Raw genomic sequence first — 144179 nt, 5'->3', positions numbered from 1 at the left:
TATTATCAAGAGACGAAGTGTCAACATCATAATTTGTTCTCATAATAGAATCAAAAGGTAACTTCATTCTCTTTCTAGGGAAGTGTTCCATACCTTTCTTGAGAGGAAATTGATATTTTATATTACCTTCCTTCATATCAATAGTAGCACCAACAGTTCGAAGAAAAGGTCTTCCCAATATAATGGGACAAGATGCATTGCATTCAATATCGAAGACAACAAAATCAACGGGAACAAGGTTATTGTTAACGGTAATGCGAACATTATCAACCTTACCCAAAGGTTTCTTTGTAGAATGATCAGCAAGATTAACATCCAAATAACAATTTTTCAGTGGTGGCAAGTCAAGCATATTATAAATTTTCTTAGGCATAACAGAAATACTTGCACCAAGATCACATAAAGTATTACAATCAAAATCTTTAACCTTCATCTTAATGATGGGCTCCCAACCATCCTCTAGCTTTTTAGGAATAGGCGCTCTAGTTTCTCTTCTCTAGCTTTAATGAGAGCATTTGTAATATGATGTGTAAAGGCCAAATTTATAGCACTAGCATTAGGACTTTTAGCAAGTTTTTGCAAGAACTTTATAACTTCAGAGATGTGGCAATCATCAAAATTCAAACCATTATAATCTAAAGCAATGGGATCATCATCCCCAATGTTGGAAAAAATTTCAGCAGCTTTATCACATCCACTTTCGGCAGTTTTAGCAGTTTCAGGCAGTTTTTCGCGCTTTGCATTAGAAGTGGAAACATTGCTAACACCAATTCTTTTATTAGTATTAGTAGGAGGTGCAGCAACATGTGTAGCATTAGCATTACTAGTGGTGGTAATAGTCCAAAATTTAGCTACATTCTTCTCTTTAGCTAGTTTTTCATTTTCTTCTCTATCCCACCTAGCACGCAGTTCAGCCATTAATCTTATATTCTCATTAATTCTAACTTGGATGGCATTTGCTGTAGTAACAATTTTATTATGATGATTTTCATTAGGCATAACTTTCGATTTCAAAAGATCAACATCAGCAGCAAGACTATCAACTTTAGAAGCAAGTATATCAATTTTCCCAAGCTTTTCTTCAACAGATTTGTTAAAAGCAGTTTGTGTACTAATAAATTCTTTAAGCATGGCTTCAAGTCCAGGGGGTGTGTTCCTATTATTGTTGTAAGAATTCCCATAAGAATTACCATAGCCGTTGCCATTATTATAAGGATATGGCCTATAGTTGTTACTAGAATTGTTCCGGTAAGCATTGTTGTTGAAATTATTATTTTTAATGAAGTTTACATCAACATGTTCTTCTTGTGCAACCAATGAAGCTAATGGAACATTATTAGGATCAATATTAGTCCTATCATTCACAAGCATAGACATAATAGCATCAATCTTATCACTCAAGGAAGAGGTTTCTTCGACAGAATTTACCTTCTTACCTTGTGGAGCTCTTTCCGTGTGCCATTCAGAGTAATTGATCATCATATTATCAAGAAGCTTCGTTGCTTCACCAAGAGTGATGGACATAAAGGTACCTCCAGCAGCTGAATCCAATAAATTCCGTGAAGAAAAATTTAGTCCTGCATAGAAGGTTTGGATGATCATCCAAGTAGTCAGTCCATGGGTTGGGCAATTTTTAACCAAAGATTTCATTCTTTCCCAAGCTTGAGCAACATGTTCAGTATCTAATTGTTTAAAATTCATTATGCTACTCCTCAAAGATATAATTTTAGCAGGTGATAATATCTACCAATAAAAGCATCCTTGCATTTAGTCAATGAATCAATCATTTTCTTTGGCTTTTATTTCAACCAATCTTTAGCTCTTCCTCTTAATGAGAAAGGGAACAATTTTAATTTAATAATATCACCATCTACATCTTTATATTTTTGCATTTCACATAGTTCAACAAAATTATTAAGATGGGCAGCAGCATCATCAGAACTAACACCAGAAAATTGCTCTCGCATAACAAGATTCAGTAAAGCAGGTTTAATTTCAAAGAATTCTGCTGTAGTAGCAGGTGGAGCAATAGGTGTGCATAAGAAATCATTATTATTTGTGGTTGTGAAGTCACACAACTTAGTATTTTCAGCGTTGGCCATTTTAGCAACAGTAAATAAAACAAACTAGATAAAGTAAATGCAAGTAACTAATTTTTTTGTGTTTTTGATATAGCAAACAAGATAGCAAATAAAGTAAAACTAGCAACTAATTTTTTTGTATTTTGATTTAGTGCAGCAAACAAAGTAGTAAATAAAACTAAGCAAGACAAAAACAAAGTAAAGAGATTGAGAAGTGGAGACTCCCCTTGCAGCGTGTCTTGATCTCCCCGGCAACGGCGCCAGAAATTTAGCTTGATGATGCGTAAAGCACACGCTCGTTGGGAACCCCAAGTGGAAGGTGTGATGCGTACAGCAGCAAGTTTCCCTCAGTAAGAAACCAAGGTTTATCGAACCAGTAGGAGTCAAGAAGCACGTTGAAGGTTGATGGCGGCGGGATGTAGTGCGGCGCAACACCAGGGATTCCGGCGCCAACGTGGAACCTGCACAACACAACCAAAGTACTTTGCCCCAACGAAACAGTGAGGTTGTCAATCTCACCGGCTTGCTGTAACAAAGGATTAACCGTATTGTGTGGAAGATGATTGTTTGCAGAAAACAGTAGAACAAGTATTGCAGTAGATTGTATTTTAGTATAGAGAATTGGACCGGGGTCCACAGTTCACTAGAGGTGTCTCTCCCATAAGACAAACAGCATGTTGGGTGAACAAATTACAGTTGGGCAATTGACAAATAAAGAGAGCATGACCATGCACATACATATCATGATGAGTATAGTGAGATTTAATTGGGCATTACGACAAAGTACATAGACCGCCATCCAGCATGCATCTATGCCTAAAAAGTCCACCTTCAGGTTATCATCCGAACCCCTTCCAGTATTAAGTTGCTAACAACAGACAATTGCATTAAGTATTGCGCGTAATGTAACTAGTGACTACATCCTTGAACATAGCACTAATGTTTTATCCCTAGTGGCAACAGCACATCCATAACCTTAGTGGTTCTTGTCACTCCTCCAGATTCACGGAGGCATGAACCCACTATCGAGCATAAATACTCCCTCTTGGAGTTACTAGCATCAACTTGGCCAGAGCATCTACTAATAACGGAGAGCATGCAAGATCATAAACAACACATAGATATAACTTTGATAATCAACATAACAAGTATTCTCTATTCATCAGATCCCAACGAACGCAACATATAGAATTACATATAGATGATCTTGATCATGATAGGCAGCTCACAAGATCCGACAATGATAGCACAATGGGGAGAAGACAACCATCTAGCTACTGCTATGGACCCATAGTCCAGGGGTAGACTACTCACACATCACACCGGAGGCGACCATGGCGGCGTAGAGTCCTCCGGGAGATGATTCCCCTCTCCGGCAGGGTGCCGGAGGCGATCTCCTGGATCCCCCGAGATGGGATCGGCGTTGGCGGCGTCTCTGGAAGGTTTTCCATATCGTGGCTCTCGGTACTGGGGGTTTCGTCACGGAGGCTTTAAGTAGGCGGAAGGACAAGTCAAGAGGGTGCACAGGGGCCCCAGATGACAGGGCGGCGCGGCCAAGGGGGGGGCCGCGCCGCCCTAGGGTTTGGGCACCCTGTGGCCCCACTTCGTTTCATCTTCAGACTTCTGGAAGCTTCGTGGAAAAATAGGCCCCTGGGCGTTGATTTCGTCCAATTCCGAGAATATTTCCTTACTAGGATTTCTGAAACCAAAAACAGCAGAAAACAGCAACTGGCACTTCGGCATCTTGTTAATAGGTTAGTTCCAGAAAATGCACGAATATGACATAAAGTGTGCATAAAACATGTAGATAACATCAATAATGTGGCATGGAACATAAGAAATTATCGATACGTCGGAGACGTATCACTCCCTTGCCGGCTCCTGCCTCGACGGCTCCTCCCTTGCCGGCTCCTTCCCGGCCGGCTCCTCCCTCGTCGGACCGGTGGGGGCTGCCTTCTACGGCGTCGGGTGCGTCCCCTCCGGCGGCGCAGCCCCGCCGGCTCCAGCTTCAGGCGGCGCAGCCCCGCCGGCTCCAGCTTCAGGTGGCGCAGCCCCGCTGGCCCCAGCTCCTGTATCAGGCGGCGCAGCCCCGCCGACTCCAGCTCCGGTCGCTGGCGGCGCACCCCTGCCGGCCCCGGCCGCAGGCCCCAACAGCGGAGCGCGGCGCGGAAACATTTCATCCAAAGTGGGCCGGTGGACCGGCTCACCCTGGGCGCCGCGGCCAGGCGTTGCAAAAGGAGGCGCAGCTGAGGATGTGCACGCAGGCGGCGCGATCACAACGGGCGGCGCGCGCATCGACGACTGCGGGGTCGACTCCCTCCTCTGCCGCGAGAGCGTTGGCTCAGCACGGGGAGGCGGCCGAGAGCCGCCGCCCTGGGTAAACTTGATGGAAGCCCTAGTCGAACAAACAAGAAAAGATAAATACAAAGAGAGAGGAAAGAAAAGGAATCAAACAATGAAGAAAAAGGACTCACCCGGCTGCCTCTGGAACCTTCTTGGGCCCCACCCGGCGCTGCTTCTTGGCCCTAGCTTCCAGCTTGGCCGTGGACCCGCCGCCGGCTCGCTTCCTCCCCTGGGGTGCAGAAGCCGCCGAGGGGCCAGGCGGCCTCGGCGCAGGGGCACCGCAGGGATAGGTCCCGTACCAGACTCCGCCGGCTCCTCCGGCTCCAGCTCTTGCTCCGGTGAAGGCGGCGGGTTGTGCTCCCCCTGGCCGCCTTGGTCCGGCACCACCGGCAGATCGTCATCGCCGGCTTGGTCGCCGGCCTGGTCAGCCGGATTATGCGCGTATAATTGACACGTTCGTTGGGAACCCCAAGAGGAAGGTGCGATGCGCATAGCAGTAAGTTTTCCCTCAGTAAGAAACCAAGGTTTAATCGAACCAGTAGGAGTCAAGAAGCACGTTGAAGGTTGATGGTGGCGGAATGTAATGCGGCGCAACACCAGGGATTCCGGCGCCAACGTGGAACCTGCACAACACAACCAAAGTACTTTGCCCCAATGAAACAGTGAGGTTGTCAATCTCACCCGCTTGCTGTAACAAAGGATTAACCGTATTGTGTGGAAGATGATTGTTTGCAGAAAACAGTAAAGAACAAGTATTGCAGCAGATTTGTATTTCAGTATAAAAGAATGGACCGGGGTCCACAGTTCACTAGAGGTGTCTCTCCCATAAGATAAAAGCATGTTGGGTGAACAAATTACAGTCGGGCAATTGACAAATAGAGAGGGCATAACAATGCACATACATGACATGATAAATATAGTGAGATTTAATTGGGCATTACGACAAAGTACATAGACCGCTATCCAGCATGCATCTATGCCTAAAAAGTCCACCTTCAGGTTATCATCCGAACCCCTTCCAGTATTAAGTTGCAAAACAACAGACAATTGCATTAAGTATGGTGCGTAATGTAATCAATAACTACATCCTTAGACATAGCATCAATGTTTTATCCCTAGTGGCAACAGCACATCCACAACCTTAGAACTTTCTATCACTGTCCCAGATTTAATGGAGGCATGAACCCACTATCGAGCATAAATACTCCCTCTTGGAGTTAAGAGCAAAAACTTGGCCAGAGCCTCTACTAATAACGGAGAGCATGCAAGATCATAAACAACACATAGGTAATAACTTGATAATTAACATAACATAGTATTCTCTATCCATCGGATCCCGACAAACACAACATATAGAATTACAGATAGATGATCTTGATCATGTTAGGCAGCTCACAAGATCCAACAATGAAGCACAATGAGGAGAAGACAACCATCTGGCTACTGCTATGGACCCATAGTCCAGGGGTGAACTACTCACTCATCACTCCGGAGGCGACCATGGCGGTGAAGAGTCCTCCGGGAGATGATTCCCCTCTCCGGCAGGGTGCCGGAGGAGATCTCCAGAATCCCCCGAGATGGGATTGGCGGCGGCGGCGTCTCAGTAAGGTTTTCCGTATCGTGGCTCTCGGTACTGGGGGTTTCGCGACGAAGGCTATTTGTAGGCGGAAGGGCAGGTAAAGAGGCGGCACGAGGGGCACACACCATAGGTCGGCGCGGCCAGGGCCTGGGCCGCGCCGCCCTGGTGTCTGGCCACCTCGTGGCCCCACTTCGACTCTCCTTCGGTCTTCTGGAAGCTTCGTGGCAAAATAGGACCCTGGGCGTTGATTTCGTCCAATTCCGAGAATATTTCTTTACTAGGATTTCTGAAACCAAAAACAGCAGAAAACAGCAACTGGCTCTTCGGCATCTTGTTAATAGGTTAGTGCCGGAAAATGCATAAATACGACATATAATGTGTATAAAACATGTAGATATCATCAATAATGTGGCATGGAACATAAGAAATTATCGATACGTCGGAGACGTATCACCGGATCAACATGATCCGGCGTCCAGATCTTCAGCGCCAGGTCGCCATCCTCAATACCTTGGTGGTTGAAAAGCTGAGAGCAAAACAAGGTAAATATCAAGTCGGCCACGCAGCCGCAAGCCGGAAGTCGGCCGAAACACCAAACTTACCAATTCAGGCGGCGATGCCCGGTCGTAAGGCGGCAGCCCCCAATCCCAGTTCTCCGGTATGTTCGCCTTGGTGATGTTGTTCACCCGGTGGGCAACCTGGGCCTTGGTGAGCGCCAGCTTCGACGTCCGGGTTGGATCAAGCCGGCCGGACATGTGCCCGATCTTGTGGACACGCCTCTGGAGTGGCAGCACCCGGCGCTCGACGTAAGTGCAGAGCAGGTCCTCGGCGCTCAGCTGGCCCCCCGTGACGCACTCTCCCAAGAAGTCCACCAGAAGGTTCACCTCCGCATCCGGGTCCGCTGACATGGGGTTGTGGCCCCAGTTGAGCCGGCCGACTGGCGGAGCCGGGTTGTACTTCGGCAGGTTAAGCCGGTCGAAGGCTGGGTTTTTGTTCCGCACATAGAAGAACGACATCTGCCAGTTCTTCACAGAATCCACAGTCGGGATCCTCGGAAAAGACGTACCCGTGCGAGGATATATGGAGGCGGCGCCGCAGGTCCTCAGATGGCCTTCAGTCGTCTGCGCCTTGATGTAGAAGAGCCGGCTCCAGAACTCCACATCCGGCCACAAGCCGGCGTAGCCTTCCATGAAAGCCACATAGCAGCTGAGGAGGATGAAGGCGTTGGCTGGCAGGTGGTGAGGCTGCAGGCCGAAGAAGTCGAGGAACCGCCGGAAGAAGTTTGAAGCCGGCAGGCCCAATCCGCAGTCGAGGTGTGCTCCGAAGACCACACGCTCGCCGGGTTCCGGCCTGGGCTCGATCTCCTCACCGGGCGGCCTCGTAATCACCCCCGCCGGAATGCGGCGGAGGCGCATGAACCGTTCGATGTCGTCCTCGCGCATGTAAGATCCCCTCCAAGAGCCGCTCGGCTAAGCCATCGATGAAGAGGAAGAAGAAGAAGACCACGAGAGGCGAAACGGTGAGGAAGAACCGCTCCTCGCCGGAGGAGAGCGCGGTGGAGAGGAGCGTACCGTCGCCACGCGCGGCCCTGTGTCGCCGGATTGGCGGAGCGGCGGCGCCGGCTCGGCGGAGGAACGTCGGGGCGGCTGCCCGCCGGAGTTCGCCAGGGAAACAGTGGAGTAGCCACGCCGGAACGATGAAAAGCTCGAACGAGAGAAAAAATGAAGTGGGAGCGCAAGGAAGAAGAAGAAGGGAGCCTCGGTACCGCTCCGGGGGCATTTATAGCCGCCTGACGCGCCAGTTGCGCGGCCACGTGGTGATCGTGGGCCACGATCGGGATTTACTGCGGCCTTAACTACCCCCACGGCGGCAGCAGTTACTGGAAACGGACGCGCCACTTCCTCCACGACCGCACCGGATCCGGAGGAAACACCGATGTGACCATACGTAACGGCAACAGGAGCCGGCCGTCAGACCGGTCAAGTCGGGCGCAGGGCCCGAGGTGGCGGAGACACCGGTGCACCCAAGCCGGATTACTCATGTGCTAGAGCTTTTTATTTTGAAAACATGGAAATAATTTTGTCAACAGTAGTAATAATTCATATGTGTTATGCATAAAACCTCCTATAAGTTGCAAGCCTCATGCATCGAATACTAATAGTGCCCGCACATTTTCCTAATTAGCTCGGACTTCCATGGATTATCATTGCATTACATATGTTTCAACCAAGTGTCACAAAGGGGTACCTCTATGTCACCTGTACAAAGGTCCAAGGAGATAAATCGCATTTGATTTATCGATTTTGATAGATCTCAACTTGAGGACATCCATACCGGGACAACATAGAAAACAGATAATGGACTCCTCTTTTATGCTTTAAGCATTCAACAACAGATAATATTCTCATAAGAGATTTGAGGATTAATATCCAAGCTGAAACTTCCACCATGATACATGACTTTGGTTGGCGGCCCAATGTTCTTCTCTAACAATATGCATACTCAAACCATTTAACTCATGGCAAATCTCCCTTACTTCAGACAAGACGAACATGCATAGCAACTCACATGATATTCAACAAAGGTGTAACAGGTTGATGGCGTCCCCAGAAACATGGTTACCGCTCAACAAGCAACTTATAAGAACTAAGATACATAAGCGACATATTCTTTACCACAATAGTTTTTTAGGCTACTTTCCCATGAGCTATGTATTGCAAAGACAAGGAATGAAATTTTTTAAAGGTAGCACGCAAGCAATTTACTTTGGAATGGCAGAGAAATACCACATAGTAGGTAGTTATGGTGGACACAAATGGCATAAGTTTTGGCTCAAGGTTTTGGATGCACGAGAAGTGTTCCCTCTTAGTACAAGGCTTAGGCTAGCAAGGTTGTTTGAAGTAAACACAAGTATAAACCGGTACAACAAAACTTACATAAGAACATATTGCAAGCATTATAAGACTCTACACTGTCTTCCTTGTTGCTCAAACACTTTTACCAGAAAATATCTAGACTTTAGAGAGACCAATCATGCAATCCAAATTTCAACAAGCTCTACAGTAGTTCTCCACTAATAGGTTTAGACTACATGATGCAAAAGCTTAAACATGATCCACTTGAGAGCTCAAAACAATTGCCAAGTATCAAATTATTCAAGACAATATGAAGCATTTTCTGTTTCCAACAAAATAATAATAAGTGAAGCGACTTTCAACTTTCGCCATGAACATTAAAAGTAAAATAAGAACACCAGTGTTCAATATGAAAAAGCGGAGCGTGTCTTTCTCCAACACAAGGATTGCTAGGATCCGATTTTATTCAGACATAAACAAAAATAAAAACACACAGACGCTCCAAGTAAAGCACATAAGATGTGACGGAATAAAAATATAGTTTCACTAGAGGTGACCTGATAAGTTGTTGATGAAGAAGGGGATGCCTTGGGCATCCCCAAGCTTAGATACTTGAGTCTTCTTGAAATATGCAGGGATGAACCACGGGGGCATCCCCAAGCTTAGACTTTTCACTCTTCTTGATCATATTATATCATCCTCCTCTCTTGATCCTTGAAAACTTCCTTCACACCAGACTCAAAACAATCTCATTAGAGGGTTAGTGCATAATCAAAAATTCACATGTTCAGCGAGGACACAATCATTCCCAACACTTCTGGACATTACCCAAGGCTACTGAAAGTTAATGGAACAAAGAAATCCACTCAACACAGTAAAAGAGGCAATGCGAAATAAAAGGCAGAATCTGTCAAAACAGAACAGTCCGTAAAGACGAATTTTTTCGAGGCACTTAACAGGCTCAGATGAAAAAGCTCAAATTGAATGAAAGTTGCGTACATATCTGAGGATCACGCATGAATTTTTTCAGGATTTTACGAGTTTCTTACAGAGAGATCAACTCAAATTCGTGACAGCTAAAAATCTGTTTCTGCGCAGAAATCCAAATCTAGTATCAACTTTTCTATCAAAGACTTTACTTGGCACAACAACGAAATAAAGATGATAAGGAGAGGTTGCTACAGTAGTAACAACTTCCAAGACACAACAAAACAGTAGCAAAATAAAAACATGGGTTATCTCCCAAGAAGTGCTTTTCTTTAACGCCTTTCAGCTAGGCGCAAAAAGTGCAAATCAAGTAATATCAAGAGAAGAAGCATCAACATCATAATTCTTCTTGAAAACCAAACTTGTCGCAGATGGTACCTTAGATGCTCCATTATCTAAATTTCCCGTAGTGGTACTAAGGGTTTTATCAATTTTAAGCTCATAATGATTCTTTGGCTTTGGCATCTTGGGGACATACATGAACTTTTGCTCCTTACCCACATAAGCTTTCTCCTTAAACTTAAGAGAAGAAAAAGTTGAACCCGGTTCCCATAGCTTCTTCAAGTTCACCAATCCTATGGGTTTGATTATCATGGATAGCATAAGTTTCTAAGACAGCAATTCTTTCATTAATTCCTCCTAGGGATTTATCAAGTTTATCAGTATTATCAAGTAATATTCCCAATTTAGTATCAACACTTGGAAGATTTTTCTCTATGGCCTCCAACTTTTTCATGACATCCTCAAGAGAGATTTCAATTTTAGCTTCATTAACACGTGGTGTTCCAACTAGACTCTCAATGATGCAACTAGCTTCTAAAGCAGGAGTACCTAGGAAGTTACCCCCTGAAAGAGTATCAAGAACATACCTATTCCAGCTAGAAATACCAAGCATCTTTAAAACTTTCTCCCCCTTGTTGCTTAAACGAACGAACTTCAACTTCTGAACAACTCATTTTAGCAATAATAAAGCAAAACTGAATTAAATAAAGTAAAACAAGTAACTAATTTTTGTGTGTTTTTGATATAAAGAAAGCGAACAAGACAGAAAATAAAATAAAGCAAGACAACAAACAAAGTAAAGAGATTGGATGTGAGAGACTCCCCTTGCAGCGTGTCTTGATCTCCCCGGCAACGGCGCCAGAAAATATGATTGATGACGCGTGAAGCACACGTCCGTTGGGAACCCCAAGAGGAAGGTGTGATGCGTACAGCAGCAAGTTTTCCCTCAGTAAGAAACCAAGGTTATCGAACCAGTAGGAGATGAAGGCCACGTGAAGGTTGTTGGTGAAGGAGTGTAGTGCGGCGCAACACCAGGGATTCCGGCACCAATGTGGAACTTGCACAACACAATCAAAATACTTTGCTCCAACTTAACAGTGAGGTTGTCAATCTCACCGGCTTGCTGTAAACAAAGGATTAAATATATGGTGTGGAGAATGATGTTTGCTTGCAAAGAACAACAGAAAACAATGATTACAGTAGATTGTATTTCAGATGTAAAAGAATGGACCGGGGTCCACAGTTCACTAGTAGTGTCTCTCAAATAAGATAAATAACATGTTGGGTGAACAAATTACAGTTGGGCAATTGATAAATAGAGAGGGCATAACAATGCACATACATATCACGATGACTACTATGAGATTTACTTAGGGCATTACGACAAAGAACATAGACCGCTATCCAGCATGCATCTATGCCTAAAAAGTCCACCTTCGGGTTAGCATCCGCACCCCTTCCAGTATTAAGTTGCAAACAACAGACAATTGCATTAAGTACTGTGCGTAATGTAAACAATACAAATATCCTTAGACAAAGCATTGATGTTTTATCCCTAGTGGCAACAGCACATCCACAACCTTAGAACTTTCTGTCACTGTCCCAGATTCAATGGAGGCATGAACCCACTATCGAGCATAAATACTCCCTCTTGGAGTCACAAGTATCAACTTGGCCAGAGCCTCTACTAGCAACGGAGAGCAGGCAAGATCATAAACAACACGTATGTGATAGATCGATAATCAACTTGACATAGTATTCCATATTCATCGGATCCCAACAAACACAACATGTAGCATTACAAATAGATGATCTTGATCATGATAGGCAGCTCAGAAGATCTAAACATGATAGCACAAGAGGAGAAGACAACCATCTAGCTACTGCTATGGACCCATAGTCCAAGGATGAACTACTCACGCATCAGTCCGGAGGCGGGCATGGTGATGTAGAGCCCTCCGGTGATGATTCCTCTCTCCGGCAGGGTGCCGGAGGCGATCTTCAGAACCCCCCGAGATGGGGTTGACGGCGGCGGCGTCTCTGGAACTTTTCTCATATCGTGGCTCTCGGTGATAGGGTTTTCACGACGGAAGGAATAAATAGGCGAAGGGGCAGAGTCGGGGGACGCTCGAGGAGCCCACCCCATATGGCGGCGCGGCCAGGGGTGAGGCCGCGCCCCCTATGGTGTGGCCGCCTCGTGGCCCCTCTTCGGCATCTTGTTAATAGGTTAGTACCGGAAAAATCATCAAAATGATGTAAAGTGTATATAAAACATATGAGTATTGTCATAAAACTAGCATGGAACATAAGAAATTATAGATACGTTTGAGACGTATCATGGTGTCATTTCAACGGATCATGATGATGCTCTATTCAGTGTAAAAGCGGTAGTCTCTAAAGCATAATCCATAAAAATATAATGGCGTCATATTATCTCATCATTAACCCAACAAGGTTTGGATACGTTTCTTGGATACTCCATCATCACTATGATACTCCAAGGAACGTGAGTTGTAGAACAATTTCATAACTCTCTTAGATGTTCGCTAAAACTCGCAATTCAAATATTTCCACCATGATCCAATCATAGATATTAGACTTTTCTATTACGATGATTTCCACTTCATGCTGAAATTTATTTGAATCCATTCAAATGTTTCAAACTTCTTCCTTATCAAATATATCCACATATATATACTCAATTCATTGTTGGAAGTTTTCATGAAGTTGAAGAATCTCCCACACACAACTATGCCCAGTGAACCACATACATCATCATGCATGTTTCCACTAAGTTAGTTGCCCGTTCAACTCTTGGCCTATGAACGGTATTTCAGTCATTTTCTTTAAAAAAGATTTGCAAGCGCCAAACGATTCACAAATCAAATGACTCCAAAAATCCATTTGCATGGAGTTCCTTCATGTGTTCCTTTCCAACATGATCTAAATGGCGGTTCCACAAATAAGTGGAATTCAAATCATTTGCCTTATGGCATTTTAGCGTCAGTGTTATGTATGTGTGTTTCACCATTAAGATTTATAATAAATTATCCATCGTACATGGAGTAATGTCATAATTTGAACAACTCATTGTTTTCATTTGACCAGAACAAAAACAACATTTATGAAGTTCTTTATTATAAATCTGAAGGGCTAGATAGAATACCAACGATGAACATAATAACACTTTATTTTTGTTCCAGACGTGCATTCCTATCATATTCCTTGTCAGTCACTTAGGCCATCGTATTATTGTATTGCGTTGTGTTGTATGACATCTCATACCAACCAATCTGGTACAAATACCCAAGAATTTCATTATGTGACCAAACAAGGAATACATCCATAACATGTATATCATCTATATACACCTGAGCTAGACTTTCTAGTCTTTTCTTTCTTTCTGCCAAAATATCTTTTGTAGTTTCTCTTTTAGCTTTCCTCATTCTCAGAAAACACTTCACCTTCAATAACTTCTAGGTCCATTGGTCAAATACCAATAACCTTGAGGTTCTTACTTTGAAGTTGATCATCATATGACAAATGTTCTAGATTTCACTATTAGTAACTTTGTAATATGATGAACAATTTCACTCATAATTTTATACATCATATCATGACGAATTTCCGAGACCATGTCTGTACATGCTAGGCTCGTAAAGTTTAACCTTAGTATTCGCTTGTGCAAATCTGGCTTGCACCTGTTGTATGCACACGTAGAATCTATAACACCCGATCATCACGAGATGCTTCGAAACGACGAGTCTTAGCAACGGTGCATACTAAGGACGATCACTTTATAGATATGCAAATATCGTTAGTGCCCAACTAGTTGGAGGATCGGGACGCCTGGCATCTTCAACCTTTGTACATTCCCATAGAACTTATGAGTTTATGTATTCTCACCAAATTATATTCTACCACCTTGCAATAAGGTCTTAGATATCACATATATCTCATACCTCGCTTATTTATGAAAACAAAATTTTCAGCTCCTTACTTTTCAAACATATTTGAACTTCAAGTTTCACGGAGAAAAGATGATTTTAGGTACTAATTGAAACCATTATTCTTTGAATCAACAATGTGAGGTTTACTAAAAGTTTGCAATAGGACTTAATCATTTCTTGATTCTTTAACAATACGGTACCAGTCCGTAAAGTTTCTTATCAGCCTTAACAGTATTTCTATCTCAATTACAAGACTAGCGGATGCTAGATAACGGATGCCAATTCTACAAATTTAATTCAAAATACTATTCAGACTATATTCATGATAATTAGTTCTTGTTTTAATCTAATTACTAATGAACACCCACTTAATACAACATCCCTCATAGTTGTTTAGTGGTACACGATCCAAATCCACAACACCAAAACCGATCATCACGTGAGATGATGTAGCTTCAATGGTGAACATCAACATATTGATCATATCATCCATATGACTCGTGTTCAACCTTTCGGTTTCTTGTGTTCCGAGGCCATGTCTGTACATGCTGGGCTCGTCAAGCAAACCCAAGTATTTCCGCGTGTGCAACATGGCTTACACTCGTTGTATGTGAACGTAGAATCTATCACATCCGATCATCACGAGATGCTTCAAAACGACGAACTGTAGCAACGGTGCATATGAGGGGAGAATACTTTATTATCTTGATATTAATGTGAGGAATCATCTTATAATGCTACCGTCGCGATCTAAGCAAGTTAAGATGCATAAAGGATTAACATCACATGCAATTCATATGTGATATGATATGGCCCTTTAGTCTTTGCGCCTTTGATCTTCATCTCCAAAGCACGGACATGATCTCCATCATCAACGGGCATGATCTTCATCATTGTCGGCGTAGCGTCAAGGTCCATGGCGCCGTCTTCATGGTTGTTCACCGTGTGTAGCAACTATTACAACTACTTTGAAATAATACTACAACATGAAATATAAAGACAATCATAAGGCTCCTGCCGGTTGCCACAATACAATAATGATCATCTCATACATATTCATCATCACATCATGGCCATATCACATCACCAAACCCTGCAAAAACAAGTTAAACGCCTCTAATTTAGTTTGCATATTTTACGTGGTTTAGCGTTTTCGAGCAAGATCCAATCTACCTACGAACATGAACCACAACGGTGATACTAGTGTTGTCAATAGAAAGAGTAGATTGAATCTTCACTATGGTGAGAGAGACAGACACCCGCAAAGCCACTTATGCAATACAAGTTGCATGTCGAGCGTGGAGCAAGTCTCATGAACGCGGTCATGTAAACTTAGCCCGGGTCGCTTCATCCCACCATCCCACAAGATGCAAAGTACACGAATTAAAGACAACAAAAGCATCAACGCCCACAAAACCATTGCGTTCTACTTGTGCAACCAATCTATGCATAGACACGGCTCTGATACCACTGATGAGATTCGTAGCATAGAAAACAAAAAATTTCCTACTACAAGAACGAATAACAAGCCAATATCCAATCTAGAAGATGGTAGCAACGAGAAGATCATGAGACTAACCCTTGAAGATTTCCAAAGCCTACGAGATTAGATCTCGTTGTTGCTGTAGTCGATCACTTGCCGCTTTCGAAAGCGCGTAGAAGATCTTGACGGTGCCACAGTCGGGCAGCACCTCCGTACTCGGTCACACGTTCAGTGTTGATGACGACGTCCTTCTCCCCGTTCCAGCAGGCAGCGGATGTAGTAGATCCTCCTCGGAATCCCGCCAGCACGGCGGCGTGGTGACGGTGGTGGTGGAGATCTCCGGCAGGGCTTCGCCGTAAGCGCTGTGGGAGAAGAGGGAGGAGGAGAGAGGCTAGGGTTTGGGAGAGAGGGGATGGCTGGGGCGCCGACCAGGGGGCCCCATTGGTGGTGCGGCCAAGAGTGGCTGCCCCCTCCCTCTCCTCATCTTTATATAGGTAGAATCTCTAGGGTTTTCCCAAAGTCTTCGAATAAGACCTCAATTCAAAAACTGCCATATGGACAAAACCTAGAGGGACATGGACTCTCCCCTTCCCCCCTTGTTGGCCGGCCAAGGAGCTGGAGTCCTCCATGGACTCCACCCTCCCACTTGGTTGGCAAGTTAGGGTTGGTGGAGTCCAACCGGGACACCACCTTCCATGGTGATTTCTTCCGGAAGGTTCTAGAACATTCTAGCGCCTTCCATAAACGCACTGGATCATTTCCAAACTTGGAAAGTGACTTCCTATACATGAATCTTATTCTCCGGACCATTCCGGACCTCCTCATGATATCATGGATACCATCCGAGACTCCGAACAAAATTCAAACTCCATTCCATATTCCATATATACTTAAAACAACATCAAACCTTAAGCGTGTCACCCTACGGTTCGTGAACTATGCAGACATGGTTGAGACTTCTCTCCGACCAATAACCAATAGCGGGATCTGGAGATCCATAATGGCTCCCACATATTCAACGATAACTTAGTGATCGATTGAACCATTTACATACGATACCGATTCCCCTTGTCACACGATATTTTACTTGTCCGAGGTTTGATCATCGGCATCTCCATACCTTGTTTAACCTCGTTTCCGACAAGTACTCTTTACTCGTACAGTGGCATATCATCTCTTGTGAACTACTCACATGTTTGCAAGCTAATCAGACGACATTCCACCGAGAGGGTCCAGAGTATATCTATCCGTCATCGGGATGGACAAATCCCACTCTTGATCCATATGCCTCAACTCATACTTTCCGAATACTTAATCTCACCTTTATAACCACTCATTTACGCAGTGGCGTTTGATGTAATCAAAGTACCCTTCCGGTATAAGTGATTTACATGATCTCATGGTCGAAGGACTATGTAACTATGTATCGAAAGCTTATAGCAAACTAAACTTAATGATGTGATCTTATGCTACGCTTATTTTGGTGTGTGTCCATTATATCATTCATCTAATGACATAACCTTGTTATTAATAATATCCAATGTTCATGATCACGAAACTATGATCATCTATTAATCAACAAGCTAGTTATACAAGAGATTACTAGAGACTTTTTGTTGTTTACATAACACACATGTATCAATGTTTCGGTTAATACAATTATAACATGGTATGGAAATATTTATCATAAACACAAAGATATATAATAACTACTTTATTATTGCCTCTTGGGCATATCTCGAACAATGACATAGACGGGTAACGAGCCTATTTCTTGAAGCTTTCAGAGGAGACCCGTGAGATATATACAGCTTCTTTTCCGTTTGTAAGAATGTGAGATGCAGCTTCATCCACAGGAAAATTTCCTAGCCAGGGCAGCGAATGGTACAAACAAGAAACACCTAGGTAATGTCATACGTGACAGGGAATGATCCTGATCGACACCGGCTTCTATCGCTACACGTACGTCGGATGTGTTGGTTTAATCATAAAACTAGCTAAGCTAACTACTTCCTCTCGGAAGAAGATAATGTTTTGTGCTTGCTATCACAACAGTGGTTGGTAAGTCGGCGCACGCAAAGCCCTTAGATCGGCAATTGGGCTTTAAAGCATCTCCAGTCGTGTCCCTCGAACCGTTCCTCAAATGGCGTTAGATTGAACGTTTGGGGGACGTGTTTTGTTCGTGCTGTGTTTGGGGGACGTCGCTCCCTAGTCACGTTCCCCAAACACCCCTCCCCAAAAAATGAATATTAGTGCATGAAAATAAAGGTTTTCATTTAAATTTGATTATATATTAAACGGCTAGATTTTATCTAAACCCTAGCCTATTGGTCACCCGGCGGTGCGTTCGACTGCCCCGCCCCGTCATCGCCTTCCCTCCGCCGTAGTTCCTGTTGCGTGCGCCGCCTCTCCATGCGTAGGGCAGAGGCCAGACGCCGCTGCTCCAGCAGCGCGTCGTCGCGTGCCCTCTCCTGCTGCGCCGCCTCGAGGGAGAGCTCGACGGCGCGGCGAATCGGCGCCTCTTCGCGGGCACAATCGTCGTCCTGGAGTTTCTTCTCCGACTCGAAGGACACGACGAGCGCGCGTTGCTGATCGGCCGTCTCGTCCGGATGCGGCCCGTCATCGTCGGACCACTCGAGGTCGTCGTCGTCGTCGTCCTGCTCCGCATCCTCCTACTCCTCCTCCTCCGCCTCATCATCCTCCTTATCCTCCCCCTCCTCCTCCTCCTCCTCCATTCGCGCCACCAACGCGTCGGCCTCCGCCGCCAACGCATCCGCCCGTGCCCCACATGCCGCCTCGGTTGCCGCCAGTGCCGCCACCCACTGCTGACGCTCCTCCGCCGCCTGCTGCTACTGACGCTCCATCGCCTCCCGCTGCCGCCGCTCGATCGCCTCCCGCTCCATGCGCTGGCGCTGGCGCTCATCACACCACCGCTGGGCCATCTCCTCCGTCCGGTGCCGCCGCGCCTCTTCCGCCGTGGCGGCGTCGAACGCCGCAATGGTGTCCGCCAGCGCCTCCTCCTCTCCCACGTCGCGTTCTCCTTAGCTGCGGGGTCTCCCGCTGCTGATGCCGCCGCCTCGCGCTGATGACGGGCCCGCTGCTCGATTGCCTCCCGCCGCTGCCGCTGCTCTGCACGCCAAAGCTCCGCCCGGCGCCACAGCGACTCTTCCTGGGCGGCGGCGTCGATGCTGAACTGCGAATCCGGTGGTGGAGGTGGTGCTGGAGGAGACGGCGGTGGAGGGAACTGGCCATCGCCGGGGCGGTTCATCATTGCGCAGTGCTGTTCGAGCGACAAGGGCTGTGCTTGTGGCGGAGAAAGGGGTGCCGGCGGCTGTGGTGGCTGTCATTGAGCCGGGGGGCCTTTTATAGACGCCGGCGTCGGGAAGAAAGCGCGGGAAGAGGCTAGAAGCGGCGGGAAGAAAGCACGGGAACGCGCGGTGGCGTGTGAATGCGGGGTACGCGTGGAGGGTGCGCAGCACTGACGAGACGTCTCGCCTGCCCCTCCGTCGCCATTAAGGCAAAGCTGCGACGGTTCGGTCGTGTGTCACTGCGTGCGAGTAACTTTCGCCGCGAGGTAGACGACGGTTAGGTCCAAACTTGAATGTGCCGCTGACGCGTCGGTCCCGCGACTCCCCGCCTCGCTTTTCGTTGTGTCCGGCGTGCCCGAAGCGTCCCCTGTGGGGCGGGGATGGGCTCGGGGCGCCGGACACCGTATCAAACTGCGCCAGACAAAAAACGGGTTTGAAGGACGCGGCTGGAAATGTTTTTTATCCGACAGCATTCCAAATCCCTTCAGAGAACGATTTGAGGACGCTACTGTAGAAGCTCTTGGAATTCCGTAGGGTGCGCCGTGCACGTCTGCGAGACTCGTCGTGCAAGTGGACAGGGTTGGGAAACAGTGGAGCAATCGCAACATTGCAACGGCGACTTGGAGCGGTCGATTATACCTGCAACCTGTCGCGCCTCGCGGTCACGCCTCGGGAAATTCCAGATGCATATGGCCTGTTGCTAGATGTGTACGTGTAGAGGAAGTTGAATACAGCTAGTAGTGTAAAAATAAAAGCCGCGACGTATATGTCGTGCATTGTCACAGCCGGAAAATTTGTGCTTGTCTTTCACGGGGAACAGCTGAAATGCATGGCGTGTTCGTTGCCAAGTTTCAGACAGGGACGGTCGGGTTCTCTAGAAAATGGGAAAACTATGGGTGGATAGAGAACCTCACACCATGTGTAGTACTTGAGGCTAGATAGGGTTTTTTTTCATTCTTAGGGATTATAAGGCTATTCTCATTAAATATCTGAGGTAACCTGCGCAGGGCCACGGGTCGAAATCCCAGGTCCAAAAGGTAGACCAGTTGTACGAGTTCAGGGCGAAAGCCGGATCTTCGCGCAGATCCGGCGACAGGATGAAGAGGGAGCGGCGGATCTCGTATTGTCGATGGCGTGTGCCATGCGACACCGGGACGCGGCGTGAATTTAGGTACCATCTGCTGCCCGGCAGGTCCACATCCGGCCAAGGGACTTGCTAGTTCGCCTCGAACAGTCGGTGCGCAAACTGCACGGGAACGTGGCGTCGGTTGTGCGGGGTCTTCTCCTTCGTGGCGCTAGAGAACCCGGCCTCACGGTCGTTCTTGGTCTTGCGCAACGGCCAATCCTTGCCCATGGCGATGGAGGTTGGGTAGGACTGGGTTGACTACTCCTCTTAAATAGGCCGGGTCACTGGTAGAAAAAGGGGCTTTAGTCCCGGTTGGCAACTGCCATTAGTCGCGGTTGCGCAACCGGGACCAATTAAGCGCGACTAAAGCCCCCCCTTTAGTCGCGGTTGCTTACAAACCGCGACTAAAGGTACGTCCACGTGGGCGCCAGGCGACCGTCGGGGCGGAGGACCTTTAGTCGCGGTTCTTCTGGCCAACCGCGATTAAAGGACGCCGCAGGTTTAGGGTTTTAGCCCCCCCCCCTAAATCTGGTTTCTTTTCAATTTGTATTGTTTTATTTATTTTGTGTTTTATTTTAATTTTGAAGGAGTTTCACATATTCTACGGTACTACATACATGCATATGAATGTACAATTTCAAACAAATTTGAAATTATAACCAAAAAGAATTCAAGAGGAATATACAATATATATTCAATATCGGATGACCATATACAATTTTGAACAAAGTTTCCATACATAATTTACTGCATCAGAAGTTCTACGTGCTCGTAATAGTGTTCTCCTTTAGGATCGAGGACTTCCCTCATGAACCATCCTACTAGTTCCTCTTGAATTGGTCGGAAGCGAGCTTCTGGACTAAGCGACTTCCGCAAGTTATTCCTCTTGACGTTGTTATCCGACGGCTTCCGCTCAGAGGTGTATCTCCGGATGAACTCACAAACATAGTATCCACATAGATTGGTCCCCGGTGGCTGAATATCCCCAGTCAGTGACCTTTTGAATTCTAGCTCTTTTTTGAATTCACCGACCATTTGATCTGAGAACCGTCTCCAAACCATACGAGGCAAAGAAAATTAAATGAACAAGAGAGTTATTAGTTACTTGATATTAGGAAATGAACGAAAGAGGCCGATCGATATAGAGCGCAAATGAATGAAAATAATTACTTTTGCAGCATTCTTCTCATGTCGACCCAAAGCTTTGGATCCATATTCAGAGAGTCCAGGACGAGAACTCTGGAGGTGTGAAATTCAATTACGAGCAGAATCCAGTGGAACCTACAGACACGATACATGCACAGTCATGCATAACTCATCGATTAGACATACCGTGCATGGAGTAAACAAAAGAGAATGTGCTCAAGACAGAAACACTCACCCAAAATGGTAAGGAAATAGAATTTCACTTTTGAGTTGCTGCTTTGTAAGAAAACGCCACAGGTCTTCCTCCACTTCGGTGGGGTATTTTTCTAACACATATCCATTAACGATTTGTGGGTCAATGAACCAAACATCATGGATGTTCCTTATTCTGCATTCCCTAATCTGCATTCTGCATAATAGCGTGCACAACAATATAGTTAGGACTATATATATATATATATATATATATATATATATATATATATATATATATAGTGCAGGCAATGAACGAGATGGAGTAGAAATAAATCACTTACAGAACGTAGCAACTGATGATAGATTTGTCGAGCTCGCGCAGATTGAACAGCTGGAACAATTCACTCAGATGAACTGTTACTTAGTAATGTTTGAAGTGATGCTCATGTCTAACTTCCGCATAAATATAATCTTTGCCGACGTTATTTTTTTTATGTAACCCTTGTACCAATGTAGCAGATTTTTCATTTGTGGAGGTAGATCCTCTTCCTGCGCAGGCTCGACGAGAGGACCATTCGGCACATATGTAATTGCTACCTCACTTATTGGCGCCTCCTCAAGGCCTAACACTGCACGAAGAGTCATACTGATCTGGGCCGCTTGCTCTCTGGCACCCGTTACAGTCATTCCATGTGCTACCGTAGCTGCTATGATTGTGGGGTCCATCAGTTCAGCATCCGGACCGGCGGCTTTCACTATGAGCGGGGGGGGGGGGGGGGTCGATTGTTTACTTTGTTCCCCAAGCTGGGCAACTCGTTTCCCGCTTTTTTTACTTTCTAATTCTTTCTCGGCCTCCTCCAAGGCTTTCTTCTCCTGCTTCTCCGCCAAATCTTTCTTCTCCTTCAACATGAGTGCTTGCCTACGAAGTTCACGCGCATAGTCGTCAGGCAGATTCTTCGCGACTTGGAACGGTGTGCTCAAAAATGACTTAGCCCACTTCTTGTCCTTCTCAGAAAATACTGGCTTGGGCTCGGGCTCTCTTTTCGCCTTCACATCCGCCTTCCATTTCTCATACTGAGCAGCCGCGGCTGCGTCAGTTTCCTCGGCACTACGTTCCCAAGGCCTTGTGGGGAGAGGCTTCAGTGATGGCTCCGGTACCTTTGTGGTTTTAGGTACATAAGGGTCCGGGTTAATAGTCCAGGACTGCTTCTGCTTCTTCGCCGGAGGTGGATTGGGGGGCGGCGTCTGCTTACCAGCCCGAGGCGGACTGGGGGGCGGCGTCTGCTTACCCGCCGGAGGTGAATTGGGGGGCGGCGTCGGCTGACGTGAAGGAGGTGTAGGTGAAGCACCACCACCACCACCACCGCCACCGCCACCACCGGAGGGGGGGTGGACTTGTTAGCCTTGGCGCCTCGCCTGGAAACACTATGTACTTCTTTTTCCATAGAATGAACTGGCGCTTGACATCTCCAAGTCTTCTCTCCCCTTCGGGTGTAGCAATGTCAATCTCCAGCTCCTCAAAACCTTGGACTATTTCTTCCACCGTGACACGAGCATAACCATCTTCAATGGGGTTATTGTGGTGGAGTGCTCCAGGTGTACAGGGTAAAGCACTGCCGCTAGCTACCTTCGTGGAACATATGCCCCCCACTGGAAAATGCAGATCACATTCTTTCATCTCCTTTATTACATCATCCACGGGGTAGTGAGGCTCCGGTGCACGAATCTCGATCATCGGTGCATTAGCACCAGCCGAGGTAGCACCAGCCGGGGCCAGCAAGGGTGCATTAGCACCAGGCGGGGCTTCCGTGGAGCCTTTCTAATCCAGGATTCAGGCTTCCCCGGGTTGTCCGAGCGTAAAATATTCTTGTGTTTCTCAAAGTACGGAGCCACCAAGCTGGAATTGGTCAGAACTGTGTGGTGTGCTTCAGTCATAGAATGGCCGTACATACATATCGTTGATTTCCTTCCGATCGTGCCTTTTCCACTTAGTCTCCCCTCGTGCCGCGATCAAGGAAGACCAATCGGCTTAAGGTCAGGAACAAAGTCAACACAAAACTCAATTACCTCCTCATTTCCATAGCCCTTGGCAATGCTTCCTTCTGGCCTAGCACGGTTCCGAACATATTTCTTTAATACTCCCATGAACCTCTCAAAGGGGAACATATTGTGTAGAAATACAGGACCGAGGATGGAAATCTCTTCGACTAGGTGCACCAGGAGGTGCGTCATAATATTGAAGAAGGATGGCGGGAACACCAACTCGAAACTGACAAGACATTGGACCACATCGTTCTGTAGCCGTGGTAGATCTTCTGGATTGATTACCTTTTGAGAGATTGCATTGAGGAATGCACATAGCTTCACAATGGCTACTCGAACATTTTCCGGTAGGAGCTCCCTCAAAGCAATCGGAAGCAATTGCGTCATAATCACGTGGCAGTCGTGAGACTTCAGGTTTTGGAACTTTTTGTCCGCCATGTTTATTATTCCCTTTATATTCGACGAGAATCCAGACGGGACCTTCATACTGCTCAGGCATTCAAAAAATATGACCTTCTCTTCTTTGGTAAGAGCTTAGCTGGCACGACCTTGAAACCATTCCGGATGCCGGTCATCAGGGTCTTTCAAACATTGCTGGTCCTGCCGTGCTTCCTTTGTATCATTTGTCTTCCCATACACGCCCAAGAAGCTTAGCAGGTTCACGCAAATATTCTTCGTAACATGCATCACATCGATTGCAGAGCGGACATCTAGGACTTTCCAATATTCTAGCTCCCAAAATATAGATTTCTTCTTCCACATGGGTGCGTGCCCGTCAGCTCCCTGCGGAACTGATTGTCCGTCAGGACCCTTTCCAAAGATGACTTTCAAATCCTTGACCATATCAAATACCTCCGCACCAGTACGTTCCGCAGGCTTCAGCCGGTGATCTACCTTGCTGTTGAAATGCTTGCCTTTCTTTCTTACGTTATGATGTCGGTGAAGAAATCGACGATGCCCCAGGTACACGTTCTTCTTACAATTTGGCAAATACACACTTTCAGTCTCATGTAAGCAGTGCGTGCATGCATTGTATCCCTTATTTGTATGTCCCGATAGGTTACTAAGAGTAGGCCAATCGTTGATGGTTACGAAAAGCAACGCTCGTAGGTCAAATTCCTCTTCTCTGTGCTCATCCCACACACGTACACCAGGTCTGCCCCACAACTGTAAAAGTTCATCAACTAATGGCCTTAGGTACACATCGATGTCGTTGCCGGGTTGCTTCGGACCTTGGATGAGCACTGGCATCATAATGAACTTCCTCTTCATGCACAACCAAGGAGGAAGGTTGTAGATGCATAGAGTCACGGGCCAGGTGCTATGGATGGAGCTCTGCTCGCCAAAAGGATTCATGCCATCTGTACTTAGACCAAATCTTATGTTCCTTGCGTCAGCTGCAAAATCTTTGAACTCTCTGTCGATCTTTCTCCATTGCTTTCCATCTGCGGGGTGTCTCAACTCCACGTCCGACTTACGGTCCTCTTTGTGCCATCGCAACAACTTGGCATGCTCTTGGTTCCTAAACAGACGTTTCAACCGTGGTATTATAGGAGCATACCACATCACCTTGGCGGGAACCCTCTTCCTGGGTTTCTGGCCCTCAACATCGTCACCAGGGTCATCGCCTCTGATCTTATAACGCAATGCAGTGCATACCGGGCATTCATTCAAATTCTCGTATTCACCGCGGTAGAGGATCACTACAAGAAAAGTTGCCATGGCCGACGAAGTTGAAGTCGCGCCGTGGTTGCTGGTGACCATGGCCGACGATTTTTGGTCTCTCCGTTGTGCATGTCAAAACGTTTTTTTTTTCTCGTTTTTGAGGCCACCTAGCCCGACGAAAACGGCCAAAACGTGGCGTATGGTGGCTCGGGACGTGGTGCATCTCGAAATCTCGGGTTCGCCGGCCGAGTCAACGCAAATCCGCACCGCCGAGGGATGTAGGGCCCAGATGGCAGCCTCTCTGGCATTGTTTTTTTTCTCGATCGCGCCATCTCGTTCAACGCTCTCCGATCGAGCCGTTTACGATGCAGGATCATGGGTCCCGCATGTCATCCTCTATGAACCAAAATTCTTTCTATTCTTGGATTTTTTTTTGACCCCCTGATTTTTGGCTACTTCCTTTTTCTTTTGATCCCTTGCCGCCTTGGAAACGTTGAGACCGCTGCTGCTAAATGGGACCCGCATGTCATCCTCTATGTGCAATCAACTTTCTTTTCTTGGAGTTTTTTTTTGGCACCTCATATTTGGTCAGTTGCCTTTTTCTTTCGATCCCCTGCCGCCTCTCAAACGGTGATACCGCTGCTGCTAAATGGGACCCGCATGTCATCCTCTATGTACTATAAAACTTTCTTTTCTTGAATTATTTTTGGCTCCTCATATTTGGTCACTTGCCTTTTTCTTTCGATCCCGTGCAGCCTCTCAAACGGTGATACCGCTGCTGCTAAATGGGACCCTCATGTCATCCTCTATGTACTATAAAACTTTCTTTTTTTTAATTATTTTTGGCTCCTCATATTTGGTCACTTGCCTTTTTCTTTCGATCTCATGCCACGTTTGAAACGTTGAGGAACCTGCTGGCTCATGGGACCCGCATGTCATCCTCTATGTGCTATAAAAGTTTATTTTTTTTATTTTTTTTCACCCTCTGATTTTTGGCTATTTCCTTTTTCTTTTGATCCCCTGCCGCCTTTGAAAAGTTGAGGACTCTGCTGGCTCATAGGTCCCACATGTCAGCCTCTATGTACAATCAAGTTTCTTTTCTTGAATTATTTTTGGATCCTGATATTTGGTCACTTGCCTTTTTCTTTCGATCTCATGCCACATTTGAAACGTTGAGGAACCTGCTGGCTCATGGGACCCGCATGTCATCCTCTATGTCCATCAACTTTCTTTTCTTGGATTTTTTGACCGCCTAATTTCTGGCTACTTTCTTTTTCTTTTGATCTCAAGTCGCATTTGAAACGTTGGGACCGCTGCTGCAAAATGGGACCCGCATGTCATCCTGTATGTACTATAAAAGTTTTTTTCTTGGAATTTTTTCTTTTGATCCCCTGCCGCCTTGGAAATGTTGAGTAAGCTGCTGACTCATGGGACCCGCATGTCATCCTCTATGTACAATCAACTTTCTTTTTTTTGATGTCAAGCCGCATTTGAAACGTTGAGACCGCTGCCGCTAAATGGGACCCGCATGTCATCCTCTATGTACAATAAAGTTTTTTCTTGGATTATCTTTGGCTCCTGATATTTTGGCACTTGCCTTTTTCTTTCGATCTCATGCCGCCTTTGAAACGTTGACTAAGTCTTTGGCTCATGGGTCCCGCATGTCATCCTCTACGACAATAAAAGTTTTCTTTCTTGGAGTTATTTTTGACCCTAATTTACGGCTATTTGCCTTTTTCTTTTGATCTCCTGCCCCCTACGAAACGATGAGGACGCTGTTGGCAGAGTCGGTCCCACATGTCATCCTCTATGAACAATAAAAGTTTCCTTTGATGGATTTATTTTGAACCCCTAATCAATTTACGGATATTTCCTTTTTTCTTTTGATCCTGCCGCCTTGAAATCGCTGAGGATGCTGCTGCCTCATGGGTCCCGCATGTCATCCTCTCAGAACGGTAAATGTTTCTTTTCTTGGATTTTGTTTACCAAATGATTTTTGGCTTATTTTTTCTTTCGATCTCCTGCAGCCTTTAAAACGTTGAGGTCGCTGCTGGCTCACGGGTCCCACATGTCAGCCTCTATGAACAATAAACGCTGAGGATGCTGCTGCCTCATGGGTCCCGCATGTCATCCTCTTAGAACGAAAATGTTTCTTTTCTTGGATTTTTTACCAACAGATTTTTTGGTTTATTTTTTTCTTTCCATCCCCTTCCGCCTTTAAAACGTTGACGACGCTGCTGGCTCATGGGTCCCCGATGTCAGCCTCCCCGTACAACAAACATGTGATATCTTGATTATTTTGCAGACAATAAACAGTGTATTGCGCTCTGAGCTATTTCAAACGGATAAATTAAATCTTTATTTTTACATAAACAAACTTATATGTTGAATCTCCTTGTTTTTTTGTTTTTGCGAAGCATAGGACTTTCCTGTTTTGTTTAGAAAATTCCGAACTTTCCTGTTTTGGAGTGGGCTGAAATTGTACGAGTCAAAAGGCCAAGCAGGATAGTTCGAAGGCCCAGATGTCCAGATGCAGCCTAATTGAAATCTTTCTTCTTGGATTTTTTTTCACCCCCTGATTTCTGGCTACTTCATTTTTCTTTTGGTCCTGTGCCGCCTTGGAAACGTTGAGACCGCTGCTGCAAAATGGGACCCGCATATCATCCTCTATGTACTATAAAACTTTCTTTTCTTGAATTATTTTTGGCTCCTGATATTTGGTCACTTGCCTTTTTCTTTCGATCCCGTGCAGCCTCTCAAACGGTGAGACCGCGGCTGCTAAATGGGACCCGCATGTCATCCTCTATGTACAATCAAGTTTCTTTTCTTGAATTATTTTTGGCTCCTGATATTTGGTCACTTGCCTTTTTCTTTCGATCTCATGCCACGTTTGAAACGTTGAGGAACCTGCTGGCTCATGGGACAAGCATGTCATCCTCTATGTGCTATAAAAGTTTATTTTCTTGGATTTTTTTTCACCCTCTGATTTTTGGCTATTTCCTTTTACTTTTGATCCCCTGCTGCCTTGGAAACGTTGAGTAAGCTGCTGACTCATGGGACCCGCATGTCATCCTCTATGTACAATCAAGTTTCTTTTCTTGAATTATTTTTGGATCCTGATATTTGGTCACTTGCCTTTTTGTTTCGATCTCATGCCACGTTTGAAACGTTGAGGAACCTGCTGGCTCATGGGACCTGCATGTCATCCTCTATGTGCTATAAAAGTTTATTTTCTTTGTTTTTTTTCACCCTCTGATTTTTGGCTATTTCCTTTTTCTTTTGATCCCCTGCCGGCTTGGAAACGTTGGGTAAGCTGCTGACTCATGGGACCCGCATGTTATCCTCTATGTACAATCAACTTTCTTTTTCTTTTGATCTCAAGACGCATTTGAAACGTTAAGTCCGCTGCTGCTAAATGGGACCCGCATGTCATCCTCTATGTACAATAAAGTTTCTTTTCTTGGATTATCTTTGGCTCCTGATATTTTGTCACTTGCCTTTTTCTTTCGATCTCATGCCGCCTTTGAAATGTTGAGTAAGCTGCTGGCTCATGGGTCCCGCATGTCATCCTCTACGAACAATAAAAGTTTTCTTTCTTGGAGTTATTTTTGACCCCTAATTTCTGGCTATTTGCCTTTTTCTTTTGATCTCCTGCCCCCTCTGAAACGATGAGGACGCTGTTGGCAGGTCGGTCCCACATGTCATCCTCTATGAACATTAAAAGTTTCTCACATGGCTCCTGATATTTGGTCACTTGCCTTTTTCTTGCGATCTCATGCCACGTTTGGAACGTTGAGGAACCTGCAGGCTCATGGGACCCGCATGTAATCCTCTATGTACAATAAAACTTTCTTTTCTTGGATTTTTTTTTGGCACCTCATATTTGGTCACTTGCCTTTTTCTTTCGATCCCCTGCTGCCTCTCAAACGGTGATACCGCTGCTCCTTAAATGGGACCCGCATGTCAATCTCTATGTACAATCAAGTTTCTTTTCTTGAATTATTTTTGGATCCTGATATTTGGTCACTTGCCTATTTCTTTCGATCTCATGCCACGTTTGAAACGTTGAGGAACCTGCTGGCTCGTGGGACCCGCATGTCATCCTCTATGTACTACAAAAGTTCATTTTCTTGGGTTTTTTTCACCCTCTGATTTTTGGCTATTTCCTATTTCTTTTGATCCCCTGCCGCCTTTGAAAGTTGAGGACTCTGCTGCCTCATAGGTCCCACATGTCAGCCTGTATGAACGATAAAGCTTTCCTTTCTTGGAGTTTTTTTTACCCCCTAATTTCTGGCTACTTTCTTTTTCTTTTGATCTCAAGCAGCATTTGAAACGTTGGGACAGCTGCTGCAAAATGGGACCCGCATGTCATCCTCTATGTACAATAAAATTTTCTTTTCTTGGATTATGTTTCACCCTCTGATTTTTGGTCACTTTCCTTTTTCTTTTGATCCCCTGCCGCCTTGGAAATGTTGACTAATCTGCTGGCTCATGGGACCCGCATGTCATCCTCTATGTCCATCAACTTTCTTTTCTTGGAGTTTTTTTACCCCCTAATTTCTGGCTACTTTCTTTTTCTTTTGATCTCAAGCCGCATTTGAAACGTTGGGACCGCTGCTGCAAAATGGGACCCGCATGCAATTCTCCATGTACAATAAAAGTTTTTTTTCTTGGATTATTTTTCACCCTCATTTTTGGTCACTTGCCTTTTTCTTTTGATCCCCTACCACCTTGGAAACGTTGAGTAAGCTACTGACTCATGGGACCCGCATGTCATCCTCTATGTACAATCAACTTTCTTTTTCTTTTGATCTCAAGCCGCATTTGAAACGTTGAGACCGCTGCTGCTAAATGGGACCCGCATGTCATCCTCTATGCACAATAAAGTTTCTTTTCTTGGATTATCTTTGGCTCCTGATATTTTGTCACTTGCCTTTTGCTTTCGATCTCATGCCGCCTTTGAAACGTTGAGTAAGCTGCTGGCTCATGGGTCCCGCATGTCATCATCTACGAACAATAAAAGTTTCCTTTCTTCGAATTATTTTTTACCCCTAATTTTTGGCTACTTCCTTTTTCTTTTGATCCCCTGCCGCCTTTGAAACGTTGAGGATTCTGCTGGCTCATGGGTCCCACATGTCAGCCTCTATGAACAATAAACCTTTCCTTTCTTGGAGTTATTTTGACCTCTAATTTCTGGCTATTTCGCCTTTTTTAAAATCCTGTGTCGCCTTGGAAACGTTGAGAATGCTGCTGCCTCATGGGTCCCGCATGTCATCCTCTCAGAACGATAAATGTTTCTTTTTTTTCGATTTTTTTACCAACTGATTTTTTTTCGATCCTCTGCCGTCTTTAAAAACGTTGACGACGCTGCTGGCTCATGGGTACCCGATGTCAGCCTCCCCGTACAATAAAAACATGTGATATCTTGATTATTTTGCAGACAATAAACAGTGTATTTCGCTCTGAGCTATTGCAAACGGAAAAAAATCAATCTTTACTTTTAAATAAACAAACTTATATGTTGAATCTCCTTGTTTTTTGTTTTCGCAAAGCATAGGACTTTCCTGTTTTGGAGTGGGCTCAAATTGTACGAGTCCAAAAGCGTCCAGCAGGATAGTTCGAAAGCCCAGACGGCCAGATGCAGCCCAATTGAAATCTTTTTTTTCTTGGATTTTTTTGAGCCCATGATTTCTGGCTACTTCCATTTTTTTGGAAACGTTGAGAACGCTGCTGCAAAATAGGACCCGCATGTCATCCTCTATGTACAATATTTTTTTTTCTTGGATTATTTTTGGCTCCTGATATTTGGTCACTTGCATTTTTCTTTTGATCTCATGCCGTCTTTGAAACGTTCAGACCGCTGCTGCAAAATGGGACCCGCATGTCATCCTCTATGTACAATAAAAATTACTTTTCTTGGACTATTATTTTTGGCCCCTGATATTTGGTCACTTGTCTTTTTTCTTTCGATCTCATGCCATGTTTGAAACGTTGAGGAACCTGCAGGCTCATGGAACCCGCATGTCATCCTCTATGTACTATAAAAGTTCATTTTCTTGGGGTTTTTTCACCCTCTGATTTTTTGCTATTTCCTTTTTCTTTTGATCCCCTGCCGCCTTGGAAACGTCGAGTAAGCTGCTGCAAAATGGGACCCGCATGTCATCCTCTATGTACAATCAACTTTATTTTCGTGGCTACTTTCTTTTTCTTTTGATCTCAACTCTCAAGCCGCATTTGAAACGTTGAGACCGCTGCTGCAAAATAGGACCCACATGTCATCCTCAATGTAAAATAAAAGTTTCTTTTCTTGGATTATTTACACCCTCTGATTTTTTTGGCTATTTCCTTTTTTCTTTCGATCCCCTGCTGCCTTGGAAACGTTGAGGATGCTGCTGCCTCATGGGTCCCACATGTCATCCACTATGAACAATAAAAGTTTCTTTTCTTCGATTTTTTCACCCTCTGCTTTTTGGCTATTTCCTTTTTCTTTTGATCCCATGCCGCCTTGGAAACGTTGAGGATGCTGCTTCCTAATGGGACCCGCATGTCATACTCTATGTACAATAAAAGTTTCTTTTTTTGGATTATTTTTGGCTCCTGATATTTGGTGACTTGCCTTTTTCTTTCAATCTCATGCCGCCTCTCAAACGTTGAGTAAGCTGCTGGCTCATGGGACCCGCATGTCATTAACTATGTACAATAATTTTTCTTTTCTTAGATTATTTTTGGCTCCTGATATTTGGTCACTTGCCTTTTTCTTTCGATCTCATGCCGTCTTTGAAACGTTCAGACCGCTGCTACAACATGGGACCCATATGTCATCCTCTATGTACATTAAAAGTTTCTTTTCTTGGATTATTTTTTGCTCCTGATATTTGGTCACTTTCCTTTTTCTTTCGATCTCATGCCGCCTCTGAAACGTGGAGTAAGGTGCTGGCTCATGGGACTCGCATGTCATCTTCTATGTACAATAAAGTTTCTTTTCTTGGATTTTTCCCCCCTGATTTTTGGTCACTTGCCTTTTTCTTTCGATCCTATGCCGCCTTTGAAATTGAGTAGGCTGCTGGCTCATGGGTCCCACAGGTCAGCCTCTATGAACAATAAACCTTTCCTTTGTTGGATTTAATTTTTACCCCTAATTTCTGGCTATTTGCCTTTTTCATTTGATCCCCTGCGGCCTTTAAAACGATGAGGACGATGCTGGTAGGTCAGTCCCACATGTCTTCTTCTATGAATAATAAAAGTTTCCTTTGTTGGATTTACTTTCGACCCCTAATTTCTGGCTATTTGCCTTTTTTTTCTTTTGATCCTCTGCCGACTTTGAAATGATGAGGATGCTGCTGGTAGATCTGTCCCACATGTCAGCCACTCTGAACTATAAATGATTCATTTCTATGATTTATTTTTGACCCCTATTTTCGAGATACTTGCCTTTTTTTTGGATCTCCTACCGCCTTTGAAATGTTGAGGACGCTGCTGGCTCATGGGTCCCACATGGCATCCTCTTTGGACGATAAACCTTCATTTCTTGTTAATGACAGGTTTTTCTGTATTATTTTTGCAGACTAATACAAGCTCTTTCGCTCCAAGATCTTGCAAGTTAATAGAATAAATCATGGAATTATTAGGATATGTTTTAAATTTCAAATCTACTTTATGAATTTTTGAAAAATACCGTGATCCGTGTGGCTATGGAGCGATCAAGGATTTTCATATTGGCCATGAGCAGTTTCAAAAATTGCAACCGGATAATTCTAAATAAATAAAAACAACTTTTATGCAGAATCTCCGTGTTTTTGTTTTTTGCCATCATAGGATCTATGGTTCATTAGAAAAGGGCCAAAATTGCATGAGCAGAAAAGCCCATTTCTAGTTATTGGGCTTCAACAGCCTGAGCAAGTAGGCCTATAGCAAATACCATGTAGATGGCCGTTGGAACCCAAAAGTATTTGTTGCCTAGACTTAGATGCCAAACTGAGGCACTCAGCCTTATTGACATGAACCTTGCTATGCACACGACAATTTCAGTCCGATCCGTGTACGCAACACAAGATCAAACCCAACGTGTGAGGAAGCAGGTGGCAGCACACCTCCAGATGCTCAATCGTACACATATCATATAGGAGTTGTCGTATGTACATTAGTTCCGTATTGACATGTTTGTTTCTTTGGTTAACATGTGGGGTCCGCACAGTCACCTAGGTCGCACATCAACTTCTTTGCTCATAGTTGATGCATGTTTAGTGGCCTGCAGCAAGAATCCCTGCCCCCAGGGATGTACTTTACCCTTTAGCGGCGAAAAAAATAGGAATGGTCCTCTCATGACTATGATCAACAAGAGGTGGCTATATTATAAAGGACGTACACACATTGTAATTATAGTGCTGAAATAAAGTCAATCCTAAAACAACCATGCATGGGTTATAATATGAAGGCAACACGAAATACAAAAGCAGGGCAGTGTTCAAATAAACTGATTCAAACTAGTACATACTAAAAACAGTGTACTACTTCTCAACACTTCAAGCATAATAAAAAAGTGTGTCAGTGTTTTTTTAAAGGTAACACCGAACGGGCAATGTTTAAAGCAGGCTTAAACCACATAGCCGCTTGTCGGACACTACCCCAACTAACTCTGGGAAGGCTGATAACTCCCACAGTCTCACCTTCATCTGGCTGGAGGTTGCAGCGCAAAATTTTAGGGTATTGATTATGAAGATACTTCCGGTATCTTTGTGTAGACGCAGTTTTTCCTCATGAATGGAACCAATGTGCCATCAGGAGCTTTGGATTCACGCTTCTTCAGGTTGGCAATGATCGGGTAATTGAGTCCGAGGAACAGAGAGTGGTCGCCGAGGCTGTTAACCTGCCTCCAATGAAAGTCCCCTGCACGTCTGCAATGAAACAGAGATATGGGATCTGCTCAAAAGACGTAGGTGGCAACAGGAGGATACTGCCGTAGCTGAAGCCCATTAGCAGCATAGGGAATGTCAGGAGGTACTTCAGCATTGGCAATCCCAATGTTGTTTACTGTAAGGATGATCATCAATCGCTTGCCATCAGCAGTTGGAGCGAGGAAGCACGCGTACTGCTGATCATCCACCACCGGTGGCGGGATTACGAACATGGACATCGGGTTTTCTGCAATATTAGAAATGGAGACGAATAGGGTGTTACTGGCAACCATATTCAAACAGCAGCACTGTTCATCGTTCATGCTCACAGTATAAATACGACTATGTAAGCTAAGGATATTGGTCATTCATGTGTTCAAATCGAGTGTCCAATATATCAGTTATACTGCATGCATCCCACGAAACTAGTCTTAACTTCGCCAAAACTAGACACTAGTTAGTGTATACACAGTTATATACTACCTCTGTCCCACCGAAAGTGTCTGAGATTTGTCCAAATTCAGATGTATTTAGATAGTGAAAGCATATAGATACATTCAAATTTTGACAAATATATCATCTTAAGTTTAAGTCCTGTGTTATAGTTAATTCACTTTGTCTTAAGTGATCCAACAGTGTATATGATTAGATATTTGTATACAATATAGGAGTACAGACAATCTACCAGTTGGTCCAGTTTTAAACTGAGTATAGAGCTTCAATCATGACCCTTGGAGTGCTAAATCTAACGGTGCACAACAGCAGGATTCTCTGTGAAGAGTGCACATAGCTAACTCTACAATATTTTAGAACCATCACGTGAGCCTTGGGTCTACCCCAAAAAATGACCAAATATCTGAAACCCCTGAAGCATAGGAATAACCCCATTCAAAGAAATCGCTATTCAACACTGCTACATGGATCAATGGAAGGTTCTTACGGTCTCAACTCTCAAGGAAACATCAAAGGAAAAGGTAGATAAGAAATGAGTGAGTGTTAGATGTACACATATTTTTAATTTTTTATTTGTTCCCTTTGTTTGCCGACTGATGGGAAGAAACATCATTTTTTGTAGGACCACTCTTGTTTTCGTATTTTATATATGCATTGTTGGCAATATTTTCTTTCGAAAACCATGAATATAGCTCGAGCTACATGTAGCATGGTTTTTGAAAATTTTGAGAGCTGCATTTTGAAGTTCCAAAGAAAACGGAGATTAAATACGGGTGTCAACAATGTTGTGTTCTACCAACATTCAAATGTCCAAATCAAAATATCTTATATTTAAGGTTTTGCAACAACAAAAAAATCTGACATATATTTTCCAACATTTTGTAACTTCAAAATCTATCAGATTCTGTCATTTTTGTGCGGCCCGAATATAGGGTATCTCAATTTCAGATTTTGCACTCTGGTAGAATAATACATTCTCTACATCTATTATATCTTATAGATTTTTTATATATTCTTTCAAAACTTGCGAAAGGCATGCTATAAATATTCTTTTGATTATCAAACAGAATCTTTAATGGTTTGACGTGCATACATACTAGTAATATAAAAATATAAAAGTTCTCGCCTTGTACACATTTTGTTGATTTTTTGAAATGAATACAACATTCAATTTGGTAGATAGAGTACTAAACATTTCATGGGAAACTTAAAGCAGCTTGCCAAACAAAGGCTAATAGAAAAAAAAAATAGAGGTATGACAGGCATAACATCCACGATGGGGTTGAAATATGCATAAGCTTCGGGCAATTTGGCAAAGAAAAATCTAGCCGGATAAAGAACAGAATTAAAAAAGGTACAGGTTAAACTAAGTAAATTAGGCATAACAAGTATTTCATTCTTGTTTAGTAAATAATTGGATTTTGATTGAGTTACTTTTCTAAGGGAAAAAAAGGAGAAGGCAGATATTCAAGACACTTTTGGTGGGACGGAGGGAGTAAATCAAAAGTAAGAAAAAGTTATAACATGTTTCATGAGATGGAGTACTAAATAACGGCCATATGCATCTCTTCGATGCAGAGGCCGGGGTACCTCGCCCTCTATTTCGAGCAAAAATCAACTAGTTATATGAAACAATGGGTGTAAAAGTTAATCAAGAAGGGTGCCTTCATTGTGCTACGTTAACATTTGAGATACTTGTTAATTACATCCATATTCTGCAGTGGATAGAGTTACTAATTCAGGATTGCATTCACATACGGAGTATACTATGTTTGCTGATGACTGATTAGTACTAATTCGTTGCAAGCAACGGTTCAATCATATTCAGATAAAGGATTTGATCGTTAAGTCATATACTTATGAAAGTCCTTATGCAACTCTCTGATGCAGATGGCGGGGGTCTCTCGTCCTCCTTTTGGAGCAAAAATCAATTAGTTATATATGAAACAATTGGTGTAAAAGGTTATCAAAAAGGGTGCCTTCATAGTGCTACCTTATCTTTTGAGATACTGGTTAATTACATCCATATTCTGCAGTGGCGTAGAATTACTAATTCAGGAATGCAATCACATACTGAGCATACTATATTTGTTGGTGACTAATTAGTACTAATTCATTGCAAGCAACGGTTCATTCATATTCAGCAAAAGGCGGTGTGATCATTAAGTCATTTATGAAAGGTAAAATATAAACAAGGTAGTTCATGAATAACTTCATTGATTAAGGCAGTGTATCATGCAATGCAACATAAGGACTGAAAAAATACCATTTGGGGTGTCCCAGCAGTACGTCCAGCCCCTAATTTCGTCCACCGCAAAAACTTGGCCACCGAGTTCAATGGCATCACAGAACTCCGGCACAATTTGTTCAGGTGTAGGGTTCTTCAGCATTCTCCAGTCGCCACCCCCTTCAAGGTAGAAAATCCTTTTGTTGAACAAGGCGATGAGCTTGTAATCTGCGTACCTCCCACCTTTTGTGGGCACTTGGCAGATTACAATCTTCAACAAATTAATTGCTCGACTCCAGCAAAGATAGTATAACCAATCTTTAGTAGCAGGTTGATATGTAACACCATGACCAATCTTCGGATCAGGTGGGGATGGAAGGGGGATATGTCGCTTGGTGTAGACGTTCACAAGGCACCACTGGCACCCACGATGATCGGCGGCGGCGATCCAGTCGCCATTCGCGCCAAGCCATTTTCTGTCGTGCATGAACGGCAGGGTGACAGAACGGCGAGGATGGTCGAGGGGCACCAGGTCGTACACGGTAACATGCAGATGAGATGCTGTCGCCACGAACCAGGGTTCATCGAACCAATAAGCAGGCGGAGGCATCAGCAGGCAGGGTTCATCCCAATGGTGCATCTTACCTTCATCATTGTTGATCTGGTCGTAGAGCTCCCTGGAACATGTGGCAAGTCGGACGGTGTAGGTAACGTCCAGATGCGCAGCGATGAGATCGATGTTGTCGCCGGTGAGAGCCTCCAAGTGGCCGTCCCCGCCGCACCGGCAAAGCCTTGAATATTCCATCACGTGAAGATGGATTTAGATGGATGGCGGATGCAACTGCGCTTGGGGTTTTCGGAGGAGAGGGCGAGCGCTATGGAAGGAACGATGCGCGCCGCGGCCGGCTGGGGTGAGGAGAGAAAGGTATAGTACTAGTGATGCGGCGTGGTGGGGATCGAGATCCTGCGCGTGCGCGTGATTCTGGGAGGGTGAAGAAAAAGATGATAGACATGCAAGGGGCAAAACCTAGGCAGTACTCTAGGCTGCTGCTGCTGCGACTGGGCGCCGATTTGACAGTTGGTAGATGGTAGACTAGCACGCCACCCATCTATAAATTTGCGACGACTTTTGGTGCAGTGATGTCTCGTCACATCAGCTTGAGCAGAAAGGTTTTTTTTTACAATTTCCAATACGATATATTTTTCGCCGATAATCGTAGTACTCTATGCCAGAGACACGTACCTTAACACGTGGGCAGCATGCAACCGCGCGAGCACCAAAATGAAATGAGAGATGTTTTAGAGGAGAACTTCATTTTCAATGCATTCCTAGCTTGGTTTGGAAACCGGACGGAGCTTCAATGACTTGATGCTTCCAAGTCTCATTGTGACTAGGTGTCACTATCTACCATCCATTCATGATCCAACGTTCCAAACTATCTGTTATTTCGAAGCTAAAAAAGAAAAACTATTCAGAAAATTTTGAAAAAAATCCAGTAATATGTAGATGCCTTGTTTTAAAATCTATGAATATTTCATCCCATTCGGACGACTAGCTTGTGATTAAATAGCTTCTTATGTATTCGAGCACTAGTTTAAACTAAATATATATTTGCTCACAAACCTATGATTCAAATCGAATGAAACTCCACAAAATATAAATCGAAATATGCATGATTTACTGCAATGTTGAGCGGATAATTCAATCCCACGAAAAGACAATATGCTCCAAGACCAGTAATCTCTTCCCTAGCTTATCTGAACATAACTGACAGTGTCCTTAGAGAACATCTTGCAGCCTCAGTAAAGCCTCAGGTATGAACAAGAAGCATTTCCATTTACAGATCACGCTAAGAACCACAACCCAGGATCATCCTCATAGCCTATATCATCAAGGTTGCCCTCCAAAATGCTTATGTTTTTGGAAAGTTTACTTGACGTTAGGGAAGATTATGAAGGGCTTAGCTTCGCTACAATAGCAACAAATGGAAAATTTTCGCCGCTAACAAGAGTATCCCGCTATTTTAATATACACTTATTAGTAGTTGATCAATTGTGCATTGCAAAACACAAAGTTCAAATCAAATGTGCAACATACCAACAGAAAGTTAACTCGCAATTTTACGAGCACATGGCGATATTAAGGTGATGAAGCAATATAAACATCAAAAGAAGAGGCAGAACAAGATCTCCTACTCAGGGGAACTCTTGCTGGACGCCGAGATATAGGTCGCTAGCTGTGCACGGAGATCCTCCTTCTCCTTGATAATCGCCTTAAGGACGGCGGTTTGTCCGCGCATTAGCACCCTCGAGATCTGCCTGTTGAGCTTTAATTTCAACCTCTGTTCCATGAGATACTTGATGAGGTTGCTTCCAGTATCCATCCATGTGACGCTCTTGTTGTTCAGTTCCACCCAGTAGGCGTTCTGCTGCTTAAGCATGTCGACGTATCGCGCAAGATAAAAGGAGATCTCCTTCTCCAACGCCAAAACTCTGTGAAGACGATCACACTCCAGGGTGAGGGAGTGTTCATTCTCCAGCTGGCTGCCTATGTGGGCCTTGTTCTCCTCCTTTTGCTACAACAATCATTGTATGAAAAAAAAAAGAAATCAACCCATTCATATATGAGTATTAATTACCCGCAAACAATAGGAGTACTAATTTCTAGCATGGATATTGATAAAGGAATGGACAACACTCGGACGCTCCAAAAATACCACAGGGTTCATCAACACATAATTAATCGGAAAGCAGTGATTACATAAACTATAAAAAACAAGTGGACAGAGGCATACAGCCTACCTGGCTTGGCCGGGAAACGGGGCTGAACTTAGCTTCGGATGGCCGGACTTGGGGCGCCACCGTCGTTGTGGTTACCGGGGAGACATTTGAACCGCCGGCCCTGTGAGATGTAAATAAATGTAAAAACGGTTAGAAAATAAGAATCAACTGAAGGACACACCGCTAGAAACTTACCCGGACGAACCCTCGCCCTTGATGGTGGTGTTTGCATCATCATCATTCATCAATGTGATGCTCTGGTTATGCAGTTCCACACAAACGCGGTTCTGCTCATTAAGCCTGTCAAGCTCGGCAGTAAAGGTATTGATGCCTTGCTGAAGATAAAGGCGGATCTTGTTCTCGGACGCCAAATCTACGTGAACAGGCTCAAACTCCGGGGTGAGGGAGAGTTCATTCCCCAGCTGGCTGCCTATGTGGGCCATGTTCACCTCCATTTGCTGGCACGATCATTGTATGGAAAAAAAAGAATCCAACCAATTCATATATGAGTAATTGCACGCAAAAAAATAGGAGTACTACTAATTTCTAGCACAGATCTTGATACAGGAATGGACATCACTTGGACGCTCCACAAATAGCACAGTGTTCATCAACACATAATTAAAAGGAAAGCTGTGATTACATAAACTACTCCATCCGATCCCTTTTAGTACTCCGTAGTAGTAGTTAACACGGATTTAGTAAAGGTATATTCTCCCTCTGATCCCTTTTAGTTGACTCGGATTTAGTACAAAGTTGTACTAGTACTAAATTTGAGTCAAATAAAATGGATCGGAGGGAGTACTAAATCTGAGTCTATTAAAATGGATTGGAGGGAGTATAAAAAAAACAAGCTGGGAGTATACAGCCTACCTGGCTTGGCCGTGAAACGGGGCCGAACTCAGCTTCCGACGACCGGACTTGGGGCGCCACCGTCGTGGTGGTTACCGGGGAGACGTTTGAACCGCCGGCCCTGTGAGATGTAAATAAATGGAAAAAACAGTTAGAAAATAAGAATGAACTGGAGGACACGCCGCTAGAAACCTACCCGGACGAACCCTCGCCCACTGGCTCGCTCTCCATCGAATAGAGGATAGAATGCTCTGCGAGAATGCTCAGGCGATCATAAGTGGCCATACAACGATGCGCTAGCTGGCTAGATGTCAAGTTTTTGTCGGCGGTCCTAGTCCTCATCGTCTTCCCTAGGATATCCTGCCGCCGGGCCGCCCGGCTCAATGGAGCCATGGCTTGCGAGGTACTTTACTAGTTAGGGTGGAGGGCTGGTGAAGGCTAGTTACTAGCTACCAGGACAACAGAAAGAGAAGAAGGGTGGAGGGCTGGTCAAGGCTAAATATTACATACACCCAGAAAAGACCATCGTTCCCTCGCGGGGCTTCTGAGCAATTATAGAGACGTGTGTTCTCAAATGGGCAAGATAGGGTACCTTCCCGAGGAAGCATCTAGCACCCAAGCCGATGGACTGCACGTTGAACAATGGTTACAGTATGTGTAAAAAGAAAAGATAACAAGGGAAATGCCTGACAGGGTCCAGAGGTGCATTTAATCGGACATGGAATTCCATATTTTATTACACCATAGAGTATGTGAACATAAGACTAGTCATAATGGGAAGTATCATAGACTAGTATCATACATATGATACTAGTTTATGATACAACACCTACAATGCATAGTATCATGAAGTAGTATCATAGTTTCATCATATTTAATATTTTGTAGAATCTCAATGCAAATATGTGTACATGATGTGTTTTCCACTAAAGTTTTTAGTTTTAAGTGCTATGATACAGTATCTATGATACTCCCATTGTGGCTAGTCTAAACACAGAATACAATCAAGCGCTTAGTGTTTACATAAAGGGCCCTAACTGAAGATAGGAAACGCAAGCAAGTCCCTCTCCGCCAAATAAGATCATATATCGTCGTTAGGGCCGCCCTGGTGAATCCTCTGAATGAAAAAAGCCCATAGTTGGCAACCTAAACCCGCCGCTCTAGTCCGAATAGGAACTTCCGTCCGACGAGAACCTTTTGACAACAAAAAGTAATTAATTCAGTACTGCATAAACCGCAATTTCAATTAGATAAACACGAAGATTAAGATAGGCGCATGTATCACCTGTCGATGCGAACCCAGATAGTCAGCTCCGTGCATGGTTGAAACCATTGCAACGACCACTCTAGTTCCGACGCTTTGGCGGCGCCCGGCGTGGTCGTGCTGTTCACCAGAATAGTGACCGTATGGTTGGGGCGCATTAAACCGATCTCAGAGCGATTAGGTGATGGCTTGCCGTGCGACGACATACTCACCTTGTACTCCGGCCACACGCACGCCGCCGACCTAACGCACTCAACGGATAGGCTGGCCAGCACGCATCCATTCTCCGGATGGACTTGCGTATATGTGTGCCAGACGAACACGGTACCATCGTTCCCGTAGAAGATGACCAGACGTCTTGGCTCCCGTAGAAGATGACCACCGGGATGATGAACGCCATCGCGGTGCCGTACGGGATCATGTCCACACAAATCGAATGGATTTCTCTGAGGTGGGCGATGAGCGCTGCTGGCGAGGCGGCGAAGTCGCAGCCAGCCTCTGTGCAGTCGCACGGGCCGTGCGGGCACGCGAGCTCGTGGTCGTGGAGCCTGTTGTAGGCGACCACGCTCCCGCACCCGTCGTGGGGGCACTCCATCCTCTTTAATCTGCTTTGAAGAGGATATTGATGGGGATGGGAGGGGAGGGGTGAGTGGAGAAGAAGGATGGTGGTGGCTTTATTAATTCGGGCCTCACCATCCCACTAGTTTGGCTAACATGGCTTTCTACCCCCCCCACCACCCCACCCACACACACACACACTCTCTCTCTCTCAAATGGGGGTGAGAGGAAAAGAAGGATGTTCGTAACTCAGGCCTCACCATCCTACCAGACTTTGGTCGTTGCCCAAGACATCCATGACCAAAAATCTGACGTTGATTGTTTCATAGTCTACATTTTCACAAGCATTATACCATATATATTGGCCAAAATGTGATGTGTAGATTTTCTCGAATTGTACCGTATTTGGATTCATGTTTTATGTATGAGCGGTTTTACTCAAAATTCAACTACATGTTCAAATTGCCAGGTCAGAAAAATTGAATGAAGAAAATATAGTTTAAATATTGAAATAAGTGTGCATATATATATATATATATGTGTGTGTGTGTGTGTGTGTGTGTGTGTGTGTGTGTGTTTTGTGCACTACGATACGTAAAATTGTCATTACCATTTTACGAATGTGGTGGGTCCAAGAATATTGAAGCTAATTCAAAAAAAATGTGCTAGCTTGAGTCATCGTATGAGATAAAATTGCTATACAAATAACAAACTTACAACCTTAAGGTAATTTAAAAAAGATTTATTTTCTTGCTTACACATGTGTGGTCATGTTGATTGCATTGTATATTAGTATGAACTTACTAATAATTATCCCCAATTTTGGCAGCAATGTCCATCTTACCGTTCACATTTATTTTATTCAACTTCATTTCACACAAAAATACATTCTACTTTATTAGTGTAAAATAAGAACTTTATGTGAGCTTTATTGTGAAGTGGCTACCTGAGAGAAGGGCCAAATTTTCAAGGTAACAATTTCGAAACATGGCATACTTCATAAGATGACCATTTAGGTGATATATATGTTAATTATTTCTCGAGTTTGTAATATATGTGGGCTTATGTTGAGTTTTAACCAATTTTGGTCAATTTAAAATTGCATGTTCTTTAAAGTTCGGCATGAGTTTTGGTAGAAAATATGCAGATTTTACCATGGGAGGGTGTTATGCTCCATGCATGACAAAACTACAAAGAAAAGATGAACAATTTGTACAAATGGCGAAGCCGGTGAATTTGAAGCAAATTGAATGCAACCAAAGGAAATTCATTAAAACTAAAAAAAGATGAAGAGTTGACGAGGAAATGGTATGGCGATTTGAAAAGAAAATGAATCACTACATATGTGAATCTGGTCATAATAAATGAAAATGCCAAGTAGAGTTTCCAATTTTGTTCATAAAAATAGATCAAATTTGAACTAGATTTGTGATGTAGATTGGTCATAGAAACCACTATAAGCCATCGCAATGTATGGAAGTGAATGATTCTAGGCATCCATATTTTAATTACTTCACGTAATGTAATTGAACAAGCTAGATTGGGTATTGCCCCATGAAATTGTACCACACATGCCAACAATAGTAAACCTGATTGCTTCCAAGTACGCCAACATTATGTGGCTTGATTACATGTGCATTAAACTTAAAATGCCTGTTTATTTATTTTGTTTTAGTAGTCGTATGACAGTGAAGGATCCAGAGTTGCATTAATCGGCGAATTGGGTTACATATTACATAGACTAATTCATGGTAAACATAAAATACATCCAATCCCTCAACATTTTAAGATAAAGGTCTAAGTAGTAAAGATTGGAACATCAATCAGGTCCTTCCCCACCGAAGTAGATGACCACCTCCAACACTACGGCCGTCCTGACAAGAACCATCAGCAAAACGTCTCTTTTAGTCCTTGTACTGAGTACTTTGAAGCCGGAAGCCCCAGACACACCCTTCCTGTTACGGTGATGAAGCAATATGAACATCAAAAGAAGAGGCAGAACAAGATCTCCAACTCAGGGACACTTGGTGGACGCCGAGATATAGGTCACTAGCTGTGCACGGAGATCCTCTTCTCCTTGCTAATCGCCCTGTCACAAGAAAAACAAATTAATTCAGCATTACTTAAATCCGCATTAGCATCGTCCCAATAAGATTGAGGGTAGTGTTATGTTCACTCACTCCTTATCGATGCGCAAATAGATAGTCAGCTGCTTCGATGATTCATTGCCGCACAGGTACCGCGGTGGCACCGTGAGGAACGAAGTGACATCTCCCAAAGAAACTGTGCCCGGAGTCGGGCTGCTCGTCGGCTCTAATACCGCCTTCACCACGTCAAACAAGTGTTCCTCGGTAAGCTTACGCGGGCCGTTCGCCCACATCGTCACCCTATAACGGGGGAAGTTGCACGCCGCCGGCCTGACGCACACGAAGGATACCGCGGTGTCCATGCCGCAAGGGTGGATGTGCAAGGCGAACACTGCGCCATCCGTCCCGTATCCGATGAACTGTCGTTTCGGCGAGCCCGGTGCCGGCACCTTCAGATGAACCAATCCGAAGTCCTCGTCGTACGGGAACCTATCCACAACGGTCAAGTGGGCTTCTCTGAGGTGTAGGATGAACGGTACCTACGAATCGGCGAATTCGCAACCGGGGTGCGTGCAGAAGCAAGAGCTGTGCGGGCACGCCATCATGTGCTTGTCTTCCTCGGTGTAAGGGAACTCCCTCCCGCACCAGTCGTTGATGCACTAGATAGTCGGCTTCAGAGGCTGCTTCTTTGGCACAGGCAACTCCATAGTCTAAGATCTGATGAGGGATCGGAAAGGGGCGCGGGGGGTTGTGGCGGCGGCGGAGCGAGCGATGGGGGAGCAGTGAAAAGCTGAGAACTAAGATGGGAGATTGATGTTTATGGAGATTGATGTTTCTTTATAGAGGGCTCTTCTTTTAACTGGAGCCTCTAGACTGGTGGACACATGACCTGTGCTCACTGAAGTGTGCGACCTCACGCATGGGAACCACACGTAAGTGACAGTCCAGTTGGTGTACTCGGGTGATTATTATAATGTATTAGTACTCGATAGTTTCCTATGGATCCAAGGGTAGGAAAGCCAAGTTATCTCATTTACAAGACATTATTTTTTCCATGAAGCCAAGTTAACTCATCAATCAATTGGTATATTTTGGTTATATTCAAACTTTTACTTGAAACTAGTTGGTCATGCCATTCTACTACTCGCTTAAAACTTTTACTGCGGGAAGGGAGGGGGGGTGATGCTACCCTGAATTTGTGGGACCCAAAAAAAACTCGGAAATATGAGCGATGCATCAAAAAGAAACACATTCATCCCCCTCCCCCAGTGATTTGACCTAGATTTGAAATCAAGGCACACGTGATTCAAAAAAGGCAATCTAAAAACATGGATTATTCATCATTTTGTACATATATATAGGGAAAATACCAAACAAGCCATACCAGTGTATTAGAGAAGAACCCTCAATTAGATTGGCACCATGTTGGACTTCGTCCAACTAAATTTCCTCCCACATGCATGTGAGCTTCGTACCACTACACAAGAACCATGCCAGACTTTTGAATCATGGCCCAATTTTATGTATATATTTGAACTTTTCATCATGCACGCATGAATACTTTGCAAAATATGTGCATTTTGGGTTGTCACCCGTAAATGTGTTTTTGCTTGTCTACCACCAATCAAGTTTTCATTCGCGGGGAAACATGCATGACAGGATGACCATTTCCAAGGTTTCATGAATTATCTCAATGTGCATCCATATATATACAATTTCTTGGGCTAAATCCGATAAAATGCAAATTTGATACAGTGTGTAGATGAAGTACAGATCAAACTAATAATTTAAAAAATACATGGGTGTGTGACCTGAATGTGTGGATCGAGCCAAGTACATTTTATATAATAATGGCCAAACACATGCACTGCACCCTCCTACTAGAACAAATTAAAACAAGAAGGGCGAGAGCATCATGAGATTGCTCGACGTATCTAAATTTCAAAACAAGCCGAATTAATAAGTTATTGTGGGGCTTGATAGAAAAGATCGAAACAAACATGCATATTCATATCATTTGTGGTTCATAATACCTCTATGGATAATACCAAATAAACATGGCATATATACACTTCTATTTTTAAGACAAGAACCCTGCATATTTTTTTGCACCATGTGTTTGAGGCCTCGCTTACCCAGAAGTGTGTGTGGGAGCATTGCATGCTACGAGAAAACAATGCCAAACATTTGAATCGCATGACTCATTTTTTGGTAGTGATATATAGGTTTATGGTTTATATACAAGGTTTTGTGTTAGGGTCTAGGGGTTTAATATAATTAGGGTTTAGGGTTTATAGAGATTGACATCATCTGTTTCATTTCACATTTGTGATGTACAATACTACATACCTAAGTAAAATCGATCATTCTTAGTCACTCCAAAATGAAGCTCGTGGTCGGGAGGTTTTTGGAATTTTTAGAGATTGACATCATCTGTTTCATTTCACATTTGTGATGTACAATACTACATACCTAAGTAAAACCCAATACCACTTCTCTTCATGCTTGACTTCATAATTAATTAAGACAGAGTTTACGGTTAGGGGGTAGATACATGATTTTTCTGGTTTGAATATGTCTAGATCGACCTTTGTACGTTTATCAACTTGAATGCTTAATGTATAACATAAGAAGACTATGTGCTTTGGTTTATCATTTTATTTTTATTTTTATGCCCATTTGAATTTTGGTCAAATCCTAGGTTAATTTGACCAAGAGTTAAACACGTTTAAAACATGAATATGAAAAAGTAAGCATGTATCCTTCTTAATTAGTCACTCCAAAATGAAGCTCGTGGGAGGTTTTTGAATTTCCATGTTTGAAACCCAGTACCACTTCTCTTCATGCTTGACTTCATAAGACAGAGTTTAGGGTTAGGTGGTAGATACATGATTTTTCTCGTTTGAATATGTCTAGATCGACCTTTGTACGTTTATTATCAACTTGAATGCTTACTGTATAACATAAGAAGACAATGTGCTTTGGTTTTTCATTTTTTTTTGAATTTTTTTTGAATTTTTATGCCCATTTAAATCTTGGTCAAATTCTAGGTTTGACCAAGATTTGAACAAGTTTAAATCATGAATATAAAAAATTAAGCATCTATCCTTCTTAATCACTCCAAAACTCTTGGGAGGGTTTTTGAAATTTCCATGTTTGAAACCAAAAAACCACTTCTCTTCATGCATGCTTGACTTCATAAGACAGAGTTTAGGGTTAGGGGTAGATATATACATGATTTTCTGGTTTGAATATTTCTAGACCTTGTTTATCAACTTGAATGCTTACTATATATATGACATAAGAATGCTACATCCTTTGTTTTTTCATTCTCTTGATTTTTTTCTGGATTTTTATGCCCATTTGAATCTTTTGGTCAAATCCTAGCTAGGTTTGACCAATATTTAAACAAGTTTAAAACCGGAAAATGAAAAGGTAATCATGGATCCTTCTTAGTCACTCTAAAATGAAGCTTTTGGGATGTTCTTGAAATTTCCATGTTTGAAACCCAAAACGACTTCTCTTCATGCTTGACTTCATAAGGAAGAATTTAGGGGTTAGGGGTAGATACATGATTTGTCTAGTTTGAATATGTACAAACATTGTTTATCAACTTGAATGCTTACTATATGACATAAGAAGACTATATGCTTTGAAAATTCAAACATATGGTAAGCATTCTTATGTCGTATAGTAAGCGTTCAAGTTGATAAACAAGGTTTGGACATATTCAAACAAGACAAATCATGTATCTACCACCTAACCCTAAACTCGGTCAATTTTATGAAAGTCTAGCATGAAGATAAGTGGTTTTTTGTTTCAAACATGGAAATTTCAAAAAAGCTCCCAAGAGTTACATTTTGGAGTGACTTAAGAAGGATAGATGCTTAATTTTTCATATTCATGTTTTAAACTTGTTTAAATCATGGTCAGACACCTAGGATTTGACCAAGATTCAAATGGGTAGAAAATTTAAAAAATTAGAAAAATAAAAAAACCAAATTATATAGTCTTCTTATGTCATGTAGTAAGCATTCAAGTTGATAAACAAGGTCTAAACATATTCAAACTAGACAAACCAGTATTTTAATTTTTATACCCATTTGAATCTTGGTCAAATCCTAGGTTTCACCAAGATTTGAATAAGTTTAAAACATGAATATGAAAAAGTGAGCATGTATGCTTCTCAGTCACTCTAAAATGTAGCCCTTGTTGGGAGGGTTTTTGAAATTTCCATGTTTGAAACCAAAAACAACTTCTCTTCCTCCATGCTTGCCTTCATAAGATAGAGTTTAGGGTTAGGGGTAAATATATACATGATTTTATGGTTTGAATATGTCTAGACCTTGTTTATCAACTTGAATAATGCTTACTACACATATGACATAAGAATGCTATGTCCTTTGTTTTTCATTCTTTTGATTTTTTTCTGAATTTTTATGCCCATTTGAATCTTTTGGTCAAATCCTAGGTTTGACCAATATTTAAACAAGTTTAAAACAAGAAAATTAAAAGGTAATCATGGATCCTTCTTAGTCACTCTAAAATGAAGTTTTTTGGGAGGTTTTTGAAATTTCCATGTTTGAAACCCAAAACCACTTCTCTTCATGCTAAACTTCATAAGACAGAGTTTAGGGGTTAGGGGGTAGATACATGGTTTGTCTAGTTTGAATATGTCTAGACCTTGTTTATCAAATTGAATGCTTACTAGCTACATGACATAAGAAGACTATGTACTTTGGTTTTTCATTTTGCTATTTTTTCATTTTCTGTCCATTTGAATCTTGGTTAAATCCTAGGTTTGACCATGATTTATACAAGTTTAAAACATGAATATGAAAAATTAAGCATCTATCCTTCTCAAGTCACTCCAAAATGTAACTCTTGGGAGGGTTTTTGAAATTTCCATGTTTGAAACCAAAAACCACTTCTCTTCATGCATGCTTGACTTTCATAAAATCGACCGAGATTAGGGTTAGGGGGCAGATACATGATTTGTCTGGTTTGAATGTGTCCAAACATTGTTTATGAACTTGAATGCTTACTATATGACATAAGAAGACTATATTCTTTTAAAATTCAAACATATGGTAAGCATTCTTATGTCATATAGTAAGCATTCAAGTTGATAAACAAGGTTTGGACATATTCAAACCAGACAAATCATGTATCTACCACCTAACCCTCAACTAGCTCGGTCGATTTTATGAAAGTCTAGCATGAAGAGAAGTGGTTTTTGGTTTCAAACATGGAAATTTCAAAAAAAAACTCCCAAGAGTTACATTTTGGAGTGACTTAAGAAGGATAGATGCTTATTTTTTCATATTCATGTTTTAAACTTGTTTAAATCATGGTCAAACACCTAGGATTTGACCTAGATTCAAATGGGTAGAAAATTTAAAAAAATCAGAAAAATGAAAAACCAAAGTATATAGTCTTCTTATGTCATGTAGTAAGCATTCAAGTTGATAAACAAGGTCTAGACATATTCAAACTAGACAAACCAGTATCTACCCCCTAACCCCTAAACTCTGTCTTATGAAGTCTAGCATGAAGAGAAGTGGCTTTGGGTTTCAAACATGGAAATTTCAAAAACCCTCCCAAGAGTTACATTTTGGAGTGACTTAAGAAGGATAGATGCTTAATTTTTACATATTCATGTTTTAAACTTGTATAAATCATGGTCAAACCTAGGATTTAACCAAGATTCAAATGGACAGAAAATGAAAAAATAGCAAAATGAAAAACCAAAGTACATAGTCTTCTTATGTCATGTAGCTAGTAAGCATTCAATTTGATAAACAAGGTCTAGACATATTCAAACTAGACAAACCATGTATCTACCCCCTAACCCCTAAACTCTGTCTTATGAAGTCTAGTATGAAGAGAAGTGGTTTTGGGTTTCAAACATGGAAATTTCAAAAACCTCCCAAAATCTTCATTTTAGAGTGACTAAGAAGGATACAAGCTTCCCTTTTCATTTTCATGTTTTAAACTTGTTTAAATCTTGGCCAAACCTAGGATTTGACCAAAAGATTCAAATGGGCCTAGAAATTCAGAAAAAAATCAAAAGAATGAAAAACCAAAGGACATAGCATTCCTATGTCATATATATAGTAAGCATTCAAGTTGATAAACAAGGTATAGACATATTCAAACCAGAAAATCATGTATATATCTACCCCTAACCCTAAACTTTGTCTTATGAAGTCAGGCATGCATGAAGAGAAGTGGTTTTTGGTTTCAAACATGGAAATTTCAAAAACCCTCCCTAGAGCTACATTTTGGAGTGACTAAGAAGGATAGATGCTTAATTTTTCATATTCATGATTTAAACTTGTTTAAACCATGGTCAAACCTAGGATTTGACCAAGATTCAAATGGGCATAATTTAAAAAAAAAATCAAAAAATGAAAAACCAAGGCACATAGTCTTCATATGTCATATAGTAAGCATTCAATTAATTTGATAAACAAGGTCTAGACATATTCAAACCAGGAAAATCATGTGTCTACCCCCTAACCGTAGCTAAACTATGTCTTATGAAGTCAAGCATGCATGAAGAGAAGTGGTTTTTGGTTTCAAACGTTTAAGCCAAAAGCCCCTTTTCAAATATTTCAAACTTATTCAAATTTGGTTCAAATTTGAAAGACATACAAGTTATAGCACACATAGTGCATACATTTTCACACATACTGCACTTGATGCTAACCCTATAGTTTGAGGCCATTTGGATGAGGTCAAAAAAATTCTTGGATTAGAATCGTGTTGTTCGAACCCCGTAGTTGGATTTTTTTTGAACCTTGATCTATAGAACTGGGCAAAACCCAAGTTTAACCTATTTAATTATAGATTCGTATATCGATTTTTCTACAGTACCTTTTTGTTATTACCATGCAGCACATGTGTGTTTGCCCGTCGAGTGAAACACGGAGGAAGAGTGATCGCTCGGAAGGAGAGAAGAAGGGAGAGCATTATGGTGTCTCCCCTTTTTCGGGTGATGATGTTGACTGTTGTGCAGGGTTTGTCAGTGAGCAGGAGGTGCGAGCGAGCGAGCGAGCGAGCGAGTCGAGCGAGGCCGAGAATGAGAGAGATTTTTTTATGAGAGGGACAACCGAAGGATCCTGAAGGACCCAGAGACGTCTAGTACGCATCCTGATGCATCTTCTCTTGACAAAGAAGATGGCTGGGAGTTTGCGTACCTATTGCACGTGACTTGTGCTCACTGAAGTGTGGGACCTCACGCATGGGCACCACACGTAAGTGACAGACCTATTGGTGTAAAAACTCGATTGATTATTATAGTGCATTAGAACAAAGTTTCCTATGGATTCAAAGGGTAGGAAATCCAAGTTAACTCATTTACATCCATGAAGCAAAGTTAACATATCTATCAGTTGGTACATTTTGCAGTGACTAAGAAGCATCCATGCTTACTTATTCGTTTTCACGTGTTAAACTTGTCTAAATCTTGGTCAAACCATGAAATTTCCATGTTTGAAACTTCTCTTCCTGCATGCTTGCCTTCATAAGACAGAGTTTAGGGTTAGGGGTAGATATATACATGATTTTATGGTTTGAATATGTCTAGACCTTGTTTATCAACTTGAATAATGCTTACTATATATATGACATAATAATGCTATGTCCTTTGTTTTTCATTCTTTTGATTTTTTTTCTGAATTTTTATGCCCATTTGAATCTTTTGGTCAAATCCTAGGTTTGACCCAGATTTAAACAAGTTTAAAACATGAAAATGAAAAGGGAAGCTTGTATCCTTCTTAGTCACTCTAAAATGAAGTTTTTGGGAGGTTTTTGAAATTTCCATGTTTGAAACCCAAAACCACTTCTCTTCATGCTTGAGTTCATAAGACAGAGTTTAGGGTTAGGTGGTAGATACATGATTTGTATGTTTTGAATATGTCTAGAGACCTTGTTTATGATTACTATATATATGACATAATAAGACCTTGGTTTTTCATTTTTTTCTGATTTTTTGAATTTTTATGCCCATTTGAATCTTGGTCAAATTCTAGATTTGGCCAAGATTTGAACAAGTTTAAATCATGAATATGAAAAATTAAGCATCTATCCTTCTTAGTCACTCCAAAACTCTTGGGAGGGTTTTTGAAATTTCCATGTTTCAGACCAAAACCACTTCTCTTCATGCATGCTTGACTTCATAAGACAGAGTTTAATTAGTGTTAAGTTAGGGGTAGATATATACATGATTTTCTGGTTTGAATATGTATAGGCCTTTTTTATCAACTTGAATGCTTACTATATATAAGACATAAGAATGCTATGTCCTTTGTTTTTTCATTCTCTTGATTTTTTCTGAATTGTTATGCCCATTTGAATCTTTTGGTCAAATCATAGGTTTGACCAATATTTAAACAAGTTTAAAACAAGAAAATGAAAAGGTAATCATGGATCCTTCTTAGTCACTCTAAAATGAAGCTTTTGGGATGTTCTTGAAATTTACATGTTTGGAACCCAAAACGACTTCTGTTCATGCTTGACTTCATAAGACAGAATTTAGCGGTTAGGGGTAGATACATGATTTGTCTAGTTTGAATATGTCTAGACCTTGTTTATCAATTTTAATGCTTACTATATGACATAAGAAGACTATATGTGCTTTGCTTACTATATGACATAAGAAGACTATGTGATTTGACCAAGATAATTTAAACAAGTTTAAAACATGAAAATGAAAAGGGAAGCTTGTATCCTTCTTAGTCACTCGAAAATGAAGTTTTTTGGGAGGTTTTTGAAATTTCCATGTTTGAAACCCAAAACCACTTCTCTTCATGCTAGACTTCATAAGACAGAGATTAGGGGTTAGGGGGTAGATACATGGTTTGTCTAGTTTGAATATGTCTAGACCTTGTTTATCAAATTGAATGCTTACTAGCTACATGACATAAGAAGACTATGTACTTTGGTTTTTCATTTTGCTGTTTTTTCATTTTCTGTCCATTTGAATCTTGGTTAAATCCTAGGTTTGACCATGATTTATACAAGTTTAAAACATGAATATGTAAAAATTAAGCATCTATCCTTCTAAAGTCACTCCAAAATGTAACTCTTGGGAGGGTTTTTGAAATTTCCATGTTTGAAACCAAAAACCACTTCTCTTCATGCATGCTTGACTTTCATAAAATCGACCGAGGTTAGGGTTAGGGGGCAGATACATGATTTGTCTGGTTTGAATATGTCCAAACATTGTTTATGAACTTGAATGCTTACGATATGACATAAGAAGACTATATTCTTTTAAAATTCAAACATATGGTAAGCATTCTTATGTCATATAGTAAGCATTCAAGTTGATAAACAAGGTTTGGACATATTCAAACCAGACAAATCATGTATCTACCACCTAACCCTCAACTAGCTCGGTCGATTTTATGAAAGTCTAGCATGAAGAGAAGTGGTTTTTGGTTTCAAACATGGAAATTTCAAAAAAACTCCCAAGAGTTACATTTTGGAGTGACTTAAGAAGGATAGATGCTTAATTTTTCATATTCATGTTTTAAACTTGTTTAAATCATGGTCAAACACCTAGGATTTGACCTAGATTCAAATGGGTAGAAAATTTAAAAAATCAGAAAAATGAAAAACCAAAGTATATAGTCTTCTTATGTCATGTAGTAAGCATTCAAGTTGATAAACAAGGTCTAGACATATTCAAACTAGACAACCCAGTATCTACCCCCTAACCCCTAAACTCTGTCTTATGAAGTCTAGCATGAAGAGAAGTGGCTTTGGGTTTCAAACATGGAAATTTCAAAGACCTCCCAAAATCTTCATTTTAGAGTGACTAAGAAGGATACAAGCTTCCCTTTTCATTTTCATGTTTTAAACTTGTTTAAATCTTGGCCAAACCTAGGATTTGACCAAAAGATTCAAATGGGCCTAGAAATTCAGAAAAAAATCAAAAGAATGAAAAACCAAAGGACATAGCATTCTTATGTCATATATATAGTAAGCATTCAAGTTGATAAACAAGGTCTAGACATATTCAAACCAGAAAATCATGTATATATCTACCCCTAACCCTAAACTCTGTCTTATGAAGTCAAGCATGCATGAAGAGAAGTGGTTTTTGGTTTCAAACATGGAAATTTCAAAAACCCTCCCTAGAGCTACATTTTGGAGTGACTAAGAAGGATAGATGCTTAATTTTTCATATTCATGATTTAAACTTGTTTAAACCATGGTCAAACCTAGGATTTGACCAAGATTCAAATGGGCATAATTTAAAAAAAAATCAAAAAATGAAAAACCAAGGCACATAGTCTTCTTATGTCATATAGTAAGCATTCAATTAAGTTGATAAACAAGGTCTAGACATATTCAAACCAGGAAAATCATGTATCTACCCCCTAACCCTAGCTAAACTATGTCTTATGAAGTCAAGCATGCATGAAGAGAAGTGGTTTTTGGTTTCAAACGTTTAAGCCAAAAGCCCCTTTTCAAATATTTCAAACTTATTCAAATTTGGTTCAAATTTGAAAGACATACAAGTTATAGCACACATAGTGCATACATTTTCACACATACTGCACTTGATGCTAACCCTATAGTTTGAGGCCATTTGGATGAGGTCGAAAAAATTCTTGGATTAGAATCGTGTTGTTCGAACCCCGTAGTTGGATTTTTTTTGAACCTTGATCTATAGAACTGGGCAAAACCCTAGTTTAACCTTTTTATTATTACTATGCAGCACATGTGTGTTTTTGCCCGTTGAGTGAAACACGGAGGAAGAGGGATCGCTCGGAAGGAGAGAAGAAGGGAGAGCATTATGGTGTCTGTAGGATAACGTAGCATAGAAAACAAAAAATTTCCTACCGCGAACACGAAATCCAAGCCAAGATGCAATCTAGAAGACGGTAGAAACGAGGGGATTGTCGAGTCTCACCCTTGAAGAGATTCCAAAGCCTACAAGATGAGGCTCTTGTTGCTGCGGTAGACGTTCACTTGCCGCTTGCAAAAGCGCGTAGAAAATCTTGATCACGGCGCCACGAACGGGCAGCACCTCCGTACTTGGTCACACGTTCGGTTGTTGATGAAGACGACGTCCACCTCCCCGTTCCAGCGGGCAGCGGAAGTAGTAGCTCCTCTTGAATCCGACAGCACGACGGCGTGGTGTCGGTGGCGGTGGAGAATCCCGGCGGAGCTTCGCTAAGCGTGCGGGGAAGAAGGAGGAGTGGGGCGGCTAGGGTTTGGGGAGAGGGGGGCGCCGGCCATCTAGGGGTGCGGCCACCTTGTGGTCTTTGGGTGGCCGGCCCCCTCCCCTTGGCCCCTCATTATATAGGTGGAAGCCCCAAGTGTTGGACTACAAGTCTCCGAATAAGACCCGAACCCAAAACCTTCCATGTGATAGGGAAACCTACCCAAGGTGGGAATCCCACTTGGGGTGGGATTCCCCCCTTCCATGTGGGGGGGTGGCCGGCCCCCATAGGGGAGTCCACTTGGGACTCCTCCCCTTTAGGTTTGGCCGGCCATGGGAGGTGGAGTCCCTCCGGGACTCCGCCTTCCTTAGTGGTTTCTTCCGGACTTTTCTAGAACCTTCTAAAACCTTCCATAGAACCTTCCGGATCATTTTAAATCACATAAAATGACTTCCTATATATGAATCTTATTCTCCGGACCATTCCGGAGCTCCTCGTGATGTACGGGATCTCATCCGGGACTTCGAACAAATATTCGAACTCCATTCCATATTCAAGTTCTACCATTTCAACATCCAACTTTAAGTGTGTAACCCTACGGTTCGCGAACTATGTGGACATGGTTGAGTACTCACTCCGACCAATAACCAATAGCGGGATCTGGAGATCCATAATGGCTCCCACATATTCAACGATGACTTTAGTGATCGAATGAACCATTCACATACGATACCAATTCCCTTTGTCACGCGATATTTTACTTGTCCGAGGTTTGATCATCGGTATCACTCTATACCTTGTTCAACCTCGTCTCCTAACAAGTACTCTTTACTCGTACCGTGGTATGTGGTCTCTTATGAACTTATTCATATGCTTGCAAGACATTAGACGACATTCCACCGAGAGGGCCCAGAGTATATCTATCCGTCATCGGGATGGACAAATCCCACTGTTGATCCATATGCCTCAAATCATACTTTCCGGATACTTAATCCCACCTTTATAACCACCCATTTACGCAGTGGCATTTGATGTAATCAAAGGACCTTTCCGGTATAAGTGATTTACATGATCTCATGGTCATAAGGACTAGGTAACTATGTATTGAAAGCTTATAGCAAATAACTTAATGACGTGATCTTATGCTACGCTTAATTGGGTGTGTCCATTACATCATTCATATAATGATATAACCTTGTCATTAATAACATCCAATGTTCATGATTATGAAACTAATCATCTATTAATCAACAAGCTAGTTAAGAGGCTTACTAGGGACTCATTTGTTTGTTTACATAACACACATGTATCAATGTTTCGGTTAATACAATTATAGCATGGTATATAAACATTTATCATAAACATAAAGATATATAATAACCACTTTTATTATTGCCTCTTGGGCATATCTCCAACAGTCTCCCACTTGCACTAGAGTCAATAATCTAGATTACATTGTAAGGTACCTAACACCCATGGCATTCTGGTGTTGGTCATGCTTTGCCCTAGGGAGAGCTTTAGTCAACGGATCTGCTACATTCAGATCAGTGTGTACTTTGCAAATCTTTACTTCTCCATCTTCGATGTACTCGCGAATCGAATGATAACGCAGCTTGATATGCTTCAGCCTCTTGTGTGACCTTGGTTCTTGTGCATTGGCGATGGCACCCATGTTGTCACAGTAGATGACTAATGGGTCCAATGCACTAGGAACCACACCGAGCTCTACAATGAACCTCTTCATCCATACCGCTTCTGATGAAGCCTCTGAAGCCGCTATGTATTCTGATTTCGTTGAGGATTTCGCCACCGTGCACTGCTTCGAGCTTGCCCAGCTTACTGCAGCCCCATTCAATATAAACACGTACCTGCATCGTGACTTAGAGTCATCGGGATCAGTGTTCCAACTTGCATCGGTGTAACTTGTTACAACGAGCTCTTGGTCACCTCCATAACAAAGAAACATATCCTTAGTTCTTTTCAAGTACTTCAGGATATTCTTGACCGCTGTCCAGTGTTCCATTCCTGGATCACTTTCATATCTGCTAGTCAAACTAACAGCATGTGCTATATCCGGTCTTGTACATAGCATGGCATACATGATAGAGCCTACTGCCGAGGCATAGGGGATCTGACTCATCCTTTCTCTTTCTTCTGCCGTAGCCGGACCTTGAGTCTTACTCAAGACCTTGCCTGGTAACATAGGTAAGAATCCTTTCTTACTTTCGGCCATTCTAAACTTCTTTAGAATCTTGTCCAGGTATGTACTCTGTGATAGCCCTATTAGACGTCTTGATCTATCTCTATAAATCTTGATGCCTAATATATATGATGCTTCACCAAGGTCTTTCATTGAAAAACTATTATTCAAATAACCTTTTACACTGCTTAATAGTTCTATATCATTCCCAATCAATAATATGTCATCTACATATAATATCAGGAACGCTACAGAGCTCCCACTCACTTTCTTGTAAATACAGGCCTCTCCATGACACTGTATAAACCCGAAGTCTTTGATCACCTTATCAAAGCGTCGGTTCCAACTTCTCGATGCTTGCTTCAGTCCATAGATTGAACGCTGAAGCTTGCATACTTTGTCAGCATTTTTAGGATCGACAAAACCTTTGGGTTGTACCATATACAACTCTTCCTCAATGTCTCCATTAAGGAATGCCGTTTTGACATCCATCTGCCAAATCTCATAATCGAAAAATGCAGCTATTGCTAATAAAATCCTCACAGATTTTAGCTTCGCTACAGGTGAGAAAGTCTCATCGTAGTCAACACCTTGAATTTGTCGGAAACCCTTTGCGACAAGTTGAGCTTTATATACAGTAATATTACCATCAGCATCTGTTTTTCTCTTGAAGATCCATTTATTCTCGACAGCCTTTCGGCTATCAGGTAAGTCTACCAAAGTCCATACTTTGTTATCATACATGGATCCCATTTCGGATTTCATGGCTTCTTGCCATTTGTTGGAATCTGGGCTCATCATCGCTTCTTCATACGTCGCAGGGTCTTCATCATTGTTATCCACAATCATGACATTTATACAAGGATCATACCATTCAGGAGTGGCACGTTCCCTTGTCGATCTGCGAGGTTCAGTAGTTATCTCATTTGAAGTTTCATGATCATTATCATTAGCTTCCTCTGTTGCCTGTGTAGGCGGCACAGGAACAACTTCTGGTACTGTGCTACTCTGATCAACGAGCAGAGATTCTTCAATCTCATCGAGTTCTACTTTTCTTCCAGTCACTTCTTTAGTGAGAAATTCTTTCTCAAGAAAGGTTCCGTTCTTAGCAACAAAGATCTTGCCTTCGGATCTGTGATAGAAAGTGTACCCTATAGTTTCCTTAGGGTATCCTATGAAGACGCATTTCTCCGCTTTGGGTTCTAGCTTGTCCGGTTGTAACCTTTTTACATAGGCTTCGCAACCCCAAACTTTCAGGAACGACAGCTTAGGTTTCTTATTAAACCATAATTCATACGGTGTCGTTTCAACGGATTTTGATGGTGCTCTATTTAAAGTGAATGCAGCTGTCTCTAATGCATAACTCCAAAATGATAACGGCAAATCAGTAAGAGACATCATAGAACGAACCATATCTAAGAGAGTTCGATTACGACGTTCGGACACACCGTTTCGTTGTGGTGTTCCTGGCGGTGTCAATTGTGAAAGTATTCCGCATTTCTTTAAATGCATGCCAAAATCATAACTTAGATATTCACCTCCGCGATCAGATCATAGAAATTTAATCTTCTTGTTACGTTGATTTTCTACTTCACTTTGGAATTCCTTAAACTTCTCAAAAGTTTCGGATTTATGTTTCATGAAATAGATATACCCATATCTACTCAGATCATCTGTGAAGGTTAGAACATAACGATAACCACCGCGCGATGCTACACTCATTGGTCCGCACACATCGGTATGTATGATTTCCAATAAGTCAGTAGCTCGCTCCATAATACCAGAGAATGGAGTCTTAGTCATTTTTCCCATTAGACATGCTTCGCATCTATCAAGTGACTCAAAGTCAAGTGATTCAAGTAATCCATCGGTATGGAGTTTCTTCATGCGTTTCACTCCAATATGACCAAGGCAGCGATTGCCACATATAAGTAGAATTATCATTCAATTTAATTCGCTTAGCATCAATGTTATGTATATGTGTATCACTACTATCGAGATCTAACAGAAATAAGCCATTCTTTTCAGGTGCTTGACCATAAAACATATTATTCATAAAAATAGAACAACCATTATTCTCAGACTTGAATGAATAACCGTCTTGCATTAAACAAGATCCAGATATAATGTTCATGCGCGGGTACAAAATAACAATTATTGAGGCTTAAAACTAATCCTGAAGGTAGATGTAGAGGAAGTGTGCCGACAACGATCACATCGACTTTGGATCCATTTCCAACGCGCATGGTCACTTCATCCTTTAGTAGTCTTCGTTTATTCTTTAGTTCCTGTTTCGAGTTACAAATATGAGCAACCGAACCAGTATCAAATACCCAGGTACTAGTACGAGAACCAGTAAGATAAACATCTATAACATGTATATCATATATACCTTCTTTCTTCTTCTTGACAAGGCCGCTCTTCAGATCCGCCAAATACTTGGAGCAATTACGCTTCCAGTGTCCCTTCTCCTTGCAGTAATAGCACTCAGCATCAGGCTTAGGGCCAGTCTTAGGTTTCACAGGAGGCGTGGCAGCTTTCTTGCCACTCTTCTTGTTCTTGCCTTTAGACTTGCCCTGTTTCTTGAAACTGGTGGTCTTGTTGACCATCAACACTTGGTGCTCTTTTTTGATCTCAATCTCAGCAGATTTCAGCATGGAGAAGAGTTCAGGTGACTCTTTGTTCATGTTCTGCATATTGTAGTTCATCACAAAGTTCTTGTAACTAGGTGGCAGTGATTGAAGGACACGATTAATCCCCAGTCTGTTAGGAATCACTATTCCCAAGTCACTGAGTTTCTTCGCATGCCCGGTCATGGCGAGCATGTGCTCACTAACAGAGCTGCCTTCTTCCATCATGCAGCTGAAGAAGTGTTTCGATGCTTCATAGCATTCCACGGCCGCATGAGTTTCAAAGATAGTCTTCAACTCATTGATTAACTCATGTGGATCGTGGTGCTCAAAACGTTTTTGAAGATCGGCTTCCAGACGCATAGGATGGCACACTGAACTTGAGAGTACCGAGTTTTCCGAGTCGCGTAAACATTCTTTACTTCATCGGTTTCAGTTTCTGCAGGAGGGTCACCTAGCGGTGCATCAAGCACATATTGCAGATTTCCGCCATTGAGGAAGATCCTCACATGACGGAACCAGTCGGTGAAGTTGCTACCGTTGCTCTTAAGCTTTTCTTTCTCTAGGAACTGGTTAAAATTGATTGAGGACGCCATATCTACAACATATTTGCAATAGTTTAGACTAATGTTTATGACAAATTGAGTTCAAATTTTAATTCAACATAATTAAAAACTAGGTGAACTCCCACTCAAAACAATATCCCTCGCATTGTCTTAGTGATTACACGAACCAAATCCACCACACCAAGTCCGATCATCACGAGACAAGATGTAACTTCAATGGCGAACACTCAAAGTGTTCATCATATCAATCATATGATTCATGCTCTACCTTTCGGTATCACGTGTTCCGAGACCATGTCTGTACATGCTAGGCTCGTCAAGGTCACCTTAGTATCCGCATGTGCAAAACTGTCTTGCACCCGTTGTATGCACTTGTTGAATCTATCACACCCGATCATCACGAGATGCTTCGAAACGACAAGTCTTGGCAACGGTGCTACTAAGGATGAACACTTTATTATCTTGATATTTTAGTGAGAGGGATCATCTTATAATGCTACCGTCGCGATCTAAGCAAAATAAGATGCATAAAAGGATTAACATCACATGCAGTTCATATGTGATATGATATGGCCCTTTTGTCTTTGCACCTTTGATCTTCATCTCCAAAGCACGGACATGATCTCCATCATCAACGGGCATGATCTCCATCATCGTCGGCGAAGCACCAAGGTCAATGGCGCCGTCTTCATGATTGTCCTCCATGTAGCAACTATTACAACTACTTTGAAATACTACTCAACATGAAATTTAAAGACAACCATAAGGCTCCTGCCGGTTGCCACAATACAATAATGATCATCTCATACATAGTCATCATCACATTATGGCCATATCACATCACCAAACCCTGCAAAAACAAGTTAGACGTTCTCTAATTTGGTTTGCATATTTTACGTGGTTTAGGGTTTCCGAGTAAGATCCAATCTACCTACGAACATGAACCACAACGGTGATACTAGTGTTGTCAATAGAAGAGTAAATTGAATCTTCACTATAGTAGGAGAGACAGACACCCGCAAAGCCACTTATGCAATACAAGTTGCATGTCGAGCGTGGAGCAAATCTCATGAACGCGGTCATGTAAAGTTAGCCCGAGCCGCTTCATCCCACTATGCCACAAAGATGCAAAGTACTCAAACTAAAGATAACAAAAGCATCAACGCCCACAAAACCATTGTGTTCTACTCGTGCAACCATCTATGCATAGACACGGCTCTGATACCACTGTAGGATAACGTAGCATAGAAAACAAAAATTTTCCTACCGCGAACACGAAATCCAAGCCAAGATGCAATCTAGAAGACGGTAGTCAACGAGGGGATTGTCGAGTCTCACCCTTGAAGAGATTCCAAAGCCTACAAGATGAGGCTCTTGTTGCTGCGGTAGACGTTCACTTGCCGCTTGCAAAAGCGCGTAGAAGATCTTGATCACGGCGCCACGAACGGGCAGCACCTCCGTACTTGGTCACACGTTCGGTTGTTGATGAAGACGACGTCCACCTCCCCGTTCCAGCGGGCAGCGGAAGTAGTAGCTCCTCTTGAATCCGACAGCACGACGGCGTGCTGTCAGTGGCGGTGGAGAATCCCGGCGGAGCTTCGCTAAGCGTGCGGGGAAGAAGGAGGAGTGGGGCGGCTAGGGTTTGGGGAGAGGGGGGCGCCGGCCATCTAGGGGTGCGGCCACCTTGTGGTCTTTGGGTGGCCGGCCCCCTCCCCTTGGCCCCTCATTATATAGGTGGAAGCCCCAAGTGTTGGACTACAAGTCTCCGAATAAGACTCGAACCCAAAACCTTCCATGTGATAGGGAAACCTACCCAAGGTGGGAATCCCACTTGGGGTGGGATTCCCCCCTTCCATGTGGGGGGGTGGCTGGCCCCCATAGGGGAGTCCACTTGGGACTCCTCCCCTTTAGGGTTGGCCGGCCATGGGAGGTGGAGTCCCTCCGGGACTCCGCCTTCCTTAGTGGTTTCTTCCGGACTTTTCTAGAACCTTCTAGAACCTTCCATAGAACCTTCCGGATCATTTTAAATCACATAAAATGACTTCCTATATATGAATCTTATTCTCCGGACCATTCCGGAACTCCTCGTGATGTCCGGGATCTCATCCGGGACTTCGAACAAATATTCGAACTCCATTCCATATTCAAGTTCTACCATTTCAACATCCAACTTTAAGTGTGTCACCCTACGGTTCGCGAACTATGCGGACATGGTTGAGTACTCACTCCGACCAATAACCAATAGCGGGATCTGGAGATCCATAATGGCTCCCACATATTCAACGATGACTTTAGTGATCGAATGAACCATTCACATACGATACCAATTCCCTTTGTCACGCGATATTTTACTTGTCCGAGGTTTGATCATCGGTATCACTCTATACCTTGTTCAACCTCGTCTCCTGACAAGTACTCTTTACTCGTACCGTGGTATGTGGTCTCTTATGAACTTATTCATATGCTTGCAAGACATTAGACGACATTCCACCGAGAGGGCCCAGAGTATATCTATCCGTCATCGGGATGGACAAATCCCACTGTTGATCCATATGCCTCAACTCATACTTTCCGGATACTTAATCCCACCTTTATAACCACCCATTTACGCAGTGGCGTTTGATGTAATCAAAGTACCTTTCCGGTATAAGTGATTTACATGATCTCATGGTCATAAGGACTAGGTAACTATGTATTGAAAGCTTATAGCAAATAACTTAATGACGTGATCTTATGCTACGCTTAATTGGGTGTGTCCATTACATCATTCATATAATGATATAACCTTGTCATTAATAACATCCAATGTTTATGATTATGAAACTAATCATCTATTAATCAACAAGCTAGTTAAGAGGCTTACTAGGGACTCATTTGTTTGTTTACATAACACACATGTATCAATGTTTCGGTTAATACAATTATAGCATGGTATATAAACATTTATCATAAACATAAAGATATATAATAACCACTTTTATTATTGCCTCTTGGGCATATCTCCAACAGTGTCTCCCCTTTTTCGGGTGATGATGTTGACTGTTGTGCAGGGTTTGTCAGTGAGCAGGAGGTGCGAGCGAGCGAGCGAGCGAGTCAAGCATGCATGAAGAGAAGTGGTTTTTGGTTTCAAACGTTTAAGCCAAAAGCCCCTTTTCAAATATTTCAAACTTATTCAAATTTGGTTCAAATTTGAAAGACATACAAGTTATAGCACACATAGTGCATACATTTTCACACATACTGCACTTGATGCTAACCCTATAGTTTGAGGCCATTTGGATGAGGTCGAAAAAATTCTTGGATTAGAATCGTGTTGTTCGAACCGCGTAGTTGGATTTTTTTTGAACCTTGATCTATAGAACTGGGCAAAACCCTAGTTTAACCTTTTTATTATTACTATGCAGCACATGTGTGTTTGCCCGTCGAGTGAAACACGGAGGAAGAGGGATCGCTCGGAAGGAGAGAAGAAGGGAGAGCATTATGGTGTCTCCCCTTTTTCGGGTGATGATGTTGACTGTTGTGCAGGGTTTGTCAGTGAGCAGGAGGTGCGAGCGAGCGAGGCCGAGAATGAGAGAGATTTTTTTATGAGAGGGACAATCGAAGGATCCTGAAGGACCCAGAGACGTCCAGTACGCATCCTGATGCGTCTTCTCTTGACAAAGAAGATGGCTGGGAGTTTGCGTACCTATTGCACGTGACTTGTGCTCACTGAAGTGGGGGACCTCACGCATGGGCACCACACGTAAGTGACAAACCTATTGGTGTAAAAACTCGATTGATTATTATAGTGCATTAGAACAAAGTTTCCTATGGATTCAAAGGGTAGGAAATCCAAGTTAACTCATTTACATCCATGAAGCAAAGTTAACATATCTATCAGTTGGTACATTTTGGAGTGACTAAGAAGCATCCATGCTTACTTATTCGTTTTCACGTGTTAAACTTGTCTAAATCTTGGTCAAACCAAGGATTTGACCAAGATTCAAATGGGCAGAAAAATAAAATAAAAAACAGAAAAATGAAAAACCGAATCAAATAGTTTTCTTATGCCACATAGTAAGCATTAAAGTTGATAAACATGTTGCCAAACTATTTGAAGGGCTATTTTCTAAAACACTAGTATGGCAGTATGGTATTTTCCCTAGCTATGTAGAAAATGATGAACAATCCATGCCTTTTGATTGCCTTTTTTGAACCACCTTTGGCTTGACTTCAAATTTAGGTAGGGCAAAATCATGCGGGGAGGGGACGAGTGTTTCTTTTGGATGCATCGCTCGTATTTGCAAGTTTTTGGGGTCCCACAAATTCAGGGTAGCATCATGCATGCCCCCTTCCCCTACCTTCCCGAGCTTAAGAATGTGTTAGCCAAGTAGTAGAATGGCATGACCAACAAGTTTCAAGTAAAATTTTGAATATAACCAAAATGTACCAATTGATAGATGAGTTAACTTGGCTTCATGGAAAAAATACTATCATGTAAATGAGTTAACTTGGCTTCCCTACCCTTGGAACCATAGGAAACTTTGTACTTATACAATATAATAAGCACCCCACTTTAAATCATGAATCTGAAAAATTAAGCATCTATCCTTCTTAGTCACTCCAAAATGTAGCTCTTGGGAGGGTTTTTGAAATTTCCATGTTTGAAACCAAAAAACCACATATCATCATGCGTGCTTGACTTCATGAGACCGAGTTTAGGGTTAGCGGTAGATACATGATTTTCCTGGTTTGAATATGTCTAGACCTTGTTTATCAACTTAATTGAATGCTTACTATATGAGATAATAAGACCTTGGTTTTTCATTTTTTTGATTTTTTTGAATTGTTATGCCCATTTGAAACTTGGTCAAATCCTAGGTTTGACCATGGTTTAAACAAGTTTAAATCATGAATATGAAAAATTAAGCATCTATCCTTCTTCGTCACTCCAAAATGTAGCTCTAGGGAGGGTTTTTGAAATTTCCATGTTTGAAACCAAAAACCACTTCTCTTCATGCATGCTTGACTTCATAAGACATAGTTTAGGGTTAGGGGTAGATATATACATGATTTTCTGGTTTGAATATGTCTAGAACTTGTTTATCAACTTGAATGATTACTATATATATGACATAAGAATGCTATGTCCTTTGTTTTTTCATTCTCTTGATTTTTTTTCTGAATTTTTATGCCCATTTGAATCTTTTGGTCAAATCCTAGGTTTGACCAATATTTAAACAAGTTTAAAACAAGAAAATGAAAAGGTAATCATGGATCCTTCTTAGTCACTCTAAAATGAAGCTTTTGGGATGTTCTTGAAATTTCCATGTTTGAAACCCAAAACGACTTCTTTTCATGCTTGACTTCATAAGACAGAATTTAGGGGTTAGGGGTAGATACATGATTTGTCTAGTTTGAATATGTCTAGACATTGTTTATCAATTTTAATGCTTACTATATGACATAAGAAGACTATGTGCTTTGCTTACTATATGACATAAGAAGACTATGTGATTTGACCAAGATAATTTAAATAAGTTTAAAACATGAAAATGAAAAGGGAAGCTTGTATCCTTCTTAGTCACTCGAAAATGGAAGTTTTTTGGGAGGTTTTTGAAATTTCCATGTTTGAAACCCAAAACCACTTCTCTTCATGCTCGACTTCATAAGACAGAGTTTAGGGGTTAGGGGGTAGATACATGGTTTGTCTAGCTAGTTTGAATATGTCTAGACCTTGTTTATCAAATTGAATGCTTACTAGCTACATGACATAATAAGAAGACTATGTACTTTGGTTTTTCATTTTCTATTTTTTTATATTTTCTGCCCATTAGAATCTTGGTAAAATCCTAGGTTTGACCATGATTTAAACAAGTTTAAAACATGAATATGAAAAATTAAGCATCTATCATTATTAAATCACTCCAAAATGTAACTCTTGGGAGGGTTTTTGAAATTTCCATGTTTGAAACCAAAAACCACTTCTCTTCATGCTTGACTCTCATAAAATCGACCAAGATTAGGGTTAGGGCGTAGATACATGATTTGTCTGGTTTGAATACGTCCAAACATTGTTTATCAACTTGAATGCTTACTATATGACATAAGAAGACTATATGCTTTTAAAATTCAAACATATGGTAAGCATTCTTATGTCATATAGTAAGCATTCAAGTTGATAAAGAAGGTTTGGACATATTCAAACAAGACAAATCATGTATCTACCACCTAACCCTAAACTCGGTCAATTTTATGAAAGTCTAGCATGAAGAGAAGTGGTTTTTGTTTCAACATGGAAATTTCAAAAAACCTCCCAAGAGTTACATTTTGGAGTGACTTAAGAAGGATAGATGCTTAATTTTTCATATTCATGTTTTAAACTTGTTTAAATCATGGTCTAACACCTAGGATTTGACCAAGATTCAAATGGGTAGAAAATTTAAAAAAATCAGAAAAATGAAAAACCAAATTATATAGTCTTCTTATGTCATGTAGTAAGCATTCAAGTTGATAAACAAGGTCTAGACATATTCAAACTAGACAAACCAGTATTTGAATTTTTATACCCATTTGAATCTTGGTCAAATCCTAGGTTTCACCAAGATTTGAATAAGTTTAAAACATGAATATGAAAAAGTGAGCATGTATGCTTCTCAGTCACTCTAAAATGTAGCTCTTGTTGGGAGGGTTTTTGAAATTTCCATGTTTGAAACCAAAAACAACTTCTCTTCCTGCATGCTTGCCTTCATAAGACAGAGTTTAGGGTTAGGGGTAGATATATACATGATTTTATGGTTTGAATATGTCTAGACCTTGTTTATCAACTTGAATAATGCTTACTATATATATGACATAAGAATGCTATGTCCTTTGTTTTTCATTCTTTTGATTTTTTTCTGAATTTTTATGCCCATTTGAATCTTTTGGTCAAATCCTAGGTTTGACCCAGATTTAAACAAGTTTAAAACATGAAAATGAAAAGGGAAGCTTGTATCCTTCTTAGTCACTCTAAAATCAAGTTTTTGGGAGGTTTTTGAAATTTCCATGTTTGAAACCCAAAACTACTTCTCTTCATGCTTGAGTTCATAAGACAGAGTTTAGGGTTAGGTGGTAGATACATGATTTGTATGTTTTGAATATGTCTAGAGACCTTGTTTATGATTACTATATATATGACATAATAAGACCTTGGTTTTTCCTTTTTTTTTTGATTTTTTGAATTTTTATGCCCATTTGAATCTTGATCAAATTCTAGGTTTGGCCAAGATTTGAACAAGTTTAAATCATGAATACGAAAAATTAAGCATCTATCCTTCTTAGTCACTCCAAAACTCTTGGGAGGGTTTTTGAAATTTCCATGTTTGAGACCAAAACCACTTCTCTTCATGCATGCTTGACTTAATTCATAAGACAGAGTTTAATTAGGGTTAAGTTAGGGGTAGATATATACATGATTTTCTGGTTTGAATATGTATAGGCCTTGTTTATCAACTTGAATTCTTACTATATATATGACATAAGAATGCTATGTACTTTGTTTTTTCATTCTCTTGATTTTTTCTGAATTGTTATGCCCATTTGAATCTTTTGGTCAAATCATAGGTTTGACCAATATTTAAACAAGTTTAAAACAAGAAAATGAAAAGGTAATCATGGATCCTTCTTAGTCACTCTAAAATGAAGCTTTTGGGATATTCTTGAAATTTACATGTTTGAAACCCAAAACGACTTCGGTTCATGCTTGACTTCATAAGACAGAATTTAGCGGTTAGGGGTAGATTCATGATTTGTCTAGTTTGAATATGTCTAGACCTTGTTTATCAATTTTAATGCTTACTATATGACATAAGAAGACTATATGTGCTTTGCTTACTATATGACATAAGAAGACTATGTGATTTGACCAAGATAATTTAGACAAGTTTAAAACATGAAAATGAAAAGGGAAGCTTGTATCCTTCTTAGTCACTCGAAAATGAAGTTTTTTGGGAGGTTTTTGAAATTTCCATGTTTGAAACCCAAAACCACTTCTCTTCATGCTAGACTTCATAAGACAGAGATTAGGGGTTAGGGGGTAGATACATGGTTTGTCTAGTTTGAATATGTCTAGACCTTGTTTATCAAATTGAATGCTTACTAGCTACATGACATAAGAAGACTATGTACTTTGGTTTTTCATTTTGCTATTTTTTCATTTTCTGTCCATTTGAATCTTGGTTAAATCCTAGGTTTGACCATGATTTATACAAGTTTAAAACATGAATATGAAAAAATTAAGCATATATCCTTCTTAAGTCACTCCAAAATGTAACTCTTGGGAGGGTTTTTGAAATTTCCATGTTTGAAACCAAAAACCACTTCTCTTCATGCATGCTTGACTTTCATAAAATCGACCGAGATTAGGGTTAGGGGGCAGATACATGATTTGTCTGGTTTGAATATGTCCAAACATTGTTTATGAACTTGAATGCTTACTATATGACATAAGAAGACTATATTCTTTTAAAATTCAAACATATGGTAAGCATTCTTATGTCATATAGTAAGCATTCAAGTTGATAAACAAGGTTTGGACATATTCAAACCAGACAAATCATGTATCTACCACCTAACCCTCAACTAGCTCGGTCGATTTTATGAAAGTCTAGCATGAAGAGAAGTGGTTTTTGGTTTCAAACATGGAAATTTCAAAAAAACTCCCAAGAGTTACATTTTGGAGTGACTTAAGAAGGATAGATGCTTAATTTTTCATATTCATGTTTTAAACTTGTTTAAATCATGGTCAAACACCTAGGATTTGACCTAGATTCAAATGGGTAGAAAATTTAAAAAATCAGAAAAATGAAAAACCAAAGTATATAGTCTTCTTATGTCATGTAGTAAGCATTCAAGTTGATAAACAAGGTCTAGACATATTCAAACTAGACAACCCAGTATCTACCCCCTAACCCCTAAACTCTGTCTTATGAAGTCTAGCATGAAGAGAAGTGGTTTTGGGTTTCAAACATGGAAATTTCAAAAACCTCCCAAAATCTTCATTTTAGAGTGACTAAGAAGGATACAAGCTTCCCTTTTCATTTTCATGTTTTAAACTTGTTTAAATCTTGGCCAAACCTAGGATTTGACCAAAAGATTCAAATGGGCATAGAAATTCAGAAAAAAATCAAAAGAATGAAAAACCAAAGGACATAGCATTCTTATATCATATATATAGTAAGCATTCAAGTTGATAAACAAGGTCTAGACATATTCAAACCAGAAAATCATGTATATATCTACCCCTAACCCTAAACTCTGTCTTATGAAGTCAAGCATGCATGAAGAGAAGTGGTTTTTGGTTTCAAACATGGAAATTTCAAAAACCCTCCCTAGAGCTACATTTTGGAGTGACTAAGAAGGATAGATGCTTAATTTTTCATATTCATGATTTAAACTTGTTTAAACCATGGTCAAAACTAGGATTTGACCAAGATTCAAATGGGCATAATTTAAAAAAAAATCAAAAAAATGAAAAACCAAGGCACATAGTCTTCTTATGTCATATAGTAAGCATTCAATTAAGTTGATAAACAAGGTCTAGACATATTCAAACCAGGAAAATCATGTATCTACCCCCTAACCCTAGCTAAACTATCTCTTATGAAGTCAAGCATGCATGAAGAGAAGTGGTTTTTGGTTTCAAACGTTTAAGCCAAAAGCCCCTTTTCAAATATTTCAAACTTATTCAAATTTGGTTCAAATTTGAAAGACATACAAGTTATAGCACACATAGTGCATACATTTTCACACATACTGCACTTGATGCTAACCCTATAGTTTGAGGCCATTTGGATGAGGTCGAAAAAATTCTTGGATTAGAATCGTGTTGTTCGAACCGCGTAGTTGGATTTTTTTTGAACCTTGATCTATAGAACTGGGCAAAACCCTAGTTTAACCTTTTTATTATTACTATGCAGCACATGTGTGTTTGCCCGTCGAGTGAAACACGGAGGAAGAGGGATCGCTCGGAAGGAGAGAAGAAGGGAGAGCATTATGGTGTCTCCCCTTTTTCGGGTGATGATGTTGACTGTTGTGCAGGGTTTGTCAGTGAGCAGGAGGTGCGAGCGAGCGAGCGAGCGAGTCGAGCGAGACCGAGAATGAGAGAGATTTTTTTTTTATGAGAGGGACAACTGAAGGATCCTGAAGGACCCAGAGATGTCCAGTACGCATCCTGATGCGTCTTCTCTTGACAAAGAAGATGGCTGGGAGTTTGCGTACCTATTGCATGTGACTTGTGCTCACTGAAGTGTGGGACCTCACGCATGGGCACCACACATAAGTGACAGACCTGTTGGTGTAAAAACTCGATTGATTATTATAGTGCATTAGAACAAAGTTTCCTATGGATTCAAAGGGTAGGAAATCCAAGTTAACTCATTTACATCCATGAAGCAAAGTTAACATATCTATCAGTTGGTACATTTTGGAGTGACTAAGAAGCATCCATGCTTACTTATTCGTTTTCACGTGTTAAACTTGTCTAAATCTTGGTCAAACCATGAAATTTCCATGTTTGAAACTTCTCTTCCTGCATGCTTGCCTTCATAAGACATAGTTTAGGGTTAGGGGTAGATATATACATGATTTTATGGTTTGAATATGTCTAGACCTTGTTTATCAACTTGAATAATGCTTACTATATATATGACATAAGAATGCTATGTCCTTTGTTTTTCATTCTTTTGATTTTTTTCTGAATTTTTATGCCCATTTGAATCTTTTGGTCAAATCCTAGGTTTGACCCAGATTTAAACAAGTTTAAAACATGAAAATGAAAAGGGAAGCTTGTATCCTTCTTAGTCACTCTAAAATGAAGTTTTTGGGAGGTTTTTGAAATTTCCATGTTTGAAACCCAAAACCACTTCTCTTCATGCTTGAGTTCATAAGACAGAGTTTAGGGTTAGGTGGTAGATACATGATTTGTATGTTTTGAATTTGTCTAGAGACCTTGTTTATGATTACTATATATATGACATAATAAGACCTTGGTTTTTCATTTTTTTTGATTTTTTGAATTTTTATGCCCATTTGAATCTTGGTCAAATTCTAGGTTTGGCCAAGATTTGAACAAGTTTAAATCATGAATATGAAAAATTAAGCGTCTATCCTTCTTAGTCACTCCAAAACTCTTGGGAGGGTTTTTGAAATTTCCATGTTTGAGACCAAAACCACTTCTCTTCATGCATGCTTGACTTAATTCATAAGACAGAGTTTAATTAGGGTTAAGTTAGGGGTAGATATATACATGATTTTCTGGTTTGAATATGTATAGGCCTTGTTTATCAACTTGAATGCTTACTATATATATGACATAAGAATGCTATGTCCTTTGTTTTTTCATGCTCTTGATTTTTTCTGAATTGTTATGCCCATTTGAATCTTTTGGTCAAATCATAGGTTTGACCAATATTTAAACAAGTTTAAAACAAGAAAATGAAAAGGTAATCATGGATCCTTCTTAGTCACTCTAAAATGAAGCTTTTGGGATGTTCTTGAAATTTACATGTTTGAAACCCAAAACGACTTCTCTTCATGCTTGACTTCATAAGACAGAATTTAGCGGTTAGGGGTAGATACATGATTTTTCTAGTTTGAATATGTCTAGACCTTGTTTATCAATTTTAATGCTTACTATATGACATAAGAAGACTATATGTGCTTTGCTTACTATATGACATAAGAAGACTATGTGATTTGACCAAGATAATTTAAACAAGTTTAAAACATGAAAATGAAAAGGGAAGCTTGTATCCTTCTTAGTCACTCGAAAATGAAGTTTTTTGGGAGGTTTTTGAAATTTCCATGTTTGAAACCCAAAACCACTTCTCTTCATGCTAGACTTCATAAGACAGAGTTTAGGGGTTAGGGGGTAGATACATGGTTTGTCTAGTTTGAATATGTCTAGACCTTGTTTATCAAATTGAATGCTTACTAGCTACATGACATAAGAAGACTATGTACTTTGGTTTTTCATTTTGCTGTTTTTTCATTTTCTGTCCATTTGAATCTTGGTTAAATCCTAGGTTTGACCATGATTTATACAAGTTTAAAACATGAATATGAAAAAATTAAGCATCTATCCTTCTTAAGTCACTCCAAAATGTAACTCTTGGGAGGGTTTTTGAAATTTCCATGTTTGAAACCAAAAACCACTTCTCTTCATGCATGCTTGACTTTCATAAAATCGACCGAGATTAGGGTTAGGGGGCAGATACATGATTTGTCTGGTTTGAATATGTCCAAACATTGTTTATGAACTTGAATGCTTACTCTATGACATAAGAAGACTATATCACTACAAGAAAAGTTGCCATGGCCGACGAAGTTGAAGTCGCGCCGTGGTTGCTGGTGTACCATGGCCGACGATTTTTGGTCCCTCCGTGGTGCATGTCAAAACTTTTTTTTTCTCGTTTTTGAGGCCACCTAGCCCGACGAAAGCGGCCAAAACGTCTCGTATGGTGGCCCGGGACGTGGTGCATCTCGAAATCTCGGGTTCGCCGGCCGAGTCAACGCAAATCCGCACCGCCGAGGGATGTAGGGCCCAGATGGCAGCCTCTCTGGCATTGTTTTTTTTCTAGATCGCGCCATCTCGTTCAACGTTCTCCGATCGAGCCGTTTACGATGCAGGATCATGGGTCCCGCATGTCATCCTCTATGAACCAAAATTCTTTCTATTCTTGGATTTTTTTTTGACCCCCTGATTTCTGGCTACTTCCTTTTTCTTTTGATCCCTTGCCGCCTTGGAAACGTTGAGACCGCTGCTGCTAAATGGGACCCGCATGTCATCCTCTATGTGCAATCAACTTTCTTTTCTTGGAGTTTTTTTTGGCACCTCAAATTTGGTCACTTGCCTTTTTCTTTCGATCCCCTGCCGCCTCTCAAATGGTGATACCGCTGCTGCTAACTGGGACCCGCATGTCATCCTCTATGTACTATAAAACTTTCTTTTCTTGAATTATTTTTGGCACCTCATATTTGGTCACTTACATTTTTCTTTCGATCCCCTGCCGCCTCTCAAACGGTGATACCGCTGCTGCTAAATGGGACCCGCATGTCATCCTCTATGTACTATAAAACTTTCTTTTCTTGAATTATTTTTGGCTCCTCATATTTTTTCACTTGCCTTTTTCTTTCGATCCCCTGCCGCCTCTCAAACGGTGATACCGCTGCTGCTAAATGGGACCCGCATGTCATCCTCTATGGACTATAAAACTTTCTTTTCTTCAATTATTTTTGGCTCCTGATATTTTTTCACTTGCCTTTTTCTTTCGATCTCATGCCACGTTTGAAACGTTGAGGAACCTGCAGGCTCATGGGACCCGCATGTCATCCTCTATGTACTATAAAAGTTCATTTTCTTGGTTTTTTTTCACCCTCTGATTTTTGGCAATTTCTTTTTTCTTTTGATCCCCTGGCGCCTCTCAAACGGTGATACCGCTGCTGCTAAATGGGACCCGCATGTCATCCTCTATGTACTATAAAACTTTCTTTTCTTGGATTATTTCTGGCACCTCATATTCGTTCACTTGCCTTTTTCTTTCGATCCCCTGCCGCCTCTCAAACGGTGATACCGCTGCTGCTAAATGGGACCCGCATGTCATCCTCTATGAGCAATCAACTTTCTTTTCTTGGAGTTTTTTTGGCACCTCATATTTGGGCACTTGCCTTTTTCTTTCGATCTCATGCCACGTTTGAAACGTTGAGGAACCTGCTGGCTCATGGGACCCGCATGTCATCCTCTATGTGCTATAAAAGTTTCCTTTGTTGGATTTTTTTTTACCCTCTGATTTTTGGCTTGCCTTTTTCTTTTGATCCCCTGCCCCCTTTGAAACGTTGAGTAAGCTGTTGGCTCAAGGGACCCGCATGTCATCCTCTATGTCCATCAACTTTCTTTTCTTGGATTTTTTTTCACCCCCTAATTACTAGCTACTTTCTTTTTCTTTTGATCTCAAGCCGCATTACAAACATTGAGACCGCTGCTGCAAAATGGGACCCACATGTCATCCTCTATGTACAATAAAGTTTCTTTTCTTGGATTATCTTTTGCTCCTGATATTTTGTCACTTGCCTTTTTCTTTCGATCTCATGCCACCTTTGAAACGTTGAGTAAGCTGCTGGCTCATGGGTCCCGCATGTCATCCTCTACGAACAATAAAAGTTTCCTTTCTTGGAGTTATTTTTTACCCCTAATTTCTGGCTATTTGCCTTTTTCTTTTGATCTCCTGCCCCCTCTGAAACGATGAGGACGCTGTTGACAGGTCGGTCCCACATGTCATCCTCTATGAACAATAAATGTTTCCTTTGATGGATTTATTTTGAACCCCTAATTAATTTCTGGATATTTCCCCTGCCGCCTTGGAATCGTTGAGGATGCTGCTGCCTCATGGGTCCCGCATGTCATCCTCTCAGAACGGTAAATGTTTATTTTCTTGGATTTTGTTGACCAAACGATTTTTGGCTTATTTTTTCTTTCAGTCACCTGCAGCCTTTAAAACGTTGAGGACGCCGCTGGCTCACGGGTCCCACATGTCAACCTCTATGAACAATAAACGCTGAGGATGCTGCTGCCTCATGGGTCCCGCATGTCATCCTCTCAGAACGAAAATGTTTCTTTTCTTGGATTTTTTACCAACAGATTTTTGGTTTATTTTTTCTTTCCATCCCCTGTCGCCTTTAAAACGTTGACGATTTGTTGGCTCATGGGTCCCCGATGTCAGCCTCCCCGTACAAGAAACATATGATATCTTGATTATTTTGCAGACAATAAACAATGTATTGCGCTCTGAACTATTTCAAACGGATAATTAAATATTTATTTTTACATAAACAAACTTATATGTTGAATCTCCTTGTTTTTTTGTCTTTGCGAAGCATAGGACTTTCCTGTTTTTTTAGAAAATTCTGAACTTTCCTGTTTTGGAGTGGGATGAAATTGTACGAGTCAAAAGGCCAAGCAGGATAGTTCGAAAGCCCAGATGTCCAGATGCAGCCCAATTGAAATCTTTCTTCTTGGATTTTTTCACCCCCGATTTACGGCTACTTCATTTTTCTTTTGGTTCTGTGCCGCCTTGGAAACGTTGAGACCGCTGCTGCAAAATGGGACCCGCATGTCATCCTCTACGTACAATAAAATTTCTTTTCTTGGATTATTTTTGGCTCCTGATATTTGGTCACTTGCCTTTTTCTTTCGATCCCGTGCAGCCTCTCAAACGGTGATACCGCTGCTGCTAATTGGGACCCGCATGTCATCCTCTATGTACAATCAAGTTTCTTTTCTTGAATTATTTTTGGCTCCTGATATTTGGTCACTTGCCTTTTTCTTTCGATCTCATGCCATGTTTGAAACGTTGAGGAACCTGGTGCTAAATGGGACCCACATGTCATCCTCTATGTACTATAAAACTTTCTTTTCTTGGATTATTTTTGGCTCCTGATATTTGGTCACTTGCGTTTTTTTCTTTCGATCTCATGCCACGTTTGAAACTTTGAGGAACCTGCTGGCTCATGGGACCCGCATGTCATCCTCTATGTGCTATAAAAGTTTATTTTCTATGGTTTTTTTTCACTCTCTGATTTTTGTCTATTTCCTTTTTCTTTTGATGCCCTGCCGCCTTGGAAACGTTGAGTAAGCTGCTTACACATGGGACCCGCATGTCATCCTCTATGTACAATCAAGTTTCTTTTCTTGAATTATTTTTGGCTCCTGATATTTCGTCACTTGCCTTTTTCTTTCGATATCATGCCACGTTTGAAACGTTGAGGAACCTGCTGGCTCATGGGACCCGCATGTCATCCTCTATGTGCTATAAAAGTTTGTTTTCTTGGATTTTTTTTCACCCTCTGATTTTTGGCTATTTGCCTTTTACTTTTGATCCCCTGGCCCCTTTGAAACGTTGAGTAAGCTGCTGGCACATGGGACCCGCATGTCAACCTCTATGTCCATCAACTTTCTTTTCTTGGATTTTTTTGACCCCCTAATTTCTAGCTACTTTCTTTTTCTTTTGATCTCAAGCCGCATTTCAAACATTGAGACCGCTGCTGCAAAATGGGACCCGCATGTCATCCTCTATGTACAATAAATCTTGGATTATTTTTGGCACCTCATATTTGGTCACTTGCGTTTTTTTCTTTCGATCTCATGCCGCCTTTGAAACGTTGAGTAAGTTGCTGGCTCATGGGTCTCCATGTCATCCTCTACGAACAATAAAAGTTTCCTTTCTTGGAGTTATTTTTGACCCCTAATTTCTGGCTATTTGCCTTTTTCTTTTGATCCCCTGCCCCCTTTGAAACGGTGAGGACGCCATGTTGGCGAGGTCGGTCCCACATGTCATCCTCTATGAACAATAAAAGTTTCCTTTGGTGGATTTATTTTTACCCCTAATTTATTTACGGCTATTTCCTTTTTTTCTTTTGATCCCCTGCCGCCTTGGAAACGTTAGGATGCTGCTGCTTCATGGGTCCCGCATGTCATCCTCTCAGAACGATAAATGTTTTATTTTCTTGGATTTTTTTACCAACTGATTTTTAGTTTTTTATTTTATTTTCGATCGCCTGCCGCCTTTGAAACGTTGACGACGCTGCTGGCTCATGGGTCCCCGATGTCAGCCTCCCCGTACAAGAAACATGTGATATCTTGATTATTTTCCAGACAATAAACAGTGTATTTCGCTCTGAGCTATTGCAAACGGATAAATTAAATCTTCATTTTTACATAAACAAACTTATATGTTGAGTGTCCTTGTTTTTTGTTTTTGCGAAGCATAGGACTTTCCTGTTTTTTTTTTGAGAAAAAACCGAACTTTCATGTTTTGGAGTGGGCTGAAATTGTACGAGTCAAAAGGCCCAGCAGGATAGTTCGAAGGCCCAGATGTCCAGATGCAGCCCAATTGAAATCTTTCTTTTCTTGGATTTTTTTCACCCCCTGATTTCTGGCTACTTCATTTTTCTTTTGGTCCTATGCAAAATGGGTCCCACATGTCATCCTCTATGTACAGTAAATTTCTTTTCTTGGATTATTTTCGGGTCCTGATATTTGGTCACCTGCCTTTTTCTTTCGATCTCATGCCGCCTTTGAAACGTTGAGGAAGCTGCTGGCGCTTGGGTCCCGCATGTCATCCTCTATGAACAATAAAAGTTTCCTTTCTTGGAGTTATTTTTGACCCCTAATTTCTGGCTACTTCCTTTTTCTTTTGATCCCTGATGACGCGTAAAGCACACGCTCGTTGGGAACCCCAAGTGGAAGGTGTGATGCGTACAGCAGCAAGTTTCCCTCAGTAAGAAACCAAGGTTTATCGAACCAGTAGGAGTCAAGAAGCACGTTGAAGGTTGATGGCGGCGAGATGTAGTGCGGCGCAACACCAGGGATTCCGGCGCCAACGTGGAACCTGCACAACACAACCAAAGTACTTTGCCCCAACGAAACAGTGAGGTTGTCAATCTCACCGGCTTGCTGTAACAAAGGATTAACCGTGTTGTGTGGAAGATGATTGTTTGCAGAAAACAGTAGAACAAGTATTGCAGTAGATTGTATTTCAGTAAAGAGAATTGGACCGGGGTCCATAGTTCACTAGAGGTGTCTCTCCCATAAGACAAACAGCATGTTGGGTGAACAAATTACAGTTGGGCAATTGACAAATAAAGAGAGCATGACCATGCACATACATATCATGATGAGTATAGTGAGATTTAATTGGGCATTACGACAAATTACATAGACCGCCATCCAACTGCATCTATGCCTAAAAAGTCCACCTTCAGGTTATCATCCGAACCCCTTCCAGTATTAAGTTGCAAAGCAACAGACAATTGCATTAAGTATGGTGCGTAATGTAATCAACAACTACATCCTTAGACATAGCATCAATGTTTTATCCCTAGTGGCAACAGCACAACACAACCTTAGAACTTTCTGTCACTTGTCCCGGTGTCAATGCAGGCATGAACCCACTATCGAGCATAAATACTCCCTCTTGGAGTTACAAGCATCTACTTGGCCAGAGCATCTACTAGTAACGGAGAGCATGCAAGATCATAAACAACACATAGATATAACTTTGATAATCAACATAACAAGTATTCTCTATTCATCAGATCCCAACAAATGCAATATATAGAATTACAGATAGATGATCTTGATCATGTTAGGCAGCTCACAAGATCCGACAATGATAGCACAATGGGGAGAAGACAACCATCTAGCTACTGCTATGGACCCATAGTCCAGGGGTAGACTACTCACACATCACACCGGAGGCGACCATGGCGGCGTAGAGTCCTCCGGGAGATGAATCCCCTCTCCGGCAGGGTGCCGGAGGCGATCTCCTGGATCCCCCGAGATGGGATCGGCGTTGGCGGCGTCTCTGGAAGGTTTTCCGTATCGTGGCTCTCGGTACTGGGGGTTTCGTCACGGAGGCTTTAAGTAGGCGGAAGGGCAAGTCAGGAGGGGGCACAGGGGCCCCACACCATAGGCCGGCGCGGCCAGGGGGGGGCCGCGCCGCCCTAGGGTTTGGGCACCCTGTGGCCCCACTTTGTTTCGTCTTCGGTCTTCTGGAAGCTTCGTGGAAAAATAGGCCCCTGGGCGTTGATTTCGTCCAATTCCGAGAATATTTCCTTACTAGGATTTCTGAAACCAAAAACAGCAAAAACAAGAATCGGCACTTCGGCATCTTGTTAATAGGTTAGTTCCAGAAAATGCACGAATATGACATAAAGTGTGCATAAAACATGTAGATAACATCAATAATGTGGCATGGAACATAAGAAATTATCGATACGTCGGAGACGTATCAGCATCCCCAAGCTTAGTTCTGCTCGTCCCGAGCAGGTAAAACGATAACACAGATAATTTCTGGAGTGACATGCCATCATAACCTTGATCATACTATTTGTAAAGCATATGTAGTGAATGCAGCGATCAAAACAATGTATATGACATGAGTAAACAAGTGAATCATATAGCAAAGACTTTTCATGAATAGCACTTCAAGACAAGCATCAATAAGTCTTGCATAAGAGTTAACTCATAAAGCAATAATTCAAAGTAAAGGTATTGAAGCAACACAAAAGAAGATTAAGTTTCAGCGATTGCTTTCAACTTATAACATGTATATCTCATGGATATTGTCAACATAGAGTAATATAATAAGTGCAATATGCAAGTATGTAGGAATCAATGCACAGTTCACACAAGTGTTTGTTCTTGAGGTGGAGAGAAATAGGTGAACTGACTCAACATTGAAAGTAAAAGAATGGTCCTCCATAGAGGAAAAGCATCGATTGCTATATTTGTGCTAGAGCTTTGATTTTGAAAACATGAAACAATTTTGTCAACGGTAGTAATAAAGCATATGTATCATGTAAATTATATCTTACAAGTTGCAAGCCTCATGCATAGTGTACTAATAGTGCCCGCACCTTGTCCTAATTAGCTTGGACTACCGGATCATCACAATGCACATGTTTTGACCAAGTGTCACAAAGGGGTACCTCTATGCCGCCTGTACAAAGGTCTAAGGAGAAAGCTCGCATTGGATTTCTCGCTATTGATTATTCTTCAACTTAGACATCCATACCGGGACAACATAGACAACAGATAATGGACTCCTCTTTTATGCATAAGCATGTAACAACAATTAATAATTTTCTCATTTGAGATTGAGGATATATGTCCAAAACTGAAACTTCCACCATGGATCATGGCTTTAGTTAGCGGCCCAATGTTCTTCTCTAACAATATGCATGCTTAACCATAAGGTGGTAGATCGCTCTTACTTCAGACAAGACGGACATGCATAGCAACTCACATGAAATTCAACAATGAATAGTTGATGGCGTCCCCAGTAAACATGGTTATCGCACAACAAGCAACTTAATAAGAGATAAAGTGCATAATTACATATTCAATACCACAATAGTTTTTAAGCTATTTGTCCCATGAGCTATATATTGCAAAGGTGAATGATGGAATTTTAAAGGTAGCACTCAAGCAATTTACTTTGGAATGGCGGAAAATACCATGTAGTAGGTAGGTATGGTGGACACAAATGGCATAGTGGTTGGCTCAAGTATTTTGGATGCATGAGAAGTATTCCCTCTCGATACAAGGTTTAGGCTAGCAAGGCTTATTTGAAACAAACACAAGGATGAACCGGTGCAGCAAAACTCACATAAAAGACATATTGAAAACATTATAAGACTCTACACCGTCTTCCTTGTTGTTCAAACTCAATACTACAAATTATCTAGACCTTAGAGAAACCAAATATGCAAACCAAATTTTAGCATGCTCTATGTATTTCTTCATTAATGGGTGCAAAGCATATGATGCAAGAGCTTAAACATGAGCACAACAATTGCCAAGTATTACATTACCCAAGACATTTATAGCAATTACTACATGTATCATTTTCCAATTCCAACCATATAACAATTTAACGAAGGAGAAACTTCGCCATGAATACTATGAGTAGAAACTAAGGACATACTTGTCCATATGCTACAGCGGAGCGTGTCTCTCTCCCATAAAGTGAATGCTAGGATCCATTTTATTCAAACAAAACAAAAAAACAAAAACAAACCGACGCTCCAAGAAAAAGCACATAAGATGTGATGGAATAAAAATATAGTTTCAGGGGAGGAACCTGATAATGTTGTCAATGAAGAAGGGGATGCCTTGGGCATCCCCAAGCTTAGACGCTTGAGTCTTCTTAATATATGCAGGGATGAACCACCGGGGCATCCCCAAGCTTAGAGCTTTCACTCTCCTTGATCATGTTGCATCATACTCCTCTCTTGATCCTTGAAAACTTCCTCCACACCAAACTCGAAACAACTCATTAGAGGGTTAGTGCACAATAAAAATTAACATATTCAGAGGTGACACAATCATTCTTAACACTTCTGGACATTGCATAATGCTACTGGACATTAGTGGATCAAATAAATTCATCCAACATAGCAAAAGAGGCAATGCGAAATAAAAGGCAGAATCTGTCAAAACAGAACAGTTCGTATTGACGAATTTTAAAATGGCACCAGACTTGCTCAAATGAAAATGCTCAAATTGAATGAAAGTTGTGTACATATCTGAGGATCATGCACGTAAATTGGCTTAATTTTCTGAGTTACCTACAGGGAGGTGGACCCAGATTCGTGACAGCAAAGAAATCTGGAACTGCGCAGTAATCCAAATCTAGTACTTACTTTTCTATCAACGGCTTAACTTGGCACAACAAAACACAAAACTAAGATAAGGAGAGGTTGCTACAGTAGTAAACAACTTCGAAGACACAAAATAAAAACAAAGTACTGTAGGTAAAAACATGGGTTGTCTCCCATAAGCGTTTTTCTTTAACGCCTTTCAGCTAGGCGCAGAAAGTGTGCATCAAGTATTATCAAAGGGTGGTACATTCTCAGCGGGGTGCGGAATTTTCTCAACCAGGCATAGTATATTAGATACATAAGTTTTAGCATCTCCCTTTTCATTAGTCTTAGGCGTGCTACTCTCATCAAACAAATTTTCAGGAACAAGCCAAGCATAGTTATTTTCTAGTGCATCATTCATAGCTAAGAGTTTACATGGTATTGGTGCTTTGATCTCCCCACCATCATCAATATTATTAGTGTATCTTATTCTATCCATGTCCATCTTTTCAAGGAGACTAACAAAATTAGTATGAGAACCAAGCATATTAAATTTAGCAAAGACCTTTCTAGCTTCTCTTGCTAGACCACCAAATTCTCTAAGAAGGGTTTCTAAAACAAAATCTTTCTTTTCCCCTTCTTCCATATCACCAAGTGTGAGAAACATGTGTTGGATTATAGGATTAAGATTAACAAATTTAGTTTCCAACAGGCGAACTAAATGCACAGCAGCAATTTCATAAGTAGGCGCAAGGTCTACCAAGTGTCTATCTTCAAAATTTTCAATGGTACTAACATGATTGAAAAATTCTTCTATATTATTTCTCCCAACTATAGACCCACATCCTACCGGTATGTCTTTTGTGGTGAAATTTAAAGGAAACATGATGAATCAAGTAAGGTAAATGCAAGTAACTAATTTTTTTTGTGTTTTTGATATAGCAAACAAGATAGCAAATAAAGTAAAACTAGCAACTAATTTTTTTGTATTTTGATTTAGTGCAGCAAACAAAGTAGTAAATAAAACTAAGCAAGACAAAAACAAAGTAAAGAGATTGAGAAGTGGAGACTCCCCTTGCAGCGTGTCTTGGTCTCCCCGGCAACGGCGCCAGAAATTTACTGCTGGCGTGCAGTTGACGTGGGAGATAGAAATCTTTGTGGTGTAACTTTTCTTCAGGTCCCCGGCAACGGCGCCAGAAATTTAGCTTGATGACGCGTAAAGCACACGCTCGTTGGGAACCCCAAGTGGAAGGTGTGATGCGTACAGCAGCAAGTTTCCCTCAGTAAGAAACCAAGGTTTATCGAACCAGTAGGAGTCAAGAAGCACGTTGAAGGTTGATGGCGGCGAGATGTAGTGCGGCGCAACACCAGGGATTCCGGCGCCAACGTGGAACCTGCACAACACAACCAAAGTACTTTGCCCCAACGAAACAATGAGGTTATCAATCTCACCGGCTTGCTGTAACAAAGGATTAACCGTATTGTGTGGAAGATGATTGTTTGCAGAAAACAGTAGAACAAGTATTGCAGTAGATTGTATTTCAGTAAAGAGAATTGGACCGGGGTCCACAGTTCACTAGAGGTGTCTCTCCCATAAGACAAACAGCATGTTGGGTGAACAAATTACAGTTGGGCAATTGACAAATAAAGAGAGCATGACCATGCACATACATATCATGATGAGTATAGTGAGATTTAATTGGGCATTACGACAAAGTACATAGACCGCCATCCAACTGCATCTATGCCTAAAAAGTCCACCTTCAGGTTATCATCCGAACCCCTTCCAGTATTAAGTTGCAAAGCAACAGACAATTGCATTAAGTATGGTGCGTAATGTAATCAACAACTACATCCTTAGACATAGCATCAATGTTTTATCCCTAGTGGCAACAGCACAACACAACCTTAGAACTTTTAAATCCTTTGTCCCAGGTGTCAATGCAGGCATGAACCCACTATCGAGCATAAATACTCCCTCTTGGAGTTACAAGCATCTACTTGGCCAGAGCATCTACTAGTAACGGAGAGCATGCAAGATCATAAACAACACATAGATATAACTTTGATAATCAACATAACAAGTATTCTCTATTCATCGGATCCCAACAAACGCAACATATAGAATTACAGATAGATGATCTTGATCATGTTAGGCAGCTCACAAGATCCGACAATGATAGCACAATGGGGAGAAGACAACCATCTAGCTACTGCTATGGACCCATAGTCCAGGGGTAGACTACTCACACATCACACCGGAGGCGACCATGGCAGCGTAGAGTCCTCCGGGAGATGAATCCCCTCTCCGGCAGGGTGCCGGAGGCGATCTCCTGGATCCCCCGAGATGGGATCGGCGTTGGTGGCGTCTCTGGAAGGTTTTCCGTATCGTGGCTCTCGGTACTGGGGGTTTCGTCACGGAGGCTTTAAGTAGGCGGAAGGGCAAGTCAGGAGGGGGCACAGGGGCCCCACACCATAGGCCGGCGCGGCCAGGGGGGCCGCGCCGCCCTAGGGTTTGGGCACCCTGTGGCCCCACTTCATTTCGTCTTCGGTCTTCTGGAAGCTTCGTGGAAAAATAGGCCCCTGGGCGTTGATTTCGTCCAATTCCGAGAATATTTCCTTACTAGGATTTCTGAAACCAAAAGCAAAAACAAAGAATCGGCACTTCGGCATCTTGTTAATAGGTTAGTTCCAGAAAATGCACGAATATGACATAAAGTGTGCATAAAACATGTAGATAACATCAATAATGTGGCATGGAACATAAGAAATTATCGATACGTCAGAGACGTATCAATCCCCTGCCGCCTTTGAAACGTTGAAAACTTTCTTTTCTTTGATTATTTTTGGCACCTCATATTTGGTCACTTGCCTTTTTCTTTCGATCCCCTGCCGCCTCTCAAACGGTGATACAGCTGCTGCAAAATGGGACCCGCATGTCATCCTCTATGTACTATAAAACTTTCTTTTCTTGGATTTTTTTGGCTCCTGATATTTGGTCACTTGCCTTTTTTCTTTCGACCTCCTGCCGCATCTCAAACGGTGATACCGCTGCTGCTAAATGGGACCCGCATGTCATCCTCTATGTACAATAAAGTTTCTTTTCTTGGATTATTTTTGGCTCCTGATATTTGGTCACTTGCCTTTTTTCTTTCGACCTCCTGCCGCATCTCAAACGGTGATACCGCTGCTGCTAAATGGGACCCGCATGTCATCCTCTATGTACAATAAAGTTTCTTTTCTTGGATTATTTTTGGCTCCTGATATTTGGTCACTTGCCTTTTTCTTTCGATCCCATGCCGCCTTTGAAACGTTGAGGAAGCTGCTGGCTCATGGGCCCCGCATGTCATCCTCTATGAACAATAAAAGTTTCCATTGTTGGAGTTATTTTTTACCCCTAATTTCTGGCTACTTCCTTTTTCTTTTGATCCCCTGCCGCCTTTGAACGTTGAAGAATCTGCTCGCTAATGGGTCCCACATGTCAGCCTCTATGGACGATAAACCTTTCTTTTCTTGGAGTTATTTTGACCCCTAATTTCTGGCTATTTTGCCTTTTTTTGGATCCCGTGCTGCCTTGGAAACGTTGAGGATGCTGCTGCCACATGGGTCCCGCATGTCATCCTCTCAGAACAATAAATGTTTCTTTTCTTCGATTTTTTTACCAACTGATTTTTGATTTATTTTTTCTTTCGATCCCCTGCCGCCTTTAAAACTTTGACGACGTTGCTGGCTCATGGGTCCCGATGTCAGCCTCCCCGTACAAGAAACATGTGATATCTTGATTATTTTGCAGACAATAAAAAGTGTATTTCGCTCTGAGCTATTGCAAACGGATAAATTAAATCTTTATTTTTACATAAACGAACTAATATGAATCTCCTTGTTTTTGTTTTGTTTTTGCGAAGCATAGGACTTTCTTGTTTTGGAGTGGGCTGAAATTGTACGAGTCAAAAGACGTCCAGCAGGTTAGAAGGCCCAGATGGCCAGGCAGCCCCAATTTATATCTTCCTTATCTTGGATTATATTTTGATCAAAAGGCCCAGGGGTACTTCCTTTTTTTTGGATCCCGTGCTGCCTTGGAAACGTTGAGGACGCTGCTGCCTCATGGGACCCGCATGTCATCCTCTATGAACTATGAACTCTAAAAGTTTCTTTTTTCTTGGATTTTTTTTTCACCCCTCTGATTTTTGGCTATTTCCTTTTTCTTTTGTTCCCCTGCCGCCTTGGGACCCGTATGTCATCCTCTATGTACAAAAAACTTTTTTTTCTTGGAGTTTTATTCCCCCTAATTTTGGGCTACTTTCATTTTCTTTTGATCTCAAGCCACATTTGAAACGTTGAGACCGCTGCTGCAAAATGGGACCCACATGTCATCCTCTATGTAAAATAAAAGTTTATTTTCTTGGATTATTTTTCACGCTCTGATTTTTGGCTATTTCCTTTTTCATTCGATCCCCTGCTGCTTGGAAACGTTGAGGATGCTGCTGCCTCATGGGTCCCACATGTCATCCACTATGAACAATAAAAGTTTCTTTTCTTCGATTTTTTTCACCCTCTGCTTTTTGGCTATTTCCTTTTCATTTGATCCCCTGCCGCCTTGGAAACGTTGAGGATGCTGCAGCATCATGGGACCCGCATGTCATACTCTATGTACAATAAAAGTTTCTTTTCTAGGTTTTTGGCTCCTGATATTTGGTCACTTGCCTTTTTCTTTCAATCTCATGCCGACTCTCAAAGGTACAATAAAAGTTTCTTTTCTTGGATTATTTTTGGCTCCTGATATTTGGTCACTTGCCTTTTTCTTTCGATCTCATGCCGTCTTTGAAACGTTCAGACCGCTGCTACAACATGGGACCCTATGTCATCCTCTATGTACAATGAAAGTTTCTTTTCATGGATTATTTTTTGCTCCTGATATTTGGTCACTTTCCTTTTTCTTTCGATCTCATGCCGCCTCGGCCCTCTGAAACGATGAGTAAGTTGTTGGCTCATGGGACCCGCATGTCATCCTCTATGTACAATAAAGTTTTTTTCTTGGATTTTTACCCCCTGATTTTTGGTCACTTGCCTTTTTCTTTCGATCCTGTGCCGCCTTTGAAATTGTGGACGCTGCTGGCTCATGGGTCCCACATGCCAGCCTCTATGAACAATAATATTTCTTTTCTTGGATTTTTTTTACCCCTGATTTCTGGCTATTTACCTTTTTCTTTGGATCCCCGACCGCCTTTGAAACGATGAGGATGCTGCTGGCGCATAGCTCCCACATGTCAGCCTCTAAGAACAATAAACATTTCTTTTCTTGGATTTATTGTTGACCCCTAATTAATGGCTACTTCGCTTTTTTTTTCGATCCCCAGCCGCCTTAGAAACGTTGAGGACGCTGCTGGCTCATGGGTCCCATATGACAGCCTCTATGAAAAGTAAAACATTTACTTTCTTGGATTTATTTTTGACACCTAATTAATGACTACTTGGTTCTTTTCTTTTGATCCCGTGACGCCTTTGAAACGTTGAGGGCCCTGCTGGCTCATGGGTCCAACATGTCAGCCTCTATGAACAATAAGAGTTTCTATTGTTGCATTTATTTTTGACCCCTAATTTCTGGCTATTTGCCTTTTTTCCATTGCCTGCCACCTTAGAAACGTTGAGGACGCTGCTGGCTGGGTCCCACATGTTAGCCTCTTTGTACGATAAAAGTTTCCTTTGCTGGATTTATTTTTGACCCCCTAATTTCTGGCTATTTGCCTTTTTCTTTCGAACTCCACCGCCTTTGAAACATTGATGACGCTGCTGCAAACTGGGTACAATATGTCAGCCTCTTTGTGCGATAAACCTTTCCTTTCTTGGATTTTTTGGACACCTGATTTCGAGCTACTTGCCTTTTTCTTTCGATCTCCTGCCCCCTTTGAGAAACGTTGAGAACGATGCTGGTTCGTGGGTCCCACATGTCATCCTCTCTGAATGATAAATGTTGAGGCCGCGGCTGCAAGATACGTCCCACATGTCAGCCTGACTGTTGAATAAACGTTTCCTTTCTCGAATTTATATTTGACCCCTGATTTCTGGCTACTTTGCCGTTTCTTTCGATCCCCTGCATGTCTGCTACTCCACCGAAAAACAGACCGGCATGTATTCATCACAATACTGGTAGCTAATTTAGGAAAAATGTGTTCATCACGGGATTCAAACAAAGATCTTCATCTCTGCTAAATTTTGATTTCACCAAAAACCGAACAGCGTGTGTTCATGACTTTAAGTTCACAAACACTATGGTTTCTCTATAAAATAAGGTCACCATCCGTTCCTTTATTGAAGGCATTTGCGAAAAGTGTCTTTGGCTAATGGGCACCAGTGCTCTGCTGTTTAAAAAAAAATCAAATATCATACATATTTGTTTCAAAAAAATCTGAAAATGAATGTAGACATAATAAATAAAGTAACCTACAAGCGTGTAAAATTTTAATATGACATTCTTTATATTGTAGACTACACAAAAAAGACAAAATCTGTTGAAATTTGGAGATTTGAAATATGCATACCCAGATCCACACGTTTGTTACTTTTGTGTAGCCCAGAATTTTTTGTATTTGAAACTGAAATTTTGCACGTTTATGGGACAATTCATTAGCTACTCCATGATTTTTTTTTCTAATTTTTTGAACAAATAAATATATTTTTTATTTTTTCTAAAATAGCAGGAGCACTGGTGCCCAAGAGCACCAAATCTCTTAATAGGCATTTGCGCCTAATAGCGTGAGCTTAGCTAATTTTTGAAGACAATCAAGATGTCCCTTGTGGTCTTCAGGACAAAGATCTTCATGTCTCATATCGCACCAAACAACAAACCAGCATGTATTCATCACAATACGGGTAGCTAATTTGTGAAAAATATGTTCAGCACGGGATTCAAACAAAGATCTTCATCTCTGCAAAATTTTGATTTCAGCAAAAACCGAACAGCGAATGTTCATGAGGTTAAGTTCACGAACACTATGTTTTCTCTATAAAATAAGGTCACCATCTGTCTCTTATTTCTCAAGGAAAAACAGGTGGAAGTGTTGGGACGAACCACATGGGTGCTTCGGCTCTATGTTCAATCTTCTCTTTTTTGTACTGCAATCTTGAGCCTATGGCAGGACCTCCATTGACGTGCATTCTGCACCAATTTGGCCTTGGACGTATCCATGTATCACGGGCGCGATTGTGGGTAGCAAAGACACAACAGGTTTGAACAATTGGAAATCTGGTTCTGCAGCCTCTGCGTCGATTGGCGGGGTAGCATGAAAATTGGGTGATTGAGTCCAAGAAATAAAGAACGCCCCTTCAAATTGTTCAATCTTTCCCACCTTGCCTCTTCTACAGGGTCCAAGGTATGGGCAGATCTCAAGAAAACGTAGCACCGTACCAAAGGATAAGACCTCAGCTTGTTACCCATATGTAATATTGAAGGACCGAGGATGGGCCGATAACCTTTAACCTGAATCCACGCGAGATCAGATTCACCAGTAATGGACTCTGCTCTCATTGGTGCCAGGAACCAAGTGCGCTGGTCAGAAAATCCAAGAAATACATCTTCATCTTCATAATTATGATTATCACCATCATCATCTAATTCTTCATCATCTAATTCTTCATCATCGAATCCGTCTTCTTCTAATTCTTCTTCTTCTAATTCTTCTTCATCAGCATCATTATCTTCATCGGCACCTCCATCGCCTTGAGCCACATTTGCTTCATCATCTTCCATGACAGCATCTCCCTCGATTTGAGCGAAAATTGCAGCCACTTCTGCTTCTTCATCTTCAATGACAGGGGCGTGAATGAGACGCGGGGCTGCATGTGTCCCTGCAATGCACAAAGATCAACCACAATGCAGCAAGTAGGAACTACACCGAAAATTATCTCTTCTCTTCTATCTTCTATTTTCTACTACTATAAGGCACCAGTTTTTAACAAGACATGTAGCAGCAATTCCAACTGTTGGTGTCCAAAATCTAACGGTTGGGATTAGAGGTATTCGCGTGAAAAAAATACCACACCAGTGTCCACTGTTTCTAGAACCGTCATGTTTCCATTGTGAAGAAAAATCAGAGCAGTCTCACACCGATATCACACGTCCCACTTGATAGTGATTAAGAAAGGTTCCAAATTTTTGTTCATATTTATAAACTGTATGCTCACACTTATTTTGATGGTATAACCAAATTATAAGTTGTATTGAAAGTTTGAACAACATTTAGAACGCAACTTTTATACATCAGTATTGCGAATCATAATTGGTCCAACATGTGCAGCTTGCCATTTACTAGTTAAGACATAAAACAAAGACTCACCACAGGTATATGGTTCCCAAACCAGAACATCTCCATACGGATATGTAACTGCGTATACACGATGTAGGTGTGAACTTGTACCATATCCAGGAATGCCCATGGCATCGACATAGCTGTTTCTATCAAAGAATTCAGGGTTTCTCAGGATATTCCACTCCTTTTCTAGGGGCGCTTGTAGGATAGCGATCAATTCGTCAAATACAACGATTACCTCGTAATGCCATGGCCCTGCTAGATCATCTTTGTATGGCCTCTTGACGATCCGTACTTTGAGCAGTTCCAAACTTTTATCTATTTTGTATTTGAACAGGAATGGTGGGCTGCCATGCCACCATTCACTAGTAGGGCCCAAAGAAATTCCTGCATCTTGCAGAGATGGAAGAGGTATAATAGTATCTGATATGTATATGTTGCGGATCGTCAAGTGCCCGTCCTGCTGGACAAATGCCACCTAGTCGCCGTTACAACCCACCCAGTGCATGGGTCCATGTCCATCCAGTTCCTCCTTGGTATGGATAAATGCTGGAACTGTCGGCTTGTCTAATGGCATCAGCAACGCGTGAATGCCCTGCAAATAGGATTTGTTTCAAAATTGTCTATGCATGCAAGGTATTCGACAGAATGAAGAGCGGATTGTGCAGAACTGAAGCACAGATGTAATGGATAAATAAAGCAATTCCGAAGAGTACATGTGCATAGTGAAGGCAGCAAACCTTACAGTACTCCCAAATCAGGTGATGATGTTGAGTCTAAATTCATGCATGATGTTTGGCAATAAGAAAAGTTGATTGAAAAAACACAAGCTGAAACGAGATGAGTAAATAAATAAATACTCTTACAGTATTGTCGCGGTCGTCTGGCCATGTCTCAGGGTCGCAGTGGAGCAGGCTCGGTAAACCGAACGGAACCTTATGCGCTCCGCGGATGGCATGCCGCATGCCGATCATGCCTCGAGCGAGGCGACCAGTGCTGAGGATATCCGTCCGCTCGGCTATGTTCTCCACCAGTGGGTAGTGCAGGTTGCCCCACCCCATGGACTGGTGGTAGCAATCAGGAATCTCCTCAACCTTACGCTTCTGCTTCATTGGAGTCGGTAATCTAATGCAAGGGAGAGAGGGGTGAACGGGAGAAAGAGACAGAAGAGGGTTTTTTTTTGGAGAAGATGCAGTAGTAGTACTACGATACTAGGAGGTGGAGATGCGGGGCATGTTTCCGGGGGAGAGGAACCACTATTTCCCTTTAAAAAAATAACAGCACTTGCGCATTAGAACTTGGGGCGGGGATATAGCGGTAAGAGGTATTGACCAACTTTCCCTCACCTTGACCCCACGTGGTTGTGAACCCGAGATAATTCTTTTTGATGAACCCGATATACTTATTATAGTACTAAAATAGTACAAGTATATACCTTGTACTCCTATATACTAACATTACTATTTTAAGGACTTTTGTTCCATGAGCAACAACTTCCCCCACTCCGCTCATCCGAAATCCTAGCCCCTCCAACTTCAAGGACCAATCAACATAGCTATGGCCTTCTAATTTGGCTCAAGTCGCCGCACACATAGTCCTCCCGCCGACAAGGAATAGGAGCATCAGCCCTTTCGTCGCTTGTTGTTATACATAATCATATACAGTACCATATATATTTCAAATTTCCATATCAAAAAATAGTTCAAATCTGAATTTTAACATCTCAAGCTAAACCCTCGCTTGCTCTTAAACATAAGCATACCATAGTTCTACTTTTGTCTTCACCGAACAACAGAACACAATGTGTTCATCACAACATAGCCAACCAGAGTACCTAGTAATGTAACTAGAGAAGTGAACCTATAGTTGATCAAGCCTTCAACTTTAACACAATAATACCCCCACATTATGTGTTGAGGAGCCACACCAATATATTTAAGAGTACCATCATGTAGACCACAAATGCATCAATGAAGAGAGGGGTATACTTATAGACCACCTCTTTACAAAACAGTTGTAATTAGTAGACCACAATTGCCTCGTTCATTAGCTATGAAATTACATACTATCAGTAGCTACAATGGCTGCAGGCCCTGTTTCAGAATTAAACATCACACTTGTTCCAATCCGGGGCGTTGGCGAAGTTTGGGATGAACCAAAGCGGTGTCTTTACCAGGTACCTATCTTTTTTTGTTTTGCATGTTTTCTCCAAGGCGTTGGTTTGGAAACCAACGGCGCAATCTTCACGATTCAGACTGAATCGGCATATTTCAGGCAGCTTTGAATTGCGAAGCCATGCTTCATTCGGCAAGGTGTACACACAATTTCTTCTCGTCAGACATCCTGGGACAACATCTGCACCGCCTAATGGCAGCATAATCGGATAGTTCACTCCAAGGAAAAGAGAATATTCTCCAAGGTCATCAATCTTTTCCCATGGAATACCTTCATTTAACTTACTAGTGTCCTTCGTGAACACCAGGCAACCAAACCCAGAAGCATAGTTGCCAACAGTGCGACCATGATGAACACGACGATCAGAAGCAGTATGGCAAACTTTACAGGAATATTCCCTTTCATCAGCAATGCCCAGTGTATGGATCAGAAGAAGTCTAGAACCATCTATAGATCTTGCTAACCACCACATGCCATAATCGACCTCGTGATCATGGCCAAGAGCATCATCAAGTGCAGACCGCCATTCAAACACAATGGGCGGTGGCTCTACGATCAGCGGAGGACCTGCTTGAAAACGAAATTACTGTTAAGAAGGGTATGTTTGGTTTGCACAAATCTAAAAATGTAAGAATTGGGAAAACGCATTAGGATTCAGATGGGATGATATAATGGCATTTCCATTCAATAATACAGCATATTGGTGTATTTGAGTACATCACATGGGAAACCAAAGGATTCATTTCAAGAAGTTCAAGTAGAGGTCAAAATCCAACATAATTCAATCTGAGAATAAAACTCCTAATTATACAATCCTCAAATTTTTCTATGGTAATCATCTCGAATAAAAAGTCTAAATACCAATGAAATTTCATCCGAAGCAAATATGCCCCAAGCCTCCAAGTCAGATCAGTCAGGTTCGAAAATTAATAAGTTTGTGCATTAAAATTATCTTTACAGCCATCAATAATGAAGCTCATCATACACTACGTCCGGAGGAAAATTACCAGCTTGCTGAGGATTCCATGCGTGAACAGTGCCAGTATGAGTTGTGGCAAACACAAGCCCATTGTGGAGAATTGCATTGCTGTAATTGTAAAAGATGTGGGACTTGGGCTCTGTAAGAACTGTCCATCCAGAATCTTCGCCGCAAAGGAGGGCAACTCTAATGTCAAAAACAACAACAAGAGAGAAATTTTTGTACCCCCCAGCAGCTGTGGGAACTTGGCAAATATATATCTTGTGAAATATAATAGCACGAAGGTTGTGGTGGTATATATTTGGAATGTGGGTGGTTTCAAACGGCACAGGGAGAGGAATTTCACGGCGAGTGTAGATGTTGACAAGTTTCCATTTGCAAGCAGGAAAGCCAGTGTCAACCATGGCAACCCAATCTCCATTGGCACCTACCCACTGCTTACCCGTACCGTCTGGCATCACAGCGTCGGAGGAGAACCTGTCCAGCGGCGTCAGCTTGCAATCCCGTGCTACCTTCGTCGGGTGAGAATGAAGAACACATGGCAGGCCAAACGGGAGAGAAAAAGATAGAGTTGCACTATCATTTGCAGAGTCGAAAAATAGTTTGGATGAACCGACGAGGCTCGTGGCGGTGATGACGTCGCATCTTGTTACGAGTTCTTCAAGGGGACCTTCGGAAAAGACCTTCTGAAACAGTTCAGAGTCATCATTTTCCTTGTTCGATGCCGCCATCGCAGGGCAGGGGGTGGGTCTATGAGGTTTGGGTTCAACTGATTGGAGTTTAATTTGGGTTTGATGGCGGCAGGTGGCGGGGAAGATGAAGAATGGAGGCTCTCAAACTGGGCGGTGGAATTGATTCTAAAGCTGCATGGCGGCGGCACTGGCGCGTGCTATGGAAGGTGGTCGATTGGTGCGGGCGGGGGCGGAGGTAGACGATGGAGGTGAACCGAAATAGGGCAGGTGGGGGCGGGGCGCTTGACTTCGCTCCTCTACACTCTACAGCATCTCCTCCTGTTTCTTGGAAAGTGTATAGACCCATAATAAAAAGTCACTGTTCCCTCTGAAAAGGTGAAGAACAAGTCACTGGTCTAACGTGCAAATTTGGACATCCCAAGCTATGTGTTGTCATGTCAATTCAATGTCCATGGCAGTATTTTGAATTTTGTGTGACCAAAAGAAGTACGCCTTGGCCTTTCACAATCGGGGTTTCTTTAGAGCAAGAACAATAGAAGAGCCAACAGCTGGCAAAAGTACCACGTAGGTGGGCTATAAGCGCCCACTATTGTCCTACTTCCTCTTGGCGTGATACTCCCTCCGTCCACAAATAAGTGGACGTGCGGGATTTTCAAGGTAAATTAGTAAAAGGAAAGAAAAAAATGCATTGGAGCACTCGTATCTTAAGAAACACATGTACTCAACCACGGTTGTAGATTTCCTCGGCGCAAGACTTTTCCCCAGTAGTTGTGGCTTTCAGTTATTCGTGGGTGTGGGGAGGAGCTCCGCCGCATCGGTAGAAAGCAAAGAGGGACGGCGGCTCCCGATCGTGCGGTGTACTCGTAAATCACGTGCGACCCATGCCCTAATAATTCACAATGCATTGATGAGGGCTATCACTTCATCATCCAATAAAATGTACTTAGTAAATATGGTAATAATATTGTCTTCTCGCAAAAAAAATGGTAAAAATATTGTCTCTTAAGCCATGTACTAGTACAGTGCAAGATGCTTTAGAGAAATAAACCTATATTTTATTGCTACTCCGTAATACACATGGTTATTTATTCTAGGCAAATGCCTACCGAAAGATGTAGGAATAGGGAAATGTAGGATTGCAATGTCATGTCCACTCCAATCCTATAGGAATTCATAGAATCCAAACTTTGTTTGATTCCACCATAGGAAAAGTAAAGCATTCTTAAAAAGAGGCATGAGTAGATGTTTAATTTTCTATGGAATCTGTGCAAAGAAATCCTTAGGAAAAATTCCTATCGGAAACAATCCTACAAATCAAACAGCCAAGGATTCAATTGTACCAATTTCCTATGCAAATCCTTGGTGTTCACCCAATCCTCTCGAATACTCATCCAAAAAATGCACTAATACTTTGATGGGGAGTTTTTGTATTCTAGGCAAGAATAGAGGGTTTGCGGGGATCACTTGAGAAGTGTATTAACCAAAGAAGGCATAAGTAATACACCAACACACACTAACATGCCCTTAATGGATGTATCTCCATAAACTCCCTCTGTTCTTTATTACTACTACTAGTTTATGTACTTCTTAACTAATATGGGATAATCATGAAATATATTTTCTAACATTCAGCCAAAATATAGTGTTTTGACTTTTTAAAATACTGAAAAACTAGTAATTAAAAATATTTGAGCTATCAAATCTAGGAAGTTTGAAAATATTTTGTATTCCGTCTGAAAGTTGTGTTACTTGGTGTAAGATTCACACAAAAATGATGAAAATATCAAACCTTCAAAAAAATTGTAGTAATTCAAACGTTATGTGCGTTTCATAATTTTGCAAAATCGATTCTATTTGCAATTAAAACTATAGTAGTTGGTGGTCCCCGATCATCTGATTTGCTCTTAAACAGCTCAATCCTAAATTTGAACCTCCCTGCAATAGAACACGATAGTTGGTGGTTTGTGCGGAAAAAAATTACAGTTTAAAAAAGTGTTTTACGCAACGAAGGCAGCAATAAGGGGTAGTTTGTGCAATTTCCTCGTGTAAACAACATGTAGCGTCGAAGTAATAGTACTAGGAGTACAGAAATCTTGTGTAATTTCTAGTTCTACATATTACTAGTGTCCACTGTTTGAGAGTTGATGGTGAATGGGTCTAATTTTCAATCGAATGAGAATTAGCAAATTGATTTTTATGACAAAAGCATACAAAGGGAGTAAAACAACATACCCGCATTCGCCGCTGCTACCAGCATGCGATGCCTCCACGAGTGCATTGACGACTGCTGCAAATCCTCGGAAGGCATCTAGGTTTTGCAGATCGTCGATTGCCGCTGTCCGGCTAAGCTTAACCAGCATAGCTGCCGCCAAGATATCTCGGGTTTGGACCACAGGCAGAAGCTGATTGGGGTCGAAGGATTGCCTGATTCGGAATTTGAAGTACCAAGCCCTCGGCTCCGATGATGGAAGTTTGGAACTCGGCCCGGCCAGAACCTCCCAAATCTGTGTGTGGCATTGGATGCCCATCGGCATCCCCAATGCTGCCGACGTCGTGATGTGGTCGGTCGCACTTTGGTCCCCACTAAAGGCTGGGGCTGCAGCACGTCGCCGCCGCCCCCGACGTCCCCACGATGGCAACGCCATGGACCGAGGCGCTGAGTTTGTTGGCGAACCCGAAGCCCTGGATGGTAAGTGCTTCTTCACAATGGAAGCATCCTCACCCGGCGAGGTTCGCCCCCGGCGCATGCCTATGCTCCGACCAGCCCACTTTGCCACTGCTGCCTGGGCTGCCGCCGATACCTGGGCCACCGCCGCTTCATGGGACCCCCCTCCCTCCTATCCCTCTCCTAGATCAAAGGGCGCCAGGAGTCTAGCCACAGCAAGACACAGAGCCGCCTGCTTCATCGCACACCAATGGCACACAGACATTTGCGAGCTTTTAGCGCACACCCCTCTGAGGCTGAGTCGTGGAGCCTGGGTGCACGGGGCTATGGCTGGAGGAGTCGCCATGGGACGAGGGGTGTCGAGTGCTCGGGTAAGTACGGGAAAGGCGAAGTTTTGCATAACCTTATATGATCACATCAATGCTTCTCAAGGAGCCAAATACTGTATGAGAAACCGGAAAAGTTTGAACGTTTGAAAACTTTGCCGGCATAATGCATCCTTCCAATGCACGCCTACTAAGGTAGAAAGCGAACTCAATTGCTACTTTGTTGGCAAAATGTACCATGGCTCAATCTTAGGTCACACACCCATGAAGCCAAGTTAACACATCTATCAATTGGTATATTTTGGTCATATTAAAAATTTTACTTGAAACTTGTTGGTCATGCCATTCTACTACTCGCCTAACACTTTTTCTACGCAGGAAGGAGGGGGGTATGATGCTACCCTGAATTTTTATGCCCATTTGTATCTTGGTCAAATCCTAGGTTTGACCAAAATTTAAAACATGAAAATGAAAAATTAAGCCTGGATCCACTACAAGAAAAGTTGCCAAACTTTTCTTGTAGTGATCCTTCTTAATTAGTAACTTCAAAATGAAGCTTTTGGAAGGTTTTTGAAATTTCCATGTCTGAAACCCAAAACACCTCTTCATCATTGACTTCATAAGACAAATCGAGTTTAGGGTTAGCGGTAGATACATGATTTTTCTAGTTTGAATATGTCTAGACCTGGCTTATCAACTTGAATGCTTAGTATATGACATAAGAAGATGTACTATGTGCTTTGGTTTTTCATTTATTTGATTTATTTTGAATTTTTATGCCGAATCAAATTTTGGTCAAATCATAGGTTTAACCAAGATTTAAACAAGTTTAAAACATTAAAATGAAAAATTAAGCATGGATCCTTCTTAGTCACTCCAAAATGAAGCTTTTGGGAGGCTTTTGAAATGTCTATGTTTGAAACCCAAAACCACTTCTCTTCATGCTTGACTTCATAACACAGATGAGTTTAGGGTTAGGGGGTAGATACATGATTTTTCTGGTTTGAATAGGTCTAGACCTTGTTATCAAGTTGAATGGATTACTATGTGACATAAGAAGACTATGTGCTTTGGTTTTTCATTTTTGATTTTTTCGATTGTTTTTATGCCCATTTGAATCTTGGTCAAATCCTAGGTTTGAACAAGAATTTAAACAAGTTTAAAACATGAAAATGAAAAGGTAAGCATGGATCCTTCTTAGTCAGTCCGAAATGAAGCTTTTGGGCGGTTTTCGAAATTTCCATGTTTGAAAACCCAAACCACTTCTCTTCATGCTTGACTTCATAAGACAAATTTAGGGTTAGGGGTATAGATACATGATTTTTCTTGTTTGATATGTCTAGATATTATTTATCAACACTTGAATGCTTACAATATATGTGACGCAAGAAGACTATGTGTTATGGTTTTTCATTTTTGGGGGTTTTTTCGAATTTTTTATGCGCACTTGAATCTTGGTCAAATCCTAGCTAGCTAGATTTGACCAAGCTTTAAACAAGTTTAAAACATGAAAATGAAAAAGTAAGCATGTATCCTTCTTAGTCACTCCAAAATTAAGCTTTTCAGAGGTTTTTGAAATTTCCATCTTGTAAACCCAAAACCACGTATCTTCATGTTTGACTTCAAAAGACAGAGTTTAGGGTTAGGGGGTAGATACATGATTCTTCTTTTAATATGTTTAGATCTTGTTTTATCAACTTGAATGTTGACTGTATGACATAGGAAGACTATGTTTTTGAATTTTTTATGAATCTTGGTCAAATCCAAGGGTTGACCAAGATTTAAACAAGTTTAAAACATGAAAATGAAAATGTTTCAAGTTCACCTTTGGTTCGATCTTTCAGTAACCAGGCGCATATATATATGGATGCAAATTGAGATAATTAATTCGTGAAACATTGGAAATGTCCATCGTGTGTCATGTTTCCCCCTCACATGAAAATTGGATTGGTGGCAGACAAGTAAAAGCACATTTATGTGCGACAACCCAAAATGCACATATTTTGCTGAGTTTTCATGCATGCATTAAAAGTTGTGAATATATACATAAAATGCATGTGGGTCATGATTGAAAAGTTTGACATGTATATGTTTCTTGTGTAGTAGTACTATAGTAGGTACGCAAACTCCCAGCCATCTTCTTTGTCAAGAGAAGACGCGCACCAGGATGCGTAGTGGAAGTCGTCTCTGGATCCTTCTGTTGTCCCTCTCACGGAAAAGAAAAAGAAAAAAACATCTCTCTCATTCTCGGCCTCGCTCAACTCGCTCGCTCGCAGCCTCGCACCTCCTGCGCACTGACAAACGCTGCACAACAGTCAACATCACCAGAAAAAAGATATACACCATAAATAATAAGAGGGGCCCCGTGACTGCTATCCCTTCTTCTCCTTCCGTGTGATCCCTCTTCCTCCGAGTTTCACTGGACGGGCAAACACACATGTGCTGCATAGTAATAATAAAAAGTAAAAAATCGACCTATGAATCTATGATTAAATAGGTAAAATCCTGGGTTTTATCAAGGTTTAAACAAGTTTAAAACATGAAAATGAATAGGTAAGCATGGATCCTTCTTAGTCACTCTAAAATGAAGCTTTCGCGAGGTTTTTGAAATTTCCATGTTTGAAACCCAAAATCACTTCTCTTCATGCTTGACTTCGTAAGACAGAGTTTAGGGTTAGGGGTAGATACATGCTTTTTCTGGTTTGAATATGTCTAGACCTTGTTTATCAACTTGAATGCTTACTATATGACATAAGAAGGCTTTGTTCTTTGGTTTTTCATTTTTTCTGTTTTTTTCTGATTTTTTATGCCCATTTAAATCTTGGTCAAATCCTAGGTTTGACCAAGATTTAAACAAGTTTAAAACATGAAAATGAAAAGGTAAGCCTGGATCCTTCTTAGTCACTGTAAAATGAAGCTTTTGGGAGGTTTGTGAAATTTCCATGTTTGAAACCCAAAAGCACTTCTCTTCATGCTTGACTTCATAAGACAGAGTTTAGGGTTAGGGGGTGTAGATACATGATTTGTCTGGTTTGAATATGTCCAAATCTTATTTATCAACTTTTGAATGCATGCTACTCTCTCAAAGAAAAACTTTTGAATGCTTACTATATGACATAAGAAGACTATATGCTTTTAAAATTCAAACATATGGTAAGCATTCTTATGTCATATAGTAAGCATTCAAGTTGATAAACAAGCAAGGTTTGGATATATTCAAACCAGACAAATCATGTATCTACCCCCTAACCCCTAATTAAATTGTCTTATGAAGTCTAGCATGAAGAGAAGCGGTTTTGGGTTTCAAACATGGAAATTTCAAAAACCTCCCAAAAACTTCATTTTAGAGTGACTAAGAAGGATATACAAGCTTCCCTTTTCATTTTCATGTTTTAAACTTGTTTAAATCTTGGTCAAACCTCTAGGATTTGACCAAAAGATTCAAATGGGCATGGAAATTCATAAAAAATCAAAAGAATGAAAAACCAAAGGACATAACATTATTATGTCATATATATATAGTAAGCATTCAAGTTGATAAACAAGGTCTAGACATATTCAAACCAGAAAATCATGTATATATCTACCCCTAACCCTAAACTCTGTCTTATGAAGTCAAGCATGCATGAAGAGAAGTGGTTTTGGTTTCAAACATGGAAATTTCGAAAAACCCTCCCAAGAGCTACATTTTGGAGTGAGTAAGAAGGATATATAGATGCTTAATTTTTCATATTCATGATTTAAACTTGTTTAAACCATGTTCAAACCTAGGATTTGACCAAGATTCAAATGGGCATAAAATTTTAAAAAAAATCAAAAAATAAAAAACAAGTCACATAGTATTCTTATGTCATATAGTAAGCATTCAATTAAGTTGATAAACAAGGTCTTGACATATTCAAACCAGGAAAATCATGCATCTACCCCCTAACCCTAGCTAAACTCTGTCTTATGAAGTCAAGCATGCATGAAGAGAAGTGGTTTTTGGTTTCAAACGTTTAAGCCAAAAGCCCCTTTTCAAATATTTCAAACTTATTCAAATTTGGTTCAAATATGAAAGACATACAAGTTATAGCACACATAGTGCATACATTTTCACACATACTGCACTAGATGCTAACCCTATAGTTTGAGGCCATTTGGGTGACCTAGGTCGAAAAAATTCTTGGATTAGAATCGTGTTGTTCGAACCCCGTAGTTGGATTTTTTTGAACCCTTGATCTGTAGAACTGGGCAAAACCCTAGTTTAACCTATTTAATTACAGATTCGTATATCGATTTTTCTACGAGTACTACCTTTTTATTACTCCACTATGCAGCACATGGGTGTTTGCCCGTCGAGTGAAACTCGGAGGAAGAGGGATCACTCGGAAGGAGAGAAGAAGGGAGAGCATTATGGTGTCTCCCCTTTTTCGGGTGATGATGTTGACTTTTGTGCAGGGTTTGTCAGTGAGCAGGAGGTGCGAGCGAGCGAGCGAGTCGAGCGAGGCCGAGAATGAGAGAGAGTTGTAGATAATTGTGAGAGGGACAACCGAAGGATCCAGACGGACCCACAGACTTCCAATGCGCATCCAGATGCGTCTTCTCTTGACAAAGAAGATGGCTGGGAGTTTGCGTACCTATTGCACGTGACTTGTGCTCACTGAAGTGTGGGACCTCAAGCGTGGGCACCACACGTAAGTGACAGACCCGTTGGTGTAAAAACTCGATTGATTATTATAGTGCATTAGAACAAAGTTTCCTATGGATTCAAGGGTAGGAAATCCAAGTTAACTCATTTACATGACATTATTATTTCCATGAAGCAAAGTTAACACATCTATCGATTGGTACATTTTTGAGTGACTAAGAAGGATCCATGCTTACTTATTCGTTTTCACGTGTTAAACTTGTCTAAATCTTGGTCAAACCTAGGATTTGACCAAGATTCAAATGGGCAGAAAAATAAAATAAAAAACAGAAAAATGAAAAACCAAATCACATAGTCATCTTATGTCATATAGTAAGCATTAAAGTTGATAAACAAGGTCTAGAAATATCAAACCATACAAATCATGTATCTACCCCCTAACCCGTAAACTATGTCTTATAAATTAAGTCAAGCATGAAGAGATGTGGTTTTGGGTTTTAAACATGGAAATTTCAAAAACCTCCCAAAAACTTCATTTTAGTGTGACTAAGAAGGATACACGCTTCCCTTTTCATATTCATGTTCTAAGCTTGTTTAAATTATCTTGGTCAAACCTAGGATTTGACAAGATTCAAATGGGCATCAATATTGAAAAAATCAGAAAAAAGAAAAACCAAAGGAAATAGTTTTCTTATGTCATATAGTAAGCATTAAAGTTGATAAACAAGGTCTAGACATATTCAAACTAGACAAATCATGTATCTATACCCCCTAACCCCTAAACTCTGTCTTATGAAGTCAAGCATGTGAAGAGGAAGTGGTTTTGGGTTGCAAACATGGAAATTTCAAAAACCTCCGAAAAACTTCATTTTAGAGTTTCTAAGAAGGATCCATGCTTACCTTTGCATTTTCATATTTTAAACTTGTTTAAATCATTATCAAGCCTAGCATTTGACCAATATACAAATGGGTGGGCACAAAATTCAAAAAAATCAGAAAAATGAAAAACAAATTAAAGCACATAGTCTTCATATGTCATATCGTATGAATTCAAGTTGATAAACGAGGTCTAGGTATATCCAAACCAGACAAATCATGTATCTACCCCCTGTCGATCTTATGAAGTCTAGCATGAAGAGAGAAGTCGTTTTTGGTTTCAAACATGGAAATTTCAAGAACATCCCAAAAGCCTCATTTTAGAGTGACTAAGAAGGATACATGCTTCCCTTTTCATTTTTTATGTTTAAACTTGTTTAAATCTTGGTCAAACCTAGGATTTGACCAAGATTCAAATATATGGGCATAAAATTCAAAAAAAACAGAAAAATTTAAAACCAAGGCACATAGTCTTCTTATGTCATATAGTAAACAATCAATGAATTAAGTTGATAAACCAGGTCTAGACATATTCAAACCAGGAAAATCATGTATCTACCCCCTAACGCCCTAGCTAAACTCTGTCTTATGAAGTCAAGCATGCATGAAGAGAAGTGGTTTTTGGTTTCAAACGTTTAAGCCAAAAGGTAAGCATGGATCCTCCTTAATTAGTCACTGTAAAATGAAGCTTTTGGGAGGTTTGTGAAATTTCCATGTTTGAAACCCAAAGCACTTCTCTTCATGCTTGACTTCATAAGACGGTTTAGGGTTAGGGGTGTAGATACATGATTTCTCTGGTTTGAATATGTCCAAATCTTATTTATCAACTTTTGAATGCATGCTACTCTCTCAAAGAAAAAGTTTTGAATGCTTACTATATATATGACATAAGAAGACTATATGCTTTTAAAATTCAAACATATGGTAAGCATTCTTATGTCATATAGTAAGCATTCAAGTTGATAAACAAGCAAGGTTTGGACATATTCAAACCAGACAAATCATGTATCTACCCCCTAACCCCTAATTAAATTGTCTTATGAAGTCTAGCATGAAGAGAAGTGGCTTTGGGTTTCAAACATGGAAATTTCAAAAACCTCCCAAAAACTTCATTTTAGAGTGACTAAGAAGGATATACAAGCTTCCCTTTTCATTTTCATGTTTTAAACTTGTTTAAATCTTGGTCAAACCTCTAGGATTTGACCAAAAGATTCAAATGGGCATAGAAATTCATAAAAAATCAAAAGAATGAAAAACCAAAGGACATAACATTCTTATGTCATATATATATATATAGTAATTAAGCATTCAAGTTGATAAACAAGGTTTAGACATATTCAAACCAGAAAATAATGTATATATCTACCCCTAACCCTAAATTCTGTCTTATGAAGTCAAGCATGCATGAAGAGAAGTGGTTTTTGGTTTCAAACATGGAAATTTCGAAAACCCTCCCAAGATCGAGCTACATTTTGGAGTGACTAAGAAGGATATATAGATGCTTAATTTTTCATATTCATGATTTAAACTTGTTTAAACCATGTTCAAACCTAGGATTTGACCAAGATTCAAATGGGCATAAAATTTTAAAAAAATTAAAAAATTAAAAAACAAGGCACATAGTATTCTTATGTCATATAGTAAGCATTCAATTAAGTTGATAAACAAGGTCTAGACATATTCAAACCAGGAAAATCATGCATCTACCCCCTAACCCTAGCTAAACTCTGTCTTATGAAGTCAAGCATGCATGAAGAGAAGTGGTTTTTGGTTTCAAACGTTTAAGCCAAAAGCCCCTTTTCAAATATTTCAAACTTATTCAAATTTGGTTCAAATATGAAAGACATACAAGTTATAGCACACATAGTGCATACATTTTCACACATACTGCACTAGATGCTAACCCTATAGTTTGAGGCCATTTGGGTGACCTAGGTCGAAAAAATTCTTGGATTGGAATCGTGTTGTTCGAACCCCGTAGTTGGATTTTTTTGAACCCTTGATCTGTAGAACTGGGCAAAACCCTAGTTTAACCTATTTAATTACAGATTCGTATATCGATTTTTCTACGAGTACTACCTTTTTATTACTCCACTATGCAGCACATGGGTGTTTGCCCGTCGAGTGAAACTCGGAGGAAGAGGGATCACTCGGAAGGAGAGAAGAAGGGAGAGCATTATGGTGTCTCCCCTTTTTCGGGTGATGATGTTGACTTTTGTGCAGGGTTTGTCAGTGAGCAGGAGGTGCGAGCGAGTCGAGCGAGGCCGAGAATGAGAGAGATTTGTTTTTTTTGTGAGAGGGACAACGGAAGGATCCAGAAGGACCCACAGACTTCCAATACGCATCCTGATGCGTCTTCTCTTGACAAAGAAGATGGCTGGGAGTTTGCGTACCTATTGCACGTGACTTGTGCTCACTGAAGTGTGGGACCTCAAGCGTGGGCACCACACGTAAGTGACAGACCTGTTGGTGTAAAAACTCGGTTGATTATAATAGTGCATTAGAACAAAGTTTCCTATGGATTCAAGGGTAGGAAATCCAAGTTAACTCATTTACATGGCATTATTATTTCCATGAAGCAAAGTTAACACATCTATCGATTGGTACATTTTTGAGTGACTAAGAAGGATCCAGGCTTACTTATTCGTTTTCACGTGTTAAACTTGTCTAAATCTTGGTCAAACCTAGGATTTGACCAAGATTCAAATGGGCAGAAAAATAAAATAAAAAATAGAAAAATGAAAAACCAAATCACATAGTCATCTTATGTCATATAGTAAGCATTAAAGTTGATAAACAAGGTCTAGAAATATCAAACCATACAAATCATGTATCTACCCCCTAACCCCTAAACTATGTCTTATAAATTAAGTCAAGCATGAAGAGATGTGGTTTTGGGTTTCAAACATGGAAATTTCAAAAACCTCCGAAAAACTACATTTTAGAGTGACTAAGAAGGATACATGCTTCCCTTTTCATATTCATGTTTTAAGCTTGTTTAAATTATCTCGGTCAAACCTAGGATTTGACAAAGATTCAAATGGGCATCAAAATTGAAAAAAATCAGGAAAAAGAAAAACCAAAGCAAATAGTTTTCTTATGTCATATAGTAAGCCAATTAAGTTGATAAACAAGGTCTAGACATATTCAAACTAGACAAATCATGTATCTATACCCCCTAACCCCTGAACTCTGTCCTATGAAGTCAAGCATATGAAGAGAAGTGGTTTTGGGTTTCAAACATGGAAATTTGAAAAACCTCCCAAAAACTTCATTTTAGAGTGACAAAGAAGGATACATGCTTCCCTTTTCATATTCATGTTTTAAGCTTGTTTAAATTATCTCGGTCAAACCTAGGATTTGACAAAGATTCAAATGGGCATCAAAATTGAAAAAAATCAGGAAAAAGAAAAGGGATTTCTATTTTCGTGCCCCTGGCTCCTTAGTTGTGCTCAGTTTTCCCCAGCCCCTTAGTTTTTCCTCAGTTTTCCCCAAAACCTTGTCTGAAACCCGCAGAAGGAGCTCGGACGGAAGGAATCCCGTTAGTTGACGTTGGTTGGTGCTGGCAAGTGGGGCCGCTGTTGGTGCCCCGCAGTGGACACGTCTTCACTTATCCAGATCATCGTGGGACCCACAACTTGTCCACGTTAAGTGCGCCGGACCCACAGCTTACCCAGGTGACCGTTGCAAAATGGGAGCCCGAGCCAGCCCCGCGCCCGTGCCCGTGCCATTGCTTCCCCTTTCTTTCTCCGCACCCCATTGTTCTTCTTCTCCGCCAGCGGCAGCCCTTCTCCGGTAGGCGGGTGATGTCTAGTTTCTCTTCGACCTCCCGTTCTTCATGGCCGCAGTATGGACCCGTGCCTTTGACAAGATGCCCTGACTGCCCACGCCAGGAGCCTCTGAAGCGGTCGATCTGTAAGACGGACGAGAACGGCAACCGTGGACGTGAGTTCGTTGCATGCGAGAGCTTGCCATATAGAGAGGGGGGTAAGGTTAGATCTCGCTCCAATTTCTCTGTTTTCTCTCGATTTTCTTGTTATTCCCTCGAATTTGGGATTTAGGGTTCACATTGTTGTTTTCAGATCTTGAAGAAATGCAGGCATTTCGAGTGGATCGATGTGTACGTTCAGAGGCTTTAGTTGCAGGAATCAATTGGCGCTATTGGGGGGCGCAATTTGGGAGGGGGGGGACTTGCTGTAGAGAATGCGGCTGAGAGAGGAGCCGTTCCGATTATGCCTAATGCTCCCAATGCAGAACTGGTGGAAGTGAAGGGAGAACTGAAGAAAATGAACAAGCAGTTAAGGCAGCTGATCGAGTTGAAGAAGCAAGCTAACCTGATGGCTGTTTTTTTTTGTTGTATAATTACGATCGGATTCTTATCATTGCTCACCAGGCGCTAGAAGTTGTTACAAGGGATACCTTACAAATCCATTATTCAGTTACATGTACTTGTAGTTGTTTTCAAAGTTAGTGTGTGCATTCACCGAAATTACCAACTATATTCCCTAAAAGAAAAGGAAAGCTAAAGATAGTTGATAATTGTTAGAGGGGTGACAAATAATGCAATCACCGAAATCCGCAAATATGTATGCCTCGTGTTTATACCAAAATTATACCACTTTTACGCCGTTTCAAAATACCAATACCATATCCCAAACTATATTCCCTAAAAGAAAAGGACAGCTAAAGATAGTTGATAATTGTTAGAGGGGTGACAAATAATGCAATCACCGAAATCCGCAAATATGTATGCCTCGTGTTTATACCAAAATTATACCACTTTTAGGCCGTTTCAAAATACCAATACCATATCCCAAACTAAATACACAAAATGAAAAGCACAGCTAAAGATAGTTGATAATTGTTAGAGGGGTGACAAATAATGCAATCACCGAAATCCGCAAATATGTATGCCTCATGTTTATAACAAAATTGTACCACTTTTAGGCCGTTTCAAAATACCAATACTATATCCCAAACTATATTCCCTAAAAGAAAAGGACAGCTAAAGATAGTTGATAGCAATCACCGAAATCCGCAAATATGTATGCCTCATGTTTATAACAAAATTATACCACTTTTAGGCCGTTTCAAAATACCAATACTATATCCCAAACTATATTCCCTAAAAGAAAAGGACAGCTAAAGATAGTTGATAATTGTTAGAGGGGTGACAAATAATGCAATCACCGAAATCCGCAAATATGTATGCCTCATGTTTATACCAATACTATATCCCCAACTATATTAAGTGGCAAACTCGTTATTGCACATAAATAGAGGGGTGGGCATTCTCCACCGACAGAGAGAGAGAGGGGTGGCCACGAAGAGAGAGAGAGAGAGAGAGAGAGAGAGAGAGAGGTTGCCACGAAGAGACGGATAGGGGTATCTTGCCCGTTAGATCGGTGGATCAACGGTTCGTGGAGTCGATCCGTGTGACAACGGCTCAACCAATCGGGATAAGTTTGGGCTTCTCGAGCATTTGTGACAGTACTTGAGGGCAAAACTGAGTAGTACTAAGAATCCAAGGGCACATAAATAGTAAATAGACTAAGGGATTCAAACAAAAGAATTACAAAATGAAAAATGTGTGTTTTGTACAATATAATTCATATTGGGCTACATCAAATTATTTGCAATTCAAATATACATGAGTGTGACAATTATGGCATCATTTAGACAAACTATGTTTTGGGAAAGATGTTTTGCAAAGGGGTTTGGGTGGAAAACCAATCATCTTCATAGCTACACTAGTGATTCTGAGAAGTGGCAATTTTTGGTAAAACTTGATTTATATATGTTTGTTAAGGTTTTCTAGGTGGCAGGTTGCGTAGGAAGACTCCATGAGTAGTTGCCACTATGTTTTTATTTTTTTGGATTTTTTTGCGCATGAAATGACTCAATTAGCTATGTTAATCTCATTTGTTGACTCTCTGTTGACCAGCTACTTGAGGGTAAAACTGAGTATATTGCACTTGCCGGTCTAAGTCCTCGAGGGGAAAACTGAGTACAGATAAAATTTCTGTATAAGGCCTGAGGTTATAACTGAGTACACCAAACGTCCCAGGGTTAGACTCGTGTAGCGGTGCACGCTGCAGCCGTGCATAGCGGACGCGTGTTGCGGTACACGCCACCTTCGTCTTTATAGAGCCCCTCTTTCTCTCGCTCGACGCACGTTCTCACTGGCTCACTGCAACCGCCTCTCCTGTCCCATCATCTTCTCCACAACCGAAGAAAAAACCCCGAAGAAAACCGCCGGCGATGGAGAAGAATGAGATGCCCATTGTCGGCACATCAGCCGCCGCCCCCGTCCAGGCCCCTGTCGCTGCTTCCAACGTAGCAGCCGGCGGATCGGCCGCCGCCCCCGTCCAGGCCCCTGTCCCTGCTTCCAACGTAGCAGCCGGCGGATCGGCTGCCGCCCCCGTCCAGGCCCCTGTCGCTGCTTCCAACGTAGCAGCCGGCGCATCGGCCGCCGCCACCGTCCAGTCCCCCGTCGCTTGGGACCCGTACGAACCAGTGCAATACGACGCGCCGGAGAACCCCTACGACACCAGCATCGTCGACAACGAGCCGGAGGTAACCCTTTGTTCCCTTGTTCTTATCTCATTTCAATCATTTTGTGTTAGATCTAGCGTTATTACGGTTCATCTGTTCCTAGTTCAATCCTTTTGTGTTATATCTTGCGTTATTACTGTTCGTCTGTTCCTAGTTCGATCCTTTTGTGTTAGATCTTGCGTTATTAGTGTTTGTGATTTGCTTTTGTTTAAGATTTGTGCCGATGATGATGAATATTTGGGCATAAATTGATTCAGGGTTTGGTCAGTAAACAATTGGTGTGTACAAATTTGTTGTGCATGATCTTTGGTTTGCTGACTCAAATCCTGGATATAAGTGTGTCCAATGTAACTGAGGCTACCTCTTTTTTTCGAGCCCATATTATCATGCATGATTTTTTGTTCACTCTCTGTTCCATCATCGTTGCAATTGACTCCGTTTTTTTTGCACGATCTTTGGTGCTACGTGATAGGTGCAGAGCAGCGACGTCGACAGTGACGACGAGTCCTTCCACACCAAGACTCGTCACGTCCTCAGGAGGCTGCAGTCCGGCCATTACGATGGCCCCTTTGCTCGAGGCATTTACAAGTGCCCCTTCTGCAACAGGAAGCTCCGCGCCACCGACTTCAACTCCCTGGTGAACCATGCTGAATCCATTGGCAGATGTGGCGCTAGAGTTGGAAGGACCGTGAACGTGCATGCGTACATGGCCAAACACAAAGCACTTGGGATTCACCTGCGCAACCTCCAAGCGAGTCACACGCGCTACCTGGAGGCGTTGAACGTGCCTACTGCACTCTCTGTATGTGACTGCTCTATCTGTAGAGCAGCTTAAATTCATGTAAAATGTAGCTTATGTTGGATCTATCGGTACTACTTTTGGATCTGTCCTGAATATATCTATGCTATGTTGGTTGCCGTATGAAGCTTATCCTATATTTTCTCTCTGGATTTGTGCCCTAGATTTCCTATCTGATTGGGTAAAAACGAAGGCATAAAGAAATGAATGGCGTTAAAAAACAGAAGGACAAGCTGCTCTAGATTTGCTACCAATTTGGGCTATCAAATATGAATGAGATCGAGCGAGAGAGAGGAAAAAGGTACATTGAAAACTGCTAATCTGGGCGAAAGAGACAGAAACCACTCGTGCTCCCGTCCCGGACCCACACGGCTCCACACGCTACGGCCCCACAAACATGGTCTCGTCCTGTCCCACGCGGTCCCTTTCTATCAGCCCCACGCGACGCGGGCCCACACGACGCGGCCCCACACGTCAGAACGGAGCGGTCAACTTAACGGAAATCCTGCCGTCTGAGCTGCCTTCTGCGGGTTTCAAACAAGGACTTGGGGAAAAGTGAGGAAAAACTAAGGGGCTGGGGAAAACTGAGCACAACTAAGGAACCGAGGGCACGAAAATAGAAATCCCAAAAGAAAAACCAAAGCAAATAGTTTTCTTATGTCATATAGTAAGCCAATTAAGTTGATAAACAAGGTCTAGACATATTCAAACTAGACAAATCATGTATCTATACCCCCTAACCCCTAAACTCCGTCTTATGAAGTCAAGCATATGAAGAGAAGTGGTTTTGCTCCCAAAAGCTTCATTTTAGAGTGACTAATTAAGAAGGATCCATGCTTACCTTTGCATTTTCATATTTTAATCTTGTTTAAATCATTATCAAGCCTAGGATTTGACCAAGATACAAATGGGTGGGCACAAAATTCAAAAAAATCAGAATAATGAAAAACAAAAGCACGTATAGTACGTCTTCTTATGTCATATCGTATGCATTCAAGTTAAACGAGGTCTAGGTATATCCAAACCAGACAAATCATGTATCTACCCCGTGTTGATCTTATGAAGTCTAGCATGAAGGAGAAGTCGTTTTGGGTTTCAAACATGGAAATTTCAAGAACATCCCAAAAGCTTCATTTTAGAGTGACTAAGAAGGATACATGCTTCCCTTTTCATTTTCATGTTTTAAACTTGTTTAAATCTTGGTCAAACCTAGGATTTGACCAAGATTCAAATATATGAGCATAAAATTCAAAAAAAAACAAAAAAATGAAAACCAAGGCACGTAGTCTTCTTATGTCATATAGTAAGCAATCAATTAAGTTGATAAACAAGGTCTAGATATATTCAAACCAGGAAAATCATGTATCTACACCCCCTAACGTACCCTAGCTAAACTCTGTCTTATGAAGTCAAGCATGCATGAAGAGAAGTGGTTTTTGGTTTCAAACGTTTAAGCCAAAAGGTAAGCATGGATCCTCCTTAGTCACTCTAAAATGAAGCTTTTGGGAGGTTTGTGAAATTTCCATGTTTGAAACCCAAAACCACTTAAGACAGAGTTTATGGTTAGGTGTAGATACATGATTTTTCTTGTTTGAATATGTCTAGACCTTGTTTATCAACTTGAATTTTTTACTATATGATATAAGAAGGCTATATATATGTGCTTTGGTTTTTCACTTTTTGATTTCTTTCGAATTTTTTATGCCTATTTAAATCTTGGTCAAATCCTAGGTTTAAACAAGTTTAAAACATGAAAATGAAACGGTAAGCATGAATCCTTCCTTACTCACTCTAAAATGAAGGTACTTGAAAATTTTATGTTTGAAACCCAAAACCCCAGTTCTCTTCATATGTTTGACTTCATAAGATAGAGTTTAGGGTTAGGGGTAGATATGATACATGATATTTCTGCTTTGAATATGTCTAGACCTTGTTTATCAACTTGAATGCTTACTATATGACATAAGAAGGCTATATATGTGCTTTGGTTTTTCATTTTTTTGAATTTTTCTGAATTTTTACTCCCATTTGAATCTTGGTCAAATCCTAGGTTTGACCAAGGTTAAAACAAGTTTAAAACATGGCAATGAAAAGGTAAGCATGGATCATTCTTAGTCTCTCTAAAATGAAGCTTTTGGGAGGTTTTTGAAGTTTCCATGTTTGAAACCCAAAATCACTTCTCTTCATATGCTTGGCTTCATAAGACAAAGATTAGGGTTTAGGGGTAGATATATACATGTTTTGGGAGGTTTTTGAAATTTCCATGTTTGAAACCCAAATCCACTTCTCTTCATCCTTGACGTCTTCATAAGACAAAAGTATAGGGTTATATATATATGCATGGGTAGATACATGCTTTTTCTGGTTTGAATATGTATAGACCTTGTTTAAAATTATCAACTTAATTGAATGCTTACTATATATATGACATAAGAAGGCTATATATGTGCTTTGCTTTTTCATTTTTTCATTTTTTCCTGATTTTTTATGCCCATTTGAATCTTGCTCAAATCCTAGGTTTGATCAAGATTTAAACAAGCAGTTTAAAAAATGAAAATGAAAAGGTAAGCCTGGATCCTTCTTAATTAGTCAACAGTAAAATGAAGCTTTTGGGAGGTTTGTGAAATTTCCATGTTTGAAACCCAAAAGCACTTCTCTTCATGCTTGACTTCATAAGACAGAGTTTAGGGTTAGGGGGTGTAGATACATGATTTGTCTGGTTTGAATATGTACAAATCTTATTTATCAACTTTTGAATGCATGCTACTCTCTCAAAGAAAAACTTTTGAATGCTTACTATATGACATAAGAAGACTATATGCTTTTAAAATTCAAACATATGGTAAGCATTCTTATGTCATATAGTAAGCATTAAAGTTGATAAACAAGAAAGGTTTGGACATATTCAAACCAGACAAATCATGTATCTACCCCCTAACCCCTAATTAAATTGTCTTATGAAGTCTAGCATGAAGAGAAGTGGTTTTGGGTTTCAAACATGGAAATTTCAAAAACCTCCCAAAAACTTCATTTTAGAGTGACTAAGAAGGATATACAAGCTTCCCTTTTCATTTTCATGTTTTAAACTTGTTTCAATCTTGGTCAAACCTCTAGGATTTGACCAAAAGATTCAAATGGGCATGGAAATTCATAAAAAATCAAAAGAATGAAAAAACAAAGGACATAACATTCTTATGTCATATATATATAGTAAGCATTCAAGTTGATAAACAAGGCCTAGACATATTCAAACCAGAAAATCATGTATATATCTACCCCTAACCCTAAACTCTGTCTTATGAAGTCAAGCATGCATGAAGAGAAGTGGTTTTGGTTTCAAACATGGAAATTTCGAAAAACCCTCCCAAGAGCTACATTTTGGAGTGAGTAAGAAGGATATATAGATGCTTAATTTTTCATATTCATGATTTAAACTTGTTTAAACCATGTTCAAACCTAGGATTTGACCAAGATTCAAATGGGCATAAAATTTTAAAAAAATAAAAAAATAAAAAACAAGTCACATAGTATTCTTATGTCATATAGTAAGCATTCAATTAAGTTGATAAACAAGGTCTAGACATATTCAAACCAGGAAAATCATGCATCTACCCCCTAACCCTAGCTAAACTCTGTCTTATGAAGTCAAGCATGCATGAAGAGAAGTGGTTTTTGGTTTCAAACGTTTAAGCCAAAAGCCCCTTTTCAAATATTTTAAACTTATTCAAATTGGTTCAAATATGAAAGACATACAAGTTATAGCACACATAGTGCATACATTTTCACACATACTGCACTAGATGCTAACCCTATAGTTTGAGGCCATTTGGGTGACCTAGGTCGAAAAAATTCTTGGATTAGAATCGTGTTGTTCGAACCCCGTAGTTGGATTTTTTTGAACCCTTGATCTGTAGAACTGGGCAAAACCCTAGTTTAACCTATTTAATTACAGATTCGTATATCGATTTTTCTACGAGTACTACCTTTTTATTACTCCACTATGCAGCACATGGGTGTTTGCCCGTCGAGTGAAACTCGGAGGAAGAGGGATCACTCGGAAGGAGAGAAGAAGGGAGAGCATTATGGTGTCTCCCCTTTTTCGGGTGATGATGTTGACTTTTGTGCAGGGTTTGTCAGTGAGCAGGAGGTGCGAGCGAGCGAGCGAGTCGAGCGAGGCCGAGAATGAGAGAGATTTGTTTTTTTTGTGAGAGGGACAACGGAAGGATCCAGAAGGACCCACAGACTTCCAATACGCATCCTGATGCGTCTTCTCTTGACAAAGAAGATGGCTGGGAGTTTGCGTACCTATTGCACGTGACTTGTGCTCACTGAAGTGTGGGACCTCAAACGTGGGCACCACACGTAAGTGACAGACCTGTTGGTGTAAAAACTCGGTTGATTATAATAGTGCATTAGAACAAAGTTTCCTATGGATTCAAGGGTAGGAAATCCAAGTTAACTCATTTACGTGTTAAACTTGTCTAAATCTTGGTTAAACCTAGGATTTGACCAAGATTCAAATGGGCAGAAAAATAAAAAACAAAAAAATGAAAAATCAAATCACATAGTCTTCTTATGTCATATAGTAAGCATTAAAGTTGATAAACAAGGTCTAGACATATCAAACTAGACAAATCATGTATCTATACCCCCTAACCCCTGAACTCTGTCTTATGAAGTCAAGCATGTGAAGAGAAGTGGTTTTGGGTTTCAAACATGGAAATTTCAAAAACCTCCCAAAAACTACATTTTAGAGTGACTAAGAAGGATACATGCTTCCCTTTTCATATTCATGTTTTAAGCTTGTTTAAATTATCTCGGTCAAACCTAGGATTTGACAAGATTCAAATGGGCATCAAAATTGAAAAAAATCAGGAAAAAGAAAAACCAAAGCAAATAGTTTTCTTATGTCATATAGTAAGCCAATTAAGTTGATAAACAAGGTCTAGACATATTCAAACTAGACAAATCATGTATCTATACACCCTAACCCCTAAACTCCGTCTTATGAAGTCAAGCATATGAAGAGAAGTGGTTTTGCTCCCAAAAGCTTCATTTTAGAGTGACTAAGAAGGATCCATGCTTACCTTTGCATTTTCATATTTTAATCTTGTTTAAATCATTATCAAGCCTAGGATTTGACCAAGATACAAATGGGTGGGCACAAAATTCAAAAAAATCAGAATAATGAAAAACAAAAGCACGTAGTCTTCTTATGTCATATCGTATGCATTCAAGTTAAACGAGGTCTAGGTATATCCAAACCAGACAAATCATGTATCTACCCCCTGTTGATCTTATGAAGTCTAGCATGAAGAGAAGTCGTTTTGGGTTTCAAACATGGAAATTTCAAGAACATCCCAAAAGCTTCATTTTAGAGTGACTAAGAAGGATACATGCTTCCCTTTTCATTTTCATGTTTTAAACTTGTTTAAATCTTGGTCAAACCTAAGATTTGACCAAGATTCAAATATATGAGCATAAAATTCAAAAAAAACAAAAAAAATGAAAACCAAGGCACGTAGTCTTCTTATGTCATATAGTAAGCAATCAATTAAGTTGATAAACAAGGTCTAGACATATTCAAACCAGGAAATCATGTATCTACCCCCTAACCCTAGCTAAACTCTGTCTTATGAAGTCAAGCATGCATGAAGAGAAGTGGTTTTTGGTTTCAAACGTTTAATCCAAAAGGTAAGCATGGATCCTCCTTAGTAACTTAAAAATGAAGCTTTTGGGAGGTTTGTGAAATTTCCATGTTTGAAACCCAAAACCACTTAAGACAGAGTTTATGGTTAGGTGTAGATACATGATTTTTCTTGTTTGAATATGTCTAGACCTTGTTTATCAACTTGAATTTTTTACTATATGATATAAGAAGGCTATATATATGTGCTTTGGTTTTTCATTTTTTGATTTCTTTCGAATTTTTTATGCCTATTTAAATCTTGGTCAAATCCTAGGTTTAAACAAGTTTAAAACATGAAAATGAAACGGTAAGCATGAATCCTTCCTTACTCACTCTAAAATGAAGGTACTTGAAAATTTTATGTTTGAAACCCAAAACCCCAGTTCTCTTCATATGTTTGACTTCATAAGACAGAGTTTAGGGTTAGGGGTAGATATGATACATGATATTTCTGCTTTGAATATGTCTAGACCTTGTTTATCAACTTGAATGCTTACTATATGACATAAGAAGGCTATATATGTGCTTTGGTTTTTCATTTTTTTGAATTTTTCTGAATTTTTACTCCTATTTGAATCTTGGTCAAATCCTAGGTTTGACCAAGGTTAAAACAAGTTTAAAACATGGCAATGAAAAGGTAAGCATGGATCCTTCTTAGTCACTCTAAAATGAAGCTTTTGGGAGGTTTTTGAAATTTCCATGTTTGAAACCCAAAATCACTTCTCTTCATGCTTGACTTCATAAGGCAGAGTTTAGGGTTAGGGGGTAGATACATGATTTGTTTGGTTTGAATATGTCTAGACCTTGTTTATCAACTTGAATGCTTACTATATGACATCAAAAGACTATGTTCTTTGGTTTTTTTCTGTTTTTTTTTGAATTGTTATACCCATTTGAATCTTGGTCAAATCCTAGGTTTGACCAAGATTTAAACAAGTTAAGAAATTGAAAATGAAAAAGGTAAGCCTGGATCCTTCTTAGTCACTGTAGAATGAAGCTTTTGGGAGGTTTGTGAAATTTCCATGTTTGAAACCCAAAACCAGTTCTCTTCATATGTTTGACTTCATAAGACAGAGTTTTTATCAACTCCAGTGCTTACTATATGACATAAGAAGGCTATATATGTGCTTTGATTTTTCATTTTTTGATTTTTTCTGAATTTTTATGCCCATTTAAATCTTGGTCAAATCCTAGGTTTGACCAAGGTTTAAACAAGTTTAAAACATGAAAAGAAAAGGTAAGAATGGATCCTTCTTAGTCATTCTAAAATGAATGAAGCTTTTGGGATGTTCTCACAAATTGATCTAGTCTAGTACATGACTTTGATAAATTTTAATTAAGAAGCAGCAACTTAACAATAATTACCCAAAATCTAACAGCTGGTTCGACAACAACCTGGACGTTACGCTAAAATGAACTGCGAAAACAACGAACAGCACTTTTGTAGTATCGTACTCGGTACTCCGTACTTGCTCCAGATAATCCCCATTGCTTCACTACTACGGTAGTACTTGTACTACCTGGCTCGCATTCATTGTTTCCACGACTATTCGAGCTTTGGACGTCCATTAGAGTTGTACTCCGATGGTACGATCTGCTAGCTCGATTAATGGCGTGCTATAAAATTCTATACTAGCCGACAGATGTCCATTCCTCGGGTTGCGCGCCAGAGCCTTCGAAGAGAAGGTAGCCGCTCTGTCCCGTTGATTTACGGTGGACGGACAGGATACTCCGGACCACTCTCGATTCATTTGCTTCTGCTCCCGCGTCCTGACCCTTCGCGGACTGAGATCCAGTGACTTCACTAAGAGAAGTCACCATGCGACTTTACATACGTGAGCCATTCGATCAAGATCCAACGCTCGCGGTTGATCCAAATTTCGAACTTAAACTAAACTAATATTTTAAATGGACTGGAACTTTCCGAGAATACGTCTTAATGTAAAGTTTTTCTGTTTTTTTCTGAGCTACATAAATTTTAATTTCAAATTTTAGATCGACCATGTTCGTTGGATCTTAACCTGATGGCTCGTATAGGTAAAGTTCATGGTAACTTCGTTGGGTAAAGTCACCGGATCTCGGTTCGCAAGGGAGCCCCTCTCGGCCGTTGATTTAGGATGGGCGGACCAGGTTGCTCGAAGCGAGGCGATGAGACGGTTGTCTGGTTTTAATAGGGGGAGTACTTCTTCCATCCCCTTCTTGCTTCACTTCCGGTCTCCTTCCACTTCCCGATGCCTCCGAAGTCAAGGCCACCATCTCGCTTGAAGAAGCACCATCTAGTGTTGACCAAGGACGCGGAGAGTTCCCGCCGGCGGTCTATCCAGATGCTGGCCGCGAGAAAGGGCCCGCCAGAAAACGAAGGCCCTGCTTCGCGCTCGTCTCGGAACGGCGTCAGTCGTGCGGTCGAAGATTCCTGGATGGTTTCCATCGCCATGTTTCTTGATTCTTCCTGGCCCAGAGGTCCCAACTCTTTATTCCGTATTAATCCTTTTTATACATATCTCAGTGCCCCACGACGCACCCTGACATCTTCTCATGACGACTTCAACCCCTGTCTCCTGCGCTTAGAGGTTACCACTGATTGGACATTTTCGTCTTCCTCTCGTCACTTTGTTTCGGTACTGATGATATTGCCATGCAGGAAGCATCGGCGTGTTTCAGAGATGAGCTTAAAACTCTCGTGGAACTCGCCTCCAACTTTCGCGATGATGTCGATACTTTGAAGGACGAGGTCACCGGCCGGGGCAAGCTGCATGATGTGAGCGTTCCATCAAGTGAGGAAACGAACTCTGTCATCAAGAAGCTCAAGGGCGAGAATTTGATGCTTAAGATCGAGTGCGGCTTTCTTCGCGAAGAAAACGTCAAGCTATCAAACAGGTGCGTTCAAGCTCTCAACGGGAGCCTCAACACCCAACATGATGCGGTGAAGAAGATGATGGATGATAGCATCTTGAAGAAAAACAATATGGTGGAGGACACGCGCGGGATGGTCGATCCAATCCAGGCACCGCAGAAGGAAGTCGATGCGCTCCGAGTCCAGCCACCTTTGCGTAGGTCGCCGAGGCGCCCTCGCGCAGGTCACTGAAGAGCGCACGTCGCCGAGTAGGCTGGGGGATAAGGAATTCCAACGAGAGAAGCGGAATCACCACCTGTACGTCCTGATGGAGGGCCACTCCGCCAAGTAGGCTGGGGGAGAGAAACACTGCCTCTCATTGTTCTTTAGCTAGTCCTCCGATCCATATTACTTGATGTTAAAATGGATGTATCTACAACTGAAATATGTCTAGATACATATATTTTAGTATCACAAAGTAAGTATCAACGTTTATATTGCCCAAGTCTTATTATCCATCCCTATGGTGGGTCGCTTTTGTAACTACTGATTGCAGATTCGACTCTTCTGCAGACTGAAAGATTTTTAGAGTGACTAAGAATGATTCATGCTTAGCTTTCCATTTTCATGTATTAAACTTGTTTAAATCTTGCTCAAACCTAGGATTTGACCAAGATTCAAATGGGTTTAACAATTAAAAAATCAGAAAAATGAAAAACCAAAGCACATAGTATTCTTATGTCATATAGTAAGCATTCAAGTTGATAAACAAGGTCTAGACATATTCAAACCACACAAAACATGTATCTACCCCCTAACCCCAAACTCTGTCTTATGAAGTTAAGTATGAGGAGAAGTGATTTTGGGTTTCAAACATGGAAATTTCACAAACCTCCCAAAAGCTTCATTTTAGAGTGACTAAGAATGATCAATGCTTACCTTTTCATTGCCATGTTTTAAACTTGTTTTAGCCTTGGTCAAACCTAGGATTTGACCAAGATTCAAACGGGCGTAAAAATTCAAAAAAAATAAAAAAAGTGAAAAACCAAAGCACATATATAGCCTTCTTATGTCATATAGTAAGCATTCAAGTTGATAAACAAGGTCTAGACATATTCAAACCAGAAATATCATGTATCATATCTACCCCTAACCCTAAACTCTCTCTTATGAAGTCAAACATATGAAGAGAACTGGGGTTTTGTGTTTCAAACATAAAAATTTCAAGTACCTTCATTTTAGAGTGACTAAGAAAGGATTCATGCTTACCTTTTCATTGTCATGTTTTAAACTTGATTAAACCTTGGTCAAACCTAGGATTTGTCCAATATTTAAATGGGCATAAAAATGAAAAAAATGGAAAACCAAAGCACATATATAGCCTTCTTATGTCATAAGCATTCAAGTTGATAAACAAGGTCTAGACATATTCAAACAAGAAAAATCATGTATCTACACCTAACCAAAAACTCTGTCTTAAGTGGTTTTGGGTTTCATACATGGAAATTTCAAGAACATCCCAAAAGCTTCATTTTAGACTGACTAAGAAGGATACACACTTCCCATTTCATTTTCATGTTTTAAACTTGTTTAAATCTTGGTCAAACCTAGGATTTGACCAAGATTCAAATAAGTAAAAACATGAAAATGAAAAGGTAAGCATCGATCCTTATTAGTCGCTCTAAAATGAAGCTTTTGGGAGGTTTTTGAAATTTTCATGTTTGAAACCCAAAACCACTTCTCTTCATGCATGCTTGACTTCATAAGACATAGTTTAGGGTTAGGGGTAGATACATGATTTTTCTGGTTTGAACATGTCTAGACCTTGTTTATCAATTTGAATGCTTACTATATGACATAAGAAGGCTATGTGCTTTGGTTTTTCATTCTTACGATTTTTTTCTTAATTTTTATGCCCATTCGAATCTTGGTCAAATCCCAGGTTTGACCAAGATTTAAACAAGTTTAAAACATGACAATGAAAAGGTAATCAATCCTGGATCCTTCATAATTAATAAGTTAGTCTAATTAAAATGAAGCTTTTGGGAGGTTTTTGAAATTTTCGTGTTTGAAACCAAAAACCACTTATCTTCATGCTTGACTTCATAAGATAGAGTTTAGGGTTAGGGGTAGATACATGATTTGTATTATTTTAATTGTCTAGACCTTATTTATCATCTTTTAAATGCTTACTATATATATGACATAAGAAGACTATGTGCTTTAGTTTTTCATTTTTCTGATTTTTTTAATTTTATGCCCATTTGAATCTTGGTCAAATCCTAGGTTTGACAATGATTTAAACAAGTTTAAAATATGAAAATGAAAAGATAAGCATGGATCCTTCTTAGTCACTCTAAAATAAAGCTTTTGGGTGGTTTTTGAAATTTCCATGTTTGAAACCCAAAAGCACTTCTCTTCATGCTTGACTACATAAGACAGAGTTTAGGGTTAGGGGTAGACACATGATTTTTCTTGTTTGAATATGTCTAGACCTTGTTTATCAACTTTAATGCTTACTATATGACATAAGAAAACTACGTGCTTTGTTTTTTCATTTTTCTGATTTTTTTGGAATTTTAATGCACATTTGAATCTTGGTAAAATCCTAGGTTTGACCAAGATTTAAACAAGTATATAACATGAAAATGAAAAGGGAAGCATGTATCCTTCTTAGTCACTCTAAAATGAATTTTTTGGGAGTTTTTTGAAATTTCCATGTTTGAAACCCAAAACCATGCACTTCTCTTCATGCTTGACTTCATAAGATAGAGTTTAGGGGTTTGCGGATAGATACATGATTTGTCTAGGTTGAATAAGTCTAGACCTTGTTTATCAACTTTAATGCTTACTATATGACATAAGAAGACTATGTGCTTTGGTTTTTCATTTTTCTATTTTTCTATTTTATGCCCATTTGAATCTTGGTCAAATCCTAGATTTAACCAGGATTTAAACAAGTTTAAAACATGAAAATGAAAAGGTAAGCCTTGATCCTTCTTAGTCACACTAAAATGAAGCTTTTGGGATGTTCTTGAAATTTCCATGTTTGAACCCAAAACGACTTCTCTTCATGCTAGACTTCATAAGACAGAGTTTAGAGGTTAGCGGGTAGATACATGATTTGTCTAGTTTGAATAAGACTAGACCTTGTTTATCAACTTTAATGCTTACTATATGACATAAGAAGACTATGTGCTTTGGTTTTTCATTTTTCTATATTTTTATTTTATGCCCATTTGAATCTTGGTCAAACCTATATTTGACCAGGATTTAAACAAGTTTAAAACATGAAAATGAAAAGCTAAGCCTTGATCCTTCTTAGTCACACTAAAATGAAGCTTTTGGGATGTTCTTGAAATTTCCATGTTTGAAACCCAAAACGACTTCTCTTCATGCTAGACTTCATAAGACAGAGTTTAAGGTTTAGGTGTATAGATACATGATTTGTCTGGTTTAAATATGTATAGACCTTGTTTATCAACTTGAATGCTTACTATATGGCATAAGAAAACTATGTGCTTTGGTTTTTCATTTTTCTGATTTTTTTAAATTTTGATGCCCATTTGAATCTTGGTCAAATCCTAGGTTTGACCAAGATTTAAACAAGTTTAAAACATGAAAATGAAAAGGGAAGCATGTATCCTTCTTAGTCACTCTAAAATGAAGTTTTTGGGAGGTTTTTGAAATTTCCATGTTTGAAACCCAAAACCACTTCTCTTCATGCTTGACTTCATAAGACAGAGTTTAGGGGTTAGGGGGTAGATACATGATTTGTATGGTTTGAATATGTCTAGACCTTGTTTATCACCTTTAATGCTTACTATATGACATAAGAAGACTATGTTCTTTTTTTTTTCATTTTTATATATTTTTATTTTATGCCCATTTGAATCTTGGTCAAATCCTAGGTTTGACCAATATTTAGACAAGTTTAACACGTGAAAACGAACTGATAATCCCATTTGTTGACTCATTTAACTAGTTAATCCCATTTGTTGACTCTCTGTTGACCAGGCACTTGAGGTAAAACTGAGTATATTGCACTAGCCAGTATTAGTACTCAAGGAGAATACTGAGCACACAAAAAATGCTACAGTATAAGACTCGAGAGTATATCTAAATTTTCAGGGTTAGACTCGAGTACGCGTGTTGCGGTGCAGAAGTGGAAGACATGCAATTGTTGATGGGTACTGACGCGAGTCGCGGTGCAGAAGTCGAAGACGTGCAATCGTGGACGCGTGTCGCGTTGCAGAAGCCCAAGACGTGCAGACGTTAAATGGTGGACGCGTAGGAAGCGGGTCGCATTAACCACCCCTCGCCTTTATAGACGCCTCCTCGCACTATCTCTGTCACTCTCACTCGCTCATGCAACGCCGCCTCTCACGTCCCATCATCTTCTCCAAAGCAAAAAACCCTCTCCCTCTCTGCAGGCGAGATGGACATGGAGAATGCGAATCCCATCGTCCATGACGCCGTCGGCTCCAAGCGCGACGCCTCCCTCTTCGACGTCGTCCCCTCAAAGGCCGTCGCCGCCGCCGGTGGCGGTCGTATCCCACCGGGATGGGACCCCTATGAGCCGGTGCCGTACATCTCGCCTCCGAACCCCTACGACACCTGCATGGACGACCCATGGAACGAGGTAACTATGGTTTGCTCCCTTTTTTGTTCCCCATTCCTTTTTGAACCCTATTTTTGCTGGTTCCCTAGTAACTATTAGTGCCGATCTGTAGATGGTTGAGTATTGGGTTAATATTTGCGCCGATTTTATTCCATTTTGCTTTGATCCCTTCTTGATTTCGTTTAAGATTTGGAGTTCGGCCATTCGGTTAATTTATGCAAGTAATAATGGGATCTCAATCAGTTAATTTATGGGATCTCAGTCAGTTATTTTATGCACGAATCAAAAGATATCAACCGTTTAATTTTGCAAATATTCTGGAATCTGTTCAAAATCAGATCTGGAATCTGTTTCTTTGCCTATGATGAATCGTTGGGCACAAATTTTTATAGAGTGGGTTCAGCGAACCATTGCTGTGTACAAATCTGTTGTGCATGAGCTATGGTTCGCTAACACCATCCCTGTAGACATATAATCGTGTCCACTCTAACTGAGGCTGGCTCTGTTTTTCCTTACTTTGTTATCATGCACGTTAGTCATCGTTGCATCTCATTCACTAATAGTTCCCGTTTGATATGGATCAGCTGTATGCAGCGGCGACGTCGGCAGCGGACGACGAGCACCATGACGTCAAGACTCGCCAGTCTTTGCGGAGGCTGCAGGTCGGCCAAGATGCGTCTCCTACTTCGCCAAGGGTGTCTACAGGTGCCCCTTCTGCACTAGGAGGCTCGGCCGCACTGACTTCAACTGCCTCCTCACGCATGCCGAGAACATCGGCAACACCAACCCCAAGGTCGGCGCGTCGGTGAACCCCCACTCCTTCCGCGCCAAGCACATGGCGCTCGGCATGCACCTCCGCAGCATCCAGCGGGTGGAGATCTCCGCCGGGCGCATGCCTCCGCTCAAGCCCAAGGCTCCCAAGGGGAGCAACAAGTGGAGGCAGAGGCAGATGGGGTAGGCGGAGTCCTGGACGTGTGCTGCTGCTGCAAAGCAGCTTCTATTTTGTTGTTAGCTAGGGATCCCTTGTTGTTATGTTGTTAGTATGATGGTGTTGTGAAGAACCTCGAACCTGTTGGCTGCTGTGTATGCACTATGCAGCTTATTATCTAGGGAGGGATCCCTATTATCTATCCCTATTCTACTGGAGTATATTTTGTTGGCCCTTCTTTGTTTTCTCGATTTACTATTACCGTGAGTTTGTCGTACGGAGTACATTACCCTGGAGATTTGCTTCTAGATTTAACTACATACATATGGACCGAGAGGAGTACTAGATTTGCTGCCATATTGGGCAAACAACGAGGGCCAAAAGGCACAAATAATTGAAGAAAGACAGAAATGCAAGCTTCTCTAGATTTGATACTAATTTGGTTAATAAAGACAAAGAGACAGAGGGGGAAAAGGTGCTCTTAAAAATGCCAATTCGCGCCGAGAGAGACAGAACCCAGCTCCTGCTCACGTACAACCAAACGCGGTCTCGTCCTGTCCCACGCGGTCCCTTTCTACTAGCCCCACACGTCAGCACGGAACGGTCAACTAAACTGGAATCCTCCCGTCTGAGCTCCTTCTGCGGGTTACAAATAAGGGCTTGGCGAAAACTGAGGAAAAACATAAGGCAATCTTATTGACTAATATAGCTGCTTATAATTAATAAAAGGATTAGCTACAACGTGCTCAGTTTGCCCATTTATTAAGGTATAAGACTGGCAGGAGAGAAAGTAATCGCTAGTTTCCTCATTTTGCCCCTGCATGCTCGCACGATTAAAGCTCCTTCCGCACGCGCTGGACTCCTCGTTTCCTTAAACCTCCTCGTTTCTCGGGATAGACCAACAGTTTTTTAGGATCTTGGTTTTTTTTTGACAATCAATACCACATATATTCATAGCAACAAATAGTACATGGTAGAGATACATGAACTGACTCCAACGATTACAAAATAAAGTCTAAAAGATAGTAACAAATCTTCGAGGTCTTCAATTTTTTTCTTCTTCCAGAACACAATCTTGTACTTTTCTGAAGGCAGCCAAAAATAGATAACTAACCATAGACCTGTAGATACCGATGAAAGTTCTCCCATGATTTTTTGAGCCGCAATGCCAAAGCTGCGTGCACGCACGCAACCATTAAAGCAGTCATACAACATCGGCAAGAGTACCAACACCAGTATATCAGGGAATAATAACCGACTAGCTTTGTCATCGTCGATGGAGAGCCGAGAGTACGAATCACCATTGTCGAGGACGTAGCAGCCGGGACAAAAACTGCGAGGATAATCCTCCCCACGGCAACAAAGACAAAAGATCCAAAATCGATCTGGCGAAGCAAGATCCAAAGGCCCATACCTAGAAAATTGTGATCGTTCAAGACCACCATTGATGCCGGGAAGAAGATCTCGTCGCCGAATGAAAGGCCGAAGATCACTTATTGCAGACGATGCCATCTCCATTGAGGGGAAACCAACAAGAAGGTGGCTACCAAAATCCTAACATAATCTAATATAATCTAATGAAAACAATACTTTTATTCAAAACTCCACACATAGATCGGGTTCCCCACTCCTCCTGACGCCGGCGAAGCCAACCGGAGGAGGGGGAACCAATCTATGGAGGAGGAAGAACTGGAGGCGGCTAGGGTTGAGGCGGCGGCTTCAGGATCTTGGGTTAATGTGGCCAGGTTTCGACTTTCGACTAGTGGAAACGGGAAAGCAGGTGCAAATTAGGGAGATAACTGAACCACAACCACCCGCGCCGTAAGCATCGAGTAATATCGGGGAAAATGCGCCTTTTGGCTATGATTACGATTTGACAAGGGCTCCCATCAGTATGGGGTGAACAAGCCCTCCCATCAGTATATCAGAGGAATTTGACAAGGGCTACATGACGACTAGATACATCACCAAAAAAGGTGATGCATGTCTCCTTCACCAAAACAGCTGAAACAAGTACATTAACGCAAGTACACCACCATAATAATACTACTACATTAACACAAGTACGAGTAATAAAGTAAGAGTACTACTCCCTCTAATCTAATTTAAACCAAAATAAAACTTAAACTTCATCCTAAATTTGAACTAGTGCCTCGTCCTCGTTCTTCGCTCATTTTCTGATCCAAGACGGCGCAGAGTGCCAGAGTGCATGGCACGGAACTCTTCATCGGTGGCATGCCATGGGCATGTCACCGGATGCATGATTTTTTTCGCAATGTTTTAAATTTGAATTTAGGCCGCATGTCACACGGTGACATGCAAAAGGTGCATGTCACCTGGTGGTGGTAGGCAACTACCCTCATTTACGGATGCGTAGGCGACTGGACGCCGCGTGGCCAGCCGCTGCCTCGTGGCCGCCTCGGTTTCCACGCGGGAGACCATTAAACGCCGATGACCAACCTTCCCGCGTCACGGTTAGCGACTATGACTATAAGGGCAAAACGCTAAACTCTCTCGTTCCATTCACTTTCTTCCTCTCTCCACCTAACAAACATTTGTTCGTCGCTCTCTCCTCCAGCAATGTCTTCAAAATTCAGGTCGTCGGCGGTCAAGTACGCGGAGAAAAAACGCCGGCTCGAAATTTCGAGAGACGCTTCCAGAAACCAAGTGGGCTCGCCGTCGCCGCCACCGCCGCCGAAACGCGTCCGTGCTGTGCTCACCGGGTTAGTTTCCTTCGCCATGTACTTTCGTTTCTTTCATCGCTCTCTCCTCCAGCAATTAATGTGTTAAAACTTCAGGTCGCCGGCGGTCAAGTACGCGGATAAAAAACGCCGGCTCGAAATTTCGAGAGACGGTTCCAGAAACCAAGTGGGCTCGCCGTCGCCGCCGCTGCCGCCGTCGCCGAAACGCGTCCGTGCTGTGCTCACCAGGTTAGTTTCCTTCGCCATGTACTTTCATTTCTTCTTGCCTGGGCTCAAGCTCTTTAAGAGTCTCTATGGTTATACATCTTAAAGGGTTGGAAGTTCCAACGACGCCCGTACTTGTTATCACCAGAATTTGACCGAGTCAGAGGTGGGCCGCGATCAAGATGGGCTTGAAGATTATATACGGAAGAAATACGTAAATCGGCCTTATATGCAAAGTTTGGGCTAGTTTGCCCTTGTATCTGTAACATAGTAGATTACATGTCGGTTAGTTAGAGTTTGCCTCGTGCACGGTTGGGATTATTCCCACGTTAGAAAGTCTACGGACTATAAATATGTATCTAGGGTTTACGAAATAAACAACAACCAACGTTCACCACAAATCAATCTCGGCGCATCGCCAACTCCTTCGTCTCGAGGGTTTCTACCGGTAAGCATCATGCTGCCTAGATCGCATCTTGCGATCTAGGCAGTACAAGCTTATTTGTTGTTCATGCGTTGCTCGTACTGAAGCCTTTTTTATGGCGAGCAACGTAGTTATCTTAGATATGTTAGGGTTAGCATTGTTCTTCGTATCATATGTTGTCGTAGTTTAACCCTTATACATATAGCCGCCCTTACACCTATCTTAGGTGTAGGGGCGGCACCCCGCTTGATCATTATTTAGTAGATCCGATCCGTTACGGTTGCTCCTTGTTCTTCAAGGATTAGTTTAATATCTGCAATAGTTAGGCCTTACAAAGGGTTGGAGGATCCAGCGGCGCGTATGGTGTCATTTGCTAGTCCTAGACAGGATGTTCCGGGGATCAACCTCGTGTTGGTTTTTAGGCCTTGTCTAGGATCGGCTTATGATCACCGTACGTGGCCGCGAGGCCCAATCGTGAGTAGGATGATCCGATTATGCGGTGAAAACCCTAAATCGTCGTAGATCGTTTTAGCTTTATCTTGATCAAGCAGGACCACCATATATTCATGCACCTCGTACGAATCATGGGTGGATCGGCTCCTTGAGCCGATTCACAGGACAACCTGAGAGCCGATCGAGGCTCGTATTTAATGTTTACGTGTATGCCATGCAGGAAACTAAGCGAGGCATCTCCATCACCTTCCTGACCAGGTATAGGTCAGGTGGCACGCCCTTGCACCAGCATCGGACGTGCGTGCCGGAGTTCTTTGCGGGCCGTCGCTCGGAGGGACCAGGGCCAGCCGCAGCCCTAAGTTGTTCCCGGCTCTCCTGTGTTGCCCGTCGCTGCTCGCCGGTGGGTTTCTGACCGCAACACATTCTGGCACGCCCGGTGGGACAATCTTCGACATCAACCACATCGCCATCTACATCTGAGATGGCGGACGGCACCCCGGTCACGTACGAGGATCTGACCGACAAGCTCAAGAAGAAGTATGACGAGGTCAAAGCTATCCTCAAGGCCGATCTCATCGGCTCTTTTCACAGAACCCGTTCACATGGCATCAGGTGGAAAGGGTTCTCGCCTGACGGTGTGCTCGATGGAATAGACCTATCCGCCCCGTCAGAAGAATGCACCAGGTCCCTGCGTCAGGAGATCAACTACATGGTAGCTCACTCGCTACACCGCCACTCTGAGAACTTGGTGAACACTTTGGAGCGTGTCGCTCTTTGGGTGATCCAGGAGATCATGAGGCACCAGTACTCTCCGTCAGGACCAGCTCTCGGGACATACCAAGGAGAGATGCCACTCCAGTCCCGTCCACCGCTGCCATTCGCGTTGGCAGCACCAGAAGTGCCGAATTCACCGGCATTCGTCGTCTACAAGATCGGTGGTGACCCTAGTGACTGCCAGTTCTTGCATGAGGCGCCTAAGGAGATCCCTCACGGATACATGTGCACATACGTGCCAGACTGCGGTAACTGGGCACTCACAAACCAGGCCGCAACAGCAGGGACTTCTGGAAAAGTAGGAGGAATGTCAGCGACAGATCTTGAGAAGCAGACGTGGCTAGCTAAGTATGCCACTTCGACGAACCTCCAGAGCTCAGCTCCTGCAGTTGGCTCAGAGCTGGAAAAGCAAGCATGGCTGGCTAAGTACGCCACCCCGGCGAATCTTCAGAGTTCGACTCCTGCAGCTAGCACCGCGGATCAAATCAGTACTATACTGAGAGACCAGTTCGGCATGGTGCCGAAAAGGAGGACAATCGGCTATTCCAAGCCGTACCCCGACGAGTACGAGTTGATCCCGCTACCACCCAAATATCGGCTCCCTGATTTCTCCAAATTCAGTGGATCAGATGGTTCCAGCTCCATCGAGCATGTGAGCCGATATTTGGCACAGCTAGGAACGGCCTCAGCGTCGGATCCACTACGCGTGAGGTTCTTCGCACAGTCCCTCACGGGATCGGCTTTCGGGTGGTACACTTCGTTGCCACCGGACTCGATCCGGACTTGGAAGCAGTTGGAAGAACAATTCCACATGCAGTATCACTCAGAGGCTTCCGAGTCTGGTGTAATATCCCAGGTAATGGGGTTACAAAAATAGAGGAAACAGATGTGTGCATTGCATTCATGCATAGAAAATCTGGGGAATTTTCGCGCTTTAAAGTAAAACGATCCACGATGAAGTTTCACTTGACCTTGGTGGAATTGAAGTAGCTCATCAAGTCAAGCGTTATAAACCTCAATGTGACTTTGCTAAAACCTTGTTTTGGGTAGAGATGATTTGATCTAAGGGGTTAGATCAAATGGAACTAATAATCAACACAACAACACTTTACTCAATGATCAAATGCTTGATCTTATAAAAGATCATAATATGGTAATCATTGTCATAACACAAGAACATCCATTAATTGAAAATCAAGTAACAATAATTGGAGAAACTATTCTTCACTTATCTTCTCCATGTCTTAAAAACTAATCCATGATCCTACCATGAACCTCATGGTATTCATTTTACTTTAATCTTGGAAACAAGACAAGGAGATCCAATCAAGGAATATAATTCTTCTCTATTCCATATTATTATACATCAAACCAAGAGAGATGAGAGTTCTACAATAATTATTAGAGAAGCAACAAACCTTGAGCTAAACCTTGGATATACATCCAAGTATTTAAATCATAATCTTTAAGAGGAACCCTAGGATATTATTCAAGACATTCCTAGAGAGAGAAACCATTTATGTTAAACATAGATATTGATGATCACATCAATTCCTATGGGGCCTAACCTTAATTTAGTATTAAAGTCCTTTCCAAAATGAGAGAGACCAATCATACAAAACATAGCTTTACCTATTTAAGAATAAAGGACAACCATTGAACTAGAGTATTAGGAGTACACCATAACCTAGAATAATCCATTCTTTTATAAGAGAGATCAATTATGGTGCTACACTCAAGTTAGTTGAGGCAACATTTGAATTTAAGGGAGAGAACTATCCATATAACCAGATGATTATATCATCATTGATTAAGTAGAACCCTAACATAATATCTCAGGCATTCTCCTGGGATATAAACTTAAGAGGCAACCATAGTAGTCCCATTCAAGAAGATAAACTAGAAGTGCTATACTTAGTTGATCAAGACAATACTTAATCTTGGGAGTGAGAAACCTAATTCTTGAGAAATAACTTAGGAAGCCAAACCTTGATCATTGTAAATTGAGTGATGATTATAAACCCTAAGAATCTAAGCGAGTGTGTTGAGAGAAGTATTAAAGAAGAGAGATTAGTGAGGAGTAGGTGGATCATGCCTAATGCATGATCTTACCTGATAAATTAAGATGACAAGTTAAAACCTAATAGGATAACTAGACATCATTCATCACATGAAATTATAGGGAGGTAACTAGTAAGCAAACCTAGGCTAAAACCTTAACCTTAACTTGTGATCACTTGGTGATCATAAGTAGAATCCTACCACATTTACATTCCACCTATTCTTCACTTAAGAACCACAAGAAAACCTTTAGAGTCAAACCTTATACTTTATATGGTGAGAAACCATCAATCCATATGACCAAAGTTAACTATAAAAAGAACTATAACCAATGTAGTTACTTAAATGATAAATTGAGGTTAATAATAGAAGCCAATTGGTAGAAGATAAAACTAATTCTCAATATCTTAGTAACTAGAGGAGAACATAAAATGTTAAGTAAGCAACCACCTTATCATGGTTAGGGGAGATTAAACCCTAGCACATGCAACATGGTGTCATCTCATCTCTACAACCCAGAATTAAAATTCAACCCTAGTTTATGTATCACTATGGTGATCATAATATGAATTAAGCCACAATGAAATTCCAAACCATGTGCCATTAGGTGAATATGCTTTTAAACCTAGATTTGCTCACTAATTAAAATCTTATGCTTCAACTCTTCAACATAAGAAAAACCTTGTGCTACATTATATGGTTAAAACCATATGTGTAGTGATCAACTATTTATCTTGGTAACCAAGAACAACCATGATGGAACACTACCTACCCTAGATCCTTTCAATAATAATAATAATAGTGTTAACTTTACAAGGGGCTTGTAATAGAAACCAAAAAAAAAACTAAGAGATTTAATGCTCACATAAAATCATATGTGAACAACCAATTTCTCAAATAGAAACCAACTCCTAATAACTAACTCTGAAATACTTTGAGTTGAGACTATCAACTCTATTAATTCCAAATAGAGTTGATTCGTATAGAAAAAGGAAATTAAAATGAGTGCATAAAATCATGATTAATTACAATTTGTAATAAAGCCACATATGTGAAATGTTTAATCAGAACAATTGAGTATCACAATAATACTTTTATTAGTCTCCATAAAATACCAATTGTTTAACACCTGCAAAATAGAAAATAGTTAAAACATGAATTATAAACAGAATTCAAAACAATGAATAAAAAAAAATGGAAAAGAAAAAGAGAGAAAAGAGGGGCTTACCTAGCAGATCAGAGCAGTCCAGGGGAGCCCAATTCGCAGCCCACCAGCAGCCATCAACACCAGCCCAACAGCAGCCCGTGGTCCAGCCCGACACCAGAAACAGCCCATGTCCCATACCCCTTCGTCAAAAAGATCTGGGAGAGGTCATCCTCATCCCCTTCTTCATGCATGGAGGCCACCTCGACGTCGTGGCCGGCTTCTCCTCGCGCTGGCGCCCTCTCCTTCCTGGACGACGTGACGAGGCACCCTCCGACTCCGTATAAATACCGCGGCGAAACCCTAGCCCCGAAGTTCTTCCTCTCTGCCCCAATTTTTCCCCATACCCGAAACCCTGGTTCCGCAGGTCACCATTACCGCCGGCGATGGAGACCTCCCTAGGCCTCGCCGTGGATGCCATCGCGTTCGCCGTCCTCGACTTGCCCAACCTGCGCAAGGAATCGAGCTGGGGCACGCCAGAATGTCGCCGATAGGCTCGTCTTCCCCGACGCCGGGAGCGAGCAATTTCGGCGATGCCGACCGCCTTTGACGACGCCATCAAGCCCTGCGTGCTCCTGGTGAGCCCCTGAATCTCGTAGCATACCTATCCTGCTCAATTGCGTCCTCTAGCTTCACCACACCATTCATACCGCGAGCTCTGCCGCTCGGTTCCGCCGCCGGTCAAGCTCCGACGACCATAGAGGGGCGGCGCTACCAGCATTCGGTTCACCTCGTTGTCCCCTTTCAAATAAGCACACACACACCCCCGCAGGAACCTTGTACCGCCGGCGATCGTCGGCAAATTCCGCCGGCAGTGAGCTCCCGAGCCACTCCCTCGATTTGGACTTGGTCCACGTCTACGTGGCAGCCAGCGTGGACCACTGGCCCACCTGTTTGTGGCTGTGGGTAGCTCAGTCAGGGTACGTTTAGTAGTTTCTGTTTTATTTCAAATCCCATTTAAATTACTGCAACTTCAAATAAAAGTAGAAAATTCAATATAGCTCAGAAAAATATAATTGAGACATCAAAATTCTTAGAAAAGAAAACTCTATCCAATAAAAATATAAAATGAAATTTTTATTTTTAATAAAAATTCAATTATTAAATACTTATTATTTAAGCCTTTAATTTTAATTCTAAATTCAATTAAAATTCAATAATTAGTAAAAATTTCCAAAATTAAATAAAAAACAGTAATTAAATAAAGAAAACATTAAACTAATTTTCTTTATTTATTATTTTGTTAAATCCTTATTAGAAGGATTTAAACCTAATTGACCTAATTATTAATTGTTCTAAAATAGAAAAATGCCAAATTCAATATTATTTTATTTATTTACAAGTTACTAAGAACTTCAACTTTAAATTGAAGTTATTAATCATAGAACTACATGGTAAATAGTAAACCCTAGTTCCTTATGGTAGAAAACTAGGAACTTATCATTCCATGTGTAATCCTAAAACTCTAAATTAATTAGGAACCCTAGTTCCACTATTACATGTGAACCCTAATTTGCTTCTAACCTAAACCCAAGGTTAGAACAGGTGATCATGGTACTTCATTTCAAATCATAGAGCCATCATTAGCAACTAAAAGACATACCTATGTCCACATAAAATGTAGAACCCTATCACTAGCCATTTAGTATTCCCTGTATGCATATCTCTAAACCTAGTTGATCAAGTAGGATCAACCAAATTTAAACCCTCGCTACTACTGTCAAGACCATCATCCTTATTCATCCATGCTTAGCATCACACCATTGTGATGAACCTCAAATAGCAACCATGCTTATTATCTTGCATTACCTAACCATACTCCACTAAACCCTATTAGTGTAAGATAATTATTTATCATCCCACTTAGGAGTCAACTATTTCTTACTTAGTAAATCCAATAGCAAAACCTAGACAACCTTAAACCTAATTGAGATACTTCTTATTATTTAAGAAGTATGTTCTTCAAAAGTTATTCTTTTTGAAGAAAATAAGGAATCATCATCAATCCTACCTAATAGGACCTATAGCCAATAACCAGTTATCACCAACAAGGTATAACCACCTTGATAGCAACTATTTATAATAAATTGCTCAAGATGCCTAGGCTTAGCTCAACCTTACAAGCCCTAGGTGTTGATGAATCCAACTAGGTTGTGATCCATTTTCTACTTACACCAGAAACCAATTAAAACCATAGAAAACCATAGAACTCCACAATCCTAATTATCATACTTGTTCTTTATCAAAGAACATGTTCTTCAAAAGTTATTCTTTTGAAGTATATGATAATTAATCATTAACCATGCCATATAGGGCAAAAACCAACCAATATTCATTAAATATTAGGATTATACCAAATGATATTGTTATGTGCTATTAGTGTTATTATTATGATATATTACAACACCTGTTTATGATACCAAGCAATCAATCCTTAAGAAGAACCTTGTTTGTGAATCACTCTAAAAGTGCAACACACCCTGAACCAATCATTACAACTCACTGATCCTAAATCATCGGGGTTAGATCACGCTTAGAGCGATTGCATCTCATACTTATGCATTATTGCATCCTTGGCAATCTTTTAAACATCGTCCTTACCGGACGATGATGCTATTTCAGAATTTGGAGTTATTGCGTATCGAAGACCTTGTCTGCATAATCTTGCAGTCAAGAAAGGCAAGTTCATCGCTTGCTCATGTCATTTGAGTATTTTTATCAAATTACTTGCAAAGTACTATGATTATCACTATTGCATAAAAACCAAAACCACTATTTTCATAACTATGAATATGACTATGTGGTGGGCAATGGAACCATGGATTGTGTTGATATGGTGGAGGTTCCATTGCAAGGGTTTATATCCATCTAGGATTAAACAACAAATGTCGCCAGTGATTCTTGTGCCGTAATACCCGTGTTAACCATAAGATCTGGAGTGGGACGGAGTAGTCAAAAGTGTTTCCACCTCTCGTTCATCAACGGATGCTCATTACCGGGTGCTCATGATCTTGCGAGACTTGATGCAGGGGTGGGAACCCGTAGAAGTCCCAACGGTAATGAGGTCTATGATGGGTTGCATCTGCCGGCGTAGGAATGTATGGTAGAGCCCTGCATTGACGTCGTGGTCGGAGTCCACCCTGAAATATATGGGAATAATGGGGCTGGCGTGGACCTAGGGTCGGAGTATGCAACAAAGGGTGGGTGTTCGAGGTAGCGGAGGAACATGATTGGCTAGACCTTATACCGGGCCTCACACCATAGGAAGTGTGGACGGGTTGCGCGCCCGGTTGGCACCAAGGTTAAGATCTCTTATGGGTAAAGCAACACACCTCTGCAGAGTGTAAAGAACTGTGACCTGTCACTCCCTGTTCCGGGATATGGAACTGCGAACGCGGCCGGAAAGGAGCTCCATGAAGTTCTAGTAAACCGGTGAAGGCTGACGGACATAGTTCTTCTGAATAAAAGCAACCTCTTGAAGAAATGATTATGAAAACCTGCATTGGTATTAGACTTTCTGGTCTAATGCTGTAGCTAGTGCATTAAACACCTCTTTCCTATAATGAACTTGTTGAGTACGCTCGTACTCATCCCACTCTTAAATCCCCTGCTTAGATATGGAGGCCACGATGGAGGATCTACAGTGCAACTCGAAGACCGAGGAGTCAACAACTACTTCAAGAGACGGGACCATGTCAGAGGAGTCAGATACCACGTCCAACAAGGAGAAAACCTAGTTTAGCCATAGAAAGGAACTAGCTTCCTAAACCTAGCTCCTATTTAGCTAGAATCTATTCATAGCCCCTACAGCTAGTCAACTACTCTACAAATAGAGTTCGTGATAAGACTAGACTACGAGTCATTCTTCTGGAGTTTATTTGCAGTTTTACCTCATTGTAAAGTAGGAGGCTGTGATGATCTTATGTAACAGAGTCAATGTTGTAATTCTATAGACATGCCTTGGACCCGCATATGTTTCTGTTGTACCACTCTGAGCGATATAATACTAGTGGAACGGTGTTTCATTGGTGTTATATCAGACTTGCATACTACACCATGCAGTGGTATGCCGGGTCACCACAGTTGGTATCAGAGCAAATGTTTTGACCTTAGGATTAAAACCCTTTAAAGGAGACCTATAGGATTGGTAGTATCTATAGGAAGTTGTCCTAGGTAAATCAAATATTTTATTGACTTGAGATGGATATTCACTTGAGAATAATCCTGACACACTTGAGTCAACCTTCCTATCTATCCTTCTTAAGTAAAGCTACTTAGCTAATCCCAATTATGTAGTATACCATTAAGTCCTTAAAACAATAGATGAGTAGATCACAGTTGGTATACAATACTTGGTAGTCCAAAGAGAGGATACAACCATAAGGAAGATATCCTATGGGAAGATGTATACCAACCCATGTTATAGTTAAATAAGAATTACTCAGACATGCACTAGAAGTAATATCAAGTGAGAAAGATAATTAAGATATCCTAATAGAAGATGTAGACCCAGATAAGTAATGAGTAAGTAAAAATTATCTAGACATGTGAAACAACTGATAGTAAGTGAAAATATAAGTTATTTAAGGTAGTATAGACCATGATGAGTCAATCATGGAAAATAAGGAAGAGGGATAGGAATAAAATATGCCAACTTACATGGTAGAGTTGTTAATCATATATGATTCACTTGAGAGTCATTATGTGATGGACTAAAACATCATAAATAATTAAGATGAGTACGATACGAAGACAGTTGTTCAACAAAAGTGCAAGAATTGTATTCCAAAACCACGGGAAGGGTGCCAAGCACATCAGAACCATAGCCTTATGGTACAATAACTAGGAAGTATAGGAGCTATATTCCAATAGTTATGTGTCTAGGATAATAAAGTTAGAAACAGACATATCATGTGAAGTAGTCCTCAATATAATGGAAGTTAAGTTAGTACTTCCAAACAAAACTAGGTTAACTTTAACCATCCCAAACCACTTTGTTTCAAGTTTATCTCATTGCAATTGTGCAATTAAGGTAAATGTTGAGACAAATAGTAGAGTCCCCAATAGTCGTGCTAAGTATCACGCTATAAACCTATCTTATGTGGTTTTATATACTACACATCAGAGCCTGATGTTTAGAGATGTCTTACTCAACTAATATACTCAGGCTTATGATGGTGTGTATTATATGCACAAAGCTGAATCTTATTGGATTTTATTGGATTTTCATTGTTTGACTAGATCCATACATGAAGTTTGACTTTGATATGCAAATGCATGTTGCAATATCAAGTTCTTACTTGATGCTATAGATCTAGAGGGTAATAGTACTCGTGTGAGGAAGCGACGAACTCTGGAAGATTCCGAAGACAAGAGGAAGGTTCATCAGAGAAAGGAAGCAAAGTTGTGGGAAGTAACCACAATACTCTGAAGATAGTACCAACCAAAGCTCATGCTTTACCTCAACAGAGGAGTACTTTAGTACATAAGAAGCATGAAGGTGAGAAATCTGGTGATTATGGTAAAGCTTAAGCAGATCCATAGTCAACATAGAAGAGGGAATGCATGGAAATCACTTAGGATACTATAATCATAGTGTCAGCTAGTGGTTTTCTTGCACCAATGAACCCTCGAAAACGGAAGATGACTTATGAAACCATAGAAAATATAAGGAGACCATAGTTGGTATCAGAAGACCACAATTGGTATAGTTTAAATACTACGAGATAAAGTAGAAGATGTCTCGTCCAGTTGATCAGAACCTATAATAGAATCCATTTTTAGATATCAAATAGCCACAGTTGGTATAATAACCACAGCTGGTATCAGTTGGTATTACAAATAGTCCACGATTTAATTTATTTGTAACAAAAGTTTGTGAACAAATAAAAATCTTGTCAGCCTAATAGCTAGATCTGTAATCATTTAGTCGAAGGATTCACATTGGATGTCCACAATTGAGTGGATACACCACAAACAGTCTTCGCGAGACCTTAGAATAAGTACAAACCATAAGCTAGACCCAGACTAATATTCTAAATCATAAGCTCAATAGTTGGAAGAAAAGGAGTCGAAGAACATAAGTAAACTATAAGGGGTAGAGTAAAGATTGAGTTGGATGTACAATAACTCAATACTTTGAGCAAGATAGATGAAGAAGGTCTGAACTGAGAGGAAGTTCGATCTTATTTTCATAAGATTATTGGACATTACTTTCAGAAGGATGTCAGACCAGAAGCTGAGGTTTATACTTCGAGGAAGTAAGAAGTGGACTGTAGCTTGAGAAAGTGAGTAATATTTACTCAGAAGTATGATAGCCCAAGTAAATTAAGGCTAAGGAAGTTGGATGAAGGATTGTAGGAGACCAAATAAAGCTCAAGAAGACCCAAAGACCGAAGGAAATTGACCATACCAGAACCACAGACTAATAGAATGATTCCTTTCATGGAACCTAAATAACCCAAAATAGTTATAGGTATCAATTATAAACCATGATTGGATGGACTAAATGAGTCTAATCCATTCCTAGGGAAATAAACCATCACGAACATTCCCATGATAAATACCTTACTAGTACCATTATTGCAGTTTTGGTAGTAAGGGAAAACAAAGACCTGTTTATCAATTAGGAGTTAATTATCAAATTAGTCTTCAGTTAAGACTAGCAACACCAGAAGAAGTCCTAATTATGGAATCTTCAAAGAGAAAGGAAACAAGCTTATAAAGTTGGAAGAAATCAAGGAATCAAAGTAAGAACCATGGTTCAGAGACAAACCCTAATGGATTCCAGGAAGAATCTGGACAAGGGATATATTCAATTATATCTAGTGAGATCACCATGGAGTTCGAGAAAAGATTTAGTCTGCACAAGTCAGATCCACACTCTGAAACGTGAGAGAGATCAAACTTCGAGGACGAAGTTTAGTTTAAGGGGTAGAGACTGTAATATCCCAGGTAATGGGGTTACAAAAATAGAGGAAACAGATGTGTGCATTGCATTCATGCATAGAAAATCTGGGGAATTTTCGCGCTTTAAAGTAAAACAGTCACAGTAACTGAAGTTTCACTTGACCTTGGTGGAATTGAAGTAGCTCATCAAGTCAAGCGTTATAAACCTCAATGTGACTTTGCTAAAACCTTGTTTTGGGTAGAGATGATTTGATCTAAGGGGTTAGATCAAATGGAACTAATAATCAACACAACAACACTTTACTCAATGATCAAATGCTTGATCTTATAAAAGATCATAATATGGTAATCATTGTCATAACACAAGAACATCCATTAATTGGAAATCAAGTAACAATAATTGGAGAAACTATTCTTCACTTATCTTCTCCATGTCTTAAAAACTAATCCATGATCCTACCATGAACCTCATGGTATTCATTTTACTTTAATCTTGGAAACAAGACAAGGAGATCCAATCAAGGAATATAATTCTTCTCTATTCCATATTATTATACATCAAACCAAGAGAGATGAGAGTTCTACAATAATTATTAGAGAAGCAACAAACCTTGAGCTAAACCTTGGATATACATCCAAGTATTTAAATCATAATCTTTAAGAGGAACCCTAGGATATTATTCAAGACATTCCTAGAGAGAGAAACCATTTATGTTAAACATAGATATTGATGATCACATCAATTCCTATGGGGCCTAACCTTAAGTTAGTATTAAAGTCCTTTCCAAAATGAGAGAGACCAATCATACAAAACATAGCTTTACCTATTTAAGAATAAAGGACAACCATTGAACTAGAGTATTAGGAGTACACCATAACCTAGAATAATCCATTCTTTTATAAGAGAGATCAATTATGGTGCTACACTCAAGTTAGTTGAGGCAACATTTGAATTTAAGGGAGAGAACTATCCATATAACCAGATGATTATATCATCATTGATTAAGTAGAACCCTAACATAATATCTCAGGCATTCTCCTGGGATATAAACTTAAGAGGCAACCATAGTAGTCCCATTCAAGAAGATAAACTAGAAGTGCTATACTTAGTTGATCAAGACAATACTTAATCTTGGGAGTGAGAAACCTAATTCTTGAGAAATAACTTAGGAAGCCAAACCTTGATCATTGTAAATTGAGTGATGATTATAAACCCTAAGAATCTAAGCGAGTGTGTTGAGAGAAGTATTAAAGAAGAGAGATTAGTGAGGAGTAAGTGGATCATGCCTAATGCATGATCTTACCTGATAAATTAAGATGACAAGTTAAAACCTAATAGGATAACTAGACATCATTCATCACATGAAATTATAGGGAGGTAACTAGTAAGCAAACCTAGGCTAAAACCCTAACCTTAACTTGTGATCACTTGGTGATCATAAGTAGAATCCTACCACATTTACATTCCACCTATTCTTCACTTAAGAACCACAAGAAAACCTTTAGAATCAAACCTTATACTTTATATGGTGAGAAACCATCAATCCATATGACCAAAGTTAACTATAAAAAGAACTATAACCAATGTAGTTACTTAAATGATAAATTGAGGTTAATAATAGAAGCCAATTGGTAGAAGATAAAACTAATTCTCAATATCTTAGTAACTAGAGGAGAACATAAAATGTTAAGTAAGCAACCACCTTATCATGGTTAGGGGAGATTAAACCCTAGCACATGCAACATGGTGTCATCTCATCTCTACAACCCAGAATTAAAATTCAACCCTAGTTTATGTATCACTATGGTGATCATAATATGAATTAAGCCACAATGAAATTCCAAACCATGTGCCATTAGGTGAATATGCTTTTAAACCTAGATTTGCTCACTAATTAAAATCTTATGCTTCAACTCTTCAACATAAGAAAAACCTTGTGCTACATTATATGGTTAAAACCATATGTGTAGTGATCAACTATTTATCTTGGTAACCAAGAACAACCATGATGGAACACTACCTACCCTAGATCCTTTCAATAATAATAATAGTGTTAACTTTACAAGGGGCTTGTAATAGAAACCAAAAAAAAAAACCTAAGAGATTTAATGCTCACATAAAATCATATGTGAACAACCAATTTCTCAAATAGAAACCAACTCCTAATAACTAACTCTGAAATACTTTGAGTTGAGACTATCAACTCTATTAATTCCAAATAGAGTTGATTCATATAGAAAAAGGAAATTAAAATGAGTGCATAAAATCATGATTAATTACAATTTGTAATAAAGCCACATATGTGAAATGTTTAATCAGAACAATTGAGTATCACAATAATACTTTTATTAGTCTCCATAAAATACCAATTTTTTAACACCTGCAAAATAGAAAATAGTTAAAACATGAATTATAAACAGAATTCAAAACAATGAATAAAAAAAAATGGAAAAGAAAAAGAGAGAAAAGAGGGGCTTACCTAGCAGATCAGAGCAGTCCAGGGGAGCCCAATTCGCAGCCCACCAGCAGCCATCAACACCAGCCCAGCAGCAGCCCGTGGTCCAGCCCGACACCAGAAACAGCCCATGTCCCATACCCCTTCGTCAAAAAGATCTGGGAGAGGTCATCCTCATCCCCTTCTTCGTGCATGGAGGCCACCTCGACGTCGTGGCCGGCTTCTCCTCGCGCTGGCGCCCTCTCCTTCCTGGACGACGTGACGAGGCACCCTCCGACTCCGTATAAATACCGCGGCGAAACCCTAGCCCCGAAGTTCTTCCTCTCTGCCCCAATTTTTCCCCATACCCGAAACCCTGGTTCCGCAGGTCACCATTACCGCCGGCGATGGAGACCTCCCTAGGCCTCGCCGTGGATGCCATCGCGTTCGCCGTCCTCGACTTGCCCAACCTGCGCAAGGAATCGAGCTGGGGCATGCCAGAACGTCGCCGACAGGCTCGTCTTCCCCGACGCCGGGAGCGAGCAATTCCGGCGATGCCGACCGCCTTTGACGACACCATCAAGCCCTGCGTGCTCCTGGTGAGCCCCTGAATCTCGTAGCATACCTATCCTACTCAATTGCGTCCTCTAGCTTCACCACACCATTCATACCGCGAGCTCTGCCGCTCGGTTCCGCCGCCGGTCAAGCTCCGACGACCATAGAGGGGCGGCGCTACCAGCATTCGGTTCACCTCGTTGTCCCCTTTCAAATAAGCACACACACACCCCCGCAGGAACCCTGTACCGCCGGCGATCGTCGGCAAATTCCGCCGGCAGTGAGCTCCCGAGCCACTCCCTCGATTTGGATTTGGTCCACGTCTACGTGGCAGCCAGTGTGGACCACTGGCCCACCTGTTTGTGGCTGTGGGTAGCTCAGTCAGGGTACGTTTAGTAGTTTCTGTTTTATTTCAAATCCCATTTAAATTACTGCAACTTCAAATAAAAGTAGAAAATTCAATATAGCTCAGAAAAATATAATTGAGACATCAAAATTCTTAGAAAAGAAAACTCTATCCAATAAAAATATAAAATGAAATTTTTATTTTTAATAAAAATTCAATTATTAAATACTTATTATTTAAGCCTTTAATTTTAATTCTAAATTCAATTAAAATTCAATAATTAGTAAAAATTTCCAAAATTAAATAAAAAACAGTAATTAAATAAAGAAAACATTAAAACTAATTTTCTTTATTTATTATTTTGTTAAATCCTTATTAGAAGGATTTAAACCTAATTGACCTAATTATTAATTGTTCTAAAATAGAAAAATGCCAAATTCAATATTATTTTATTTATTTACAAGTTACTAAGAACTTCAACTTTAAATTGAAGTTATTAATCATAGAACTACATGGTAAATAGTAAACCCTAGTTCCTTATGGTAGAATACTAGGAACTTATCATTTCACGTGTAATCCTAAAACTCTAAATTAATTAGGAACCCTAGTTCCACTATTACATGTGAACCCTAATTTGCTTCTAACCTAAACCCAAGGTTAGAACAGGTGATCATGGTACTTCATTTCAAATCATAGAGCCATCATTAGCAACTAAAAGACATACCTATGTCCACATAAAATGAAGAACCCTATCACTAGCCATTTAGTATTCCCTGTATGCATATCTCTAAACCTAGTTGATCAAGTAGGATCAACCAAATTTAAACCCTCGCTACTACTGTCAAGACCATCATCCTTATTCATCCATGCTTAGCATCACACCATTGTGATGAACCTCAAATAGCAACCATGCTTATTATCTTGCATTACCTAACCATACTCCACTAAACCCTATTAGTGTAAGATAATTATTTATCATCCCACTTAGGAGTCAACTATTTCTTACTTAGTAAATCCAATAGCAAAACCTAGACAACCTTAAACCTAATTGAGATACTTCTTATTATTTAAGAAGTATGTTCTTCAAAAGTTATTCTTTTTGAAGAAAATAAGGAATCATCATCAATCCTACCTAATAGGACCTATAGCCAATAACCAGTTATCACCAACAAGGTATAACCACCTTGATAGCAACTATTTATAATAAATTGCTCAAGATGCCTAGGCTTAGCTCAACCTTACAAGCCCTAGGTGTTGATGAATCCAACTAGGTTGTGATCCATTTACTACTTACACCAGAAACCAATTAAAACCATAGAAAACCATAGAACTCCACAATCCTAATTATCATACTTGTTCTTTATCAAAGAACATGTTCTTCAAAAGTTATTCTTTTGAAGTATATGATAATTAATCATTAACCATGCCATATAGGGCAAAAACCAACCAATATTCATTAAATATTAGGATTATACCAAATGATATTGTTATGTGCTATTAGTGTTATTATTATGATATATTACAACACCTGTTTATGATACCAAGCAATCAATCCTTAAGAAGAACCTTGTTTGTGAATCACTCTAAAAGTGCAACACACCCTGAACCAATCATTACAACTCACCGATCCTAAATCATTGGGGTTAGATCACGCTTAGAGCGATTGCATCTCATACTTATGCATTATTGCATCCTTGGCAATCTTTTAAACATCGTCCTTACCGGACGATGATGCTATTTCAGAATTTGGAGTTATTGCGTATCAAAGACCTTGTCTGCATAATCTTGCAGTCAAGAAAGGCAAGTTCATCGCTTGCTCATGTCATTTGAGTATTTTTATCAAATTACTTGCAAAGTACTATGATTATCACTATTGCATAAAAACCAAAACCACTATTTTCATAACTATGAATATGACTATGTGGTGGGCAATGGAACCATGGATTGTGTTGATATGGTGGAGGTTCCATTGCAAGGGTTTATATCCATCTAGGATTAAACAACAAATGTCGCCAGTGATTCTTGTGCCGTAATACCCGTGTTAACCATAAGATCTGGAGTGGGACGGAGTAGTCAAAAGTGTTTCCACCTCTCGTTCATCAACGGATGCTCATTACCGGGTGCTCATGATCTTGCGAGAC

This window comes from Lolium perenne, chromosome 3 (assembly GCF_019359855.2).
Source record: "Lolium perenne isolate Kyuss_39 chromosome 3, Kyuss_2.0, whole genome shotgun sequence".
Taxonomy (NCBI): domain Eukaryota; kingdom Viridiplantae; phylum Streptophyta; class Magnoliopsida; order Poales; family Poaceae; genus Lolium; species Lolium perenne.
This window is presented reverse-complemented; position numbering follows the sequence as displayed.